Source organism: Vidua macroura, chromosome 2, assembly GCF_024509145.1.
Source record: "Vidua macroura isolate BioBank_ID:100142 chromosome 2, ASM2450914v1, whole genome shotgun sequence".
NCBI classification, from domain to species: domain Eukaryota; kingdom Metazoa; phylum Chordata; class Aves; order Passeriformes; family Viduidae; genus Vidua; species Vidua macroura.
The window spans coordinates 5187285-5328744 of NC_071572.1; the positions used below are offsets into that span (position 1 = coordinate 5187285).

Genomic DNA, 141460 nt, shown 5'->3' on the forward strand with positions numbered 1-141460 from the left:
GGAAAAAAAAAATCTGCTAAGTGTCTCATGATTGTTTCCCTGTGTCTGTAAAGAAAATAATGAAGACTGATATGCAAAGTAGGCACACGTTTTATATGTGGGATGTTGTACTGAGACAAACACGCTGGGTTTGAAACAGCTTTCTGATTCCTGTGTGACTGGAAAAGCAAAAGCATGACCATTTTTAGAAGAGAATTGGAGAAGGCAGTGCAAAACAAAAGCACAATTTTGACTGGGTTTGGTGATAATTGTCAGAAAGTAGAACTGAGGGAAGCAAACCCTGGAGGCAGCTGAATTATAAATCCCTGAAATGGGAAGGGCGCAGAACAAGAGTCACCTCTCAATGAAGGGTGGATTTCATTGCTGCCTTTTCTGTTAATTTAAACTACTTATGGAGAGCAGGGTTTAGTCATGAAATGGCCTGCAGTGCTGGCCCTGCTCTATGAACCTGCAAAGCCAGAAGCAGTATTGTTTCTGGCACCTTTTGAAGGGTCTCTGCTGATTCCAGTGTAGTCTCTCTGCCCATGATCAATGCTGTATTTATGACAGTAAAACTATCAAAATATGCTTTTTTTGTGGGTGACCTAATTGTGGCTTTACAATACCTGAAGGGACCCTACAAGAGAGCTAGAGAGGGATTTTTTACAAGGGTGTGGAGTGACCCGACAAGGGGGAATGGCTTCACACTGACAGAGAGTAGGTTTAGACTGGATATTAGGAAGAAGATCTCCCCTGTGAGGGTGGTGAGGCCCTGGCACAGGTTGCCCAGAGAAGCTGTGGATGCCCCATCTCTGGAAGTGTTCAAGACCAGATTCAATGGAGCTCTGAGCAACCTGGTCTAATGGAGGCTATCCCTGTCCATGGCAGGGGAGTGAAACAAGAGGACCTTTGAGGTCCCTTCCAACCCACACCATTCTGGGATTCTTTGTTTCTTCGAAAATATACAGATTATTAGAAAAGAGATGCAGTCTACATGAACTTCACTTACTAGATAGATTTAAAAAAGAAAAATCTTACTGCTGTGACTTATTTCTTACATGAGTAAAAGGGAATGAGTTGCTATCAGCTCTCTTCTCCAGGGCTGCATTGGCTATTGCATGGAGCTGTGAGCTGGCACCCCAAGAATCCCACCATGTCCCTGAGAGCATTGTCCAAAGGCTTCTTGAGCTCTGTCAGGCTTGGGGCTGTGACCACTGCCCAGAGGAACTCTTTCCAGTGCCCAGCCACTCTCTGGGTGAAAAGCTTTTTTCCTGATATCCAACCTAAACGTCCCCCTACAGAGCATTGTTCCATTGTTTTCTGTGCTGGTCAATGAGTAAATATGATGTGTGATGAGGAGGAATCCCAGTGCTGGGTGGGCACAGCCCCTGTCCCAGGAGGCCCTACAGCCTCCTACAGGCTGTGGTCTGTGGGGTTTCATGTACTCCTTCTATTGAAGGAAGCTTAAGTCTCTCTGTACCTGCTCTGGGAAATAAACAGGATGCTGCAAACTGAAAAGGGCTGAAAAGTCACTGCCCAGTTTGGTGGTCCATGGAGGAGGTGGGTCTGTAGCTGCAGGCATTGCAGAGCTTTGGGAGAATGCCATGCACAGAGCATCTCTGTGCTGCCCATCCCCAGCCCAGGGCTGAATGGGCCAGCCTTCCTCAGAGGAAGAAGCAGAGCTTAGCAGGGATGCAAGCCTGGATCCCAGAAGCAGCACTGCCTTGCTGGCAGAGCATTCATTCTCAAGCCAATTTGCCTCCCAGCCCACCAGCTAACCTGGGCACAGCGTGAGGCTGGTATTTCTTCTGCTGCTTCCAGATCCACAGCTATTTCATGCACAGCCAGTATGGGGATCTCTGTACCTTACTGCTCTGCAAGGTGTTGACACAGCCTTTCTTTCCTAGAATGTTTTCTTATCAGTAAAACTTAGAAATACTGTCTAGAAAGTCCCTTGTATCTCCTCTTTCTTGTGAGGAAAGGCTGACTTGGGTAATCTGACTCCAGGAGAGACTTACTGGCAGGCAAAAGGACATTATTGCATTGCAATCTGTTAAAAAATAGGAATAAAGGAATTAATGGAGGCGAAGTCTGCCAGTGGCCATTGAATATGATGGTCTGATTGCAACTTTTGATTCAGAAAGGTGCAGCTGTACCGGGGGAGGTTCAGGTCGGACATCAGGAAGAATTTCTTCTAGGAAAGGGCTGCCAAGCAGTGCAAGGGGCTGCCCAGGGAGGTGTTGGAGTCCCCATCCCTGGGGGTGTTCAAGAAACATCTGGATGAGGCACTCAGTGCTTTGCTCTGGCTGACAAGAGGGAGATCCATAAAGGTGGAACCTGATGATCCTGGAGGTCTTTTTCAACCTAAATGGATGTGTTGTCCCTGGACCCAGATGACAGCAGCCCCTTGTGTTGAGGAAGAGCCTGAAAGCATTGCTGGGAATGCTGCCCCAAACATAACCCACCAGCTGATCCAGAGCCTGGTCCAGAGGCCTGGCTGCTCCTGGCTTCAGCCAGATGTGGCGGTAGGAATGTGTGTCACCTCTGGGATGTCAGTGTGGATGTGGGCCTGGAGGAGATGGTGCAAGTGCTGCACTGTGGACCATCAGAGATGGGCTTGGTTACCTTCACCCCAGGGGTGGGGGTGCGTGGTAGTTTCCACAAATCCCACCTTGGCAGAGACGAGAAGGGGAATGTTTGTGGAAGGCTTCTGCCCTTGGCATTTCCTATTTGCTTTTAGCTTGCAGACGTCTGTGTGGGGCTCAGCTTTGCTTCTGCTTTGTGCTGGGAGCTCAGGTGCCTGGCTAGACAGTTGCATTAGGCAGCAAAGCACCTAATCCTCACTGAAGGCCACCTAATCCTCTCAGCTTAATGGCCTTCTGCTCCTTCAGATAGTCCCTTCTTTATTCCTTCCCTATTTGCTCAGCAATCGGATTCTTTCCTCTTCCATCTCCAAAAGAGCAGGCTCTGCTGGCTGGCCATTCTCATTCCTGGTTACCAACACCTCTCAGTCCTTCAGAGCTCCAAAATGCAGAGACCCATAAAAGCAGCTGGAAGTAAATGAGTAATGGAGAGGGAAGTTACGTCTCTACGGACTGAAGAAAGTGTTCTGTAGAGCAGTGTTTGAGAACCTTTCATTAGTGCTTCCTGGTAATTTTTTCTGCATTTCACTTTGCTGAATCCAAATCCTGCTCAAGCCGGTGGGAATTGTTCCACCAACTTCTGCGAGAGTTGGATCTAACCCCTGGTCTGAAAAGTAAAACTAGTCTCACTGGTTTTCTTTTATTTCAGTTGGTTTCACTTTCTGCTTCTCAGCTCCCAGAATAACATGAATGCATTCATAGTCCTCCATGGTGACATTCATACAAAATATTCTCTTTTTATGTTTTTCGTAAAATAAAATGTGTATCAGCAATTCCACCTCTGTCCTTCTGACTCTGTTTTTCAACCCTGCTTTTCTGGCCCCTTCTACCCTCCTGACCTTCTACACAGAGGTAAATAAAGTTTTTTTTTTTTTACATATAGCACATTTTGGAAGAAACTTTGAACAGTAAAATACCCTCAAAGCTTTCAGCATTGTTAAAAACAGACAGTTTGCCCTCAGAAAATAACCTGTTTGTAGTATCTCAAGTGGAAAAAAAGATATGCTGGGTTGTGAAAGACTTTTGTTCCATCACCATGAAACTCCTTGCACAGTTCCCAGGGCAAGACATGGCACACAGAGAGGTGACAGTGGATTTCTACATCGCAGCTCAATCTTCAGCTTTTAAGTGGAAGCTGTGCTTTTATTCCTAAAATAGCCGTTTGTTCCAATTAACATCTTTCTGGTAGCAGAAAGGGAGCAATGAGTAGAGTATGGTGCTACAGAACACAGAGAAGGGAACATTATCTTACAGAGCTCTGGGGGGTTGTCCTCCAGATCGCCCAAAATTCTTTCCAAGTAACGTGTTAAAATATTGGTAATGCAGTGACTCAACCATATAAACAGATGGAGTGAGTAGTGTGCAGCCAGTGATTCAGCTAATGTACAGCTCTGGAAAATTCAAATTTGATTTAATATGAGGAAAAATATTGAATAAGACATTTCTAATTTTTCCTTTTGTTTAAGGAGGCTGTAAGTAGGTTGGTTTTGCAACTGAACAGAGTAGAAAAACATAAGCCCATAACAGCTGATTCAAAGGATGGCATCCTTGGTCCCTGCACAGAAACTCCTTGCAGTAGTGCTGCACTGCAGTGCCAGCTCTTGGTCTGAGCCCAAGTCCTGCTGTGGGACACGAGCTCCTAATTTCTCCAGAGGGAGTGTTCCCAGCCGAGTTACGCACATCTCCATGATCTAGTTCAAGCAATAGCATTTATTTAGACTGAGTTAACTCATTAATTTCGGCTTTAAGATCTTAAAAGCTGTATCCACTATAAAGTAAATCACACGTTTTTTCCTGGCTCCTCCTATACCACATAAAGTTGTGGCTGCAGATGTGAATGTGCTGTGCCTGCAAACAGGGCACACCAAGGCTGCTCTTGGGAACGCTCTCCAAACAGCCAGAGGACATCTAAGCTGTTGACATGTCTTACTACATCCTTTTTATTCCCTTGGAATGACGAAAGGAGAAACTGGTTTTCTGCAGAGGCCTCCCATTGTCACGAGATCAACACTTAAAAACTCACCTGATTTTTATGGAAATCTGGGGGAAACCCTGTTCTCTTTAGATTATTCCAGTCTTATCACTGCAATTACAGGCTTTATTCCACAAGTTATGCGTACAGATTACTGACACCTGCATGGAAGTCCATCCCTTCACCTCTATGTAAATGTTGCCTTTGAAAGCTTAATTATGAAAGAGTTACCACGTACACAGTCGAGAGGCACGAGAAGTGATCTGAACAGGTTAAATGCAGGTGGATGTTATGTTTTGCACACAGTTGTAATATTCATAATGTGGTAATTGCTGATGGATGTCAGAGTAAGCTTAATTCCTCTAGCAGTTGTATGTAGGATAGAGTTTTGCCCCTCCAATGCACTTACACAATCCTACTGTGCATAAATAGATACTGAAAGTGTATTTAAGACAAGAGATTTGGGGAAGTGCTTGTCTCATTTGATGAGGCAGGATCTCAACAGCTCAATGTGTGCAATTATTTGTGCCAGCTGTGAGGAGTGCTCTTATATACTGGGGACTGTTCTGAGTAGTCAGGTAAGGTCCTGACCCCACAAACCTATCTGGGCTTGCTTTAAATGATGAGCTATACTTAATAATTTTATTTAATATGTACAATGTGAGAAAGGTAACAGAAGTTAGAGAATATGAGTGTTCTGTTATTTGAATATTGTCAAACCCCATTTCTATGCATTTGTAATTTGGTATTACAAAGTATTAAAGTGACATTTCATTCACCCTGGCATGTGGCTTTTGCTTTTTTAGAAAGAAAAGCAGCCCTCTTGCCACTGCATTGAAGCGAGTGCTCCCATACCAATGGGAGCTCTGAGCACAAAACCTCATCAGCTGTGCAATAATCCCTGTAAGATTTGTAGTATGGAGAGTTTCCTCAGGAGTGCTGTCTTCCATCCTATGGATTGGATCCTTGTTCTTTTGCAGAACTAAGGGACAACACTTTGTTTGGACAATCAGAAACAGAAAGAAAAGGCACCTGTTCTTTCTCTTTCTGTTTCTTTTTGTTGAGATTTTTTGTTGTTTGCCTTTGGACCACTCATCTCAGTTACTTCTTCATTCTTTTTCCCCTGCTGCTCCTGTTTTCCAAGTTGCCAGCTTCTCTCAAGGGTCCTGTAATTTTTAGAGCTTTTCTTAAATCTTCATCTCCTGGAGTCATTTCAGCTGTGATATTTTAAAAATTAAGCTTAACCTTTAAAAATTAAGCCTGCAGAAGCTGTATCAGAGATGACTGAAGAAAACTGAAAAGCAGGGACCTCTTGACAGTGAGATCAGAGCTTTCAATGAGCTAGAAGTCACAAGTTTGATCAGGAATGATTTTTAGGTTACTTTCTTGTGGGAATGCGGTTTACATGGTCATGTCATGTAGGCAGAGGTATATCTGAGGGTGTAGCCATGTTTTTAATAATGTTTGAATCTGGCTTACTCCAGACAGGATTAAAGCTGACAGAATAATTTAGTTCCTGTGGCTTTCATGAAAATAAGTTGTGGAGCAGGAAGGATGTATCATGTTCTCCCCAAATCATGGAAAATCTGCAGCGGGAACTTTTGGGCAACAGCATGCACTGACTAAAGAGAAATCTTAAATAAATCACAAGTTTGGAAGAGATTTCCAAGTTAAAACTTGCACATTACACTCTAAGGTTAACAAACCACGAGGCACAGATGTGGAGCGAACCAGGCTTTCTTCATTCTGATAACAAGCTTTAAGTTTGAGGGAGTTAAAACATCCACTGAAATCACAAAAAGAGTAAGAGGCTGAGGAGAGTAATGGATGGAGTAACTTTAACTACAAAGGCGACCAAAATATGGGATTACTGGGGTGAGGGGGTAACAGCAGATCAGGAATTTCTACACCTGTTGTGCATGAGGGGGGAGCTCAGGATTAGAAAGTGGCAGACAGGAAGGGAAGGAAAAGCAAAGGGAAGCAGGAGGAGAAAAGAAAATTCAAGTTGGGAAAGGCATCAAGAAAGGCTTTGAAGATCACTGGGAGGAGAGATTAAACAGAAACTAAATTAGTTTTAATTTAATCTGTTCGTTCTCAGAAGAAATCAGTGAACTCCCATCCAAAGAAGTGCAGGCGAGGCAGAAGGAGAACAAAGGGGTTGCAGGGAGAATCAAATTTGAAGAAGAGGCAGGTCTGGACATGGGAAGCAGTTAATTTTAAGCACTGTTTAGTGAATGTGTCACTAATGAATGTGTCAGGGATAATGAGAGCTGAAACTTGTGGTAGAAGCAGCCATCCTGGCCACAGGAACTGTATGAGAGGTGTTGTTACACAGCACAGGAGCGGAAACAGAGAAAGAGGCAAACTAAGAGTTGTTTGTTTGTTTGTTTGTTTGTTTTTCCTAATCTTGTTTAAATAAATTATTCCCATTAACACTGAGCCATGATTTACCCATCTGAGAGTTCTGGATTAGCACAGCTCATTTCTACCCTCTCTGCTTGGGGCAGAAGTTCCCTCTCTGCTCACAAGCCCAATGTCCACGTGGTTCTGACTGTGCAGGGGGAAATGGCTGGAAAAGGAACTCCTGAGAAGGCTCCGGGCGGTCTGGCGAGGGGATGGAGCAACTGTTTTGTCAGTGGACAAATGGTGGCAGTGTGGACAGGGTGACAAGATTCCTGAAGCAACTGTGTTGGCTGAGCAGGGTCTTGACACAGCAGTGACGCGCAGAGGACTGAGGGCACACCTGGCATGCAGGAACATTTAAGTAGCTGCTTCTATTGCCAAACTATTAGCCAGATCTTTAAAAAGTGGCCTGGCCCGGGAAAGTGTTATGTAAAACAAAAAAACAAACCAAACCAAAAACAACAACCAAAAAAAAAAAATAGCTGACTTGCTACTGTTAAACCAGGGAGAGACATGGAACATGAAAAAATGCAGGGTATTCCCAGTTTACCGCGTACAGGACAATCAAGTAGATTCCCAGTGGTGGCTTCGCAGAGGGACCTGAAAGTAAAACTGCTTTGGGTTTAAACTGAGCTTCCTAAATTGAGATTTGCTTTTTATGTGTCGCTTTCTTCCTCCTCTGGCAAACCTCTGCTCTCAAAGCCAGCGAGGTGATGTGGGGATGATCTTTCAGAAGTCTTGAGAATGAGAACAAGGTGAAAACGACAGATCCATCACCTGTGACATGCACGACTCAAAGGCATTCCAGCCCTTTTGCACAGCAGAGTCTCTTTTTAAATATCCCAACAGGAAAACGGCCATAGGGCACCCGCCTGAAGGCACATTCCTGACACTTTCCTATCCCTTACATAGGAATGGTTTGGGAAAAGGGGGAATATTTAACAGCGGTAACTCTTGGGGGAAGAAGCTGTGACAGCACTGGTTCCCCCCAAGCGGAGTTTCAGTACAAAAAAAACCCCACGTGTGGTCAGTATGTTTATTTCAGGCCATGGCAGTACCCGAGCAGTGCCTGACCCGCGGGCAGGATCCTGAGGGGCGGCGCAGGTCCGCCCTCACTCCGATCCCGCACTTCGGGGGTTTCGGGAGAACAGGGGGCGCAGCTTTGGGGCTGGGAGGGTCACAAGGATCAGCCGGGCAGTTTCACCCCACGCACGGCGGAGGAGAAGTTCCTTGGACAGCCTGTGAGGAGCCTCCAGCGCGGCTCCCGCACTCGGGGCTCCCCGGGGCGACCCCCGCCCGCCCTGCGCGGCTCCCGGGGACACCTCACAGGGCGCGGGGGCTCGCAGCTCCCACAGCCGAGGCAAGGGACTCTCCCGAGCCCGGGGAGCAGCGCCCTGAGGCGACCCAAGGGCGAGCATCAAGCACTGCCCGAGGGAACGCGGCACGGACCCGCCACAGCGGCCGCAGCCTCTCCCCTCGTGGCGGAGCCACTTGGTACCTCCCTCCTCCCCCCACCCCCAGCAATGGTTTCATCCCCCCGCCTCACACACAGCGAGGGGCGTGGCCTCACCCTCACTGCTTCCCCCGCCCTCCTCATCCATATTCATGAGAGAGAGACGGGCGGCCCCAATGCGGAGGGGCGGTGCACCCAAGCCCCGCCCCAGGGCGATGAATATTGATGAGGCGCGCCGTGGCGTCGGGGGCGGCGCGGGCGGCGATTGGCCGGGCGCGGCGGCGCGCGGTGACGCGCGCGGCGGCGGTGCGGGTCCCGATTGCTGCAGCCGCTTGTCAGTGTGACGAAGATTGGCACCCGAGGTAAGCGCTGTCACTCAAACCCCGCTCCAGCCCCGCCGTCCATCACGGCGCGCCCGCCGCCCGGGCACGGCCGCACCGGGGAAGCGGCAGAGCGGCTGGGGAAGGGGCGAGCGGGGCGGCGGCGGCGGCGAGCGGAGAAAGGGGCACCCGCGCTCCGCCGCCGCTCGCACGGACCGGGGGGTTTAAGGGGCGGTGGCGGGCGCGGGGAGGGGAAGGAGGGGAAAAGCGGGGAGGGGTGTGGGGAGTGGGGGGGGGGGGAGCGAAGCGAGGAAGGTTCTGGAACGGCCGCCGTGCGCCCGTTGTGTCCCGGCGGGGGCGCGCGCGGGGAGGGGACGCGGGAGCGCGCGCGGGTCCGCGCGGAGGAGGAGGAGGAGGAAGAGGAGGAGGAAGGAGATGGGGGCGATGGGATGGGGGGGGGAAGGAAGGAGGGAGGGAGAGGAGGCGACGCGATGCTTAAAGGGGCAGCGCCGTGCTGGCCGCTCCTCGGAGGCGGGGGGGGGGGGGGGGAAACGGGGGGCGCTCCGGGGGCTCCGGGGCCGCACCGCGGGCGCGCACGGCCGCGGCAGCTGCGCCCCGCTCTCCTCCTCTCCCTCCTGGGCTCCCTCTGCCCCTCCACACCTGCCCTGCCCCGGGGGCGCAGCAGGAAGGGGAGGCGGAGATGTGCCCCGCTCTGGGGGATGCTCCTCCCGCGTTCATAGAAAGCGGAGCCCGGCCGGGCCGGCGTGCGCAGAGCCGGTCTGGGTTTCTCCCTGGTTTCTGGCTCCTTTTCGGTGTGACCCCCGTGGTCTCCCGGCTGGGTTGTGAGCAGACACCTTCCCGACAGCCAGGCCGAGGGTTGCCGGGTGTTTACGCGGCCGCAATTAGGAGCTGAGACTTGACACTGCCCAGAGGCCCTGCTGGGGATGTGTAAACAATAATAAATCAAGCGCTGGTTTTATCCCCAACTATTGCCTCAGTGAGCCACATGTCCCGGGTCTCATGGAGCAGTCCGTGGCTTTCCTTCGCTCCCACCACGCCGGAGTTCGTCAATTAACAATATCACAGTATAAGTAGTTAACACGTTCGTGTGATAATTCTCTGTATAGCTTATTGCTATTTTTAAAAAAATCAATTTATTAAATATTTTCTTTAGTTTTAAATGGTGATATGTAGTGTAATTTTAGAGACGGGTCACAGTATTCGCTTATTTTTTTAAGCTGCTGCTGAAGTTTTTAGTCCCTTTTTGTAGTTTTGTCTGAGTAAATGACTGATGTGGTTTAGGGAGGGAGAATCCCAGAATGGTTTGAGTTGGAAGGGACCTAAAAGTTCATCTTGTTCCAGCCCCCTGCCATGGGCAGGGACACCTTCCACTATCCCAGGTTTCTCCAAGCCCCAGTGTCCAACCTGGCTTTGGACACTTCTAGGGATGGGGCAATAAATAATTTATTCCTAGTGCAAGACACTATATCTGCTATAAAACCCTTAAAAGTGAATGAGTTGGATTTTTTTTTATCCACTTGAGTGCTGCCCAGGCAAGATTTTTTTTTTTTTTTTTTTTTTTTTGTCCTTGCCCCTCTTTGGAATAGGTTGTGTGCATTCCATTAAACCGATCCCAGGAATAGGGAACATGGGCATTATGTTCTAGATGTTGGAAAACACTTGGACCAAAATCCTGTGGAGAAGAGCTAGAGGCTGTAGGTCACTTTCAAAGTACGCTAAATATCTCATTTAATTTTTTTTTAACTTAAAAAACCCTTTCTTAGTTTTTTACAAAAAAAAAAATGCACATTTAGTTAGTTCCTAATTTTATTCTCGAGCATTCTCTTGCACAAAATTTCACTAGTGTAGATTGTTTGATGAGGAGAATTGTAACAGCTGTGGCTTAGGGGATCCACACACCCTGCTGTTCTCCATACTGTGCACGCACTCACAGGTTGTTCCCTGTCCTCTGTGGGATATAATCTGTTTATGGGCTGCCTGTGCTGTGGGGTTCCATCCCTTTAGCTGTATTTGTATGTGGGGTTGAAGTGAGATGGCTTCTGCAGCTGCATGGAGCCCTGGTCAGTCCCTGTTAGCTGCACGTGTGAATTTTATGGATTACACTGAACCAGGAAACAAGATGTTGTGATTGTATCAGAAATCCATCCTTATGTGTATTTCCAGACTCTGTCATTGCTACAGTATCAAGCAACAGCGAGTGCATTTTCTGTCAAGTAAAATTGCAGATTTATCCTTTTCTGAGTCTGTGTGTAATCACATATAGAATCATTACATTCAACTTTTCAAACATTTCAGACGGAAAAAAAATCCCCCAAACATTTCACATAATCTATTCAAAATAATTCGAATTATTTTTCTCGTGAATGTTCTATCTTCAGTTTATTTTATGAACTATGCAGTATTTTTTTTTTTGACTGTCACCACTTGATATATTTTCTTGTCATCTCATAATTAAAGTATCCACAGGAAAACTTCAGTGTAGGTTTTACTGTGTTTTCTTTATATAATCTCCAGTTCAGTGGTGAAAGGCAGAGCTCAGTGTTCTGCAGTCACAGGGTAAAAAGGGAAAGTCACAGGGTAAAGTAGGGGTTGGTGTGCTGCACTGAGATCTTGGAGGTTTTTATTTCAGATAATTTCTCATTGATCTCCCCAGTGGATTTTGGCCATGCTTTTTTTTTTTTTTTAATCCATGCTTATGTGTTTTGCTGGGCTGAAATTTTTTCTTGTTACCATTTCCCATGTGCTGATAGAAAACTCAAGAATTCTTCACATTTTGAGTACATTGTTGTTGTTAGGGTTAGTGGGGATTTTGTTTTCTATTTGGAAATTTCACTTGGCATGTAAAAAGTCAAGCTGGTATTAAGTACTTAGAGCTTTGATTTGTACTCTTAATACAATTTGTAATATTTGGGTTAAATAAAAATAACGTTTTAAAGCTAAGTCCTTGCAATCTTCCATGATGGGACTGAAAGGGGTTTAGAATGAATGAAATATAAATTTAATTTATTTTAAATGCTTTAGTCTTATAAAATGGTTAGTCTTCTGGAAGCTGTAATTTCTTCAGAATTTTGCTTTCCAACTGTATTTTTCTGTGCTGTAAATGCAGTGCTCTCATAAAGCCCTAATAATTCTGATTGCTACCACAGCAAGTTTGGGAGTGTTCAGGAGCAATTCAGTTTCCTGGAAAAGAGTAACTCTTTGGTGAAATTAAAGCCTGTATTAGTGGCCGAGGGTGAATGATCACAGAGCCACCACTGTGGCACTGGAACTGCCTGTTCTAATGACCATGTTAATGTCCTGAGTGGAGCAGTCCAAATTGTATTTCAGAATATTATGTCGTGGTCTGGCAGCCAAATGTTGCCTCTGCAAAACTGGCACATATGTGAAAGCTTACAGTAAAGCAGATTAATATTTTTATTTTGGTCTAAGTAAGACCAAATGCAATTTTTTTGTGTGTGAAATTAAAAATGTTGCAAATGTTACTTCTCTTGCAGCAGCTGGTTACTTCACTTCTCACTTGGTTCAAAGAGTCTGTAGGTTTAAAAATGAGAAGTCTCAGAGGGGTTTATTTTGCCACAGCTCAGTGCTGTACAAAATGTAAAACAACTTACTGCTCTTCTAAGCAAGAGGATTCCAAGAGCAAGGAGAAAAAGCTGCTGATGGAGTTCTTTCATTTGCTTACTTGATGCCAGATGTTGCCCAAATCTTTTACCCAGACTATTTTAGATCTCCCCAGGGTAATTGATCAGTGAAATATTCACACTTGTAGCAGGTTCTTCACTTTGTTCACTGAGGTGGTTTCATGCCAGAACTGTGGAACACGGGATTCATCAGGTAGATCAGAGGTGGGGTGGAAAATAAAATAATGGCACCACGGATCTGGAAATGCCAATTTTGTTACTATGGTGCTGTGGCACATTTTCATGAAGTTGCTGAGGGGCAGTAACTTGGTTCCCTTGCCAGCAAAGAGGGGATCCCATGTCATGTATGGCACTGGGAGGCAAACATTGGTGCTGGAAAGGGAAATACAACTCAGATCTTGTTCTGGCATGGTTGGTTCTCATCCTTCACAGGAACACATTGTTTGGGGTTTGATGTGGCAGCTGCTCCAGGCTGTGGTGTTCTCATTTTTTAGTACCTAAGTGTACAAAAGAGGTATTTGCTGTTAAACCTGAGGGCTGTTTGAGTACACAGAGAGTCAAAAGGTGATTTTTGAAAATGGGAGCTGAGTGTGATGATCACAGACTGTCCCTCTCCCTGCTGTGCCCAGGGATTGCAGCTCTCTTCTGCAGCTGATGGGAAATTCAGGCAAAAAGTAGAATATGGCAGCTTACTTCTGGTGTACTGAAAGAGGGATCCATTTCTTTTAAACCTCCAAATTCCAATTTTTATTTTATTGGTGAGGTTTTGGAATTGCCTGTGTTTTTTCTTGAGGGCAGAAGAAGCTAGGAAGTGTGGCTATACTTCACATCCTGCTTGGCTTTTTTATGAGTTACACAGCAAACAAAGCAAAGGGAAAAGGATATTATCATACTTGCTGAAAAATAAAGTCCAAGCCTTTTATATTCCAAGGAAACAGAGGCAATTGGAGAACAGAAAATGGATCTTTACATGTTTTTGACCTGCCTAGAGAACAGGGGAATTAAAATGTGTGTGCCTTGTTGTGTGTTTTTGTAACTAAAGAACTTCTGGGTCAGTCTGTGATCACTTAATTTATGTTTTCTAGCCCATTTTTATGTGGTCTAGACCATGATAGTAGCAATACTAGAAGGAAGATTACCTGTTTATCTTTTATTATTATGGTTATTTGGAGGTGTTGATTTCAGTAGCTTAATTCTTAGTCGTACTGAAATTTGCCACAATGAATATGTTTGAGCAGGGTTATTCTGCCAACTTAAAAATGACTCAGCATCTTAAGAATGATTCTAAGAGACAGTAAATGGGTAAGTTTAGTCCTAAATAGTCTTTCTTTACCCCAGAACACTTAGGCAGGAGTCATGACTCCTGGAAGGATGGAGACTTGTGTTTGGGAGAGGTGGGAAGCAAGAGTGGAGCAGGAAAGGGAAGAGCTTTTATTTCATCCTCATTTTAAAAAGAAAATAACAATTCATTTTAAGACCTAAACTTAGCAAACAAAGTTAGTTTTTCAGGATTGACCAAATGTTGGAGTCAGAACAGGGAAGATTCTGGAAAAGTTAGTGATGGATTGGAATTGGATTTCACAGAGGGTTGGAAGGCCAGGATTTTGTGTCACTTTCAGGTTTTTTGGCTAGTCCAAGTTAATGCTTGATTCATTAATGGGGTTGTTATTCCAGAAATCATAAAATATATAAAAATGAAATAATTGATAAGGGAACATCTTGATCGTGATGAATTGTTTAAATGCCAAAAATGTGTAGAGGGCATTTTCTTACCCATTCAACATCCAAAGCACATTTAAAATGCATTTATTATTTAAATAAAACTCCTAGTCACCCTTCAACTGTACTTCAATAGCATCAGGAATTCACCCTTTCATAGAATAATTGGAAACTTTTATGGTTTTATAATAAAAATGTTGGAAAACATAACATATGCTTACACAAACTGCTCACATTGTAAAGTATTCAATAGCAATAAAGGCAGAGAGGCTGGTGGTTGTTTTGCATCTTCCTTATGAAACCACAAAATATAAACACAAAACAAGATTCATTTCAGTCATAGTTTATTGGTTGCTGATGCAAATCATGATTAAAATAGGATTTCCTGTTGCTTTCGTTTAATTTGCCTGGAAGGAGATGGTTCCATGAGTGTCTCCAAAAGTAAGAAATTTGGGATGTGCTCGTGTGGATATTCCAAAGGCTTCAGTGGCAGAGGGATGGATTTGTGTCCAGGACATAAGCAACCCTCTTTATCCATGTGGGCAATGCCAGAAAAATGGTGAGGGTGGTAGAGTTCTCACCTTTTCTTTTTTTTTTTTTTTTTTTTTTCTGTTTGTTGAGTTGTTTATGTCTTTTTTTAAATTGAAATTTGGTTTGAAAAGGTAACTAAATATCAGTAAGCAGGAGTTGTACAGGATCAGTTCCAGCTGTGGAAGTGCTGATACACATCCTCTGGGATGTAAGGAGCGTTTGGAGTCTTTCCAATGCTACCCTCTTGCTACGAGAGCAGCAAGGCAGATGTGACACCATCTTCCTGATTTTTGAGTCCAACAAGTTATGAAATCACGTTGGGTAAAAAATGAGGGCAAAAAAATCCTTCTCTGTCCTGTAACAATAAATGTGTGTGAGGATTCATGGTGTGTGTGTGAAGATTCTTGTGCTGGACCCATAAAGTCCTTCTGTTTGTAGTGTTAAGAATACAGAAAAAAAAGGAATCTTCATTTATTATGTGAGTGTTGGTGGTGGATGAGGGAGTGATGGGAAATATTTTTGCTCCCTCATACCCTAATCCCTGAAGAGTCTTGGAACAATTAAAGAGGGAGGTTTCCTTTCCCCCAAGTTTCGTTTTTCTCTTGCCAAAATTGCTGTTTAGTCCTCTAAATTCCTTACTATTACTTTATGGTGCTAATAAAGCCAGGTCAAATTACAGTGTGAATTGGGTAGGAGAAATGAGATGCTGCGGGAAGTTCCTTGAATTTGAGGATCTTTCCATAGTCAGAAGAATGAGGATTCTATTTCACAGACTGTAGGAGAGCAACCTGAGGATTTCCTTCCAGAATTCCAAGAGCTACCTGGGGGCTGGATACCTGGCACACATGATCTTATGATTTTCTGACTTTAGAAATATTCATTTCTGAACGAAGGATTGGATAGAATTCCTCCTCTTTCTCATCTTTGTTAAGAAGGACTGTAGTAAATTGGTGATGACATGGAATCAGGAATGTGACCCATGATTTTGCACCATTCCCTAGAAATATGCTGGTGTACACACCAAGGATGTGTGCAGAATCAGGAGCTGGAGTTCTTCACAAGACCAAGATTTCACTCAGTTTTTTGTTTCTGTTGTTGTGCCTGGAGGAATTGCTATGATCTATGCATCCTTAATATTCATTTATCAGTTAACAGCATATGCAATTTTAGCTTACAAAGCGGCACATTTATACATATATATTTTTTTTTTTTAATTTGGTACTTGCAAATAGGAGAATTTATAGAATTAAATGTACTAAAAGCAGAGTTTAAACAAAGATTGAGTTGCTAAAGGAGCATAAATCTGGTAATGATTTGTTGTTGGTCATGCTGTGTGACAGTGTGTGGTGGTGCTTGGGAGGTGGCCTGTGGTATGAATACTTTGTATGGATTGTTAAGATCTGAGATGGAGGGATATGAAAAGAGGATGCTAGGAAAGATTAATGGGACAGCAAAGCAGTAGATACACTGTTGGAGAGGCCTTGCTGAATAAAGTCACTATTACATAGCATCTATGTTCAAAATCCTACATGTAAAGAAAGGTTGATGGTAGCTTGGAGTGTAGCCTGTAATTCTGCAGAAATTCAGCTTTAGTTGTGGATTTTAATTTAATTTTAATTTTCCATTTCTTAAAAGTATAATTGGCATTCATTTTTTAATGTAATCTCATATTCATCAAGATTAACATATAAATAACTCTATTGCACCACCAAACAATAAAGGGAACAAAGTGACACAAAATAAATCTCATTTTACTGCAGGCCAAAATTGGTTTTGTGGCTTTTTAGGGCTTGACTCCCAGGGCAATTGACAGCATAGCTGTTGTAAAGTAACAGAGTGGCTGTATCTGTGTGATGGAACTCCCTGAGGCTGGTATTATGTTCCTGAACAGGAACATTGTCTTTCTTAAAAGTATAATATTCTAAATAATGACTGTACTTTTTAAGTACATGAGACAGAGGAAATGGAAGCCACCTTGGTGCTGAATGAGGAGAACATCCTCATTGAGCACAGTTTTAATAAACTTGTCTGTATCAACTTCATATTGATTTGTTTGTCTTAATTTCTGTGAATGACTCTGCGTGGGCAGGTCAGGACTGCAGCAAAGGTGGAATGAATCCTGGATGTTGGCATGTGCTCTACTTACTGCTTCATTATTTGAATCAATTATTACCATCATTATTTGAATCTATAAAAATACATGGATCTTTATGTCTGCTTGTATTTCTTCATGTGAATGTACTCACAGGTCTTTGCTTCCTGCTATCTGAAATGCAGAATGAGAGGATGACTCAAACGAGGGCTCTTCAGAGCTTGAATGAACAAGTTTCTGTTTTACTTTGTAGTTAAAGCCTGAGTGCTGATTCACTTTCTGAGAGACAAAGCAAGTTGCCCTTTGTTTTGGTTTCATAGTTAGGTATTTTTATTATGATGGCATTACTTTAAAGCTTGTCTGCCAGAGGAATTAAAGAAAAACAAAAACTGGCAATAGCAAGTCCAGGTTAAGACGCCACAGTACCTTGGTGTTGTCTCCACCCTGTAACAGGTGTATCTGCTCCCTCTTCTTGCCCCCACTGAAATGTGCAAGAAGACATTATCATCTGCAAGTTCAGATCTCTCTTGTCTGATATGTTTTAGGGTTTAGCAGTATTAAATGTTGTCCAGTGTCTCTTTGAAGAGGGCAATATCACTGCAACATCCTCTGGCTTCTTCTCAGCCACATCCTTCCCTCTGCAGCATCTTTCACCCAGGCCTGCATTTCTTTAGCACCTCTTTGTTCCTGCCCTCAATATCTCATAAACTGCCTAGGAATTTGCTGTTTCCAGAGTTTCAGCTGAAGGCTTTGCAGGCAAGAGCTACTTCTCCATACACCGAATATTGGACCAACCAGATCTGGCAGCAGTGGTCCCACCAGTTCCTGGCTGCAGTTATTTCTGAGTGCAGGAGCAGGATTTTCAGGTTTGCAGTAGTACTCCTTATGTCTGAGCAGAGACAAGGAATGGATAATTCATCTATTTATCTATCCTGATTTATCTGTCAGTGGCCTCTGTTCTGAAGATGCCGTGAATAGTGAGAAGTCTTTTATTTGAAAGTAGCCCAGTAAATTGAAGTGAGAATGAATACCAAAATTCATGGCATGTGAAGAAGGGAGTAAGAGGGTTACACTGTCCTCAGAATTGAATTAAGAAGCTGTAAAAATGAGAGAAGCCCATTTTCTGAAGACATAGATCTTTGACAGTTTAAGGAAAGGTGGTAAGAACTTTTAACATGTCATCTGCTCCTTGAACCTTCGGGACCAGGTATATCACTTTGGGCTGAAAGTCCTTCTTGCTCAGTGTTCAGTCTCTAGCCAATGGCTGAAATTTAAACTGCCTTAAAACTCCTCAGATACCTTCCCTGCTCTGTTTAGAACCAGGTTTCATGAACCAGAGAAGGCATCTAGATTGAGTGGCCCTTCACATTTTGTTTTTCTGTGAACTTGTCTGAAAACCATCACCTCTTGGAAAACAGCACGTGCATAAATTTTAATTAAAGACAAATTCAAAGATCAATTTCGTCTTGCTTTCAAAAATGTTGGAGTTACTTTCTCCCTAGTTCTTGTTGTGAACTTTATCTGTGTGGGAAACAGAGATAATCAGATTCAAGATCTCAGCTGTGTTTTAGCCATCATTTAATTTCTGGTGGCCTCTGTGCAACCTTAGTGTCTAGAATGTCTCCGGAGATGGTTTTTAATGCTTTTCAGCAGTTATGTTTTCTAAGTATATTTTCACAATCTTTGCTACTTTGCTTTCACAATCCTTACTACTTTTTAAAAGTAGCTTCACTGAATCAAATGGGTGCTGTTTAAGTGGTAATTTTTTGAAAGCTTTTTAAAATGGCCAAATAATACTGCAGGAAAACCTGTCTTTACAGAACACAGGATCCTAACCATGGCCCATTTCTAGCATCTACTTTGATTTTATCATGGATTGTATTCAAATTATTATGGAAGGAGATTTAGATGGGAGGGAAAAAAAATCTCTCACCTTTCTTGATTTCATGCTTAATTTTCACAACAGTGGTGAGTTACTCCTATTTGCATTTCATGGTTTTATTTTTGAGATGTGTCTTTCCTAGTCTTGGCAGACAGACACCAAGCCAAGGCGTAAAATAAGAAGGTTGAACAGTGAGGGAGTTATTATCCAAATGGAGCCTTCTGTTGGAGGTGTCAGCAGAGACAAAGGTGAATGTAGAGAATGAATGGAATAAGATGACAGAAAGATCAAATAATGGGATAAGAAGTTCAAGCGTGGGATAATGGGTGTGATTAGAGATTATTAACAGTGCAAAGATTTGCAAAACGTGCAAAAAATTCCTGTCTGTTCATTAACACTTGATGAGGGAACCACATAGTAAAACAATTTAAAAAAAACATATTGAGTCTTAGAATGTGTGTTCTAAGGTGTTATTTTCTTCTGACTATTTCTCTGTTGGTTTTTAGGTTTCTGTCTTCCACCTTGTACATAAGTGGGATCTCTGTGCTGGAACAAGATCATGTCTTCAACTCATTGAAGGAAAGAGGTGAGCAGCTTTCTCATGGCCAATATTTTATCTTCTTCAGAAAAAAGCGTGCCCTGGAAATAAATATCCTGTATTGCGTTGAAAAGGAAGCCAGTTCTAGTTGCTTTTCATGTGTCAAAGAGAGTTGACTTTTGTTTCTTTTTAACTTGCTGTGTGAATGTAAGGATCTAATGTTACAGAGCAAGTGCCAGGACTAAACTTAAATAAGAATGAACAAAGAGCCATGCCGAATCTGCCAGTCATGCATTTCTCTCTGAAGGACTTCAAAGAAACATGTATGAGGGAAAATTAGAAGGAATGATTACTTGTTAACAAGTCTGTTGGGTAGTTCCTTCAACCCTAAGAGGGTTGGTGGTTAGGTCGTAGCCTGAAGCATAACTATTTATATCTCTTACAAACATCTGTTGTAGCTTGTATATGTTAAAAATGATACCACTGATCTCCAGCAGCTCACTTGTACCTCTGTTAACGTTACTGGGTGGTCCCCGTGCCCTTAATTATGGAGGAGTAAGTGGAACAAGCCAGCGGAGTGATGAATGTTAAGTGATCACTTTGTGTGTATGTTTCAGCTCACGTTTAATCTCTTCTCTTACATACTCAACTTGCACAAACTCTCCACATTTCTAATTATGATTACCCCTCTTCATTTAGCTTCCTTTCTGCTTTACATTTTCACTTCATATCTCCTTTTATAAAAGGCTTCCTTTTTTTTCCCCCCTTTGCTTTGTAGACCAAGATCTTTCATGAATTCCCTTTCACCACAGGTATCAGTGGAGTTTCTGATTGCAGGTCATGCATCAGCTTCCAGTTACATGACCTTAAGTTTTTCCTTGGGTTTTCTACACACTTTGCTTTCAAAATAAATAGAATGAGTTAGTTCTGTTCTGTGTGAAGCAGACCAGCAGGTTATTTTTGTTATTTGTAAGAGTTATAGGTAAAAATTGACCGAGCCGAATTAAAAAAAAAAATTATTACAAAGATCAAATTCTATCTGAGCCAGCCACAAAGCAAAGGACAGAGCCCAGCCCGGGATCGGCGCTGGGTGAGACACAGGTTCAACCACTCTAGCAGAGTCTCTCCTGTGCTCCACACCACCCGTCCTGCCCGAGCAGTTTTTATACAGTTTTTATTTTGCTTGAGGCCGGGATTTTGGTGATCAGCCTTTTTTTTCCATTCAAAGTCCCACATATTCATAAAGTCCCTTTTCTGTGCGCCGGGTTGAACAATCCGAGGTCCGGGAAGCGATGTACGTGGATGATGGAGTTACGGGAAGCCGGCACTGAGATGCATCCCCCGGAGATTCCAGCGATTCCAATCCCGGGTACTTGCTGGGACGATCATCGCTTGTTCCTAGATTATCTCAAGAAACGGCCCCTCTCCGAGCGAGCCGCTTGTATTCACTTGTAAATGAAGCCTTGTCTACAATGGTTTCCACATAAGAGACAGCCTCCCCCTTTGCCCTGGCTCGCTTGCTTTGCGTCTATATTTAATCATATAAAACTCCTATCCATATATCACTCTATAGGCGCGAATGATGCCTATTGCACATAACATATATATTTGAATATAACACAAACACACAGTTTTCCCTCTACTCTCGATTTCTGTCACAGAGAATAACTGGCATTTTGAAAGCTAAGACGTCCAGAAGTCATATATTCTTGGGTTCACCTCAGATACCCAAATACTCTGTGTCCTGAGGTAGAGTGTGCTGGTTGGAGATGGTCTGTGAGCTGAGAATGGACACAAACGAGCCAGAAATGACCACACGAGTAGGTCAGCCAAGAGCAGGGGTTGTTCGAGTGCACCGCGACTGCTTCAGACCAAGTCAGCTGCTTTCCATCACAGCCACCTTCGGCAGGGAGAGGCCTGAACCAGCGTGGCTGACTCGGTGTAAAAAGGATCAGAAAGCATCCACGTGTTGTGTGAGCTCGGTGGAGGAGCTGTGGCAGTAATTAGCCGTGGCAATGATAAACATCTGGGAGCGATAGCAGCCCCATCGCTGTCTGCAGCCCGAGCATCTGCTGGGGCTGTGCCTGCTAACGAGCCCCGGGTGCTGCATCCCAAATGAGGGCATAAAACCCGAATCTGTAAATACCTTCTCAGTTACTTTTCTTAAAGTTTAACACAGTTTGTTTCTTGCCTCTACTGAGTAATGAGCAAATGTTTCTTTTCAGTGAAGAGAAGTAATTCCTCAGTTAATTGCCTCAATTTAAGTGTGTGATTAGCTCAATTTGTTCTTCTTGATTTGCAGTGGTTGTCTTCACTAAATCTCATCAGTTCCTATCTTGTCTAATAGCTTAATCTTTTTCTACTGTAATTATAAGTCAGAGGGGAAGCTCTTGTGGGAAATAAAGGATATACTCATGTAGATTTCCTTCCAGTCATCCCTCTGGGAGAAAATATGGCCGAAGTCCTTCTAGGTGCAATAATCTATGGATCTAGCTCAAAGCTGTGCACCTCCTTTCTTCTTTTGTGTGGCCCGAGGGCCTTCCAGATGTGGAACGTCTCTTCATTATGGAAATCTGGAAGGAGGAGTTAGTCCAGCTTGCCTTGTTCTCCAAAAATTCTTGCCATGTCCTACTGTCTTTACCAATTTACATGTATTATCATTGTGGCCTCCCTCTCCAGGTTTTTCTTCGTGCCACAAGTATGATCTTACGTCCCTGTGAACTCTTAAGACTTTGTTCCTCTTCTACAACTGTTTTACTTTAATTTTCTCATTTTTGCCTGAGAATTTCTCATTTTTGCCTAAGAATTTCATCTTTCTCCCACAGTTAAACGATTTCTTTAGCAGTGTTTTCTGTGGGACTTAGATTTAAAATAATCATTAAATTGTGTTTGCTCTGTTGATCGTTTCAACTGTTCTGCTTTTATTTTGAGGGTAGTCTGGTCCATGCTTTGGATGTCACAGTCATAAATTAAATGTATGCCTTTTGAGAAGGAAGAAAAGCAGCATTTTCTATGTGCCTGTTCACTCCATCAATACAGACAGGCACTTGTGTCAGCTGCCATTTATGGAAGAAAATAAATGGTTAAACATCAAACAAATGCTTACAGGGCTGATGCTTCAGAATGTGTTCCCTTAAAGTATTTTGAGAGGTATCTCACTTATTGTGGCAAATGCTGATTTAACTTTTAACACTAAATTATTTGTAACTGTAAAAAAAAATGTAACATCTGAAGTACTTCTATCAGTGAGTGCACTTCGGTTGTTCCCTTTATTTTTAGTTTTAATGTTTTTGGAGTTTCAAAGAAAGAATACCGATGTTCAGTTAAACCAGATATTACCTGGTTTGTAGAGGAAGCCATGCTTACATCATCTTGGTGAACTTCTCTGGTCTTTGAAGCTGTTTAAAAAAAGATTTTAAAAATTGCACTCATACTTAGGAATTACACTGAGTGAATTTGATGCAAAGTAAGGCTTGAGGTTTCTCCTGAGGAGTTTGGTTTGTCTCTGTGCCTGAAACTGTTGTCAAAGGAGGGAACATTGAAATTTGTCCTGTGTTTGCAAAATGAAACACTCACTTGAGACTGTTATAATCTGTAGGGGAAAATATCCAGAAATGTAAAAATTTCTCTTAAAATTGTCATATGCACTAGTAGTATGCAATAAGGGAAAGACTTAAAAATAGTTGAAGAATTTGTAGTGATTGAACACATTGCAAAAAAAAAAAAAAAAGATTCTGTTTCAGATCTTAAAGTGGTGAAAATTAAAACTTAGTTCTTCAGTACTGGCATAAGTGAAAAAGAGCAAAAAGTTTGGAATTATTACCTGGATGTAATGTTTTTCAACACGTGAGCTCTGACTTCTTTTTTAATATGGATTTTTTAATAGTAGCTAAACATTAGAACTTCTGTGTGTCAAGGAAAATTGACTTCTGTGTTAATAGTTACTGGTAATAGCTTAATGAGTTACATGATTTCAGTTGTAATGGCTGCAGATCTGACAAGAAAATGAAATGTGAAGTAATAATTGGGTACACTCTATCTGGTGGTGGTGCTTTGCTAATTTATTTTTTTTTAATTATGGTATGTCTTAATTTAAAAATATTTAACTCATCTGGGCACCAAACTCCAGCTAATGCCTAGAGAGAATAACATGATGCATTTACTTGTGTTTAAATCCTATTGTAATTAATATTTCCCAAAGTATCAAATGTCTCTGAAATCAAGACTTCTGAATTCCTAGGTCCCTTTGAAACTTTATAATCACGTGGGCCCAATTGTTTAAAAATTGTTAGATATTGTTCCCTTCTTTGTTGAACCTTAAATGACTTGGATGGCAAATTCCTGATGTCAGAAGTGATTTGAAGCTTGGTCTCTGAAAGTAGTTTCAGCCCTACTTTAGAATCTGGGATTCACACCCAAAAGTGAACAGGGAATTCCTTAACATTTTGCATTTGGTTCATCATTTTTTTAACTATTATTATTTCAGTTACAGTGATGCTCAGTGGGTTGGGAGCCTTTTCAAAACACAGAAACACAAACCTGCCTGTTTCTAGATTTCATTAGAAATCTAGGTAGTATTAGTTCTATTAGCATTAGAATTCTAATGTAGTATTACCTTAGAATGTCAGTTAACTAGTGCAGAAATGAATGTTCACTTGAGCTTGTGAGTATTAAAAAACCTCAGCCTCTTACTAAAAAATTTACTTTAAAATACAAAGAGACAATGAACTTTTTGCTTATAAAACCTGTTATATTTCCAAACTGAATTTATTTGTTGTTTGAATTTGGATGTGTCCGATGTTATCAATAAACTCTCTGAGAGATGTGCATAAATCTGAATTTCTACCTTTATTTTTTCTTCACCCTTTAGAACTGGATTCTAAGTGGGCACTTTTTTAACTAACTTTTTTTTTCTTTAAAGAATATTTGTTCATGCTTATGATGATTTGACACACTTAATGTCTTAATAACCATGATGGCAACACAGACATTAAGTATAGACAACTATCAAGATGGACAACAGGTAGGTGTGTTTTCATTTCTCTAGGAACTAAATACACTTAGGAAGAGAGGAAAAAAATAATAGTGACTTTGTCCTTAGTGCCTTCTTTGGCATTGTTTAAGCTGGAATAATGAAACATAGTCATGTATATCTGGTCATCTGGTTTCTTTTTTGGACGACATGCTGTGTAGTTTTACACTTTAAATTGCTAAATTAAAATGCTGTTAACTGGAGGCAAGTGGTGAGGTGGCCTCTCTGTGTCAGCCCTAAGCAATAACTACAAGTACTTCTGTCAGCAGATGGCAACAATGGGGAGCAGTCAGAAAAAAACCAGCAACTTTCCACATCTCCTATAAAATGCTCATCTGAATGCAGTCAGATTTTTGATTTTTAGTTTTATTGTTTGTTTCTTTTATTGCAGTTCTAATTTCTCTCTCTCCTCTCACCTACTTTACATATTTGACTTTATTCCTCCAGCAAATACAAACCATCCTGTGGCAGTGAAAGTAAAATACGTTTTTTTCTAAAGAGCAGATTGGTAGAGAGCTTTTTCTTCCTATTTGTTGTGTATTTCAAGTTCTTAGTGTCCAAGGTAGACAGGTAATTTGGGTGCCTGCTGTTTTTCTAGTTTGGAAATGGCCCACAGGAAAAAAAAAACTTGAATTTTTAAGTGAGCTGTTTCCTCCTCCTAGGGCAATAGAACCCTAACTGAACACACTCCCTCTCTTCAAACTCTGCAGATGTATGGCCAACATTTATAATCACTTGTCTTAGTCATCCCTTACTAATTTGCTCCTCCTTCCTGTCATTAGCCAAGAAATTAGTCCATTAATTACTTTTTTTTAAAGCATTCTGGCTTAAAAATCATCTCTGCTTGCTGATGGAGCTCTCTGCATGGCAGGCTGCTCTGTTGGGTGGGAGATGCTGAATTTTCTCAGTTTCTGATTTTTCTAGGAGATGGCTTGGCCCCAATAGGTAATAAAGCACAAACCTTTTGCTTATCCCAGACTGTTAAGAACAGTATAATTTTTTCTGCCGCTGTTATGTGGAAATAAATTAAATTCTGTTAAAATCAGGTTCTCTAATAGTTTCTGGAGGCCTTCATCTCTGCAGCTGTCAGTTCTGGCTGCCTGGAGATCCCTAGAACAGTGTCTGTCCTCTACCTGAGACAAAAGAGAATTAAGAGAAAAGATTGCAGTGGTTTCATGTCTTGGTGCAGATGCTCAAATGGGAGAAAACCAAAGAGTTTGGGCTGAGGGGTGGAAACTGTGACTTTGATAGTTCAGGTACCTGGAAAACCTTGTAGTCCAAAAGATACTTAGCTGGAGGTGATGAAAAAAACACTTGGAACACCTTCAAAGCACCCCAAAGTGTACCCAGGCTCCTAAAGCAATTTAGGAGGTGCTCAGTTGAAGCTGTGGCTCTGTGCTGCTTTTCCATGGTATAAATGTGGGTTAAATGGATGTGTAGAAGGAGTTATTGCTGTTCTCCTGTAGTTTGACAGCCCTAAAATACTTGGTTCTTGCCATGTGTAAAAAGGAGTGCTAAAGATCATGGGAGGTTATGCTCCTATAATTGAAGGACTGGAGGAACACAGAATATTTCAGATCTTTTTAAGCAAATGTGCATTTTATGGACAGAAAAATCTGTAAGATCCTTTTCTTCAGTATTCTTATACAATGCACAGTAAAAAATAAAAAAGAAATTTTAAGAGCATAAACTTTTCTTTACATTGATTTCATCCTAAAGGATTTTTATGCAGACATTCCCATGAACTTTTTGGAGCAATGTACTCTAGGCTATTCCAAAAACAGCCACTTCAGAGACAAAATGCTTCAACAATTTACTAATATCTCTCATTCCCATTTTAAAGCCAAATGCTAAAACTTGGAAATGACCTTTATCCATCAAAAAGTGTCAGGGATTAAAAGAGGGGTTTTGTTGCTGCTACAACTTCTTGTGTCTCTGCCAAGTCACACCAACCTTCTGGCAATCTAGGAGCCCTTTGCACTGCTCTTTCCTTAGAACAGCATCCTTATTTTACGTCAGGGCTACAGATTTACTCTTTTTTTTCCTACAGATGCAAGTGGTAACAGAGTTAAAAACTGAACAAGATCCCAGCTGCTCTGAAACTGATGCCGAAGGGGTGAGTCCTGCCCCCGTAGAATCTCAGACTCCAATGGATGCAGACAAGCAGGCCATTTACAGGTAGTGATGGACTCCTGTTCTGTCTTTTGAAGGGTGAAGGATAGGCTAGAGGATTTGGGGGTTTTTAATAAATAAATAATAAGTAGCTTAAAATCAGGTGGTCTCTTTGTTGTCTCCATAGTTTGTAGGGGAAGAATGAGACCAAACAGGCTTCGCTGTCAGTCATCAGCCAAGGAAAAACCTCCTGAGCTTGTGGGATTTTTCAATTTCAGCAGTTTTAAAGGGTGGTTGCCAAATTTCGAAAGCTGCTTTAGCCTTTAAACTGTGGTCACTATTTGTCATATTGTAGTTTTTATCTTTAATACGAGTTTTTACTTTTATTGTAATTAGGTCAATCTTTACTCCTTTTTCTTTAGGGATAACAATCTATTCCTCAGTAATTAGCTCAAAATGGATTAAATATTGATGTATGAGCACACTAATTTGAGATTTTTCAGTGAAAAGTGCTGTGCTAAGCAGTATGCTCAGTTTTCATGGGGTTAAGTGTTCTTTCACTTTAACTACTTTATAAAGACAGAATTATTACTGGTTTTCAGGTTAAAAAAAAAAACAAAAAACAACCACCAAAACAGGAAAAAGCCAAACAAAACACCAAAAAAACTTCAACCTGAGGCAGAAAGATGTATCCATTCATTTACAGACTTGTGCTAACAAAATCTTCTCCTTAGAGCATGATTTCACAGGAGACCTCTGAGCACAGCCTGAATATTCTTCTCAATTTTTTAAAGTTATTTCGTGATGTATAAGTATGGCCCACATTGAAGAATAAATTAATTTTATCAGGCTTCATTTAAATCTGCATTCATCCTCTTTGTAAATCCTAAATCTCATTTCTAGTGCACTGTAAGAATCTGTCTCAGTGCCACTCAATTACAGTGAATTAAAACATCAGAGCTTTTTTGCTTGTGATTGTTCTCTTTAATTAAATATATACATATTTTACTGCTGTATTTGCCTCCAGAGTGGGGTAAATCAAAATGAAAATAAGCTTTTATCTTATTTTGCTCTAGCCAATGCTGTTATATGCAGTCTCTTCCAGAACTTGCCATACTCACATGAGTGACTGTCAGCTTTTCTGAGCTAGGTGTCTTAATTTTCACATAAGTGAAAATACTCACGTATTTAAACTGTTTTTTTTTCCTAGGCACCCTCTATTTCCCTTGTTAGCACTATTATTTGAAAAATGTGAAGAATCTACACAAGGCTCAGAAGGCACAACTTCTGCCAGTTTTGATGTAGATATTGAAAACTTCGTAAGGAAGCAGGAGAAAGAAGGAAAACCTTTTTTCTGTGAAGATCCAGAAACTGATAATTTGGTAAGTATTAGCTGTTTCTTTCATTTCTGAAATAACCATGACATTTGCAGCTTCTTCCTAATTTCTGATCTCAACTGGTCCTTGTAGTTTCTCCTCACATTTTTCTGCCTGTGAGAGATTCTTCTTTATGCTAATGGTTAAAAATATTTTTACAGATTTCTTCTGACCCCCTTTTCCCTTTTATCTGTAAATTTACACTGGGCTCTTCACAGTTGTTTCATATTCTCAGCTGGCATGAGTGTATTGGAGACAAACAGAAACAAATCCTTTCCATAACAAATTGACTCTGCAAATTAATTTTAGAGTGTTTGGTGTTTAACATATTTATCAAAAGCACGTAATTGATGTAAATTTTTTCCAATTTTATTTAAATCATGCTTCACCTAGTTAATGTGAGGGAAGAGCTGTTATAGAATGATCTTAGAAAGTCTTTAGCATATATAATTTTTTCTTTCATGTCATTAGCTCCTTTAGGCTTTCTTAAGGTCATTCCTGTGATGAAGCTGTGATTTCCCTATTTTGAATATACCTGCCTTCAATATTTTACTCAAAAATTATAGTTAGTTCTGTTCTGCATGAAGCTGGTCTGCTGACTTGTTAAGCCTCAGGTTATTTTCTTCATTTGTAACTCTCTGAATCCAACACAAAATCACTGTTTTTCTTTATCTCTCTAATCAAATTTCTTTTCAGAAGAACATCTGAAGTCTAATAGCTGGAATGTAGTAGCTGTGGCTCAGTGGATGATGAAAGAGTAGTGCTTGTGCTTTATCTTGACTTTTGGGATCTCTTACAATGTTCTCATAGACAAACTGACAAGACAAGGATGAGATAAATGAGCAGTGAGGTGTACTGAAAAATGGGTGAACCCCTGGGCTCAAGGGATTCTGGTCAGCAGCATGAAGTCCAGTTGAGGGCTACCCAAAAGTGCTGTTCTCCAGGGACTGATTGTGAAACAGAACTGTTTAACATCCCCGTTGGTGACGGGGTGGTGGGGCAGGCTGAGCCCTCAGCAGGTTTGCAGGTGTTGCAAAACTGGGAGGAGGGGCTGATGCACACATGGCTCTGCCACCATTCAGAGGTACTTCATTGCTTTTGGAGATGCAGAAAAATGGGAACCTCATGGAATTCAGCAAAGGGAAATGCCAAGTCCTAATAGGGGAAAAAGACAGACTGACTCATCAGGGCAAGAGGAATTGGGCATGAACTTAGCAAGGAATGGGTGTGAAACACAGGAGGTTCCATTAAACCTTTTTACTGTGAGGGTGATTGAATAGTGCAGGCTGCCCAGAGAGTTGTGGAGTCTCCATCCTTGGAGACAGTCAAACTCAGCTGGACATGACCCTGAGGAACTTGCCCTACCTGACTGACCTTGCTTTGAGCAGGAGGGTTGGATTAAACCATCTCCAGAGGTCCCTTCCAACCTCAGCTATTCTGTGGCTTCTGTGAGCCTCCAAAGATTGGTTTCCCAAAGATCCTGCTTGCCTTGGCCTGTTCCCTGTGCTTTTGGTCACACATAAACACTCTCTCAGATCCAGCTTGCTTTGGTTGTAGCTGGGTCTAGTGTATTCAAATAGTTCTTCCTGTCACTGACCTGTTTGTGGTTTCAGTTTGTGGTTCTAGTGACAAAGTCTCTTGGTTTATGTGGTGTTCCCTTTTGCTGATGGGCTGCACAAATCTGGCTGGTTTTGCTTGAGGTGGGTGAGGAATTACTTGTTTATGTCCTGGATTCCATGGCTGCTGAGGTCAGTAGTGGCTTAAACTGGAACCACATTGCAAAATCAAAAATCCTTGGCATTGGACTCCTGTCCTGTGGTCATACTGTTAGCTGTGACTTTCTGTTACTGGATACCAAATGAAACCTGAGTGCAGCTTGTCCTCTGCCTGTCCTGGAGGCTGGGAGCTCTGAACAGCTGACGTTCTGACAGGCTCTTCATTTGGTGCAGGGCAGTGAGCACAAGCTTCTCTTAAGTTGTGAACTGCATGGCTTTCAGTCTCTTTTCAGCTTGAAATATTGGTGCTTGCCACAGGGAAGGCTGTAGATAGGCATTTTTTTCTGCCTCCTGTCACTTAAATATATTTTTATAGAGATTAAAAAGTCTCTGTTTAGTAGCAAGAAACACTATGGTGCACCTTTGTTCCATCTTCTATTCATGCTGTCCTTCCCTTTTTAACTCCAATGTTAATTCAACCATTCATGTGAAAGGAGAAGCTGTTAAGACTGATAATTAGACTGGGCTGGAAGGGTGGAGCAGAGTCAAGTAAGTTGTAAATGTTTGCTCAGTAGGATCAAGTCGGGGCCAGAGCTAAATGGAGATGAACTGAGCATCACAACACTAAAGAGCCAAATTCAAATCCTATCTGAGAGTCACAGGCCTGTTACAGTAAGGAAATTGGTCAGCTGTTTCATTTTCTTCCTTTTCCCTCTTTGAGATGTGGCATGTCGAACTCAGCCAGACTGCAGTTTCTGTGACAGAGCTTCAACTGACGGCTCCAAAGCAGCAGAATATAATTCCATGCTCTATGCTGCCTGTGGGCTAATTAAGTAGATAACAGAAATTACGAAGGGTCACAGATAGTGATTGTAGGGTCACTTACAGTCCTGGCATCATTCCACATTGTGCACTCACTTGAAGCGCCTTGAATACTCCACAAGAGGAGTTTGGAGTTCATCCAGAGGACCACAGAATGTTAATCTGGGTGGCACAGGCATTAGATCAGTCTGACCAGAAAGGAAGTTCATTAAGAGCAGTGGATGCTTGTTCCAATTTGAGTAGCTCTTACTAAGCTATGGTCTAGATTATCTTGTTACTTTGGTATTATAATTCCCATTCTGAATTAATTGGTGGCTTCCTGCTTTAGTATTAAAAAGGATTTCGGCATTGGGAAATGTGGGTAGCATCCACTTGAAACTTAATTTTTAGGATACCCATAAATTGCTAAATTGCCTGTAAACCAGCTTTCAAACCTTGTTACTATCTAGATGGAAGGATTCTGGTCTAGGGATTCTGTTCTTCCCAGTTAAGCTCACCATCAACATCAGTTGGTGATCTTGAATCAGCAGGGCAAAGGATCATAGTCAATCCAGGAGAATTGTTACCAGGCCTTTTTAACTTCTGCAGGGTCTTCCCCAGGTCTGGGTGCAATCCTGGGCCATGTGCTCTGGGATGAACCTGTCCTGTTTTCAAATCCTGTGGGAAGGAAGTGGAAGCTGAAGGTTGTGCTGGTGTTCTTACTAGTCTGAAAATGTGCTTTTCTAGAGCTTTGACTTCCTCTATATCTTCTTGGAATGTTACTTGCATCCCCTTAGTCCTCTTACCAAGCATCAGTGTCAGAAGATGTGTGTTTTGTGTGTTTGCTGTCAATAACCAGATATTGATGGTCTGTGTTGCTGCTTTTTGGAAGTGTGCTCAGCTTATCCACATAATTTGGAGTGTCATCTGTTGGAGCTCCACTCACTTTTCCCCTTACCCTTTGCTATCCCTGCCCCATTTTTACAGATAAAACAGATCCTGGAATGAACCAAGGCACCAACTGCTCTTTGTTCTCCCTTAGTCTCCTTTTGTGCATAGGGCATCCACAGACTCCTCCATGTCTAAGAAGTTGATCAGCATGGGTGCTTGCAGAGAGTTTTTTTAGACCTTTCACAGATTATTTTATGTTTGAAGACATTCATCGCTTAACACTTTTTTGTTGCTCACTGCTAACCCAGACACTGCAGAAATACCACGTTGCCTCAGGGTGGTTCCTGCCTCTCATGTTGCTTCTGTTCAGAGTAAACTCTTCCCACACATGGGTGGATTTTTTAATTTCTCCACATTCAGAGGACCATAGGATGGTTTGGGCTGGACTACAAGCTCAGGAGGTTTGTAGTCCAACTTCCTGCACAGAGTAGGGTCAGCTGTGAAGTCAGAGCAGGTTACTTATGGCTTTGTCAAGTCTAGACACAATACAAAACAAGGGGTGTTAAATATACTCTCCCTTTTGTATTTGAACAGGACACTGCCTTTTTTGAAGACCCCCCGAGTTTTTTGTTTCATTTGGGGTAAGGATTTTTGGTTCAGTACCCTCTTCTCAATTCTCTTGAATTCTTAGTTGTGTCTGGAATCTGAGTTGTCATGGTGAAGCCAGCTGGTGTCATTTGAATATTGACTGACCAAGCCTTTCTGAAAAGTATTTTTGCTGTTTTAATGTGCAGAACTGTTCCATAAACCTCTAGTTACACCCTTTCTAGCTATGTCTCATAGCTGAGGACTCAAAATAGATGAGTGAGGTTATCAAAACAAAACAAATGAAAACAAAATAGCTTTTCTCCCGGAGTTTGTGTTCTTCCACTGAAAATCTAAATTGCTGCAGGAGGATTTGGGTCAGGGAGGTAGGTAAGCTGTGAATGTATATATTTTATTTGGGTTTTTTTGCAAATGAAGACTCATTTGAGTGAGATTATATGTCAGTATATGGAGATTCTTTCATGTATGTTGCCCACATGTGCTGTTGATGTGCTCTGAAATCCATAAAAAACTGTGGCTCTGTGTTTTACATCAGCACAGCTGAGCTGGGGATCACGACTGAGGCAGTTTGTGCTGTGTCTGTGCCTTTGCACCACGGGCTTGAGGCACAACCTAGAACATATTTAGGCTAAAGATAGCCTAAGTTTTTTAAATTTGGAGACATATTTATATATGAATAGGCTCCTGATAGCAAGAACTGAAGTTTTTCAATAACTTTTCTTTCTCTAATAGTTTACCATTATCTTTCTTTACAGCAATTTCAACAATAGTGGAATGTGTCCCTGCTCATGGCAGGGGTTGGAACAGGATGATCTTTAGGGTCCCTTCCAACCCAAACCATTCTAGGATTGTGTGAATATACACAAATCTCATGGTTACTTTATCTTCATGCATTTCTCTGAAGTGATACTCCAGTTTTATTGCTACAGCTGAAAAGACTGAATCAGTTACAAAATGTCATTTTTCTGTGGCATATTCTGTGCAGTAGAACTGAATTAAATATTACTGCTGCTGTGACCTGTCTGAAAACACTTCTTTGTATTGCCTTTGTCCAACTTGGGTTATTTTATCAGGAGTTCTTGATTTTTGTAGCTTTAAGGGAAAAGTGAACTTCTGCTGACATTAAGTTTGGTCCACCTGTGCTGCAAGAGAACAGCACCCATATGGCCACAATTAATGTAGCTGTAAATGAATTAATAAGTCCTGGTGACAGGCATGGCATATTTACAAAGTTTTGTTTTCCTCCTAACCACAGCAGCACAGCTTCTTGTAGGAGTAGTGTGATGGAGAGGGGCCCTGCAGAAACCTGGGTAGTGTTACTGAGTCTGGGTTTGTGGTTAACTTTGACTTTAATTCAATTTTCACCTCAAGCATCAACCATCAATTTTAAACTAAGTATAAGCTGAAGAAAGGACTTTCATTTTTCCTCCAAGCACATGCTGATAAATAAACAGTACAAATTTGGATAATGTTTAAAAAGACCCAACTCTCTTGACTGAGCAAAAATAAACTAATCTCTATTATGGTCAAATATTATGTGTCCAAAAGCATATTTTGTTACCTCAGTTTTAGCTGAATGTTTGAAACACTCACTAATATGATGTGCAATTTGTTGATTAGTCACACATCAAGAATTTTCTATTTTAAGCTTTTTTGTCTCTGAAACAGAGAGAGAATTTCTTGAAAAACAGATGACCTTTGTTTTATGTTAAAATTTAGTTATATTTGCATGCTTTAACTTTATTGTGTTTAAAGGTGCTTAAGCACAGTTTAAACAGCAACCTGGGCTGGGTGAGAAAATCACTGGTTTGTGTCTCAGTGCTGGGTCACTGCACTTGGTGTTTCAAAGGCCTTCAGTGTCATAGGTCAAAAGAGTTACCAGATGTTAATTTGGGTCAACTCCCTCAAATCTACAGCTCAGGTGTTTCTGCAGCTGTTTTTTGCAAAATGTAATTTTTTTTCTTTTTATCCCTGAGAAGAAATAATTTTTTTAATAATTTCATTTCTTAATTTTTTTTCATCTTGTTTATTTTAACACACAGTTGTCTACACCAAGTGAGTGTCCTAGAACCTTTTGCTGAAAAAACAGGGAAAATATCTGTCTCAATGAAAGCTAAAATGTCATGATGGAGAGGAGAGGGCACTCAAAAGTTTTCCTGCCTTGATCTCCTTTGGGTGACTTGAGCAAAGGCATCTTCAGCTCCGAGTTGACTTCTTGAGTTGGAAGTAATAGATAGATTAGTTTGGAGGGTCTAATTTCTGTTCACTGGATTCAGTGCTCTGACCAGGTAAATAACCCCTCATACAGAACAGATTTTTCCAAATAATTGTAAAGTCAAGCTCTGCACTATGCTTCAAAATTGCAGCTGTTCAGTTTCATGAAACTGAAGGATATTTGTCTCAGAGATCCAGCACAGCACAGAAATGTTGAGGGGTGGCATGTTGTATAAAAAATAATTACTTTGCTGGTGTGTTGTGTACATATTTGAATGTCCTGGATTTCCTGCTGCTGTTAGACCATCTGGATTTGGTTTTAGCTTCTGATCTTCTGCCATGACCCTTACAATCACCTAAGCTATTTTTATGCAGTATGTAATACCATTGGTTATCCAGGCTTACAGTGTTTTTCTCACAGTGAGCATGACAAGTATTCTCCTCACATACACATCTCTTGTACTTGGATTTTAGCTTATATGTGGATTTTTTAGAAATTTTGGTTTAGTGCTTTGTATTTAACATTTTGCATTTCAGATTCAGTCTCCTCACCTGATAGCTCTTAGAAGATTTTACCTGAGAGCTGTATGTCAATTCATCTTTGACATACAATCAATTGTATATCAATTCATCTTTGACATACAACCACAGAGGAACTTAAAAGCTGTAGCACTGAAGAACTGTTTAATTACTTTAAGCTTTGTGGAACAGTGTGACTAAATTTGGGACCTCTTTATTCTAATTTTATTGAAAAATAAAAGCTTTCATCCTCTCTAGCAATCTGTGGAACAAACTGATGCTTAATCACAGGAGTGTCTTCTTTCTCACTGTATCTCAAACCCTTCTGGTTTCCTTGTGTCAGGGTGTAGTGGAGCTGAACGTGGTGTTTCAGATTTATAGAGCTCCAGAGAAGTGTTGCTGGCCAAGCCTGTCCCAGCCCTGCTTTCCAGATCATTTCTGTGGATGGGATTGCTTTCCATCACTTCCAGTCTTGTGTGGTCTGTGACCCAGAGTTGTACAGGGGGGGTTAAAGACCACATGGACATCCAGGCTCATCCTGTGCCCTGTGACACCTGAGCTGCTCTGTCTTCCTGAAGTTTCACACGTGACAAAGATCACTTTGTTGTCCTGTTCTGTTTCCCCTGTGTGGCAGTTTCCTTGTGTTCCTTTCACATTCCAGGATTTAGCAATTAGTACCTCTGCTTTAATTGGGTTTAATCTAATTCTTTGTTACTGGGAAGCAGTGTTTGCTTAAATCTCACATTAAATATTTTTTTTTAAAGAACAGTTACTTTGTTTCTGATTTTTTTTTCCAATTCTCTCCCTCAGATGGTAAAAGCAATCCAAGTTCTGCGTATCCATCTGCTGGAGCTAGAAAAGGTTAATGAACTCTGCAAGGATTTCTGTAGTCGTTACATTGCCTGCCTGAAGACAAAAATGAACAGTGAAACTCTATTAAGTGGAGAGCCTGGAAGTCCTTATTCACCTGTGCAATCTCAGGTGTGTTTGAATACTGTTCAGTGGAATTTTGCTTAGATTTCCTTAGGAAGTTACAGCTATACTATCCGTTTGCAAACAGAGTTTCTGCAGTTTCCTGTATTCTCTCAAATCAGTTATTTAGAGTAGAAAATGTTTTGTTTTATTTTTTTCTTTGTTTGTTTTTTTGGGTTTTTTTTTTGGTTTTTTTTTTCCTTTTTGGTGCCACTGCCTGATGGACAAATCTATTGAAATGTGCCAGAGCACAGAGTCAATTTTTTATTGACTGTCTTCCTTTTATGATTTTCTCAGTTCAGCAAGTAGAGATATTCAGAATAGCCTGGATTTGCTATTTGGTTGGAAGGAGGTTAGGAAACAGAATAAACAAGAAAAATTTTGCTTGTTAAGGCCTCTTTAGTCTGCCTCCTTCATTAAAACATCGAGATGACTGATACATTTTACACACAATCTGTATTCTGGAATAAACAGACAATATCTGATGGATTAAAGTTGCAATATTGCATTTTCTGTATTAAATGGATCACAATTAATAGGTTATGGTTGATGGTTTTGCTGTCAGAGGCTGCAGAGTGAGCCCTGCCACCCCAGAACCCACTTGATCCTGTGTCTTAGGGCATTGCCCTTCTCTGAATTACTCATGTGTCTAATGCTCTGTATTAAAAAAAGCCCCAATTACTTTTAAACTTCACTTTCTGGACTCCTTATATAGGTTTTGATGTTTGGAAGTGTGGAAAGGAGATTCTATAATCAGGCAAAACCAGCTTTTAAAATATTTTTTCTGTATATGTCTTACAGTTTTCTGTAAATACATGAGGGACCCAATTTGCATTTGCTATCAAAAGAGATTATTGATACATACTAAGGAAATGTGTAAGAGTTTGCATGTTCAAGAGCTGTCTTGAGCAGAAAAAAATATATTGAATATTTAATACATTATGTTCAAATTGAAGGAATTGAAGTAATAACTAAAATTCTAAAGCTTTGATGCTTGTAATAAGAGCATCAAGGGTCATTTCATTTGTCCTTTTTCCCTCTTGCCTTTGAAAACTGTTTCTTATTCTTTATATACCTAGAACTAAAATGTCTCAAAATCGTTTCACATCTTTTCTAGCAGTTGCTTTCATGAGGGTTTTCAAAGGTAATGGTTGGTGATAATGAGGAAGTTAATGTAGGTAATGATGAACCCCTAATGAAGTATCTTTCTCTTTGAAGGTAATCCTGTGATTAAACTCCAAATGTATTTTAGAGCCAAAAATACCTAAAACAAATTACAAAAATACACAAGCATGCTTGATCTCCTTATGTGAAAAAAAAAGGGGTTAAAAAAATGTAAGCAACTAATTGTTTTATTTTTCTAGCAAATTCCAAGTGCCATTGCAGGCACACTCAGTCCCCAAGGGATCGTGGTGCCAGCATCAGCATTGCAGCAGGGAAATGTAACTATGGCAACAGTAGCAGGTATGACACACTAAAAACAACTGGCACCTTGCTCTTCATCTTGGTTTCCTTTATGGTTGTTACAAAAACTACACAAATACTTGAAAAAGTGTGCTTTAATACCTGAAAAGTTGTTGTGGTACAGTCAAGTGCTTTACTGGTTTATGAATGTTTGTTTAATTTATGTGTTTTCCAAGTATGTCTATGGGAGTGGCAGTTACATATATAATATTAAGAAATCTTAATGTGCAACACTACATTTGTTAAATTTTCATAGACTGTGGTGTTTTACTTTCTTTTTTTTCCCTTTCAAAAGAAGAATTCTATTTGACAAAAGCATGCATTATCTAAACTATTGCACTTGTTGGCTGCCTCATGCTCCTTGGAGTTTGGAACCACACCTACAAGTCTGTAAAATTCTTGATGTCCTTGTTATATGGAAATCACATTTGAGATGAAGTGTTTAGTCTTGCCTCTCAGCAAGGTTTTAAATCAAACCCAGCTGCCCTAAGAACTGGCCACACTGAGGTGTGATTTTGGTGTTGTGACCTTCATTGGTTGAAGACTTAGCTCAGTTAAAACAACATGAGGAACTGTTTTATAGCCTGATAATCATGGCATTTTCCTTTGAAAATAGATTTAGAATGCCTAAAATACAGGGAAATAGAGTCAAATTTTGTACAGTTTTTTGTGACTGGATGAAGATTTTAGTGTAGCAAAGAGCACATCTTGCATGCTGACTAGAAAAGAGTAATTTATATATTATCAAAAGTCTTGTGTGGTGTGCAGTGCTGGTATGCTTAAAGAGAGCAATACTTGAAGGGTTTTTTCTTCCCCATAATCTGTGTTTCTCTCTTGCTTCAAGGGGGGACAGTGTATCAGCCAGTCACTGTGGTCACTCCACAAGGACAAGTGGTGACACAGGCACTGTCACCTGGGACTATTCGGATCCAGAACTCTCAGGTTTGTTCCATAAGCTCCACAGAATGATGTTCTGGTTGGAAATACATCTCAGTGGGTTTAGGAGTTTTGATTTAAATTTGACACACTGGCAGAACGAGCCCTGTGTACACACAGAGTAATTAATTGTAAATTGGTGCAGCCACTGCTGTGGGAGGTACAGCAGTCTTGTATGATATGTCATAAGGTCCCCCTTGGCACAAGAGCTCATCAGAGTTCCTGTCTTTTAATTGTCTTCCTTTACTGATGCCAGAAGAGTTATAGGTACGTGAAATTAAAAAAAAAACAAACCACAAACTAAAAAAAAAAAAAACAAAACAAAACCCTGTAAACCCAATCAACAACAACAAAACAAACAACAATAACAACAACAACAAAAAAAACAAAACAAAAAAAAAAAAAAAACAAAAAATAATAATTAAAAAAACCCCACATCTATACAAAACCAAAAACCCCTCTGAATTAAATTAATCCTTTTTCAATTATTATAACTTTTCTAATAATTGAATTTTGTTTATGGCTGGATAGATTTGATGTATTACATTAAGGTACCATACTGCTATTGTGAGAAATTTTACTTTTTATTACAATGGCAACCAATAGTACTGTGAAACTATATATTTCAGAGTTTATCTATTCTGAGAAGCATTTTTCTATAAAGCCTTCAAAATATTTAGTTGAGACTCTGGGAGATCCTCAATTTTGTCTCCTTATACCCTAAAATATAAGGGCCAGCACTCTTTTGTAGGAGGCTCTTAAGAGTTGGATCTGAAGAGTTCAAAGAAACAAGTAAAGGAAAAGAAACATGAAAATTAGACCATCTTCTGGCCTAACCTTGCTAGCTTTCTCTGGAAGTGGTAAACCAAATCTTCCTGGAATCTGGATTTAATTAGAAATGTGAATGAGGAGCTCCCATCTCCACAGCAGAAAATCTGTTGGTAATCACTGACTCACTGGTTTCTTTTCCCCCTTATTCTGGCCTTCCAAACAAAAAAAGTATGCACAGTGTTCTTTGAATTGGCAGGAGCATATCTGTACTCAGCCATGTTCCCTCCTAGAACACAGACAGCTCTGTCCTCACACACCTCTCAGAAAGAAATGTGTTAAGTTTCTCTCCTGGACTGAAGGGATTTTGAAAAATAGGGGTTTTTTTTACCTTTTATGAAAAAAAAAGAATACTGAGAGGAAAATGCCTCTAGCCTATAAATAAAAAAGAACTTGACCTTCTGTACACATCTGTGACTACTTTTGATATTAGTTGGAGTCTCCAAACCCACCTATGCAAAGGTCACTAATTGAAAACCTTTCTTCAGTGTCTTCTTTTCCAGTGTTTCAGAATGCTGTGGAGGTAGGGAAAAACACTGTAGAAAAGCTATTAAAAGTTCATTATAAAGCCTCCATATGCAAGCAGGTTATTTAGAATGTAAGACATTACTTTGGAAATTAAAATGTGCTCCAAAGATATATTTGTAGTAATTTGATAGCCTAAACCTTGCTTAAAACTAATTTCCTACATATTGATTGGCTTAAGAAATTGCTCCAATTTGTCTGGAAAACCTGATTTAGAATTATTTTGGTTACAATTGTCTGAAATAGAATCTTATAGGACAGCACATAAATTGTGCTGTTTCTTTCTATTTCTGCATAAGCATTTAAGAATGTATTCCCAAACGTTCAGATAACCAATGTGCAAATGATTTGATGAATCCATAGGAAGTGAAAAACAAAGAGAAAGAAATAGGAATATTTAGGAAGTAGTATGAATGTTGTAAAGTGAATTATAGGTTCTGCTATATGGATCTTAATGCTCTTTGATAATTTAATGCATTTATTTAGCAGGACCTTTAGCATCTTTGTTTGCAATTGCAGCATAATAATAAATTTTACTTTATCCTTCATTTAAATCTTAAATCAGTAATATTTTACAGCTTCCATAGTTGTTTATGTTTGCACACAGTGAGTATATTCAAGACATTCAAGCCTAATTTCCTTTCATTCCTTCTATAAATGAGTTGTTCATTTATTGATACAGAACTGCCATGACTATGTTAACTGCTTTATTTCTCCTGAAATTAAATGTGCAGCTCCAGTTGCAATTAAACCAAGATCTAGGCATCTTGCATCAAGATGATGGCTCATCAAAAAATAAGAGAGGAGTTCTTCCCAAGCACGCTACAAATGTGATGAGATCTTGGCTTTTTCAGCACATAGGGGTAAGGACTGAGCATGGTCACTTTTTAATGTAGCTCTTTTGTGTGGTCTCTTACAATTTTTCTTCATAAACAAGGTGAATTTATTCTGTTGTGAGTTATGGAATCTCAGTTCAGCTTTCCCTTGAGTCATTTGGAGTAGTTCCACACTCTAATGCTGGTTGACTTTTATTAATATTTTAATAAATATGTTATATTCGTACTGCACAGTCTCAATAAGTGCTGTTACAAGGAGCCTTTCTTCATTTCACTGTGTTGAGAACTTAATGCTCTCTTCACCCTGGTTCATGGCACATGGAAAAGTAATTCCACCTGTATTTTGCAGTGTTTTAGGGGTATTTTTGACCAAGGAAAATCTCACATTTTCTGTCTTTATCTCCTTTCCAATCCTTATGATGTGTACCAAGCGTGTCACTATCTGCTTGTGCTTCCAGTTTTCTTCCCTTTGCATGAATAGTTTGAAAGGATAAATGGCTCTCAAGCTATTATTACAATGTTGAGTTGATTGATATTTTGCCTTGTACAACTGGTTTGCAGCAGAGAACTGATCCAGGGAAGCTGCATGTGCACTTCTTGTGTTACGTGCCCTGTCCTCATCTGCTTAGAGCAGCTTTATTTAACTCCAGTGCTCCTTTATTTAACTGAGTGCTCCTCAGTTCTCTCATATGACACTGCCCTGGCCAGCAGAACTAATCAGAGCTGCTCACATGCTGTGCTGCCCAGGGATCATGCTCTTTAATAAAGACTGTCAGCCATGAGAAGCTTTTTCTTCTGAATTACACAGCAGCAGCTTCATGGTGCAACAGACACTCTCAAGGATAAAATCAGTTTTTGTGTAGTAAAGCACTCTTTGTTGAATTATTTTCATCTATAAAAGTTTGTGAGGTTTCTAAGGTCTGTGTTTTCATGAGTCAGGTGGCCTTAATCCACCCTTTTTAATCAGATGTAATAAAGGAGTTCTTATTTTTGATGAGGAGATGAAAAACAAGCTTATGCCTTTTTCGTTTGCTTTTCTGGCCTCTGTAGCATCCATATCCAACAGAGGATGAGAAGAAGCAGATTGCAGCACAAACAAATCTGACACTACTCCAGGTTAACAATTGGTAAGAGCAAAGCCCTTAACTTAATATCTGTCCTTGCCTCCATGTGCTTACAGCTCAGAAATAGTGATAACTTGGACATCTGGAGTTGAACTTAAATATTCTACATATGTTACAAAACATGTACAGAAATACAAGAGCTATGCACTGGCACACAAGCACGTTGTTTTTATAAAGTATAATAATACTCCTGTCATTTAAATTATATAAGGAGTCCAGAAAACATTGCAGCATTAAGAATTGTGTTGTGTTCCAGTGCTGAGAGAGATGGAAGTAATCTCATCTCTCTTCTGCAAGTAAAGAAGTTGAAATCTAAAGGCATTTAGTGGCCTGGTGGCTGCAGATGTTTAAGAAGTTACTGTTAACAGATTCTGTTCTTGTATCAAAGGATGCTCTCCTGAGCAGTGATGTTGGAATGGAGAGGCAGTTCAGGGTTCAGCAGGTTTTGTCATGTCTTATCTTCCCTGGAGGTGTAAGATAAGACACCTGCCCTGCAGAAGAGAGGAGGGAAGGTGCTGCCACGTGTCCTATTCGCCTTGTGGCATCAGCTCCTAAAATTGCTGCAGCAAAGTCCCACTGGGATCTGCCTCAGATTTCAAAGATGACACTGGCTGTGAGGCTGTGGAGGGGTCTGGGGGGGAAGTAGTCAGGATAGTGACAGAACACTGGTTCCAAAAGTGGAACAGGGTGACTGTGCCTGTGTGACACGTGGCCATGGAGCTCTGTGCTGAGATCTGACTGCTGTCTTTGCAGAGCATTGCATTACAGCTTAGGAACCTGCCAGCTGCACCTTATTTCCTCCCATTGCAGGTAAACTTGGGACCTGGATGTGTTTTGTGATATTTAGAAATGATGTCTTCAGTCACAACTCCCTGCCATAGCTCACTATGTTGAAGTTGATTCAGTTTAAGTATTTTCTTGTTCACTGGCAGAAAAGGGAAGGGCAGCAATTAGCATGCTAAAGTAAGCAAGTGAAATTCAGAGAACTAAAAGGAATCAGGACACATCTGACAAATGTGTTTGCTGTCATCTCCTGGGTGAGGAGCCAGCCCTTGGAAAGCCAGGGAGCCTGTAAAATAAGTAATGCAGAAGCTTAAGGGAGTAAATGAAACCAGACCAAACAAAGCAGGTTAGGCAGGGGCTAGACTTTAGGTGAACCCTAATGAGAGGAGTATCAGCTTCCTGAGCTGGGCTGTCAGCAGGTTTTCTGGTGCTTAGTTTTTAATAAGATCCTGAAGTGTACATCTGTTGTGCTGTCTGGAGAATTTTTCCTTCTGAGGTGGGGGAAAAATGCTGTTAGCTGCAAAATGATAGAAGTGCTTTCTTAGCTAGTTTGCCAAAATTGAAGGATGCTGGTGTTCTAGGAGTGGTTCTACACTTTAAAAAGAATGTGAAGCCCAGCTGATAGAAGTTTTCATATTCCTAATTTTTTTTTTCCTGCTGCATACTTTGTGAATGTGAGAGAGAGGCAGAATTTACAGCCAACTGGTCCTAAGTTCACCCTGCCCTCGATTGTATTTAGGTTTATCAATGCTAGAAGGCGAATTCTTCAGCCAATGCTGGATTCCAGTTGTTCTGAAACTCCAAAAACAAAGAAGAAAACAGCCCAGAACCGACCGGTCCAGAGGTTCTGGCCTGACTCCCTTGCCTCAGGAGTTGCTCAGCAGCAATCGAACGAGCTCACGATGTCAGATGGTGAGGAGAGCTGCCTCTGAACATGGATAATAAAGTTAATTCCTCTCTGACAGGGAAAGGGAGGGTTTGATGACTGTGGTGGGAGGGAAACTTCTGGATATTTCATTATAAACGTGGTTTTAATCTGGGAAAGAATAACAGAAATGTGTCGCTTTTTTCCTCTCTTTAACAGTTTTCTGTGGTTTAAGCAAGAGTATTGTATTGCAATTCATGTTGAGAAACTTGCTTTTATTTCCAAAGTTATGAAATGACAGAATAAAAGATGTAAAACTGAGATGTACAGCTGAGTTCTCTCTGTGTGCACGTCAGGAGGGTCCTGTTGGATGAGCAGCACTCAGCTTCAGCTTCATGGCTGAGCAGCTGCAATTCCACATCTGCCTCACGTGCTTCCAGCTGAACAGTGAGAGGCAGGAAAATGTCATAGAGCCTCCACAGACTTTGACTGAAGTAACTTCTTCAGTGTCAGATCACACAAAAAGATTTAATTTAAGAAAGCTAAATAACTGCTTTAATGCCAGGATCATCCTTTCTGTCCTGCTGCTTGGTGCTTTATTCTTTCCAGTTTGTAACAAATTTTCCTTCAGCCTCTGTTGGATCTGACAACTTTATCCATTGAAGTTAACTTGAATCTGAACACTCCCCTTTTTCTGCAATGAATTAAGCTGGAATACTTTGCAGAAATGGCCTTGTGATGACTTGATTGGAGAACTGCTATAGTGGGTGTCCATAAGACAGATTTTAAGATTCACAACACAAAGTTTAAGATTCCTGACCAACCTAATTCTGGCATTTCCTGGCATGTAAGTATTTGACAGCCTATGTATCTTCTATTCTAATGTAGTTCCTTAAGTTTCTGTGGTGGGTAACTGTTGATTGGAAACAACTGTTCTGGGGTAACTGTTGATTAGAAAAAAGCTCCGTTACGTATAAGCAGAAGGCAAGAAAGGTGCTGAAGTGCTGTGGTTGTGCTCCTGCAGGTGCTGTTGTGACCATCACAGCTCCAGTGAACATGAATGTAGACAGTCTGCAGTCCTTGTCCTCAGATGGTGCCACCCTGGCCGTGCAGCAGGTGATGATGGCAGGGCAGAGCGAGGACGAGTCTGTGGACAGCGGCGAGGACGATGGGGGAGACCTCTCGACAGCAAATATCAGTGGGCTGGTCTTGGATAACAGCGACTCTCTGCAGTAGGAAGCCAGAGAGCCTGGAGAAAAACACTTAGGAAAAAGAATGGACTGACTGACTGACTTTTTATAGTTTGCACAGCAAACATTTTACACAAGTTTTATTTCTAATATGTTTTATATGTAGATATAGAAGGGTGCACTTTTTTGTATTTCATAGTAAGCTTAAAGAGTGTTTTTGCAGGTGCAGCAACTTCTTTCAAATGTGGTTTTTTTTTGTTTGTTTGTTTGTTTTCCTTTCCTTATTTCAGAAAATTATATCTAGTAATATAAAGAACCACGTAAGCACCCCTTTGTTCTCTGAATTGGAAGTGCTGCAGTTTCTGATGAATTATGCAGTTTCAATTAGTGCTGTTGTTTAACACAGCTTTCGATGAGCAGGTGATGTAAATTTAAAGCATGTGACACTAGTGTGTGAAACTTGATTATTGAGTTAGATGCATATATTTGAAAGATGCTTCTGCACCTTAAAAACTGCTAGTCTGAGGTGGACAGCAACACACATAAAAAGAAACTGTTGATGTGTGATTCAGTAGAGAATGTATGGCAATTTAAATAAGTTTAGTTTCTCTCATAGTCCGTGAGCCTGTTTATCATTTGCTATAAAAACTCCTATTTTTACCTTGCTGGGGTTATTGGATAAAAAAAAAATATTTTTATAAATTCACTAGAAATTGGGATGACAACTGTATTAAGCAGGAGGAAAAAAAAATTTCCAGAGGGGAAAAATAAATGTTTAGTATTCCTATTTGGAAGGTCTGAAAATTGACCCAATTTAATAAACAAGCCTACAGTAGCATTCTATGATTCTCAGCTATCCCACAGTGATATACTATATTTGATAATAGCATAAGAAGGGCCCACTGTTTGATGGGATTTTGATATTGTCAAACATTGATTTATATTATGTGTAAACTAATATTCAAATTGCATAATTCTGTATCTAGACTTGTATCTGGAAATATTTGCTAAATGAGTATTCAGGTAAGTAAGTTCGAATACCCACAACTTTTCCAATTATTAGAGAAATTTAACACTTTATAGTTTGTACAACTGAATCTAAAAAAAATGAAAAGTTGCCTACTATACAGTCATGAATTCTGCTATTTTATTGCATTTGAAATATTTTCCCCTAATACAAAAAAATATAACATGGATTTATATCAAATTTCTTCAGATCTGAAGTTTACTACCAGAATATACAGCAGGCTTTGTTAGAGTAGGAAATCCTTGTGTGTCATTTAAAAAACAAAGAGCTGGTGATAAAAACAGCTGGGTTTTGGTTTGGTTTTGTTTTGGGATGTTTTATTTTTGTTGTGGTAACAGTTCATTTCTTTCATTTTCCCCAAGTTTGAAGTCTGTGATTGTCTCTCCATGAACACTTGCTTTTGGAACTTTGTATTTCCCGTTGTTGAGTGCAAATAAGAGACTCAAGAGCCTCATGGTGTGATCAACACCCTCTTTTGTCCCTGTCCATTTGTCACAGTGTTGGCTTAGATCAAAGCCAGAATTTCCTTCTGATTTTGACCAAATCTGAGTGTGTTTCTAACGTGACAGGGAGAAAGGTGGTCACCTTTAGAATCTTCAGACACTGTATTTGAACAAAACCCTTTGGCAGATGCAAATATTTAGTTGAATACTTAATTTCTGCTTCTCAGAACACTCAGGCACTTGCTGAGGTCCCCTTGATTTCAGGAGGATGAAGGAATGTGCTCCTGGACATGCTGAAGTGGCTGGAAGCTGGTCATGGCAGATTGTCTTCCAAGGCAAGGTTGAGTTGGTAGGAAGAAAAGCTTCAGGAAGAAATATCAGTGGCATTGCCATACACACATGGAGAATAACAGGCGTTTGCAGTGACTGGGAGTTATTTTTTTTTTTTAATGGTTTTTACTCAACACAAGAGGTGTTTCTGCTCTGGCTCTCACTGAGTCCTGGCTGAGGATCTTCCTTAGTTCAAGTGCTGTCATGATCTGCTCCACTGGACTGGTGATTTCTAAGAATTTGTTTTCTTCTGACTTCTCTGCTTTGCCACTGATGTGCCATGTTTGTTAAACAGCACAGTAAATGAATAATGAAAGATGAATTAGGAAGGCTTTGACATAGCATGGCTATCTCAAAGGCTGCTGTCAAATCCAGTTTGACCCCAAAACACTTTAAAAGACAAACCATGTACAAATCCTGCTCCTTTGGAAGCATTCAGCCTACTGCCCCCACAAAAGATAGTTCAGATTACTGGAACTCAGATTCTGTATTTTTGTTTTTAATTGTTTTTAACTCCAAGAGTGCTTCATTACCCCCACAGTTTCCATTTAGTAATTCAATAGCAGGTTATATTTGTTGGTTTGTTTGGGGTTTTTATTGGAAACAACCAGGCCTCAGGGTTTGCAAACTTCTGAAAGTTTCTTTTTCAGAAAGAAGCCATTTTCTATTTAGCTTTTTTTTTTTTTTTAATTATTACTCCCCCCACCTTACATGCAGCAGAAGTTCTGTTCTTCCAAAACATGACCTTGTCTTCAGCTACTTTATCAATTCCTGGAGACTGAAGTTGACAGAGTTTACCGTGAAAGGGGAATATGGAATAGTTTCACTGTCAGATTAGAAACATTAAAAAAATACAAGGACTTGAATTCCTAAAACTGAAAAGGCTTCACCAGTGTAAAAGTAGTGCTTAACATGTGAAACTCAAATATTTTCTTTCAATTCAGTGAGAATTCTGTAGTGGGTGTGAACTGCAGGGAAGTGCTTGTTCTTTTCATGATTTAAAAGAAGAAGAAACAAATGGAGTCTTTTTTTTTTGTCTTTTTTTTTTTTTTTCCTGTGTAGGAAAGATTGTTGGTTTCAGCAAAGCATCACCATTGAGAAAAGGTACATGTTTACATTAGTTAAAAAGTCTTTACAGGGGACCTGACTTCAAGTCTGTGTATAATTCCCCCTGCCCCCAATTAAAGTCATATTCATATGCAATAGAACTAAATTGGTTTTTGAATCAATGTGATTCTTCTGCAAATACGATTATTGAAACGTTTTTTTTTTTTCCACTCTAACCAAAAACAGGGTTCTCAGTCCAATTTTTTCAATATTCCTGGAACAGGCAAGGCAATTTTCTGTTATGTTTTTTTAACTTTGGAAGCATTGCAGTTCAGTAAATCAATTCCAAAACGATCAGGATAAGTTTCTGAATGACTGTTACAAAGAAATAATCACATCAGAAAATACTCAGAATCAACCCTGGCTCTGCAGAAGTTTTTCTCCATCTGGATTTTGTGTCACAGTGGAGTCCTGCTGACCTCAGGGAAGCTCCAGAGATCCATGTCAGGCTGCATTTACCTTTTCCTCGTTCCTGATCTCTGTCAGGAATCTCTTGGAGAGCCCTCCAGCTCTACCTTGCCTGCACACCTGGGTCTTTTTCCAGTGGAAACCTGGGAATGCATGAAGGGCTTGGCAGGGCAGGATTTCATGGCAACCTGGGGTGCAACGAATTTTTTTTTTTTTTGGTGTTCAAAATGCACAGTGAGGAATTGCAATTCCCACAGTGAGGAATTGCAGTTCCCAGTTCCTGTGCTTCCAAAGTAGCTTTAGGTTTATGGATATTGGAGTGCAACAGGAGCACACGTGGCTCAAGCCCCAGCTCCTGGCCTGAGGTTGGCTCAGCTGGTCAGAGAGAGGTGCCAGTGACACCCAGGGCACAGCTCTGATCCCCTGTGGGCCATTCCCTGGGGAGCTGGACTCGTTGTGGGTCCCTTCCACCTCAAAGTATTCTGTGAAAGAATACATGGATTTGTTTCTGGAAGAATCACAAGTCCAGCTTCCTGACTTTAGGAACTTGGCAGCCCATGGGATAAAACAAAGCCTTTCCAAGGGATGATAGTTGCACTTAAACAAACAAAAATCCAGAGCGCCCTGGTGTTTTGAAAAATTGGAACACATGCATTTAATTGTAATTAAAGTTGATTTAACATTTTCTGAAGTTGAGTTGTCTTGGGAGAAAAAAAATGAGTAAGTATTTGTCTATGCAAGACACAAATGTCAAAAATGTGTGAATTACCCATCTTTAGGTACTGTATTGTTATTGTCTGACTTCTGTTCCTTTGATAAGTCTCTTCAACCTTTCAGCCTTACATTTGGCTTAGAGTTGAAAAGATAAAATGTAGCTTTGAAATCCTGTTGGAAATGTAACTAACCTTCGTTCCCTCATGAAAATCTCGCATGTCAAACAATTAAGTGAAATGTTTTGGTTTCCTAATAATAAATTCAAACTCTCACCACCTCCTGCAAACAGCATATCCATGAACGTGCACGTTTAACTGTGGTGTGCAAACCACCCAGCCATCAGCTGGATGCACTTCGCTCCTCGCTCTGGGGCAGAGCTGAGGACAAGAGCAGGTTCATTTTGCCAAACTCAAACTCAGCGTGGATTCCTTCACCCCCTCCCCTGCCCTTGGCTAACTCCTTTAGGTTGTTTAATTTTCAAGTCCTACAGTAACCTGATGGCCCAGTGCAAAATGCAGTGAAATTGGCACCGATGTGCTTTTCAGTCATTGCCCAAATCAGGTAATTTGTTCATTCCTGTCACCTGGAAATACAACATCCGTTCCTTTCCTGTGACTTAGTTCTTTAGGACCTGCTGAGTGATCACAGTTGGTTTTGCCAGAGAAAAGCAAGGTGTGAGAAGGCAGGGAAATGCCTTCCCAACATTGTAGACACCCATAAAGCCTCATAGTTGGTGTTAATAAAACCCAATGTTTCAGGTCTTGACAGAAGCTGCCCATAACCTGCCCAAGGATTAGCAGCACTGGGTCTGTACAATCGACAATCTTTAAAATGTGAACCCTGTAACTTTTCTTTCCTTGGTTGTTAAGGGATTTTGAAGCAATTGCTCTATCAAGGGATGAAATTAAAAATGAGAATATGCTTCATGGATGATTTATTTTTACACTGCTGCTCTCTGTGAACAGAAAAAGCACATTTTGGAAGCAAAGCATTTACATTGCTTTAACAGTATTGTTTGGCTGAAAGACAAATACGTTTTCAGGAAATCTTGAGCATAGTTTCAAACTATTTAACCCATTCTTGGCCAGGGAAAGTCCTTGGCCTTTGTATTTGTTTGGGGTTTCTTGTTTATGCAAATGAAGAAAAATGTTTACTAGTTCTTACCAGTGTGGGGATTTTTATTACACTTTTGTAATGTAGGATCAGCTTGGATGAATGAAAGAATTAGCAGGTAAATAGTCCGCAATGTTTGTGACTTTGGGGTGGGGTTTTTTTTGTTGTTGTTTCAAAATTATTAATTAAAATGGCATGGACATCAAACTTCAAGTAATGATTCCAAGCATATATGGTAGTGACTTACTTGAAAATACTTCCTCTCTGCAAATCCCATGTGTTAACTTGTTTAGCCAGCTTGTAATACATTTCTAAAATTACCATGTTCTACCAAATCAGAAATCTTCAGGAAATGAGCAGCTCCTTTATTACAAGATTCTTCTCAACTAAGAATCTCAAACTCATTTCATATCCAGCGAGTCCTGCTCAGCAGAGATTAAATCAGATGTGGGTACTCTTGGATTTACTTCTGAGTGCTGGAGCATTTTCTATTCCTGCTGTCTGTTCCCCAGCATCTGGCATGGTGACACCCACGAGTGCCTGCAGAAGGGAAGAGAGCAGATTTTGGATCACGTTTTGTGGTTAGAGGGTTAATCTGTGGATGGATGAGTAGTTTGTGTTCTAGACAAAGGAGTATTTATCATTTCCTTGTCTGGCATTAGAAGAGTGTCTGAGAGTAGTGCCAATAACTCCTGGTGATATAACTGGAAATAATTTTAACTCCACTGCTGCCAGGGAACAATTTTTTTCCTTAAACTGAGATGAATAAACAACCTGACAAACAAAAAAATCCCCCACCTGTAAAGTACAAAGGGGAATGGCTTCAGACTGAGAGAGTAGGGTTAGATTAGATACTAGAAAAGATTCTTCCCTGTAGGGGTGGTGGGGCCCTGGCACAGGGTGCCCAGAGAAGCTGTGGCTGTCCCTGAATCCCTGGAAGTGGCCAAGGCCAGGTTGGACAGGGCTTGGAGCAACCTGGGATAGTGGAAGGTGTCCCTGCCCATGGCAGGGAAGTTGGAATTGGATTATCTTTAAGGTCCATTCCAACCCAAACCATTCTGTGATTATATGATTATATCAACTAAATTAGGTCCCATATGGAGTATTTTCAGTTGGATGGTTTCAAATTCCCTTGGGAGATAAATCACCTCTTCAAGAAGCCATTACAGGAATCAGAAGTAAATAGCTGCAAATAACTGGTGAGTTGGTTCGCTTTTGTGGAACTCAGTTTACAAAGTCCTTTAGTCTGCAACTTAGGGCTGCTCCTAAATAACTCTTCGTAAAAGGCAGAGCAATATCCTCAAAGCTAAAAAAAAAGGGAAAATAAACTACACAGTGTGAAATGAGGATTCTGCAAAAACAACCCAACAACATGGCTGGGACACATATTAGGTATTTATTTATTCACATATAAATTCATGCAAGTGTGTGAGATATGTATGTGTGTGAGATATGTGGGGTTACATCTGTCATGTCTTTAAGCTCAAAATGAAAAATCACCATTTAGATACCCTCCTAAAATCTGAACGCAGTGTGACCTGTGCAGGTGAAGTTTGGTTTGTCTTCCTCATGCAACTGAGCTGTGATTTAGGTCTTGTGAAGTAATCAGGGAAAATCTGTGGGTATTACCTTCTCTGTTGGACTTTGGTGTCACCACTGGCACAAAGCAGAAGCTGAGGCCCTTGGACCTACTCCTGAAAATTATTCCTTGCACATTTTTCATTAACTTGATCCTGAATCCTAAATATGAACTGATGCATACACACTAAATGTGACTGTGGTAATAAAAATTAATTTTGATAATTTTTTGCTAAGATCCAAGAATTTTTCAAGTTAGATTTTTAGAAGTCTTGAAGAAATATGCAGATCATACTGAGCAGGGATTGTCCCTCTGTGCTGGGCACTGCTGAGGCCACACCTCGAGTCCTGTGTCCAGTTTTGGTCCCCTCAGTGCAGGAGAGACCTGGAGGGGCTGGAGCGTGTCCAGGGCAGGGAATGGAGCTGGGAAGGGGCTGGAGAATTCCTGAGGGAGCTGGGAAGGGGCTGAGCCTGGAGCAAAGGAGGCTCAGGGGGGACCCTGTGGCTCTGCGCAGCTCCTGCCAGGAGGGGACAGCCGGGGGGGTCGGGCTCTGCTCCAGGGAAACAGGGACAGGAAGAGAGGGAACGGCCTCAGGCTGGGCCAGGGCAGGCTCAGGGTGGCCAGCAGCAGGAATTTCCCCATGGAAAGGCTGCTCAGGCCTTGGCAGGGGCTGCCCAGGGAGCTTTGCAGTGCCCATCCCTGCAGGTGTCCAAGGAAGGCCTGGAGGTGGCACTCAGTGCTCTGGGCTGGTGACAAGGTGCGCATCAGGCACAGCTTGGACTCAATCTCAGAGGATTTTTCCAACCTTAATGGTCCTGTGATTAAGTAACCAGTGATTGACTTTTCATCTTGAGGGCTGTGGGTGTCCCTCCTCCTGCAACATCTCACTATGAGCTACAAACTATGGACACTTCATTTCTTAACATTCATCAAATTCTGATTCCTCACATTTCTGCACAGCTCAGTTCATGGCCCTCTTTGGTCTTCAAGGTTTAGACTCCTTGCTTTCAGCAGAGACTGGCACACAGAAAAGACAAGGGGACTTATTGATATGTGCAATTACAATAATTACAAATTCAATTACTGTGCAGGTACTGATTTTTCTAAGATACTTAGCAGAATAGATGGTTCCATGGGCACGATCCCAATTAAGGCCAGGAAGGCGAGAGAATATTTCTGTTGCTTTTTTTTTAAATATACAAAAGGACTATTTTGCACAGCTGATCCTGATTAAGTTTCTTAACTCTGTACTGTAGTTGGATCGAGACCTGAAAGCTCTTAAAAATTTTAAGCATCATCATCAAATGAAATTCAAAATGGCAAAATTCCAAAGATTTTGAGGAACTGGGTTGGCATTTGTTAGGTAATGCCTATGTTGCTCTCTCAGCTTTCCAGATGCTGGCTGGAAACAATGTTCCTGACTCACTTGTACACACAGGGACACTTTCAGCAGCTCCAGAAACAATAATTTTCCTCTAAGATCCTCCATTCTGCTTTTAAACAACTGGTTTTGCATTCTTCTCTTTTTTTCTTTTGCTTCCTCTTTCCATTCTTTGGAAACTGGCAACAATTAATCTTTGATTACATACCCTGGACTTTTTTCATGTCTCTTGAACTTCTGAACTGTGAATAGCCATGAATAATGACTCTGCAAATCACTCCAGGATTCAAAGCCAGCTGCTGGAAAAAGCCCAACAGCCTTGGAGAGCTGAGCTGCGGGTGCTGCTATGGATGCAGTATCAGAATGATTTTTTTAAAAAAAGCTGATTTTAGTGTAGAGGCACAATGTTGAAGCTAAATCATACAACAGAATCAATTAAGTTGAAAAGACCTCCAAGATCATGGAGCCCAACCTTTCACCAATCCCCAGCCCAGAGCATTCCCTATTAAATCATAAAAACCCAAATACACTTGTGTGTGTGTCTCCCATCCTTGTGCCATTTGCTGGTTAATAAATGCACTGCACCTTTGGTGTGTCAGGGCAGCTTAAAGTTTTCTATAATGAACACATTCAAAAGTGTCAAATGTTACCTCTCTCCCTTCCCCCAGGTTTTAAAGAAAAACTCTTTCCAGGGGGATGTGCTCAGTCCCTTACCAACACTGTGTTCTCATTTAATTAGGGGGTCCTCTAGGAAACCTCTGTTCTCATCCTGACGAGAAATCACCAGTGCAGAACCTGCCATGGATCAAGATTTCTGATCACTTAAGAGCATAATAACTAGGAAAAAAACAAATGGCAAGCAGCCAGCCCCCCACACCTGGGCTCTGCAAATGTAGTCTGGGTGCTAAAGCTGTTTGGTGAACCACACCTGAGGAATTCACTTCTGGCAGGCTGCTAGAAAAGGTAGAAGGACTTGAGCAAACACTTCAACTTCTTGACATAGTTGTGCCCAAAGGAAGCCTCCTGATGGGCTTTCATTAATGAAGATTTTAATGTTTTACAGCCTCATGAGGCAGGAACTGAGAGAGCTCATAAAAGGACTGAGGGCTAAAGCATGGTTCTATTTAAATCAATCATTTTATGATTAAAATTATGAAGAAAGGCCCTGTCCCTTCCACAACTAACTAAACATCAGTAATGATCCTTTACAAACCCTCAAAACCTGATTGCTCTACGTGCAAAGTGAGTTCTTTTTAGGAGCTGCAAATTTCAGCTTTGGCTTCAGTTCTCAGGGCTCATTTAGGGATGCACAGGAGTTTGTGTGTTGCTTTGTTCTTGAGAAATATTTACAGTCCTTCCCTGCTAACACTGCCTGGCTGTGATGCAAAGTGACAGTGACCATGTGGAGTAGCGACAAAACTATACCCCTGCCCAGACTGGGGAAAATCTGACCTGGAAAAATACAAATAATACCAGCAGTACTGTGTGCAAATTGCAGAGAAGCACATGGGTGATTAATGCTGGAGCATCCAGGACAACACCCATTCAAACAAAGCATGCTAACCCCAGGCCATTAAATTTAAGTGAATAAATTCTGACGACAGATCATTGTGAGTTTTTAATCTTTTCCCTGTGCGTGTGCTGTTCGTGGTAAAAGTAAAATAATGCAGCCACTGCTCTCAATGTGATGAAATGCAGACAGAGAATCTGGAGACAGAAGGTATTTCACATCAGAGGTGGGGGCAGAGCAAAGAAACTCTGCACCACCTCCAAGGAGCAGCTTGCAAAGGAGCCGACAGGGACCTTTTTGCAGAGATATTTGAACAATAACTCTTTCATTGTTCCCGTGCTGACGCTGGGTAGAGAGGACAAACCCAATATTATGCAGGGGCTGCCCATCTGTCGGTCATTCCCCCCTGCTCCAAGGTTATCAGTCACACAAAGCAGGGAGCCCTGAGACAGATAAGATGTGTGACAAAGGATAAACAACCCCAGCAGCCCACCACCCTCCCCAGGCAGTGAGGAGCCTTTCCAAATCCCTCATGACTCCCTCTGGATAATCCCTGTGCTTGCAAAACCCATCACTGCCCTTGCAAACTCATCCCGATCTCCTTAAATTCTTGGCAGAGGCAAAAGAGAGCCAACCCCAGGGACTCAAACACCCTCACCTTGCAAGGGCATACAGGATGGGGTTCCTTCAGCAATTTGTAAATACCTGGACAGCAGGTAATTAGAAACCTGTAATGGGAAGAATTCCTTGTGCTGCTGGCTGACACGGTGGCATGGGATGTCTGGTGTCTGTCTGGAAGGTGAACAATGAGCTTTAACCTTACTAAAAACTAAGATCTTTACACTGAATGGGGAAGAGCAGAGAGCAAAGTGTTGTCAGGTCAAACCCCCTTCCCTGCAACAGAAACATGGAGCAGCTGTCCTGTGAGGAAAAGCTGAGAGAATTGGGATTGTTCAGCCCAGAGAAGAGAAGGGGTGACCTCCTTGTGGCCTTCCAGTACCCGAAGGGGCCTACAAAAAACATGGAGAGAAAGAATTTCCAAGCGTCTGGCATGACAGGACAAGGGGGAATGGCTTCAAACTGAAAGAAGAGAAATTTAGGTTAGATATAGGAAAAAAAAATTCTTCACTATGAGGGTGGTGAACTGGCACAGGGTGCCCAGAGAAGCTGTGGCTGCTCCATCTCTGGAAGTGCCCAAGGCCAGGCTGGATGGAGCTCAGAGGAACCTGGGACAGTGAAAGGTGTCCCTGCCCATGGCAGGGGAGTTGGAACTGGATAATCCTTAAGTCCCTTCCCCAGTGGATGGAGACTCCTGCTGCATCCCAAAAACCAAATTCACCTGCTTCCTCCAACCTTTTCCTGACCTTCCATCTGAATCTCATGTGCTGACTGGGTTTTTTTGCAGTCAAACAGCATCAGAGCAGGAGAGAAAGAATTTAAAATAATCCAGGGGACCCATTTAATGTGTCCAGGTGTACCAGCAGCCAAGGTGGTTGGAGAGAGCCTTGTGTGGCCCAAGTACCACTGGCTAACACAAGAGGAAAGAGAATGTGTGTCCTTATCAGTAAAGTCTTCAAAAGTTCATTGGTAACAATTATTTTATTAAATCCTTAAACAATTAACATGTGTTAATAACACAGCCTGATGAAGCTGTGGGTTTTATATATAGATATATATTTTATGTGTGTGTATTTATGTATGTCAAAGCATTCAGAAGATGCAGTATTCTGTATCCTGTGTCTGTATCCAGAGGACACAGTCACTGAGACATTTTGGGGCATTCCTACTGAACTGGGACTGACAATGGGGCCAGTCCTGCATAGGATCAACGTGGCTGTGAAGGACTGAGCCTTGAGTGCCACCATCCTCATGTGAGCCGAGGCTTTGCTCCGGAGGATGGAGACAGGAGAGGGGTTTGCCTCCTAAGAACACAGAGCTGTGCTAACCCACCTCCTCCTCCCACCTCATGAAAAGATTGGAGAAGGAAGAGACTGGAGAGAAGGTGTCAGCCAGCCTTCTGATCTTGGTCCCACCACTTGGAACCCGATGGAATTACAGGAAGAAAAAACCTGGCTCCTGGGAGAAAGTTCATCCAGTGAGTTTAATACAAACAGCCTATATAAACACAAACACATACAAAAGCAGAATCATCTTCCAAATAAATAAATAGCTGCTCCAGTTACATGCTAGCAGCACTCAGTTTACCCCTGTGGAACAAACCTCACAAGCAAGCAAGCTCACCCCCTAGAGACACGTTGCCCTGGCCTACAGATGATGGAGAACGTGGCATCTCCCCCTCTCCGAGTCCTCAGGGACCCTTCGAAGCCTCTCAGCGAGGATGCCCCACGGGGCAGGAACCTTTCTGCTGCCCTGCCCTGAGCCAGCAGGGAGGAGAGCTTCAGTGCTCGCTGCCAGGCGCTCTGCACTGCAGCTCCCCGCCCTGGGCCGGGCACCTGCAGGTTTGGGAGCCGCGCCGGGTGACGCTGCCGGCGGGCACCGCCATCCCCTCCTCGTCGTAGCAAACACAGCGGGGACAGCCATCGGCCACCGGGCTGCCCAGGGCGCGGCAGGAGGGCTCGGGGCGGGGGCAGCGCGGGGCACAGGCGATGTCCCCGCCGGGCTGGCAGGTGCACAGCTTGCGAGCGAAGTCGATGTAGAAGGAGCGGCCGGCGGGGACGCGGCCGCCGGCGAAGCCTTGCATCTCGCAGTCGCTCTCCAGGTAGGGCGGGCAGGCGCAGGGCGGGGGGCACGGGGGGCAGCAGCCGGCGGCCCTGGGGGTGGCTGTCCCCTGCGGGTCCCCCTCGGGGCACGGCGGGCAGGCGCTGGGCTCGCAGGTGGGTTTTGGGGCCGCGCCGCGGAGCAGGAGGCAGGCGAGCGCCAGGCGAAGGGCGCCGGTGAGGGCCATGATTCTGGGGGGAAAAAAGGGGAAATGGGAGCAGGTGTCACACTGGGCGTGGGCACGTGGAAGGCCCCGGCTCTGGGCTGGCCCCTCCGGCGTTTAAAGCCGAGGGGATGCAGCCCCATCTCCTTGAGGAGCCCGAGGCTGGAGGTTGGATCGCCCACAGCTGCCTGGTGCCAGAAACCAGAATCGGCCAGAACCAGAACCAGCCAGAAACCTGGTCCTAAACCAGAATCTCTCATCCCCAAAACCCCATCCTGGCTCGCCCACTGTGTCCTCCATCCCCGGGGTTCAGGCAGGTGGGCACTGGAGAGCAAAGCCCACACTGCAGCACTCACTGAGCTTTGGCATGCTTGCCCTGACTAGCAAATGGGACTTGTTCATCCTCATGTTGGTAGTAATAATTTACATTTAAATGACTAATTAATTGTTCCTGGAAGGCCTGGACAGAAGAAGGGCTCAAAGAAGCACTGTCTGCTTTGGTGGCTTGTCCTGTGGCTACTCCAGGCTGCTCCAGGCACCAGGTCTGGGTGTCAGTCTGTCCTGCTGTGCCACTCACCATCTGCCTTTTCCAGCCACCTCATTCCTCCAAAGGAAGCCAAGGGGGTCACTCCATCTCTATTTCAACTAGAAAAACCTTTTTTTTTTCTTAAGGAAGATGTTTCTGATGTTGGTTATTTCTGTGGGACTCAGCTCTTTGTTGTCTCCATTTCTTTGGTGAGCTTGTTTTCAGAGTCAGTCAGTCCTGGCATGAAATTCCCTCCCTGTGCCTGCTCCCTCCTCCTTCTCCACTCACACCTTGGATGCACAGCACCTGGCAGCCCAGGCTGAATCCTGCTCCTGTTTAAAGGCTGAGGACTTTTTTTTTTTTTTTTTTCAGCTTTTCAAGACCCGTGTTTCCTTTAAATGCATTTTTGGATCCCTTCCCTCTGTCTGAGTGTCGTTATGTCCTGGTGTATTAAATACACCTTCCTCCTTCCTGCACTGGGTCCTTCCAGCTCTGGTCTCTTCTCCCATTGCCACCTTTGATTACATTTGTATCATCACCATTTGATAGCCCAAATTTCCTGCTCTTGCAGGCATGCAACTACTCGCAGTTATTTCTTAACAGCTCCTTAAACTAAAAAACGTTTGCAAGTTGCATAACCATAAAGAAAACAACTTGAAAGCACAGACCCTGTCCGTTATCAATTAAAAAAAAAAAAAAAAAAAAAAAAAAGACTTTGAAGCTTTTCTGGTTTTAAAGCAAAACTAGCAAAACTTTTTTGCTAGTTTAAGTTACTTGGGCCTGCTTTATCTTTGCTGGAGTTGTTCTGCCCCTTCCTTTCATTCACACATTTTAATCTAGTGGTTATTTTACTGCCATTCCCAGAGGACTGGCACAGAACCCAGACACGCTCCCCATGGAAAAGCTGCTGCTGGAGAGGCTCTCCCTTCCCCAAGCCAAGAGCTCCCTCCTGGCTGCCCCAGCTCCAGCCACCCCACACAGACAGAGCAGGACGCCACCACCAAACATCACTAAGCCGTGTGAGAAGGTTTCTCACACCCCAACCTCACCAGTCCCATCCATTGCCAAAACATCTGACCCCACCCGGCAGCGAAATTGGGCACCTTCAACAGAGCCAATTTCCAGCAAAACCCCGCCACGCGTTTGTCATTGAGCAGCATCACCGCCTCCTGCTATTCCCTAGGGAAATGTTCATCCTCCCGCTCACTTCTGGGGCTGCAGGCTGGCCCTGCCCCGTTCCCGGTCCCCGTGGTTCCCGGTTACCTGAAGGGTGGCCGGGCAGGTGGGACGGGCGCTGGGATGCGCTGCGAGACCTTGGGAGGCGGCCCCGCTGTTGCCCCAGAGCCGGCCGGCACCTCTATTTATGTGGCTGCACGGTGGAGCCCTGGCGGGGCGAAAGGGGAGGCGGGGAAGCCTCCAAGGTGCTGGGCAGGGCCAGCGAGATGCTTATCTTGCTCCTGGTGCTGGTTCCGTCTGAGCTCTGGCTAACCCGGCGTGTCCGGCGTCTGCAGCTCTGTCCTGGCTCCCCACGCCCCTCTGGGCAAACTTCAGCAGCGTTTCTGAAGCATCAGCAGCCCCCCCCGTGCTTCACAGACTGCTGGGGACAGGGATACCAGGGTCCACAGGGAGAGCAAAATGAGTTAAAAGCTCTAGGAAGGCAGCAGAGCTGAAATGCAGCCAGCTCTGGGGTGATGCACCCCAAAATGCAGGAGCCAGTGGTGGGCATGGACCTTCTCAGAGCACACACTTCCCCAGGACAGGGCAGCCCTCCCGTGCCACACGCTTGACATGCAGCTTTTAGAGCACTTGGGGTTTCTTTTCCTCTGGATTGAGCTGCAGGGAGCCAAGGCCGTGGATCTCAGCAGAGAAGGGATGCACAGCAGGAGTTTCATGTGCCCTGACCAGCACGGGCGGCCTGAGCTTCTCCCCCCTGGGCCATTTGGTCCCTGCTGTGGAAATGTCTTGCCTTGATGTACTCATGAGCGCACTGGAAATGTGCCCCCAGCCTTGCAGAACAGAGGGATGAAGAGCAGAGGCGTCTTGGGAGATGGGACTGGAAAGCAGTGAGGGTTTTGGGAGCACACACCCGTTCACCCTTTGGAGCAGGAGGGGTTGGGAGAAGAGCACGGGTGGACCTGCAGGTTGAGGGAGCACTGGAGCTGGACACTGCACTCAGGACAGTGGGCTGGGATGCTGCCTGGCCTTCATCCACCTCCTGCTTCCCTCTCATGGCTCCTGAAGCCTGGAAACCCCCATCCCTCTGGTCCAGAACTCCCGTACCCCACAGAGCTCAAGAGCACCGAGCTGTGCCAAGCTGGGCAGCTGCCTCTCACTGGAGACGTAAGATATTGACAGGGTCTCAGTGGTAGGGGAAAGAAAAGGAACTCAAAGGACCATTTACCCAGAGGGGGTCATCACTGTCAGAGGACAGGCCCAGGGATGTGTGAAGGAACAGAGGGTGGAGGGAGGGACATTTAGACATGCTGCTCGTGCCACTGATGCTGTATGGGCACGTGTTTATAGGTCCTGCAGGGATTTCTGCAGACAACTCAAATGAAAACTCCTCCCTTGCCTCCCGAGGCCTTTTCCACACCAGAGACACGGTGGGCAGGATGGCACAGCCAGTCCCGCTCACTCCTAACCCAGCACTCTGGGCTGGTGGTGGGGCTGTGCCCTGTGGGACACCTTCAGGGTCACGGCCTGGCAAACATCAGGAGACACAACACCAACAGCCCTGGGCAGGGCAGTGCCACTGCTGGATGTGCCTGCACAGAGCAGCCCCCAGGGACAGGGGAAGGGGCCCTGTGAGCGCCTTGGTGAGCCTGGCTCCAGCCCAGGTGGAGCAATCCTGGAATATCTGGAGCTCACACCCAACTTTATTAGCTCCCACACTCATAGTTAACATACAGAAGAAGTTGTAAATATTCGAGGTTAATACTCAGCAGTTCCTTCACCTTTGCTGGAGTGCATCTGCCTGTCCTGGAGCCTGTCTGCAGCTGGCAGCCACTGCCCTGCAGCCCTGCAGTGCTGCTGCTGCTCTGCTGCTGCTGCTGGAAGCACTGGGCTTTGGGTTAATCCATAACAGCCAGGCTGGTCCAGATTCAGACTCAGTTCTGGGCTTCATGGAGTTATTGGGCACTTTCAGACTTACTCATGTGAGTTTGGAATACACGCATGGACTAACATGCTTCACTTTGCAACAGAATTGCTAAAATAAACACGATATGGTGAGGATTGAGCTAATCAGTTTCTGTTTTTCTGGACAAATATGGTTTTTGCTCAAGCAAAAACTCTCAGAAAATCTGATAATCGCTCGTGTCACCCAGGAAACAACAGACAGCAGAGACACTTTTCCTAAATGTAAATACTTCAGCATTCTATAATTTAATAAAAATCTCCTACAATCTAGATTAGATTGAGAATTTTAAGTAGCCACTTAGCAGCAGAAGAAGGAGAAGGCTTCCAAAATGGAATGGTAGAACTGGGATTGTGGGGGTGGAGTTTGAATAGAAGTGTGTGATATCACAGGGTGGAAAACACAGAGTTTAATGGTTTAGAATACAGTAATATATATAAAGCAAGATGGAGGTTTTAGGGTGGAGGCTGGTCCTTCTTCTTCACCTCCTTCTCCATGGGTTTGGGTGGTTTTGTGTAATTGGATAAAAAAGATCCCCATTCTGGGCACAGGTGGTTGGTTATTGGGTTAAAAGTAAAAATAATTAAGGTGTCATTTCTTAATTGGACAGTTTATCCTTAAAAGGCCTCGTAGAGAGAGAGACGGGGCTGCATTTTTAGTGTGTTAGAGTGGAGTGCTGCAGAATTCAGGGTTTGTGAGACTGTAACATGGATAAGAATTAATAAACATCTGAGTCCAAACAAGAAATACCATCTCATACATTTAATCCCGACCCTGGCAAAAAGAAGTTAAGACTCCACACTCTCCTGCTGCCTTCTTGGAGGCAAACATCCCCAGGGGTGAGGAGGAATGGCTCCTGGGGGTGCCTCAGCCCTGCCTGGCGTGGGCAGAGAGGGGCAGAAGGGTGCAGCAGTGCCGTGACTTGCCCCCAGCCCTGCTGCTCTTGTGGCAGAAATGGGCTCTGGTCCCCAGGGATCAGCAAAACCCTCAGCAGCTGCAACACAGGCAGTGCACAGGTACCTGCAGCTGGCAAACTCACCAAAGCTCCTCCTGCTAAAATCTGGGCAGGAACAACCATCCCCTTTCCATCCACATTCCCTGCCCAGCCCTGGGAAGCTCCATGTGAGCACACATGGCTGTTAAACACAATTTCTTTAGTAATACTGTGGGTGGCATTTGGCAGACAAATACAATACATCACAATTTTCTCCTAAGCATTTTGAGAAACCATTGGCTGGATTGGGCCAGAGGCTCCCTTGACCGGGTGGTTTGGGCTCAGGGGCACACCTGGACCTGCTGGAGCAGCTGCTCTGCTACTTCTTGTCATTCCTGCTGACAAAGGTGAGGAGGTCCATGGCTGTGACCACACCAAACACCGTCTGCTTCATGGAGGAGCTGCCATTTCCACTGACTGGAAGCACAGAAAATTCCAGCTTAGTGGCAAAAAAAAAAAAAAAAAGAACACCACCACCTCCACCATCCCCCTCACCACCTTCCAGCTGTGCAGAGGCTGCTGCGCATTTATTAAAAGAAAACCCTAACAGGGACAGCGTCTGTCTGAGCTCTACCTCCACAGAAATTATGATGGAGCCTCAGTCAGGTTACTGTGATCACACCAGAGAGGTTTTTTGCTGCAAATAACCCACCTTTCCCAGAGCAGGAAACTTAATTTCCCAGTTGTTTTTAGCCAACCTCTGTTCCAGTCCTGCTCCTATCACCACAGAACTTTTCAGAGCAAACTAATGAGACTCTCTAAAAGCAGCGGTCAGGCACTTTTCTAATCTGTTCTCATAACATCCTACACCACCATTAATGAAACAGCACTTCAATAATTGTTTTAACTGTCTGATAAATGTTTTCTTAAATAAAAATAAAACTAGCCACCAGAGCCCAAACACAAGATAAAATGCAAGCTCCAAAGGTGTGGGAAGAAACTAATAAATAAGGGAGTAACTGTGACAGCATTAAAACAGCAGCTCTGGAAAAGCAAGTGGGTGTTATTTGAAAATCAGAGCAAGTGGTGCTGCAGACAGCTGGCTGATATTTTTTGATGGGTGCCATTTAATTTGCTGATACCATTACATTTATATCAAAATGTGATACAATAGAGATATTCCTTATTTTATGACAACATAGCTGAGAAAGGAAATTCTGCCTGGCATTAATTTTGGTGACTGAATTGGAAATGTGCATCAAAGGCAGCTTTGAGTGTCAGATTTTTGTTTGCAACCTGTTGTGGGAACATGGATGGACTCGCAAGCTTCAGAGCTGATGGGGCTCTGGGGGAGCAGGCCCTGGGGAGGGAAGCTTTGGGATGTTTGGGCACGGTGGGTTTTGGAGGCCCTGCGTTGAGCAGGCAGCTGGCAGTGTCACCCACTGCTCACCTGAGGGATGCTTTGCATGCTCAGTGTGTAATCCCATCAAATCAGCATAATTACACCCTTCAGCTCTAATTCACAAGACCTAAACGTGGCTCTTCTGACTGCTTTTCGTGTTGCTCACTTTTCCCAGCCAAGGTCAAATCTGTACTCCTTTTGGTGTAATTGAACTGGAAAGGTGTGCCAGGTCAGATGTGCTGAGCAGCACCTGCCACCACACCTTTTTTGGGTTAGAGGAGGCACAAGGGGTAATCCCTGCTGCCACTGATGTGACAGCAATCCTGATGCTGCTGTGGTGCTGCTGCAGGTGACTCTGCTGGGTTGGCTTGCTACACCAAGGGGAAGGTGGCTGTGCAGTGGATTGAGAATAAAACCAATAAAACCTGCTTTAATGGTGCTCCCAGACTGGCACAGCATCCCTACGCCCAGCCATGGCCCAGGTAAGGCTCACCCACAGCTGCCCCAGGCTACACACCAGTGCCCCTGATGACCCGTGCCACAGGGCTTGCTCATGGCCCACCCCAATTTTTCTCAGCTTTCTCAGCTTAGGTGCCTGAATTCCACACAGGCTTTGCCTAATGTGGCCAAATGCTCCTCATGACCTTGCCCCTGGGCTACAGGAGTCTACAGAGATCCCTAATTTCCCTCTTGCTAGCTTTGCCCCTCTCCCCTCATCTCTGTGGCGTCAAGGAGGAGACATGGGTGAGGAGTGGGCAGTTCCAGGGCTTTGCAGAGCAGAAACCCCTCGTGGTGCAGAGGCTCAGGGGCTGCACAGGAGCAGCAGATGCACTGACACCTGCCACAATCAGCCTGGGAATTGCCCTTTCCCCTCTCACACACTTGTGCCAAGCCCGTGGGGAGTTTCTGCAGATACCTACACTGCATTTGCTCGTGTACAACGATAGCAAAGTGGTCGTTCTCCAGGATGCAGGAAAGCTTCCCAAGGCTGTCCTCCAGGCCAATCTAAACAGGACAAAATGTAACTTTTAATGTTTTACTTCACCTGACAATGGCTGAGATCTGATTTTGGAGGGTGCTGATTCCCCAGCTGGATGAACTCCCCTGTCAGTGCTTGGTTCCTGGTGTGAAAAGCTCCCATTTCTGAGCCCTGCTGGTTCAGCAGAGCCTTTACAGGTGCTTGTCCTTACTCTCATCTCCAAGATGTCACCATGGCCCTCCCTACTCCTCTCTGCCTTCTCACTGACCTCTTCTCCCAGCTCTTCTCCCACACCCCAGGGTGCTGGTGGTGCACCTCTCCCTCTCTCCCTGTCCCCAGACAGAGACTGACACCATCCCCAGCCTCAGGGGTACCTTGGAGAACTGGTCGTAGGTGACCTTGGTGACAGGGTCTGAGAACTCCACGTTTCCAGCCAGCACGGAGCTCAGGGTGTTGCTGAGGGTCACCATCCCCAAAATAAGCCTGTAAGGGAACAGGGAGTTTTCCAGAAGGTCAGACCTGAGGTAGAACACACATTTTATGTAGGGATTGCTCTGCTCTGGTTGAAGTCAGTGACTAAACTGTTGCTGCAGTCAGTGGGAGGCACCAGGTTTCTCCTCACTTGAGCAGAACAAGGAAGTCTTTGTCCTCACCAAGCTGTTGGTTTCACAGTATTAAAATCTGCTGTTGCAGTCCAGGACTCAGCAGCTGGGAGAAGAAAAACCTGTGGGCTCTCCAGCTGCTTATTTGTGTGGGTTTCCCTCCAGCTCTCACTCCCCTGGGCTCCCCTTGCCTGTGCACTGATCCAGCATCTTCTGGTTTGGTGGGCACTGGATTGGGCTTTAACTGGATCTTTTACAGGAGTTCTATTGATGAATCTTCACAAGGAGGCAGATGATCTTTTTAAAATTATGCATCAAAGTCCAACACAAGATCCCCAGCTCTGAATGAGCAAATGGGACTTTAGCTTCATCATGACTGATTTTTCTGTACGAATGCCCATCTCTGCAGTGAGCAGAAATAGTTACCCTGACTCAGCAACAACAGGAGCTTGGTCATATCCCTTCTCCTGGAGGATCTCAATTGCCTTTTCACAGCTGACTTCTGGGAGGAGAATGAGAGGGGCCGAGAGATTCAGTTTCTGCACCTTGATGTTCCACCACCTGTTGAAAGACAAATGGCAGCGCTGAGCTGTGACTGCTGCACAGCTGTGGCCTTCAGCAGGAGGCCAAGGCCAGAGGAGATGAGGGATAGTCTGTCTGCCTGAAAAGCCAGCCCCACTCCTACACCCAAAGCAGAAATGCCACCACGGCCAGGTCTTGTTCAAGCCAAGCTTTCCCTACGCCCAGTGTTCATGCAACTCCAGAGGCAGGGATGAGACCGGCAGCTGGCAAGGTGCTGAGCTGTCCTGAGTCCAAGGAAACTATCGAGGGCTTCACTTCAAGCTCATAAATAGGTGACCTACCAGTTTTACTCCTTTGTTCTGTATCCTTGGTCCTCACAAGGCAGCATTTGCAGCTCCTGCAGGAGAGAGCCCCGCAGAGATGCTCGTGTGACTTATGAGGGACAAGCTGAGCTTGTTTGTGGGGGAACACAAGCAGCTCCCAGACATCTCAGCCCTGAGTCCTTGCAGAAAAGGCAGGGCAATGCTGGAGCCTGGAAGGGCCAAGAGCAACTCTAACCAAACAAAAGAGGCCTTGCATATATGTTAAGATTTTAGGAAATATTTTACAATAAGTTTTGGTAAAGGAGAAGGCAACATCAGTAATACCTGCTGTCTTTAGGGTGAGACCAAGATCTTTTCTAAACAACTGCCATTTGCCCAGCCACACATCAGCTGGCATCAGCAGTTTGCCTGTGACTCCCTGAGGGGACTCTTTCCCCATGGTGTCCAAGGGACAGCAGAGTTGGGCCATCTTTTCTGGCCAGCAGCTCTGGAAGGTGAAAATTTCCTGTCCCCTGCCTGAAGAGAGCTGCAGAGCTGTTTGAAAGGGGGCTTGCTACAACAGGGACCCACCTCCCCAGCAGCCTGATGGTCCTTTGAACATCAGATGTGCAGTAGAGAGAGGTTTTCAGAGGGTTTAGGTGGCCTGGGCTGCCACGTGGGAGTGGATCAGCTACTTTGGGACAGAAATGGTTCCTTTATAGACTTTGATTGGAGAGCTGAGAGAGAACCACCCAAAAGAGAGGAGCTGACATTACAGCCTCCCCAGAGAGGGGTGGTCTTTACTTTGTTTTTCCTAAACACTAAAAGGGAACATTTTCCTTTCAAGATAATGACTTCCAGACTCAGAAAGCTGATTCCCTTAACACAGTTTATCCCAGCAGAAGTTGTCTTACCAAGGCTTGTGCTCCTGGGCGTCATTTAGGAACCCATTTTTTATCATCCACTTATCATTCACAAATTTGGACCTAGAAATCACCAACAAAGAGCAAGTCTGTGAGGCTTCCAGAAGAAGTCGTGCTTTGTTTCGTGCACCAGACCACAGCACTGCCCCCGGGGCTCTCATGATTTTTGCAGCTGGCTGCTCTCAGCCCCTTTTAAGGTCAGCAGGAGCATCGGGTGCTCAGTAACTCTTCGAAGCATGCCAGCTATTTGCCTTCCTAACTTTAGGCATGTACGCTCAGAAAGTGTAGCTTGGCTAAGTCCTGCTCCGTGCAGTGAGTCAGTGACGAGAGGAAATAAACCCCAAGTGTCCCAACACCCATCCCCTGGTGACTGCCACGGGGATGTGCTCTTTCTCCCTTCTGTTTATTTTGCTTTTTTCCTGTGATCTGCCTGAGCTGGCTCAGTCCATGTGCCTTGCTATCAGATTTATTGGGGCAGTTCTCCAGAACCCCAAGCACCTGGGCTCAGCTCCTGTCACAGAAGGCCATGGGAGCTCCCACCCTGATGCTGGGAAGCAGTGGAGGAAGCAGGACACTCACATGTAGTTCCGGACGGAGTCGGGCAGGATGACAACGCAGCGCTGACCTTCCTTCAAGTCCTTGGCAGCTCTCACAGCCACGGACATGGCACTGCCCGAGCTGCCCCCTGCATGGGCACCAAGGAGAGGGAGACAAGTGTCAGGGCTGCCCAGAACCACTGTCCTGGGCTGGGGAGCACAGGCTGCCCCAGATAATGGTGCAGAGGTGGCACCTCCTGGCATGGTGGCTTGGGACACTGGGATGGGAGGACAATCAATCCCAAAGCCTTGTAGGCTTTAGGGCCAGGCAGAGGTAGGGACTCATGGGATGTGTTCGTATGGTGGCTCTTGGGCTTTTGAGGCAGCATGGAAGTCACCTCATGGACTTCATGAACCACTTCTTGTGGGGACTCTGTGGGCAGACCAAGGCCCGAAAGGTCCCATGCAGGGACATTCAGAACATACCACACCCTCCCTTCGCATGGGCAGAAGACCACGCCAGTTCTAGAGCTTCTGGCTGACATACTTGGCAGCCAAAGATTGGCTTTAAATGCACTGTAAAGACTGAAAAAAACTCATAAACATTACATTCATGCTTGGAATACCAGGCCAACATGATGGGAAGGCTTGAATGCTCCCCGTGTCTGTGTGCACGCATGTGGTGTGCTGCACGTAGGGAAAGTAGGTCCCTGCTTTACAGAGGCAATTCTTCCACCACCAGTCTGAGTACTAGAAGTCAAACACATTCCACTATCTGTGTGCCCATTACACACTGCATTCAAGGCAGCACGTATTTTACAGCAGGTTAATTATCCCTAGGTCACATTTTTCAAACAAACGAGGAATGGCCCTGAAAAATGCAGTTCAGGGAACACGAAGCTGTTCGCAAATTATGGTTGAGTTCAAACAAGTGGTTTCTGTTGAAACACAGTGACTCCATGCCTGCTAGGTTAAATCAACATTTAAGTGTTTCATTACATATATATAGCCTGATCTTTTCCAAAACTCCCTGAATATGAGTGCTCAGGGCTTTTATCAGCTGTAACTACGAGCCTATGTAGTCTCTGGTCCTGGATGCAAACCTGTGTCTGTTTGCTTGGTGTCAGGGAAGGCTGAAAACAAGGCTGATGCTCTGTGGAGGCTCTTAGGGTACAGGCAGAGTCTTTGTGAGGGCACCTGTTCATTTTGGGAAGCCAGTGGGATCACTTACAGCTTGTTGGCACAGGGAGGAATACTCAGTAAGAACATCTCACACTTTCTTTACTTTCAGACCTTCCTGGTCCAAACCTGGCACCTCTGGTGTGGCAGTGACACCGAGCACGGCCTCGCAGAGCTGTTGGCACAGCCCACCTGTCCTGCCCCGAGCCCCACTAATCCTCCCTTCAGCCTGTGTAACTCTACACTGCCTGAAGATCCAGTTCCACTGCAAAAGTGCTCCAGTAAGGAGAGAATTATTACTTCTATAATTACTGTGGCTGATGAGTCAGACCCCAGAGCAGACTGAGGGACACACCTCTGGAGTCTGCAGTGACCTCTGCACAGCCCGAGGCTCAGCCTTTCAGCCCTGCTGATCCAGCAGACACAAAATGCAGAGGGCACCTACTCTGGGGCGTTTTGGTCCCAAAAAGATGAGGTTCAGAAGGTTTGTTAAGAGAACAAAACTGCTGTGGCTGCACTGTGCTTACCACACAATAACCCCTCCTCTCTGATCAGCCTGCGGGACATGAGGAACGAGTCTCTGTCATTGCTTTTGTACCACTGATCGACCACCTGGAAGGAAAGCAAGGAGGATGAGTCTTGGCAATGTCATTTCAGGCTGCCCTGACCCTCTGAGGCACACCATGGTGCTGATGCCCACATCATCTGGCAGCTCTGAGCTGCCTTCCACACTTGTTGAAAGCATTTGTCAGAACATCCATGGTCTGGAGTTCTTGCTTGCAGACACCCACACCTTTCCAGCCAGCACCCTTTCCTTGCAGAGTTAGGGATGTCTGACAGGTCCAGAGTTAGGATGTGGAGGAGTATTTATGATGTCCCAGGCCAGGGTACATTAATGGTTGAGATTTTGCCAAAATGAGATCCAGCTACAAGAATCAGTCTGGATTATTAAGGTGACAGCTCTACAGCCATGTGCTGACAGCAGGGATGTAGTTAACACCTAGAAACAGAAAGAATCTGGGGTTTGAGGCTGTGAGGGACCTTTCTAGAATGAGGCCAGGGCAACACAGGCAGCCTGTGTTAGGGATTTAAAGCCCTGTGGCAGCTGATACACTGAGAGGGAACTTGACAACAAAGAGCTACAAGGTTCATGATCTGCTGTCGTACAGGGCTTGGATCTTGTCATTCAACCTGTGCATGGTGCAGGATTTCTGCTCTCTGTGTGTGGTGCCTGAGGCAGAGAAGGTTCAGAAAAGAGCAGTGGGATGAGGAGTAGCACAGACATCTGTGTGATCACAGCCAAAGGGAAACATCTAAGCAATGGTGAGGCTGAGCAGAGGACACTCATACTGTGTTATATGCCTGCTTTTCACCTCTATCTGCCTTCTTCTTGTGGTCAATTATAACCAGTGTTACTCAGAAAGTAACTGGGTGTCCCAATCCCCCCACAACAGCTTGTTCTGCACTGGGAAGATAAACCAGGGCCAGCACACCTCTGGCCTTGGCAGCAGGCTGGATGCCAAGCCAGAGAGCAGGCAGAGGCCCCTCTTCACAGGGTTACTCACGGATCTGTCAAGGACAGTGGGGATGAAGTCGTGCCCAATGCCCTCCACCTCGATGGTTGTGGTGTTGGTCTTGTTCATCTCACTGGGCAGAGCGACGATGGAGCCGTCGGGGTCCACGCCAATGATCTTGGAGAGAAAGACATTTTGTCAAACCAAAATGGGAATTCAGAAACAGCCATACACAAAACTCAAAGGAAAAGTTACCCCCTCCCTTATCAGCAGTGTTTCCTTCCCCTGATATTCATTAATATTCCTAATCACTGGCAGCATGGAGAGCTTCCAGGATAAAAAGGTGCTGTTTTTCACTGTCTTTTTAAATAGATCCTAGGTAGTCTTCAGCTGTTGCAGAAGTGACTGGTGATAACTGAATGTTATCACTCTCAAGGTGTTTGTCACCCCTTTGGCAGAACCTACCACTTCCAAAGCCCAACGCTTAGGGCAGTGCCAGAGCTCCTTAATCTGCTCTAGGTGAAGCCAGCCAGTGAGCTCCTACCTGTGGAAACCTGTGGATACAGACATCCTTTCTGGATCTAGCTGTGCTGGCTGATGGTGACACCTCCCTGGTTATTTACAGCTTTGTGTCCGGGCTGAGGTGCCTCCCTCAGCACACAGCTTAAGAAGGGATGGTGACACCGCTCCATGCACAGCTGCATGCTGCCAGGGAGGCAACCTCACGTCCCAGTCCTCCAGTGGTGGGTCCACACCTCTCTGGTGGATCAGGGATCACTCACACACTGACCAGACCAGTGTGTGCATGCCTCCAGTCTGCCTCGAAGCACGAGCTCTGCAGGATGAGCATTGTGAGTGATGTTAACCCTAAAGCACAAGAGGGTTTTGCAGTGGCAGAGGAGAAGCCGTTGCAAGACTGTGCCCCCAGAGTGTCCTGCACAGGGCAAGGCACCAGGCAGGGGGAGATTTTACTCGGACTGTGGAAACTTTGGTCTCCAAGGCACTTGGATGGGTCTAGATCAGCCTAAACATCAAATTGATTCCAACAAAAGCCACCGTTGCTGTGAACAAATAGGTGCAGACAACAACTACTCCCTCAGGTGAGCCGTGGGGTTAGGCAGGAAATGACATGCAGGGACAGGACAAGGGGGAATGGCTCTGAACTGAAGGAGGGTAGATTTATATTGGATAATAGGAAGAAATTCCTTATTGTAAGAGTGGTGAGGCCCTGGCACAGATTGCCCAGAGAAGTTGTGGGTGCCTCATCCCTGGAATTGTTCAAGGCCAGCTCTGAGCAACCCGGTCTGGTGGAAGGTGTCCCTGCCGATGGCAGGGAGGTGGAATGGGACAGCCCCTAATGTCCCTTCCAACCCAAACCATTCTGTGATTCCATGAAAACCCTGGCAGTCCTGCCTCCAGCCTTACCTTGCACTCTGGGCACTTCTCCTTCAGCTTCCTGGCAACACCAGTGATGGTTCCTCCTGTGCCAGACCCAATCACCACCATGTGGACCTTGCCTGCAGATGAGAGGGGAGAGAGGTTTGCAAGGGCTCAGCACAGCCCCCAGCATGATCTCCCCTTGATTCAGAGCCCTGTGCAGATACAGAGCCTGTGTCCACCAGAACCCCACGTGAGGACAGATCAGGCAGAGGCCGTGCTGGTGGCCAAAGCCTGGTCCTGTGCAGAAGCTCAGACAAGCTTGCAGGATCTGAGCACAGCTGATCCTGCCTCACTGCAGGGAGCTGAAGGTGACCTCCAGACCTCCCACTGCAGCGCTCCATGATTTCTGCATCTTTGGCATCTACTGAACAGAGGGAACATCATGAAGATGTGTCAGGGCAGGTTTAGGTTGGATATTAGGGAAAGGTTCTTCCCCAGAGGGTGGCTGGGGCACTGAACAGGCTCCCCAGGGCAGTGGTCAAAGCACCAAGCCTGCCAGAGCTCAAGGAGTATTTGGACAATGCTCTCAGGCACATAGTGTGACTTTTTAGGTGTCCTGTGCAGGACCAGAAGCTGGATTTTGAGGATCCTTGTGGATCCTCTCCAGCTCAGGATATTCTGTGATTCTGTGGCTTAAGAGGGAGGGAATATCTCAGCACATCCTTTCAAACCACAGCATATCAAAGCAAGTCACACACGTGAATATCACTAACAGGCACAACTTTTCAGCCTGTGTTGGCATCCACAGTGGAGGGAGGGCTGAGCTCTGCCCTGGCATCTGCCTCTGTCAGATGCTGCCGCACTGGCATTGCTGAAATTATACAGATTTAGGACTGGTAGGAGCAGAACTGGAGTCTGGCCTTCAAAACCTGATGCGGTAGCTGCATTGGGAAAGAGGGATCTGCAACCCTGGCAGCCAGCTGGAGCAAACCCTAACTCTGTAGTGGAGGGAAGGCTGGGACTCTTGCTCCTGTTGATACCTGACTGCTTTACTGCTCTGATAACTGCTCTCCAGTTAAAATCCTCAAGTCCTGGTCACGTTTTACAGTGCTCCCAGAACTGGCAATAAATTTCACTTCTATCTGCACAAACATGGACTGGGAGGATAGCCCTTTATCCTCGCTCAGCCCTCACTTCCAGTGTCACTAGTTTGTGAGGTTTCAGTCAGTTTTGATTTGCAAATGAAAGTGCTGGATCAGATGCAGCCTTGCCATGCCCTGGTGGATTTATATTCCCCTCCAAGGCTTCGTGGGATCTCTTGTGTTCCCAGCTGGCAGGTCACTGTGGCCAACAAGAGACATGTTCTTCCTCCTTTAGGTACAACCAGAGTTTCTTAAGCCTCTGGTCTCCTCCCCCAGGCTCTTGCAATGGAGGAGACAGCTGGGAAGCCCTGCAGGCTGAGGTGTATCTGGAGTGGATTAGGAGAGGTTGCTACACCCTGTGTGTCAGTGTTATTAAGATAATACTGCCCGCCCCTAGAGAGGCCCTTTGGGCTGTTTCTAGACATTCAGGTCAATAAGTGATGTAAATTAAGCCTCTCAGAGAGGGTTACAGCCCTCTGCACGCAGAGGCAGCAGCACAGACGGTACCTTCACACTGCTCCAGGATCTCCTCGGCCGTGGTGTCGTAATGAGCCAGGGGGTTGCTCGGATTTCGGTACTGTTTATTCCAGCAGAGAACAGCAGGAGTTACCGTGTGAAGAGCAGGTCAAATACCAAACCAGCAATAGCTCCTGACAGAGCTGTACCCAAAGCATGCAGCTGCCCCCTCCTCTCCCTGCCGAGGGGGAAACTGCCACCCCACCAGGACAGGTCACAGGTATTCCTCCCGTTTGTCCCTTTGGGACAGATTTCCAAGCCCACTTGGGGTTTTTCCACACTGGAAGGTTAAGTGTGCCCACAAACACTCACTCTCCAGTACTTGGTGCTCATTAGGTGTGGGGATGGTTCAGAGGCTGGGAACTGTGGGATGGAGAAGCTGTCCTGATCATCAGTCAGCTCTCATGCACAGAGGGATTTTGCAGCACTGATATTTGTGCACACCACGTTCACACCCATGGGCCAAAAACGAGCTGAAAAGCTCATTCAGTCTCTGAACTACTTTTTTCTCAGAAGGAAGGAGCTTGTCTGACTTTCCTGCACTCCAGGGGCTCCTCACTCAGGGGTCAGACCAAGTGCCCTCCTGTCCAAGACCCAGCACTGCAGGAACCTCTGACAGGAGTCACCAGGGTTTGCCCTTTACAGCATGAGGTTTATTTTTGAGGCACAATAGAGGCTGCTAGCTAGGCTTTAAAAATGGGGTTTTTTTCAGGTCAAAGTTAAATCTGAAGAAATTTGAGGAGTCTTTGAATTGTGCAAGGAAACCCAGCCTCGCCCACATCCAGGCTTTGGCAGAAGTGCTGCAGGTTTGGAAGCGTCCCTTATTTTGTTTCTGTCCCCCTGTGCTTTGCAGAGGAGTGATTAAGTTTCAAATGCCATAAAACACTGACGAAATCTGCCTCTGGTGCCAGTTCGAATGGAGCCCCCAAACAGAGGCACACTTGGAGAACACCCTATAAACTCTCTTGGGAAAGAGAGTCAGTGGAGGGACGGCCTTTACCTGGTCCAGGATGTGAGAGTTTGGGATTTCACTTTGCAGCTTCCAGGCAATACGGATGTTGGACTCGGGAGCATCAAAGCGGGTGCACGGCGTCCTCACAATTTCAGCACCCAGTGCCTTCAGAATATCGACCTTTGGGAGGGAAAAGAGGAGCTGCAGCACAACTGATCCCACACAGGGATGGTAACCTGAACCTGCGGGCTCAGGGCAGTGCCAGATTCCAGAGCAGCTTTGCACGCAGGAGACGTTTATCATGTGGAGATACAATGTCCAATTCTGGACTCTGCTATCTCTGACATGCTCCTAGCACCCCAGGGCCTCCTGCCTGAAGCTGGCACATGGATTCGAGCCTGGCCTCTTGCCCTGTCCTACTTGGAGGGCAGGCTGGGGACAGGGTGGAGGGAGGTGACAATGTGCTGCTCCTTGGTGACAGAGGAAAAGGGCAGAGGGAACTGGACAGGGAACAGTGTCTCCTGTGTGCTGGGACTGGAGCCCCAGCATGCAAGGGGGTGATCAAAAAGCTGGTTTTGCCCTAAGTCCCTTCTCTCACCAAAGACAGGGAAGGAACAATCAGCCCTAGGGTGTCTCCTCTGGGAGATCTGGCTGTCAGTGGGACAGGGGAGTGTTGGGACACCTGGAGATGCAGCCCACAGCAGCTGGAGGTGGCATCTGATCCAGACGGAGCTTGAGTGAGATGTGGGTTGAATTGAGGGTGACACTTTGGAGAAGGGCTCATTCTTGAGCCAGGTCAGGGTGCATGTCTGGCTTCACTGGCATGAGTTCAGCTGAGTGGTCTGTGAGGCTCTTGGCTCATCAGTGAGGGATTTCTGCCATCTCCAGGGTGGTGTATTCACCTGACCATCAGCTCTTGTGCAAGTGACTTGAGACATCACCCTGAGAAAGCAGCTCTAAGTGTCTCCAGGTGAAAGAAAACCATAAATACACAGTGAGGCCAAGTGACCTGTCAGCTGTCAGAGGGGAAGTGAGCAGGACTGGCAGGATAGCCCTGGCACCTGCCTGCCTCTCCTGCTGAGCTTCACATGCAGCAGATCCTGCTCTGTTTCTCTGCCATACACTGTGTTTGGCTCTCCCACCACCCCAGCTGCACTTCTGACACCAGACAGCCACCAGGCCATCATAGGATACTTTTTTTTTTCCCTCAAGAGGCAATGTTCTGAATAGCAGCTGTGGCAGTGGGTGTGCAAGGCTCGTTTGCCTTTAAAGGAGAGGGCTCCAGGGAGGGAGAGGCAGAGAGAGAGAGAGGAAGGAGATGTTCACCAGCTGTGGGGTAAAACCATACAGAGCTCTGACCTTCTCCAAGCTCATTTTCTCTGGCAAGACGATGATGCAGCGGTAACCCTTCAATGCAGCCACTAGTGCCAGCCCAATTCCTGCGTGGTGGGGAGCAAAGGGAATTGGTTGACAACAGCATTTGGCACTTCCTACATTCCTCCTCCTCCTGGATGGAACCATGAAATGGTCACTGACAAGCCACAGGTGAGGGCATCCTCCACGAGCCTCCTGGGATGTGCTGGGAGCACCAGGGAGTGTGGGAGGATGTCCTGACAGGCAAGTGGAGCTGCAGCATCGCTCCTGCTCCCAGGGGTGGCACTGAGAGAATGGCAGGGCTGGGGAGAGCTTTTCTCCCCTCACTGAGGCTCAGGCATCTTCCTGTGCTTTTGGAAACACAGGAGAGAAGTGATTTTGCTTCAGGAGTGCCTTCCCCTCCCCCTCAAGCACTGTCAGTTGTGGGGGACAGACACACAGGACTCTGCACGTCACTCCAAGGCCAGCAGGCGAAGGGCACCTCTGCTCTGGTTTCACTGGGGTGATGGATGGAGCCAGCTGCTCCCAGCTAGAGCAGGAAGGTGAGGCAGCAGGAAGGAGCAGCGTGTCCCTGCCAGGGGCTGCAGGGAGCCCAGTGCCATTCCAGCTGCCCCAGGCAGGCAGGGAGCCAGTGTGATCCACGTGGGACACAGCTCTGGGGGAGCACAGATCCCCTTGGCTCCATGTCTGGGGGTGGCTGGGGTGACACAATGTGGTGGGGTGACAAGTGACAGCAACAAGGGCAAAAATCACGAGAATTCTCTTCCAACTCATCAGGGGAATGGTCTCTGGGAATCCCTGAGAATTCAAAAGCTTCCCAGCCTGAAAACACCCAGAGCTGCCCCAGCCCCTGATGCTGTCTGCCTTGCCACAAGGAGACCTTCCAGGCACACCTGTGCAGGTGTGAGATCCTCGCAGGACCCTCAGGAATTTCAGCAAGGAGGCACCTCATCATCCCAGGAAGCCCATGGCCACCAGGAGGGGAGCTGAGGGGAACATGGAGCCAGAGCCCCACATTGTAATTCCAAGTGCAAGAGCTCCTCAAATCCCTGCTGCTCATAAATTCCACCCTGCCCAGTTCCCGGGCAGAGGGAGCATCCCTGCCCTTCCCACCTGTGTTTCCTGAAGTGGGTTCAATCAGGGTGTCTCCTGGTTTGATAATCCCAGCTCTCTCTGCGTCCTCCACCATCCTGAGGCCGATGCGGTCCTTCACGCTGCCCCCTGCGTTGAAGTACTCACATTTTGCCACTGTAAAGGGAAAGGAAGGGGAGACTCCATCAGGCACCAGCTCCTTGCTCCTCCAGGCCTCACTGGAGTTTTGGGACACCTATTCCTCCTCTGCAGGACTGTCCTTTGCTCAGGAGAATGCATCCACTGCCTGCTTTTCTGGGATTATCCATCAGCATAGAGTCCTTCTTTCCCCCATGTTTCCTCCACCCTGCATGGGTTTGAAGTCAACCTGGACAGCCCAGGATGGGTTTAAAATCAGCTGGACACAGTCATTGCAATGTGGGAGGTCCCACACTGGTACAACACTCCTTAAGGACTCTTCTGTGGGCAAGGCTTAGCATCAAGGTCTATCCTGGGGCACTGAGGTTTTTAATAGATATCTAAAAAGATCCCCTTTTCAGGGGTGATCTGTAGTCCTGACCGAGGTGCCATAAAAAATCTCAAACAACAGAAAGAACATTTTCAAGTGTCAGGCCAAATTACAGTTTCTTTCACTGAGCTAGCAACAAACCAAGTAACTTTCCAAAGCACGTTCAGATTGCAAGGCACAGCTCAGTCTTCAGTGGGGCCTCCACACCACAGGATTCTTCTTACCAAGCCTTTGATGTACATCTGCAACTGGACTGGTGCTACTGAGCTCTGTTTTATGAACAACAGGGAGAAATGGGGATTTCCAGGGGTGTTTTACTTCAGCCTGGCAGAGACAGCAACCTGAGACTGAGAAATCAGCCCTGTACCTGAGCAGCCTGAACGGGAAAGGAAATCTTGTGCTCATCATTACATTTTATAATGCAAAGTGCCACAACTCCAGCTGCACAAGGATCCCTGGGGGCACAGAAAACACCAGGTGATCCCATCCAGCTGTAGCTGCTTCCTTGAGGCAGCTGTGCTGCAGGCATTCCTGTGTTTGCTGGGGAGGGGGCTCTGTGCTGACACGTGGCTCAGACAGGACCGTGGAGCTGCTCTCCTGTTCTGCTCTCCTTCCCCTCCTGTGCCAGGGGAGGGAGACACCATCCCAGAAAATGGGATCTGCCCGCCTTTCCCCGCACCTAAAAGCACCAGCCAGACATCCTCCAAGGGACAGGCTGCTCCAGAGCTGCACCAGGCACTGCACATCTGTCCTCCCACCTCCACCAGCTCTCTCCCATGGTCTCCTGGTGTCCCCTCAGCTCTCACTGTGGGCAGGGTGAGGCAGTGCAGTGTGGAGGTCGCAGGGTTGGTGGCCCAAGGATCCCAGATGCTGAGAAGGGGTCAGGTGGGAAAGCCCAGCGTGCTCCCCGTGTCAGTGTGCTCAGTGGCTGCCCTGAGGGTTCCCAGCTGCCACACAGCTCTGCAAGGCTCTGCTGTGCCATTGCATTAAGGATGAGTGCTCAGCAAGTCTCTCCTTGCCCAGCTGTGTGACACCCATGGCACTCTCTGCCTCTCAGAATCTGCCTTTCTGTCCAATTTGGATCAAATTAATTATTAGGGTTAGGAGTTATAGGAAAGGAGACTGAAAAGTCCACATGCACAGATCTGAGTTTGTCATCCTGGTGATTGTAGGGGACCAGCCTAAAGCAAAGTCTTACATGAGACAGCAGCAGCTAACATCTCCTTAGGGAGAGGGCTTAGATCCAACGCCAAATTTAGGCCAGCTCTGCTCTGTGCTTATGCTGCTGTTATCTGGCAGGAGAAATGACTCACTACCATTGCCCCCCTGCTCATTGCTGCTTGAAACCTCCTGTTTGCCCCAAGAAATTACTGCCTAATAAGCAGGAAAGCCCTTCCCATCTATGTTCCTGTCACAGAGCCTCTTCTGAAGCCCCCCTCCAGCACCACCCCTCACCCTCACCTCGTGGCATGCAAAAACCTGGTGAGAAGGGGACACTCACAGAGCTCACACTTGAGCCCATAGGACTTCCCAATCTTGTTGATTTGGACCATTGGGGTGCAGCCAATTTTCTTGAGGATATTGGGCAAGATCTTCTTTTCTTCTGTCCTGAAATAATGCAGGAAAAAAAGAAAAGTCAAATCAAAGCTATTGTTGTGCAACATGAGTCAAGAGAAAATCTGAGTGAGGTTTCAGCAACTTTATCAAGGCCACCAAAAGACACCCCAACTCCAAGATAAAAAGTCCCCATCAACAATTAGTGGCACCAGGAGTTAGCTACAGTTCTCCATCATGAGATGGAGAACTGTCTTTTACATAAAAAGTAAACTAATTAATTTTTAAACTAATTACATTTTTTTACATAAAAAGTAAACTAATTAATTTTCAGGGTTGTTCTGAAATGCCTTGCTCTGCAAAACCCTAGGCCAGATCAATAATGAGTGAGAAGATGATGGCAAGCCTTAGGATTTTATGCTGCGGGTGAGAAAACCAGGAGATACAGCACAAAGCTCCTCCTCTTTTCCCCAATGTGCCTAGCCTCATCTCTGCTCCCCTCATTTCCAGCTGCCTCTGGGCCAAGTGTTGCTGGCCAGGACTCCCAAAGTTGCAAGGATGGCTCCAAGCCATCAGAGAAGCCCAAACCTCAGAGGGTTCTGGCGGGTGTTTTGCAAACAGTTAAACCCAGCTCTGTGATCAGTGAAATCCAGCTGCCCGGATTGGCCAGTCGCTGTCAGACTCCAACAGAAGCCAAGAACCACAGCAACTGCAACCTGAAAAAGACCTGTTTGCCCAAGACACCTTGCCAGGGAACTCACAACACCCTTGAGCTCTTTCACAGATTGATGAGAGCGGTGTTTATTTGGGCCACATCCTGGTCACAAGCCAAGGACATCACTTTGCCAAGGGGTGACAACCCCCCGTTCCCTCACTGCTCAGCTCTGCTTTGCACAGCTCTCACCTCCCATCATCCCTGCACCCCTGGAGTTGTCCTGTCCCTGTCACAGCCAGGCAGGTGGCTGTGTGCTGGCAGGAAGCCCCAGTGGTGCAGGGGTGACACACTGGGTTACTCAGGGACCTCACACCCCTCTCTCCAGGTTCTGCAAGTGGGATATGAACACCTCTTGTCCTGCAGGAGTACAGGGTTTAGTGAAGGTCTTTACTACCAAGAGGTTCCAGCCTCCCTGCATCTCTAGCCCAGAAATTATGGGATGTGCTGTTACCTCTCCCTCCGTGGGAAGAGTTTGCAGAGACACCTCAGGCTCCACTGAGTGCTGCCAAATGTGAGGCAATACCACAATAAAAGAGCTCCCCCCACAGCTGCAGCCATTGCCCATCTGCTCCAAAAGCCACTGAAATGCTCGGGGATTTCCGTGGGGCTGAGCCATGGCTCCTTCAGGTAAAGTTTCACTGGAGCCTGGCTCTCTTGAGAGTGACCTGAGTTACTGCATTACACATCTGGATTGCATCCTGCAGATGTTGGTATCAGTTCAGGACAGCAGACAAGGATGGTTTTCCCCTAAGATTCCAGCTTTTAGTCATGGCTTGCTATTCCTTGAGATGTCCAGGGAAAAACCAGTCCTGGCAAAGCAAAGGATTCCCTCTGAGGTTATGCTGGGTCAGAACCAGATCGAGGGATGTCAGCCTACATCTCTATCTCTCAAAAAAATTTAAATATTTAATATTCTTAATTAAAATAAAATCTTGTTTCCTCCTTCTGCTTCTACCCCAAAACTCAATCAGATTTCACCTGGGAGTCTCAGGAAGTCCAGAGACTTTTGCTCCATTGGCTGCCATCTGTGGTTTACCCAGAGCAGGGAAACCAAACCACCTCTCCCTCCACGCACTGCTGCAGAGGTGTGAGGTGTCCCAGTGTATTTTCTACCCTGCTACACAGTGGGTTATGTTTCAGCTCCTGCCCCTGTGTGCAGCACTGTGTGGGCCCCCACAGCCAGACTCCATTCCCAGAGCAGTGTTTGATGCCCAGGGTTGAGGAATGTCTCTCCTTCTCCTGTCTGGGGGTGGGATGGGCCCAGCCACTGGCACCACCATGGCACCCTGATGCTAAATGGTTAAAAAAAAAAAAAAAGAATTTTATCCTGCTCAGAATGATAATTGAGGAAAAAAAAAAACCTTTTTGACTGAAAAGAGCTGATTCTATGCTCAGGCACCAGCTGCAGGGGCTGCGCTGAGGGAGTGCCTGGATGCACAGCTTGCTGGATCAGCTCCAGGGCTCTGCATTCCATTCCTCCCTCCTTCATGGGCCAGACTCAGAGGCTGCTCTGGGCTACCCACATGCTGGTGGCTGTGCCCTGGCCTTGTTCTGCCTGCCCTGTGGTCAGGCATGACCATGCAGCTCCATGGCCTCCAGTTCCTGGAGCTGAATTCCAGGAGTTTTACTCCACTTGCTGGAGTGGAGTTCCACATCTCTGCACTGCAGGGACGTGTCTGCAGTTCCTCTGACATTTATGGGACAGCCTTATCTTTAGTAGCTTGTCTGTGTCTGGTTTGCAGGGTCATTAAAGCACCTCTTGTCAAGACTAGTCTGGGCCCTCACGTCACCCTGGGAGGGAACCTGCTGCTGTGAGGGCAAGAACAGCTCAGAGTAAGCACTTTTCTCTGCACTGTGGCCATTTGCTACTGATATAAAAGCCCAGGCCCTGGTAATCCATTTCTGTGAAGGGCTCTCAGCCATCTAAAATAAGATGCCCCAAACAAGCAGAAGCTCTGGAGAACACAGAGCCCAGACTTGAGCCAGCCACATCCTTCTGTGAAATAAAAGGGAGTGAAAAAGATCTTCATGGAGAGGAGCTACCAAGCTGCTTTTTCCATCTGTAAAATAAACCATCATTAACACAACAGCTGGCTTCTGGCCACGACCATCCTGGTGTAACAAGAGAGCTTCACCTCCAGGAAAAGGTGCTGAACTGCACCCTGAAGTAATCAGCACGGAGGAATTACTTACAAGGGAACACAGGAGTGTGGAGACTTGCTGGCAGGCGTTGTGGCTGTCCATGTGCACTTACTGGGCAAGTTGGGAAGGGTCCACGTGCTGTCCTGACTTCCTGCCCCCCTGCCATTCACCAGGGGGCACTTCTTACTCAGCTCCTGTGGGGTGGAAATAGAGGTCACATAGACATCTGGGAGAAAAATAGCTGCAGAAGGGAAAAAAATGACATTTGGGTGTGAAGGCAGGGTGGCCAGGCTGCTTGGAGCATCCTGCTGGCATTTCAGCCACATGGATCTAGGTGGGTAAGGAGGTTGTAGGGATGGAAGGAGGCTGGAAGGAGATGAACAGATGAAAGGGTGTTGTAGTGAGGGGAGTGTCAGTCCCTTCTCCCAGGGAGCAAGTGGTGTGACAAGAAGAAATGGACTCAAGTTGCCCCAGGGGAGTTTATACATTAGAAAAACAATTGGATTAAACATTAGGAAAAGATGTCATGAAAGGGTTGTAAAGCATTTGAATGGAATTCCCAGTGAAGTGGTGTAGTCACCATCCCTGGAAGTGTTCAAAACTCCTATGGATATGGCACTTGAGGACACAGACTCAGGGTGAACATGGTGGTGTGGGTTCATGGTTGGACCTGATGATCACAACAGCCTTTTCCAACCTTAGAAATTGCACGATTCCATGACAAAACTGTTCTTCTGGAGTGGTGTGCTAGACCCCATATCTCATCTGGGCATCCTCTCTGGTACATCTTCTTCCCCATCTCAAAACCATCGCCTCCACTAGAAAATTTTATGCTCTTAATTTAATTATTTGGTCAAGAACAGCTTTTTTCACCCTAGCAGTGAAGAACCTGCAGGTAAATCCATCCAGCAATAATTGGAGAATGCTTTTATGGTGATGGTGGGACTTAGAGGTCACCTCTCCTCTCGCATCCAAGTGTATTAAAATTGAGAAAAAAGAACCAACAAAAATAAAACAGCAAAGGGCAGCAAAGGTGCTCAGGGGTACTGAGCAACTCCCACAGTAAAGCAGCTTAAAGAGAGGAGGATTCATCAGGCTGGAAATGAGACAAGAGGCTGGTGCTGAGAGCAGGCTGTAAATCCTGGGGGAGTTGAAGGTGCATCAAATAATGAGCAATAAATAATAAGGCAGAATGGAATCATCAGGAACAACTACAAAGACAGAGCAGATAAAAAATTGGAATGAGAAAAGGGTTAAATAAGTTAGAAAAGGTTGAGTTCAGTAGCAGATTTTAAGCACACAAGCCCTAATGGCATCACTGCTCTGTAGGAAGGCAATTTTGTGTGCTGCTCTCTCTGTATTGCTGGTGCATATACAGACAAAAGGAAGAGTCTGGGCTTAAAATTTATTTTCGGCATCTGCTACTGAACAATAGCAGAAACAAGGGTTACATGCAGGTTTGGTGTGACCTCTCTGCTCTGATCCTCTCTGCAATCCATCCACCACTCGTCTGTGCTAAGGAAACAAACCACATGGAGAAAACCCACATGAGTTTTGGTATCTGTATGTTCCTTTTCTGGCTTGTTCACAGAATGAATTTACCTTGATTCAACCATTACTGAATAAAGGGACCTTGAAACTCCATAGGGTCATGGATGGAGACTTGTGTCTCACTTAGACTGATGATGAAAGCTGCTTTGTCTGCCCTGTCTCCCTACACCTCTGTGGTGGTGCATTTTGCAATTAGAGCAAATCTAACCCTTTCCTTACCTTTGCTGCAGTAGAAATGGTCAAAGACACAATGTTGGACATTCCTTCTGCATTTAACTTTAGACTGAGAACAGAGACAACATTTTGCCATCTCACAGAACCAAACCAGTGACTCAAAGAATAAACATCCCATTTCTAAACACAGAGAACTGCCTGCAGTAGGGCTGGACCCGCTGCCACATGGAGGGGCCATGGGAAATCCAGTTTAGTTTAGCTGGGGAGCTTCATCTCCCCCACAGGCCATGAAGCCACAGCCCCGTCCCCCCTCAGTCCCTGAGCTCCCTGCCAGTAGCTGTGGCTCACAGTGGCCAGCACGCTCTTGTAGCTAAGTCCTGATTATCTGAATTCTTTGTGGCTTGACATATGAGCCCATGGGCAGCCTTAATTACCATTTCTGCCATCCTCCTCCTGCTTGCCTGCTCCTTTCACCCTCCTGGTGGGAGTTTTTCTTTGCAGCAGCGTGGCAGGACAGCCCGAGGTCCGTGCCGTGATTCCCTGGTGGTTTCCACGCTGGCCAGGAGGATGGGGCTGGGGTTTGGTCCCTGAGGGCTGGGCTGTCCCTGGAACACAGAAACACACCCCACTGTTACTCCAGCAACACCAGAGGGATGGAACAGGCCATGGTGTGTGGCTGAACCTTCTCCTTATCCAGAGGCCCCACAGCGTCTCTGAAGATGGAGGTCAACAACCTCCTGCTGCAACCTGGCTCCACAACTAAAGCAGACAGTGAACTCTGGTCCAGCCCCACACCAGGCCCTCAGCCACCTTTTCTTCTCCAGAGACACCACCCCCAGCCTCAGAAAGCAGCAGGAAACCACGAGGGTGCAGGGCAGTCACTCCAAAATGCCTTGGATCTTGCAGCCAACAAAAGCTTTCCCAGCAAACTTTGCTTCCCAGTGCTCTTCCCCACCACTGCTGCTCATTGACAGGGATTAAAGGGGAAAAAATGGTTCATTTCCTTGCAAGACAGGATTTACGCTGGCCTTGAGTATATCTCCCAAAGCAAACCTGTGTTTACCTATCTAATTAGCTGGGAAGGAGCAAAAGTCACCTGTGGGTAAAGAAGAGATAATCCACAGAGTATCAGAGGTGGCCAGCACGCTTTCACAACTGAGCTCACCAGTTACCACCCAAAATGCTGGCTGTTAGAATTCTAGATAATTGAGAATTTTAGAAGTTTTGTGTTGAAAGACACAGACTCTCAAGAGAACACTACATTTAACCTGAAGCCATAGAGAAAACTTCCAAATTTGAATAGTAGCACTAAGATTATGAGTGTGTATTTTGAATAAGTATGTAATATCACATAGTAGAAAACTTGGAGTTCAAAGTTTTAGAATACAGTAATATATATAAAACTAAGATAGAAGCTTTAAAGCAGTAGCTAATCCTTCATCTTCACCTTCTTCTTCGTAAGTTTAAGTAGTATTTTGTAATTAGACGAAAAAGTCCGCATTGCAAGACATAAGTAATTAGTTATTAGATTAAAAGCAAAAATAATTGGTGTCATTTCTTAATTAGACAGTTTTTCCTTAAGAGACCTTGTAGAGGTAGATACAGAACCATTTTGTAGCTTTCTAGTGAATACTATAGAACTCACAACTTATAAGACTATAATATAAATAAAAAATAATAAACATCTAAGCCAAAAAAAAATAAAAATATAAAAAAAATCAACAACTGGCAAAATAGATTTTGTGAGGATTTTTCCTCCCTTTTCCTGGTGATGCCCATCTCTACCATAATCGTGGTGGGGTGGAAAGGGACACGGCAGGAGGGTGAAATTATTGGGGCTGCAGGGCCTCACCACAGCCCCCTCTCCCCTCCAGCCCTGGATCAGGAGAGCTTCTTGGAAGGAAGAGCATTACTGGCTCCCACCTTCTAAAATGAGGTTGCATTCTCCTCACTGTGTTCAGTTTCCCTGACACCTGATACAAAAATAAGTCAAGAATGAGGTTTTCATTTGTTCTCTCACCCAAAGTGAATGCAGACATATTTTCTAGACACCCAGGGAACAAAGAAGCAAGGGCTGGCCTTTGACTAGTCAACATCTACATTCCTCTCTGCTGGAGAGTGCCTTGTGTGTCTCCTCAAGGGCTGGGTAATTCCTGGTGCTGCAGGAATGGCATGAATGTCCTCCTTCCATTACAAAACACTCTCAAATCACTGCATTTCTGTGATCAGAGTCTGGATTCATATTTACATTAATATGTGTCAAAATCCCCACAGTGGCTCTGAAGGTAACTTTGAAAACTGCCTGAAGTGTGGAACCCCCAAAATGAGACAGCAGATGGCCTGAAATGGCACCAAAGGATGGGAAGAATCTGGGACTGCTGGAGGCCTTAACACAGCACTGGTTGAGTTGGTCCCTTGCTGCCAGCCTCAGTGACATCCATCAGCACAGGCTGGGTGGGGGGTGAGGAGAAAGGACAGCCATGGACTGCAGCCAGGGATGGCAGAGAGGAGCAATGTCCAGTGCAAACATCTCCCCACACTGCCTCCAGTGCAGTTTTAGATCACAAAGTGAAGACAAATCCTCTCTGGATTACCAAAACTCTTACCTGGGTCCCAACACTCCTCCCAGTCCCTGGCTGAAGGCTCAGGTGTGATCTGGTCAGCCACCAAATATACCTGAGCCACTGAAGTGTCCACACAGCCCCGTTACTTGCTGTTGAATGGAGAATCTTGAGAGGGCACAAGACTGGGCAAAGGATAAATGGAAATCTCCACAGGAACTGGGAAGCAGGCCAAGAGACCAGGAATGATAACCCCCAGCTGCTGCCAATTAATGAAAATCTATGACAAGGAACACAGGCTAATGTTTGTAGAGCACTCTGCAGATAGGAGATTGCAGTTATCAGGTTATCAGACTGCTCTGATAACTTCAAGGGGAAGAAAATCAAGATGCTCATTAAGTAAAGTGAGGGAAAACCTAGATGAAGTCAGCAAGGCAGAAAGAGGGACATGCAAGATCGCTCCATTAGAAGCAAAATGCCTTTTTCTTGCCTTATTCTAAAGAAATAGCATTGCTGCCATTGAGCAAGACAAATGTAGCATCAATTTCACAGAATGACCCAGACTGGAAGGGACCTCGAGAGGTCCCAGTCCAGCCTCCTGCTCAAAACTGGGGCACACTAAATTCAGCCCAAGCTGCTCAGGGCTTTGCCCTCCTTAGATCTTGAAAACCTCCAAGGATGGAGTTGTACAAGCTCTCCAGAAGACCCTCTCCACCACCCCACTGACCTCGTAGTGTGAAGCCAAATCCTCCCTGCTTGCCTGATTCATTCAGGACTTACTGAAGGCGCAGCTACTCCCCAGGTGAGAATCAGCCTTTGCACAGGATGGGGAGCAGGGGCTGCCAAATTCCAAACCTCCCCACGACACTGAGGGTCCCCATTTCCCAGGGAGGGAACAGATGAGCCACTACTCACCCCTGCAGCCCGTCAGCCAAGTGTCTGAGCTGAGCCTCAGCCCCAGTTAATATGTGCTGGTGGCAGGGGACACGATTGGGTCCTGCCCTACACCTCGCTGTGCCCAGTACCTGATTGCTCTGCGAGGGGAGGTGACTGGGGTATAAAAGAGAAGATAAGCAATTCATTGTTTGTTTTAATACGTACTTATCTTCAGGAGCGCTCTGAACCCTTCCCCCAGCAGTTTGGTGCTGGTTGTAGAATTTCGTTGCTGTTTTGGTTTCGTGTCTTGTGCTGGAACTTAAACCCAGCTCATCTGTGTCAGCGTGGGCCTTGCTGAATCAGGCAGAAGTGGTGACAGAAATGACACATTGTGCTGAGGTGCTGTCTGGTGGGGACTCTCTGTGTCCTCTGGGATCCCGGGGTTAGTCTCTGCACCACCTCCAGCCCTAAAACCCCTGTCTCCTGCTTCTCATGCATCTGCTTTACTATTACAGCAGCTGAGAGCACTGAACAGCTTCTGCTCCACGGTGATTCCCAAACACCAGCTCCTGGGGATCAGGAAATTACATGGATGCAGATTTTGCTTGAAGAGGAAGAGCCCCTGAGAACTTCAGTCCCTCTTTTCCCCACTCCTTCCCAGAGCCAGGGCAGCACACAGAGCTGCCTGGTCCGTGCTGGGGCCATGCTCCTCCAGAATACAGTGGTGAAGGAAACTTCACCACTGCTGACATGATCAGGCAAGAATAAGGCTTGTCAGAATGCTTATTTTGGAATTAAACCTTTGAAGACAAGACTGGTGTAGGTATTAGCACAGGGATTACTTTATCTTTGGTCTTTTTGCAATAAATGAACTCTCTGGAAAACATTGCCAGAGGTAATCCATCACAGAAAACTCTTGGGGGCTATCTGATGTGACAGAGTACATGCAGCTCTCCTGTGAAGAGTGTGCAAATAACCCCAACCCCAGCAAGAATTATGTTTTCTGGGCATTGTAGTTACAGAATAACCCAGCCACCCCTTCCTGGTTGTCTCCTGCAGCAGTGTGTGCTCAAAAATAAGATTCTTCCCTTCAGTGGCCAAACTGCAAGAAATGGGGATCTTTTCAACCTGCAAGGAAACAAGATTTAGATGGGTATTGGAGGGACAGAAGACAATTTTGAAATAAAATGCTTCCTGTAAAGAAATATTTTTTTTAATTAAATGCTTTCTTGAAAAAAAAAAAAAGAAGAAAAAAAAAGGTCTAAATGGCAAGTTTGGTGACTTTAAAAGAAAAAAAGTCCCCTTTTTGGAGGGCAAGGTTAAAGCTGTTCACTGCATCTGGCCAGAATGCTCAGGCTTAGTTGCTGGCTGGGTTTAAACAACAATATTTTCCCACCACCACCATCCCCAGAGCTGCTTTTCACTTGGGCTCTTCAGCATCACCAGCCCTACAGTCACACACACTTTTTTTTTTTTTTTTTGAGGCCAGCAGGTATTTTGATGTGGGTTTTCTTGCTTTGCCTGTGCCTCAGTTAGGAGCAGAGGAGGAGCTGGGCTGGGGTCTGCACTGCAATCTTTGCCATGCTCCCACCAACACAGGAACACCAGGTATTTCACAGCCTGTACACATCAGAAAATCTCACTTTACCTTGCTCTTCTGCAGTGCTGCTGTTACTAAGTTTAAAAAACACAAGCCAGCACAGGGCACAAGTGCTCATTCCCCAGCAGGCTTGCACTGCCCCATCCTCTACCTGAAGAGCTGCCTTGCAGCATTTAACCTGCAGGATTCCACTGGCTAAACATCAGCACTCCCAGGCTGGGAAGCAACAACTGGAAAGAGCAATTTGGAGAGCCAAAAAAATGGGGGGAGGCAGCTGAGAACACTGGGATGACTCTGGGCTTTCATGACAGGGTGTGACACAAAACTCCATGCCCAGGGAAAAGGGACTCTGCTGTTAAAACACCATCCAAACGACTCCTTGCAGAGGGAGTTTTATAATTCTCACCTCATCTTACTGTGAGGGTGGGAAGACTCTGGCACAGCCCAGAGCAGCTGTGGCTGCCCCTGGATCCCTGAAGTATCCAAGGCCAGGCTGGACATTGGGGCTTGGAGCAGCCTGGGAGAGTGGAAGGTGTCCCTGCCATGGCAGGGGGTGGAATGAAATGAGCTTTAAATCCTTTCCAACCCAAACCATCCCCCCTTGTGGGGATGTAGCACTCAGGTTTTACTTTTGGGCACTTGGGAGGAAAGACCTGTAGTGACCACAGTCACCCCCACCACTGATTTTTTTTTTTTTCCCCTAGAAGAGACAACCTGGTTTTAAAATGTTCCTGAGTCTGCTGTACCAAGAGGGAAGAAATTCACGTTTTCCCTCCCACGTAATTTAATATTCAAAATGGCTTTATCAAAGCAGTTGAAACTCCACACCAGGGCTTGAGAAGATGACAGGAGAAGGATTTGCAATGTTTTGGGAGGGCTTAGCAAGTAATTCAGGGCAGAACAGGCTTTCCTTGGTTCTTGGCTTATTTTTGGCCAGCAGAGAGAAAACATCTTGCTGTGAGGGCATGAGGTTAAAACTGCTTCTGGTTGAGCTGAATTGGCCTGTGAGTTGGAGCACTAGTGATGGTACCTGCTATCTGAATAATGTGGGTCATCTGGGAAAAAGGGAGGCCGTCACTTGCTGTTAAAAGTATTTTTTTTACCTGTTCAACACACATGGTGTAGAAGATTTACTGCAGTGCAAAATGATGGCAGCTGAAAGACGATTCCAGCTGTCCCAGGCCAAGGCAGGAATAGGTTAGAAAAGTTACATTTTTGTTACTGCCTTGGAGCAGCTGATCACACCCACCTGTTTCAGGAGAGGTCACCATTTGCTTGTACTGATACCTTAGGATTTTAGCTTTTATATTTTTCATATATTTGTAATCCTGTAATTTTTTTTTGTGTATAGCTCTAAACTCCAAATACAGTGCTAGCTACTGTCTTCACATTTTGGTCAGACAACACAGTTCCTCTCTAGTTCTGGGGATCAAGGACACCTCACTGTCTCTGGGCCTGAGAAATGTAAACAAAAGTGAGGTGAGGGGGTGTAAATTTGGGGTAAATGACTTCATTACCTGAAGCTGTAATTGGAAAATTAACCCCAGTGTGCAAATGGACCAAACTTATAAAAGTGTGAAAACCCATATCCATTTTGGGTGTAGCCCCTGGGAGGGCTTTGTCTGCCCAAAATGCACCTGAAAGCCCTTCAATAAATATAACTGCTGTTTACCTTAATTTTTTCTGGCCTTTGTTTTTAGGTAGCCCCAAAAAGGCATTGGTACAACCCATGGAGTGTTCAGTACATCTGAGGAGCTTCCTTTGATGCTGCAGCTGCTGCTGGAGGCTCCAGAGACATCCAGGGAAGAGCAGAGCTGCTGGCAATCCCTGGAAGGAACACAAGGCATGAGCAGCTCCCAGCACACCGCGTGTCCCACCCTTCACTGTCAGACCTGCTCTGCTTCTCCCATGGGGCAGATCAGCTCATTCCTGGGTCCTGCTGCATCCAAAAGGGTCTCACTGTGAATCACTGCCTGCTCTCCGGCTTCCCCAGGGACCTGCAGTGCCTGTGCCTGGCAATGCAGGGCCAGGTGGTGCCCACAGAGCCCTTGCCCTCTCTTTGGGCACACAAACCCAGCTGGTTGCCACTGGAGGAGGCAGTGACCTCCCCAAGCCTGGGATCTGGCAGGTCTGAGAGAAACTATGGCATGTTTTTAGCTCCTGAAAGAGCAGTGAAACCTGCAGTGTGAACAGCACTTGGCTTTTCCTCTAAGCAGAGGTGGATTTTTCCATAGGACAGGGTGGTGGCAGGTGAGTTGGGTGCTCTCAGTGCCCTGGAGTCAGGTGCTGTGGGCTCTGCCCTCACCCGCCATCCTCCAGCACGTGACAAAAGCTAGCAGCACTTCCATCAGCAACACGAGCCTGGCTTGGTGGTTGTGCTTTTTTTTTTTTTTTCTTCTCCCCCAAAGGGAATTTATTGCTTTCACAAGGCACCTTCCTGGACTGAAGTCCTCCCTTTATCTGCAGAGCCAGCGCAGCTGATTGTACCCAGTAATTTTCCTGCTGGTGACCCCGGAGGAGGGGCAGCTCCCCAGCTGGGGACAGCTCGGTCCCAGGGCTGTCATTAGGCTGTGACTCAGCTGTCAGGAGCTCCTGCAAAAACGGCGTTTGGGCAGGGCCCTGCTCCCAGCTCCGGCCTGGGGCTGCCGAGGTGCTGAGGAGCCCCTCAGTGGCTGCCCTGGCTGGAAGCAGAGGCCTGCTGTGCCCTGGCTGGAAGCAGAGGCCTGCTCTAGAGCCTGCTGCACCTCACCAGGCATTCCTGAACCTGTCCAGCTCCGTGCTCAGCCTCCTGCAAGGTGGAACTTGATCCCTCACACTTCCTGCAGCTCTCTGTGCTTGGGGCAGCCTTTGGCCTTTTGCTGCAATGGTCTCTCCACGCACTGCAGGGATGCTGGCCCGCTGCCCTCAGGCTGAGACATCAGGATCCCTTCTTCCCCCTCTGAGGGGGCTGCCAAAAGGGAAAGCAGGGATCTGCACTCGTTGCCAGCAATAGCAGCATTTCAGGTGTCACATGAGAAGGATGTGCAAGATGAAGTCACCCCGTGCTGCTGGACTGGGGCAAGAAGATGAAGCTGAGGACAGAGCACTGTGTGTGGGGGGAGGCACCTGAACACCCGGCAGGAGAGCGAGGAGCTCATGCTGGCAGGACTGGCCTCCCTCTGGAGACATGGAAAGAACTGCACAGCCTCACACTGACAGCCAGGGGTCTTCTGCACAAATTTCTTACAGTCTAACACACCCACAAGCTTGAACTGGCATTAAAAAAAACAACCCAGAGCCATTCTGCAATCAAACAGCTTTTATTGAACTCTTTGTATTGTACATTTCTGAACATCTATGCAATAAATACAGCTCATAGTGGTGATTTCTCCCAGCTCCTTGAAGCATAAGAAGTCTTCTCTTTCCCTTAGTTGACACTATACAGTAAGAAAAGCTGTTGGATGACAGGGGCAATGTCAGGAAACTTCTGACAGTGAGCCTTGTGTGAGATTTATGGCAAACAGAAGTTTTCAGAAATGAGCATGGTGGGCAGATGAGATTGGTCTGGCTGCTTAGAGGAACCCCTGCTAGCCAGAGTTCTGGAGTCAGCCACAGCTTGTACAAGAAATGGGAAATAACACTGGACATGACAACGAGAAAATGAACCTTAAGTCATTGCCTGGTAACTGCTTGCAAAATATTGTACATACTTTACTGAATAGCTGTCTTCAGGTGAGAAAATAAAAGGTATTTTTCCGGAGCCAACATTAAGACTGATAATCTCCTACAGTGACAAACAAATACAGCATAAATTGTTGATAAAAATATCCATGTGCAAAACAGTTTTCAGATTTAGTCAGTGCTTGCAAAAGCAGCAAAGGTAAACAGAAGATGCAGGCACTCACTTCAGAAAAAAATATAGTTCTGTTCAGGCTCTGGCCTTCAATTTCAGGTAAAAGACTGAACAAACTGCAGTGTCTTGGTCTTCAGAGCATTTGAAACAAAGATAAGCCCAGCTTTAATCAGCCCTACCACAACTAACCAGGACCAGGCCAGCAATGAGGTTCTGAGACATGCAAGAAAGTATCACATTTAGAAGTTTTTGCAGAGGAACTTCAGCCCTGCTGGATTCCCTGTCCCCTTCTCTTTGCTGCCTTCATCCTTGCCATGGGAAAGAGCTCTGGAAAGTTTTTCAGTTGTGCAGCAACTCCATTTATTTACCCAGTTCCTCTGGTCTCACCATGTGGATAAGAAAAGCCTTCTCCTCCCTGTGCCAGTGCAGAGCAGGAGACAGCTCGTGTTCTTAGCAAACCCCAGGGGAGCAGGTGAATTTCTTGGGATCCTTTGGCTTACTTGGGATGCTTTAGACTCCTATCCCATGTTCCCCACCATTTCTAACCACCCCCTGTGCCTCAGTCCACAATACTGCCAGTTTTCATGGTACTACAGGGATTCATGTATGAACAGTGAACCACAAAAACAGATTCAAATCTTTACACTTCTTTATAACTGACTAATTTGCTGCCCACCTTTAACTCCCATCTTGTGCTGCTCTGAAAAGCAGCTTTGGGAACCTCCTTCTACCATTTTCGTATTTCTTGCTGAATTCAGTTAGGTCAGGACATGGAGCTTTGACAAGGGAAAATAACAAACCTCAGCCACTCAAGCACGTCCCTCCCTGCTGCTGTCAGCAAAGGTCAGATGGAAAATGGGGGGAAAAACCCATCAGATAAAAGCCAGTAAAGTTTTAGCAGTAATGCTAAAACCTATCAGCAGTAACAACTACAATGGCACAAAGAAATTCATCACTCTTTACAAACTTTCAGTTACTACTGAAGTTGTAAATTTTTAGATTTACAGTAGTTTTTTTTTTTTTCCCCAGAGCCTAGGGAAAAATTGTCTTGCATCTTAAAGAAGTGTGTGAATTTAATGGCCAACCACAGTCTAAGGTAAGGATGGGTCACTTGCCTTCAGCAATAGCCCTAATCTGAAGGAGTAGCCAATGCAGGGCTTTTCTCCTGGAATGAGGCACTACAGGGTAAGAGTACCTGAACAAGACTTGGAGGAGTTCACAGCTCCTGACAGCTTATCTTTGGCTCTCCTGAAACAGGCACAAAAAAGGCATTCTGAGATAAATGAGAGGGTGGGGAGGGAAGAGGAAGGCAACAGATGAAACAGCATAATTTAAAAAAATCTTTGGGCAAGATGCTTGATCTTACCTTTTAAATCTTCCCTTACTTGTGCTTATTTATCAGGACACCATTGGGAAAAAAAAATAGGTCTGTCGTGGCAGGGGAAGCTGGTGCACTGTGTAAAACAGTGTCACTGGTTGATGTTTGTCACTTCACTGCCATGCTTCTAACTCAAACCAGCTTTTCCACAGAGCAGAACAAGTATCAGCTTCAGCCCTGAGGACGTTTTCTTGTTTTACAATGATGCCACCTAAAGGGAAACCCTCCTTTCTTCTCCCCATGCCCCAGTCCCAATTTTGTCTCCACACAAGTATTATCTAACTTAAATAGGGAGGGGGGAGAAAAATCCAGAACTTTTCAGAGCTCTCTTGGGCCTCTTCTTCAGTAACTCTTTATTTCAACACATTTTATTATTCTGAAACAACATTTTGGAAAGCCAGCCTTTGGAAAGCCAGACATAACAAGTAAGGAACAAACCAGTTAATTCAGGCAGCATTTTTTACACATACATATATGTATATATATAGGTAAAAAAATAAATTGTCTTGATAAGAAATATTGCTTAGCCTGATTAAGAAACAAGTCCCAGAAGCTGGGCAATACAGCAAGACACATTGGCTGGATAGCTGACACCAGGATAGCTAACTGCTTATTTTCAGAATTAAAAAACAAAACAAAACAACCCAAAACCAACCAAAAAAAAAAGCACAAAAAAACCCAAAAAACCCTATTCTACTTAAGACATAAACCTGATTCTTTGTTAGAGATTGTAGAATGTTGAGGAGGCTCCACGTTGCTGCTTGGCTCTAGTTGGATTTCCTCTCGCGCTCCCGTGCGGTCACGAAGTTCAGGAGGTCGATGGCTGTCACGATGCCAAACACCATCTGCCGCTTGCTGGAGGAGCCATCCGAGTGATCTGCACGGAAAAAAATGGGAGTTCTGGCTCCAGGAGGCACAAACACACCCATTTCTCCTTGGTTTTAGTGGCAGTGTTTGTAAAATCGGGGGCTGAGCCATCCCAGCTCCATGAGCCTGGAGCTGTTGGGTGATCCTGGCACACACACAGGGGGGGACACAAAAGGCACCTTGGCCAAGAGTCACAGAGCAAGTGACAAGGATTTTCAGCTCAGAAAAGCTCCTCATCAAAAGGGACACTGAAACTTTATGGAAGGAAAGATAAGGATCCAGTGGATTTATTTTTCTTGACGCAAAAATTCCAACCAGGCCCTCTTGTTATGAAGTGTATTTTCCTCAAACATTAATTGCATGAAACAGCTGCAAGTGGCATTACCCCACTGGAACCAGGGGCCACTTGAATGGCCCAATGGAACCACATTTTGAGGAGGAAATGTGCCACAACCATCTTCCTCCATCCCTGTCAACCACAGAATAAAAACCACAATACCCCATTTATATCCAAAAAACGTGCTAACTATTTAGTCTTTGCTGCTTTGAGAGCACAGGTTCAAGTAATTTTCTCATTGTGAGCCTAAGCCTTGACCTGGGAACCAAGTGACCACATGACCTCTGGCCCTTTATCAATGGTCTATATTCCAGTTCCTAAAGTCTGCCTGTATGGAGATGTTTAGTCTACTTCTATTCTCAGTTTTTTCAGTCAGCTGGACTGTCCTGGGCTTTTTTTTTTACTCAAAATCTGTTTCACTGCAAGCTTCCAGTGAGATTCCAGGTTTATAAATGGTCAGCTCAGAGCCAAGAGCACATCCTTATGGAGATTATCAGGAACAGCCCCAAATTTGATGGCTTTTCTCTTTCCAGTTATAATTGAGAATCTAAAGATAAATTTATCTGGCACAACTTAATGTTGTTTTGAGTCTCATTTCTCAGTGTTTTTAACTTTGCAAAGTTGTCTACTATTTGGAAGATTAAACAGGACAAAATATTATTCAGATTTAAGAGTGATATACCTCAGATTTGAAGATTTATTGAGTCTTACTAATCCTAGGATGGTTTGGGTTGGAAGGGACCTTAAAATCATCTTGTTCCACCCTTGCCACAGGCAGAGGCACCTTCCACTACGCCAGGTTGCTCCAAGCCATGTCCAGCCTGGACTTGAACACCTCCAGGGATGGAAATTAGGCTGAGTAGCACAAATTTAGACACAGAATGAGGATTTTGCTTCTTCAGAGCTCACTTCACACATTCACACTCTCACTTGCTTCTTGTTACCACTCAAAGATTTGCTCTCACCAGGTGCAGTACTTTGTACTCACATTGAATTTGTTCATGAACCACCAGAGCAAAGTGGTCTATTTCCAGGATGTGAGAGAGTTTCCCCAAGTTGTCTTTCAGGTTAATCTGAGGAGAGAGTTACAGAACTTGAATAAAACAGTCCTTTCTATGTTTAGCAGTCAATAATCCCCATACACTTCGTACAGAACTAAAATCAATACATCAGCATTTGTGTACTGCTCCCACCAACAAATCAAGTCCGACTTAAAAGATCAGTTTTCTTTGTTTCTAATTTCCAAAAAACCACTAAGCACTAGATGAAGTTATTCCTTCTGGTTCTGTAAACATAATGAATTTAATGAAGATCTGAAAAGTGCTAATAATCAAAGAAGGTCAAGTATTTCATGTGTCTCAACAAAAGAAGTGACCATAAAAGAGTTTATATTTGGTGATTTTATTCTAAAAAGAGTGAAAAAGTGAACAAATCAGGCTGCAAATCATTGTGGAAGTGAATATGATCTGCAAAGGTAGAAGAGCCCAAAGAAGCCAAAAATCAAAATCAAGGGTGAAAGATTGCCAGCTAACACAGGATTCAGGTGCAAATCAAGGAACAGAGATTTAATAATTCATTTTCTTTGTGAAGCTCAACTTTACGAAGACTGAACAAGAAAGCACCCTGTGTCAACTCTGAAAAAAACAGATATTTCCAAAACACTTCAGCAATCACTTGCTGTAATCATTTTAAAAAATGCCTAAAACTGTTCAAATATGAGTTAACAGATGAAGCAGCAGCTCCATTAACCAGGTGAACTCTCCCCAGCACCCACCATCTGACATCCTTTTATTAAAGGAATCCACAGCAAAGAAGAGTCTTGCACTGCAGATTCAAAAAGCCTCTCTGTCAGAAATAAATTACACAGCAAGAAGAGTTGGGCTGCACTGGAACACAGAGCTCTGTCTCCATACTGGGAGTCAGAGGATTCCAGCAGCCTGTGTATAAGAGACCTGCTATAGTCCAGACTGAGGAATCAATCCTTAAATTTGGGGGCCAGGAAAGGAAGGAGGTGAGAAATCTGCCACATGGAGTCACCCATCAGTCCCAAATCTGCCTTCAGGGAGTGGGCAGGCTACAGATAACCAGGACAAGCAGCCCCTTGGGTGCCCCACTGGGACAACCATGAAGGCATAAACATGCCTAGAGATGCTCAGTGGAAACTTAACAGAACCCCCACAGAGTTTTCACCTGCTTGTTCAAGGTCCTTAAACATTTGCCCACGGGTTTTCCCACATTTAGGCTTTGTTTTTAAGCTTACTAGGTCTCTAGGCAGTGAGTACTACACTACACATGACTGGGAACCCAAACCACTGGAACTAACATCTGATTCTACAGGGATGGCTCCTCCCTCCACTAGCACTTGTTTGGGTTGGCAAATTATCCTGTGACTGGTGTTTCAAATCTCCAGAGCACAACTGTACCTTCAAAAAAGCTCTAATCCTTCTGCTTCCATTCTAAGAGATTATCATAAAGTAATTGAGGTGATCCTACCAAAGCAGGCTGCCCATGTTATAAAATCACAGAATGGTTTGGGGTGGAAGGGACTTTTAGGATCATCCAGTTCTCTGCCATGGGCAGGGACACCTCCCACTATCCCAGGTTGCTCAGAGCTCCATCCAGCCTGGCCTTGAACACTTCCAGGGATGGGAAATCCACCACCTCTCTGAGCAACCTAAAAAAGCCAAAAGACCCATCTTTCCAAAATGTACCTTTGCCCTGGTTTGCAGGCTAAGCCTCTTATTTGATGCAGGCTGTGGTATCCCATGTAGGATATCAGAAGTGATTTTGGTGACACAGATGATTCATTTTCCCAATTTCACTCATAAACAAGCCAAATCAGCTTGACTAAAATGGCAAGAAAAGCAAAATCCACAATACTTCTGAGGTTATGTGCATTCCACCATGTTTCTCCATTAACCCATCAATTCAAATGGAAAATAACCATTTTTAGTTAACATGTCAGCAGTACCACAGCTTGTGTCACTCCCCTTCCAGCCTCCACCAAGAAAATACCAGAAATAAAGGGAAAAGAAATGGTTAAGCTGTTCTTTACTAAAGAAGCCTTCAAGCTGCCCATGGCAAAGAGCCACAATCTCAGAAATGCAGAGAATTGGCTGATGCAGCCAACACCAGAGCAGCCCCAGAAACCATCCCACATCACCAGCCCCAGAAACTCTTGAGGTGCCCAGCTGAGGGAGAACATGAACTAGGCAGTTGTGTTACGCACCACATTTCCCCATGATGCTGGATTATCTGTCTGGGGAGGAAAAAATAAATTTACATTTGTCCATAAAGAACCAGCACCCTTGGGTGGCTCACAGGTTGAACAGAAGGATTAAGCACACTTCCAGAACACAGCACTCAATCCACTTTGGGACAGTGTTGGAACTTAAATCCTGGTGAAAACTAAGCAAAGCATCCCACGTTTTTAAAGGAAAATTCTGTGCTCAGTAACAGCTGCTGGCATGGCCCCAGGTGAACCTCACCCAGCCTATGCAGTGTTAGCACACCTAGTCCAGTACTTTCAACCAGAGAACCAGGAGCTGCAGAATACACCTGCCTACCTGTTGAAATTGCTTGTAGATTACTTTTCTGACTTCATCAGAAGGCTTAACTTTTCCAACAAGCAGTGAGGAAAGCATGTTACCCAGGGTAACCATGCCCAGAATCACCCTGGAGAAGGAGAGACAAAATAGGGATAAAAAACACAAAAGGCTCAGGTGTTCCTGTAGAAAAAAAAGCATCCACTCTCAGCTAGCTTGGAGGAGTCAGTTCAGCTACTTCAGGGTAATAATGCAGCATTATTGATGGTACACTTGGATTCTGTGTGGCTGCAGGAGGCAGAGTACAGCTCTCAGAGGTTCTGGGGACTCACACACCAGGCAGGAGGTCCTTCTGAGCACCAGGACCTTTTCATCTCTGCTCCTTGCAACTGGAGAGAGCTACCTGCAATCTCAGAGAGCTTTTGGAAAGCACAAACTGCTTCATTTTTTTCACCCTCTGCTCTGTTCTTTTGAAAGGTGTGACAGCCAGAGACAAGCTCACCCCAGTCTGGCTCATTTCCCTTCTCCCTGTGAGGATCCCTCAGGTCAGCACAACTGAGCAACTCCTCAGTACTCAGCCTGTCTGCAGGAGGGGTGAAGGGTGATAAGGCACATTCCAGCTTGCTGGGGACACCTGGTTTCTGGGGGTCACTGCAGCACTGCACTATAACACAGTGTGCTGAAGAAAGCTCTGATAGACACGGGCACGTTTGGGGTTGATTGTTTTAAACAGGAATTTTTGCTTTCTTTAAGTTTAGCTGGTATTATTAAAAGAAAATAAATTATCCTGCAGAGACACAATGAGTAAGTATATCATAATAATAATTAGAATCATGTGAAGGGCAGATGAAAACACAAAGCCCAGCATTGGTGTGTTCAAGGCAACATTTCTGAACTGCGTTAACAAATGAAAAAGGATGGGTGAAAAGACACCCATTATTTCCCCCTTCCAGTATTTCCAGCAAGCATTTAAAAGACATCCCTGAGGACCTGGTGAGGGAAGTGATACAAATGGATGAAGAGTGATATATGTGGACATACCCAGATTCATCAACAACTGGTACCTGGTCGAATCCCTTCTCCCGGAGAATTTCCACAGTCTTTGCACAGGTAACAGTTGGAAGCACAGTCAGGGGGGCAGAGAGGCTCAGTTCCTGAATACTGATGTTCCACCACCTGGGGATGGAGTGAAAAACAAACCCATGCAAGTCTTACGGAGAACACAGAACCAGCCCTTCATGCGGGGCCTCCAGCACCACAGGAATGACAAAAGACTGCAAGGCAGAGTCAGGATTCAGCCAGAGTCAATAAAGCTTCAGGGCTCTCAGGGGTTATTCCCAACATCAGAAAGTCTCTGAATTGTGAGAAGGCTTGAAAATCAAACCCTTTTCCTCATTTCATCTGCTTTCTACAATTACACATAGTCAGTGGAAAGCACTGAACCTCCCAGTTTCATTATTTATCTCTCACACAGAAAATTTTGCACTCCTACTCAAAGACATATCTGTATTTGCAGTCATTACAGGCAACAATTGAGGGAAGATTCCCTTCTAGCTATGTAGACTTGCAGTGCTTTGCACTCAAGAACTCTGATTTTGGAAGGATTCTTCGCATATTTTCTTTTTTTAATTCCAAATAACACTTTTCATTAGAAAAAAAAAAAGTCATTAAGTACCAAATTTTCTTCTGCTGCCATACAACTCAAGAAAGGATGTGAACTAATTAAAGTAGATTAGATTAATAGCTGCAATTATACATCAAGACAATAGCATGGAAGATCAGCTAAATCAAAGGAGAAGTGTGAATTGAAATGAGCTTTAAATTAGCAGCTGCCATAAACTCGATTGAATAGACTGCTGGAAATCCAAATGGATCTGACTGGCTTACCAGGGTTTGTTGCCAAGGTCTTCTTCTTTCATGAACCCTTTCTGAATCATCCATTTGTCACTCAAGAACTTGGACCTGCAGAGCACCAGGAAGTGAAAAGCTCATTAGCAGAGGTTGAACATCTGACAACAAACAGAGACAACTGTTCACAGCTCACTGCCACCAACAGATAAAGTGTAAGTGGAAATAGGACATCATTTGCCATCCACCCTTAGCAGCCAGGGATATGGAGAAGAAATACTCATGGGGACAAAAAGGAGTCCCACAGGAAACAAAGCTCCAACTGCATCAGCCCCTTGCAATATCATAGAGACACAGCCTGGAATGGAGATGTGTCTTGTCTGCAGCTGCTGTTTGTCCAGTAATGAGCTGGATGCAACATGGGTGAGGAAACTCGGCTAAAAATACCATGTTTTGGGCTATGTTTCAATGTGATTGGAGAAAAACTTCTCAGCACAGCTCAAAGCCCTGATGTTTCCACCTGCAAACCCACCCTGAGTGTGGCTGCTGCAGGACTGCTGGATCCTGCTGTGGGCACAGGAACCCTTCCGGAATGGTCCCCCACAAATAACACAGTGAAAGCAAGGTCTTTGCTGTGAGAAATGCTAACCAGTGATGATTATCTACTGAAATCAGAGTTCAGATTTAAAGGGGAAAAGATCCTTCCTGCTCCATGCCAGACCCCTTTTAGACAGCTCAGAACTTGTGCCCCAAAGGCATTCTTTGCTGGGATAACTGGGTGTTGTGAGGTCTGAGGGACTCCCTGACCCCTCTCCCAGAGAGAAAAGCAGCAGGACACTCACATGTAGTTCCTGATGGAGTCAGGGCAGATGACAACACAGCGCTGACCCTCCTTCAGCTCCTTGGCCGCCTTCACAGCCACAGACATGGCACTGCCCGAGCTGCCCCCTGCCAGAACACACAGCAGGGCCAACACCGTCAAACCACCGCATGAAAGCCATCAAAAGGGAGGAGGAGAGAGAAAGAGGAGCCCAGAGCAAGGAAATCAAGATCTGAAGTGGAAAGAGGTCTCTGATCTGCACAAGGCTTCAGCCTCCCACAGACTGCTCAGAGAAAGGCAGAGCGTTCCTGCCTGCTCTTACCACACAGCAGCCCCTCCTCGCGGATCATCATCCGTGCCAAGGCAAATGACTCCTCATCATTGCTCTTGTACCACTGGTCCACTGTCTGGGGAGGGGCAGGAGACAGAAACAAGGCTCTGTTTAACTGAGGAGGGACAGGGGAGCTACACAACCAGTGTGAATTCAGCTCTGGCTCTTTGAGGGAGCAGCTGCCCTACTGAGCCGGGGGTTTCCATCCTCCTCCAAATGCCAAGTGGGGTTTTTTTGCCAAGGTAAGATGATCACATCAGCACAAAAGGCTCCTTGCTGGAACTCTTCTGTGAGAGCAGGCTGCTGTGAGTCAGCCTCAGACAGCACCAGCTTCCTCCCCTCTTGGAAGGCTTCCCAGGGACACAGGCTCTGCTCAGGACAGTCTTAACCACTTTGTCCAGGAGGGGCTGGGATGCTCTGCTGGAAGGTTTGGTTTTGTTGTTTTGTGGGTTTTTTTGTGATTGGTAAGTTGGTGTTCTTTGTTGTGTGTCTGTTTAATTGTTACTGTGTGTATTTCATGACTGATTTTTTTGGGGTGTGTTTTGGGTTTTTTTTAAGCATAAAAGTGTGTGTTGCAGGAAAATGTTATCACCGTATTTTGACCTGGCATTGCAAAACTAATGTGGCCAGTTCAGAAGCCTTTCAAGGGCTGTTTATGCTGATGGAAGGAACAGGAATAGTTCTGTCTGCTAACCCTTCCATTTCAGCTCAAAGAAATACTTCCCCAAATTTTCCTCTGCCTTTAACCTCAGTCCTGCATCCCAGCAGAGGGCAAAGGGCAGTAAACCAAGCAGTGAGACTTACAGATCTATCCAACACTGTGGGGACAAAATCATATCCAATTCCTTCCACTTCATACATTGTCTTGTCAGTCTTGTTCAGTTCTTCTGGTTCAGCAAGGATGGAGCCTTCAGGATCCACACCTATAATCTGGAGAAGCAGTTTCCACTCAGGCCACCAAGACACAGCTTTGGAGAGTACAGCCCCTGTGAGCACTGGCCTTGTCACAGCTGCTGGTGGCACACAGCCAACCTGCTCTCCTGTTCATTTCCTCCTGGCAACATTCACCTCCCCTGGGAGCAAAAGGCTTTGCTGCTTCTGGCCCCCTTGGAAACCCATCCCACCTTCTCAGAGTGATGCCACCACTTGTTCTACACATGGGTTTTGCTCGGTTTAAACAGAAAACAGGGTTTCCCTGAGACAAGGCTGTGCTCATTCACATGCCAGGCGTCATTACAGACAACTCATTTTGTGCCAAGTGCAAGCAGATCAGTTTTATTTTCTTTACCACTCCCTGCCTGTGTAGGAAAATTCTCAAGATTGAAGCAGGATCCTGAGTTCTGCGAGGAAATCTCACATATCACACAGTTAAACACACAGGCTGGTGTGTGCAGAGACAATTCCACTGGGCAAAACCTCAGCAGCTCCAGAGCAGCTGAGAAAGGCACAGCCAGGGAGGAAACCCAAGGCTGCAGAACACAGCAGAAGAAGAAACTTCCAGAGAAGGAAGTTTCCCAGGCACCCCACAGAGGGATCTGAGGGTCAGCGTTCATCTGCTGAGCCAAACCTGAACTCTGGTCACCGGTGGGACCAGAGCACGATGATTTCAAACACTGAAACCCTCTCTGCAGCCAGACCTACATTTTAACTGAGAATCCCCAAGAGCTTCCCACAGAGAGCCAGGGCAGGCTTACCAGGAGTGGGATGTGCCAAGGGAAGCAGTTTGAGGAGACACTAAAGACAAAAGCAGTGGGCTTCTCACTTACTTTGCACCCTGGACACTTCTCCTTCAGCTTCCTGGAGATGCCAGTGATGGTACCTCCTGTGCCAGCCGTGGCCACCACCATGTCCACCTTTCCTGTTTAAGGGAGTGGGAGAGAAGTGTGAAATCTCCAGCAGAAGGATGGCTTGAGAGCCTACTTACACCTAAGGATGGACTTTCCTCAACAAAAAGGCACAAAGCAGCTGAAAAGGGCAGGGTAGGACTCTCTGCTTTCCAGGAGCTGTGCTTGAAACTACATTGCTCAATCATCATTTTCTCCAACAAGGGTTTTGAAATGTCCACCCAGAGGCCTGGCAAGGCACCAATCTGTGGCACTTTGGACACAGCTGGATGTGGCCCACAGAGCTGATAGCTGCAGTTTTCCTGTTCCTGTGTCTGCTGAAACAGACAAGTCATTCTCTAAGTTAAACTGAGCAGCTCATTATGTTTGTTAATTAACTGAGTGAGTGCCAAGAGCATGGGACAGGCATCCCTGGAGAGAAATGTTAACACAACTGCTCCCTCAGTTTCATGTGAAAAAGACTGTTTTGGTCACTAGCACTCAGAGTGAGTGTGGATATGATAGTTCATCCCTGTGTCACCACCTACAGCTTCTCTGGTGCATCCACATGATAGCTTTCAGCTTTGTTAATTAAAAAAAAAAAAAGGATTTTTAAAAGATCACCAATTCACACACAAAATCAATTGCTTAGCAGCCAAGAGAATAACACCCCACCAAGCAGAGGTAACTGAACAATGCCTGGGCTGTAAGGGGAAGTAAACAGAAACAAGAAGCCTAAATCTGGAACTCATCTGGACTCTCAGTTTGTGGGATGGCAGCTTGTAAAAGTGTACTCAGTTTAACTCAAAGTTTGTCACAGAAAGACAAGGCAAATCCTCTGAACAGCCAGAGTTTTAGGAAGGAGGGGAACCTTCCACGTGGTCTTCACCTTTATGTGAATGAATTTAATTGCTGATTTTCTTATCAGAAGGTCCAGTCAGAAACTGCACTGTTTAATAAGGCAGGCCTGGAGCCTTCTTGACTCCCTTCTGTGCCCTATGGAAATGCCCACGTGGCTGCAGCATCACAGGGAATGTCTCCAGCAGCTCTCAAACCAGCTCCTGAGCTGAGGAATGAGCCCAGCTGAAGCTCTGCTGCCCCAGCTCAGCCCCTTCTGGGGCTCAGCTGCCCAGAGCCAGCACTGGGGAGAGCCCTGCAGAGCCAGAGGGTCCTGCTGGTGACAGCTGTGACACAGAGCAGCTTGTGCTCCTGAGGACTCCTAAACGAAGATGCTTCCAGTGTATTGGAGTATTTGCTCTGGGAATGCTAAAACCTCTATTTCTTTATTTGTGATCAAAGACTGACTCTATTCCATAGCAGTCTACCTATGGGGATTTTTTTTAAAGTAACTTAAACATCACTACTTTCTCCACCTGCTCACAGGGCAGAGAAGTCTAAAAACCAAAGAATTCTTCTTTAATGGAAAAAAACATCATTACTATGACTACTGAAATAACTCTCTAACAACACACAGCATGTGTATGGGGGTGCTTTATCAAAATCCATGCTTTTCTCATCTGAGGGCTCATTCTCCAAGCACATAAGAACAAGGCACTACCAGGAGCTCTTGGAAGGGGTTTAGCAGTAGAGCAGACCTACCATCACACTGCTGCAGGATCTCCTCAGCCGTGGTGTCGTAGTGGGTCAGGGGGTTGCTGGCATTGCGGTACTAAATAGAAAGGCAGATCAGCCATAAAACAGATCAGAAGTACAAAAATCACATTTTGAGCGAGTTCAAAAACATTTCTAACAATCCTCAAACCTCACAACACCTAAACATACTCTCTGCAGAACGCTTCATTGTGTTTTATCTGGAATTAGGCCTCCTAAGTGACCTAATTTAAGCGCAGTCCTAAGGTGCCAGCACCCTCCCATGCCAAAATCAGTCCTGTCTGTGGGACAGCACTCCTAGCAATGTGACCCCCATGTCCATTCTTCCTCACAGGATTGCCAGCTCAGTGGAAATAGACACCCTAAGTATTGTAGCTCTGGCAAACACCAGCTCATTGCTGCTCTCTAGTGACTGTAAAAACCTCCTTTCCTACAATGTGGTGACTGCTCAGCCCCAGCTCCAGATTTGGGGCATCTTCTCCTCCAGACACATGTGAGAGTGTTGAACAGACAACCCAGAACACCACAGAGCCTCCTCCATGCTACACCTGCACCTCTGACACCTTGGCTCTCACCTGGTCCAGGATGTGTGCATTGGGGATTTCATTCTTCAACCTCCAGGCCACTCCCACGTGAGATTCAGGAGAATCAAATCTGGCTGTGGTTGGGGTCCTCACAATCTCAGCACCCAGAGCTCTCAGGACATCCACCTGCAGCAAATAAAGGTGGTCACAAAACCCCAAAATACCCTCAACAGGCTCCCTTCACACTCAGCCCCAAGGCCAGAATATTTGCAGGATATTCAAAGCTTCAGCACTGTCTTCCTTCACCATCTGCTCAGCAAGGAACAGCTCACCTGGGGCACAGGTAACCACTTCAATGTGCCAGGCAAACCTCAGGCTGTCTTGACATCTGTATTTAAAACAATTATGGGAGTTTTCAAAGTGGCAGTGCTGTGAGGATGGGTCTTCAAGACATTTTCTATCCATGGCCAGCCAGCCTGGATTTCTCTGGGCACTGGCAACAGCACCTCAGCAGAGTTTTCCCCGGCCAAGAGCCTGCACCTTTGTTTCTGAAGCCCCAGCACTGATCTGCAGCAGGAGCTCTGCGAGTGCAAACATGTTTATCTTTAAATTCTTGAAAACAGAGGCAGCTCTGACCTTCTCCATGCTCATTTTCTCTGGCATGACGATGATGCAGCGGTAACCCTTCACTGCCGCCGCCAAGGCCAGCCCGATCCCTGCAAGCAAGCAGAGGCAAGCAGAGCACTCAGTGAGCAGCAGCAGAGCACAAAACCCACAGTGCCAGCTTTGGCATGCCCTGGCTTTCATCACATTTCCACCAGAGTGTCTCCAGAGGGGTGGCAAAGGGAATGTTTCTGCCTGTCGGGTTTACAGGTGCTGATCCTTGTTTGAGGTTCACAGCCCAGAGGAAGTTTAGCCAAGGGTGGGGGAACCTGGCATGTGCAAATTGCTGGCTTTACCACATGCACATCACCTACCGCCTGTCTCACCCACTTCATTTTTCCAGCATTAATTTGGGAAAGGAATGTGCTTTAAGCCGGAGGAGATGAGAGGAATCACTTGGATTCTGCCAAAAGGTCTGTAGAGCCTCTATTGACTCACTTCTGCATAAATCTCTATTTGCAATGTGTTGAAACTAAGTCCTGTCTAAAAAGAAATTATTTAGATGCTGTTGGTGATTGAGGTTCTAATAGACTGTGTCAGCTTGCTACCCCAGTGAAGCACCCTGGCTGTGGGAGACAGACATCTCATTTCTACTCTGAAAATCTCTACCTCCTGCCTGGTCACCTGAAGGGCTGAGCTCAGAAGTGCTGTCCCTGTGGAAGACAGGCTTACACCTGCTGTCAGATCACCTCTCTGCTGGACAGGCTGAGCTGATCAGGTTGGCTGAGAGGTGTGAGAGGTCAGGCTGCAGCTCCCCTGCTCCTCTGGGCACCTGCACATGGAGCTCACCCTACACAGAAGCTGCTTGTTCAAAGGTGGCTCTGGTTTTGTGTGGATTGCATAGGGGAGAAAAAAAAACAAAACACCCTAATAATCTTTAACTCTTCCTGTAAGAGAAGCATACCTCACACCTAAAACAACTCAAGTAGTGTTTGATATATTGGGAAGGGAAAGTTTTCTCAGTATATTATATATAAATATGGGTGCCCAAATACACAAATAAATAAGACAGCAGCAGCTTCATTAAAGCCGAAGGCTGAAGAGAAGTCATCCAGATCTTCCTTATGGTCTGTGATGAAGAAAAGATTTTGAGACCTGAACTCTAATACTTTGTACTTTCTACCACTGACCTGGAAATGCAGCAAACATAAAAACAGGACTATGGGTGAGGGATAACTGGGATGCAGAGAGGATAAAAATATAACACATTAGCTCTCACATTCAACATACTCACTAGGTCTGAGCAGTAGAGAGCAAAAACCAATTCTCTCAGGTTACTGTGTGCCCTGGTCTTTGCTCTTATGTGACAAAAAAAAAAAAAATCAGCTTTCTGAAGTAATTGTCCTGTATCTCTTTCAGTTCTGCCTTTTTGGATTCTGTGCAAGTAGAATCATTTATCAGGTACTGACCCAGAGAGAGGGATGTCACAGTAAGACCTTGGATCCTGGAGGAATGCAACACACAAGGATATTTTCCACTCCAGGCCATTGTTCAGGCAGGAGGCACAGCCACACTCACTAAGGCTTCAGCTGCCCTGAGTGCCCCCAGAATCCCCTGACCCCCCCCCAGAACAGCTGAGCCAACAGCAACAGATGTGACTTCCCAGTTTTCTGCTGCAGGCTGGGGAGCTGGTCACAGATCAGCTCATCCCCTCCAGTCACATCAGAACAAAATCTGCCTGCTCTGTGCCTGTCAGAAAGCAGCAGTGGGTGGAAGTCCAGAGAAGAGTTTAGGAGCAGGACCAGACCTGAGCACAGCAGGCAGGAGGGCAGCTTGTAGCTCACCCCACAAACCTCCTCAGAGGAGGCAGTGTATTAGATATTTAACTATTTCTATTTAACAGTATTATGCATTTAATATTTGACTCCAGGGGGAATATTCCAGGTGTGTTTGACTCTCCATGAGTAGAGCAGCTTAACACAATTACAACAGCTTTGACACAGGAGCCCAGAGTTAACTCCAGACTGATCATTAGTGCTCTGCCCTGGCCCCCGACCGAAGGGGAATGTTCCTTCCTCCAGCCCTCCAAGAAGGAAATGTGGACCCAGGTGGAATCTGCTGACAATCCAGGCGTGCAGGGGCTCTGTCAGGCAGTGCTGTAAGGATGCAGCTCATCTCCCATCTCCCCTGCACCAGCATGGAAAGGGCTGCTCCTCAAACCTGACAGAGGAACCATGGGACTTCCCCAACAGAAAGAACGGGAAGATCCAGAGTCACACTGATGTCCCAGGTTTCAGCTTTTATATTTTCACATTCTGTGCTGCTTTAGTGTGTACTTCTGAGCTTCATATTAGGGGATGGTGAGCTCTCTTCACAGAGCAGGGAGAAAAAACAATTCCTTCTCTAGCTGGGACCAAGGACAAATGATCCAAATCTCAGGCCCAAGAGCACAAACAACGTGGGCTGGAGAGAGAAAAACAAGGATGGAACTGCATGGGCTAAAGCTGGAATGGGACAATGAACTGCAAGGTGCAAATGGAGCAGAGCTGATCCCAGTGAGAGCCCCTGGGAGCGCTCGTGCATTTTGGGACCATTTTGGTTCATCTTGGGTGCAGCCCTGGCTCGGCCCTTGTGCTGCCCAAGGTGGATCCATGGAGGCCTTTTAATAAATCCCTACTTTTTTCTCTAGCTCTGTCCAGCCTCTGCTCTAGGTCAGCTTTCACAAGGCATCAACACCAGTCTTATGGGTGCTTTTTTCCCAATAATTTCAGTCAGACTTGAATTCCTAAAGGCCCTTGTGAGTCTGGCCTAGCACTTCCTTTCTGTTAAAGCAAAGAGGCTCTGCAATTTAGCAGAACACCTTCCCATCTGCTCTGGTCAGCACAGGGCACTGCAGAATTGTTCCATGTGTGAGGTGGAAGAGGCACTGCTCCCTGCACCACACAGGCAGGAAGAGATTCCCTTTCCTCCCCGCACAGGCTGCGACCTCAAACCTGCCTCTTCCAGGAAAACCACCACAGCATTTCCCCCACACTTTCCTCAGTCTCTCCATGCCCTACCTGTGTTCCCAGAGGTTGGCTCTATGATGGTGTCCCCAGGCTTCAGGATCCCAGCCTTCTCAGCATCCTCCACCATCCTGATGCTGATGCGGTCCTTCACGCTGCCCCCCGCGTTGAAGTACTCACACTTGGCCACTGCAAACACACAACCAGGAGGGCTGCAAGGGATTGCAGAGCTCATCCAGCTCCACCCCCTGTCCTGACCAGAGACACCTTCCACCAGAACAGGTTGCTCCAAGCCTCATCCAACCTGGCTTTAAAACCTGGTCTTGCCCCTTTCCCCTGGCCTTCTTTGCCCCTTCCCCTTTCCTGGTAAGTTCTCCAGCCAAAAAAGTTCTGATCAAACTGAAGTTTCTCCCCATGCTCAGCCTGCACTTTCACTCCAGAACTCCCAGCATTAATCCCTTCATCCCATTTCAGGACTCTGAGATCAGAGTCAGTATCTACAGAATGGCTGGGTTTAAAAACCCAACCAACCCAAAAAAAAAAACAAAACAAAACAAAACAAAACAAAAAAAAAAAAAAAAAAAACAAAAAAAAAAAAAAAAACCAAAAAATCACTGACAGTTTCACCCCTTTAATCATTTTCAGTGATCTTTAGTGATAACTGCAGGGCTGCCTTTTGCACTCACTGATGAATACTCTGAGTAGAAAACTTCACACAGCTTCTTTAAATTTAAAAAATTATTTTCTACTAAGAACATTTAGCGTTTTCTACAGAAATGGAAAAGCTGCAGGAATTGTTCTCATGAAGTACAAACCCAAAGATGTTTTAGATGACCAGATCCTAAACCCAGAAAATTTGCCAAGGAAAACCAGGAATTTTTCCTCACCATTTCCTGCCAATAGCCTGTGGCCAGGTTATATGACACTACTAACCCCATCTACCCAAGTTTGTGAAACAGTCTTTGTAGTTTGTTCTCTGCCTGCAGCAACTCACAGAGTTCACACTTGAGCCCAAAGTGCTTCCCAATCTTGTTGATCCGCACCAAAGGTGTGTTGCCAACTTTATTCAGGATGTTTGGCAGGATCTTCAGAGGCTCTGGCCTGGTACAAACACAAACAAAGTCAGTGTATTCACAGAAGGGTCACACAACAACCACACAGCACTTACTGCTTTTTATTTCTCCTTCTCCTTTATCAGGCTGGTTATTTCAGCTGTTTTAGTTCAAAGGAATATCCACTGGATACAAACTTACAACATCAAGTCCTTGATCCAAAACATGGATTAATCAGACCTGGATTCCTGCTGAAAATTAGCAAATAAGGTAACACTTACAGGGTGACATGATGATGGGGGGAGGCAGAGAGGGGCTTCCCAAGCTTCCAGGTGCATTTGCTGGGTGTATCAGGGCGCATCCACTGCCTCTCCTTCTCATTAGCCTTGCAGTTCTCAGTCTCCACCCCACCAGGGACTAAATATTTGACAGGTGCATGAGGACATGAGTTTGTATCTGGCTTCTTCTGGGAAGGAAGAGTAAGGATTTCATTCTTGGGGGAGGGAGAAAGAAGACAAAATTAAAAAAAGAAAAAAAAAAAAAAAAAAAGAGTTGATGTTTCCACGGTGCTGTGAGGATGGGGAAGTGTTTCAGCATCATCTTGATTTGCCAAATCCTTATCACCAACATGAGAACCTGCACTGCAAGTTTGGGAGCAAAAGCTCACCACAGTGCTCTACACAAAGATAATTTAAACACACATGTGCTCACTGTAACCAGCCTCCACAGACACACAAAAAATCAGGACTATTCTCATGGGAGACACCTCTCCCACACCAAAAACTCTCAGAAATAATAACCTCCCCATTCCAAGCAGACTGGAATACAGTAAGACTGCCTGGTGACTAATTAGAAAACTGTGCCAGAAGACTCTGCATGGCTGAGTGGTCACAGAGAACTCTTCCAGAAAGGTTTCACCAGCACCTTCCTCCACAGCAGCTCAGAGCCCCATCCAACCTGGCTTTGAAACCTCTTGGTCTTGGCCCTTCCCTGGAAAGTTCTCCAGCCACAGAGCTTCTGGTAAAAATGGAAGTTTCTCCCCTTGTTCAGCCTGCATTTCCACTCCAGTACTCCCTTCAGGTTTTTTTGTTTTTTTTTTTTTTTAATTAATCCCTTGAAAGGGGTTGGGGTGGGGGGGGGAATCCAGAACTTTTCAGAGCTCTCTTGGGCCTCTGCTTCAGTAACTCTTTATTTCAACACATTTTATGATTCTGAAACAACATTTTGGAAAGCCAGCCTTCAGACATAACGAGTAAGGAACAAACCAGTTAATTTAGGCAGTGTTTTTTACAAATACATATATATAGGTAAATAAATAAATTGTCTTGATAAGAAATATTGCTTAGCCTGATTAAGAAACAAGTCCCAGAAGCTGGGCAATACAAGACACATTGGCTGGACAGCTGACACCAGGACAGATAACTGCTCTCCCAAATCCTGGTGATGGAAAGATGGGCAAACAATATTCCCCAAAGAGCTGTGAGTACCTTAGAGGCAGGAACAGGCCTTTCTGATACAAACTTCTCCATGGTTTTTGGTGGGGGTGGTGGCACAGAAAACGGGATTTTCTTCAGGAGAACGACTGCTGTGGGTCACAAGATTGGAATCCTCTTCAAAGCTGCAGATCATACAAGTTAGAAGAAAAAAAAAAAAAGAAACCAAACTATCAGGAAACTCTGTCACAGGGGCAAAACACATATCTTTTTCATAGGGGAAAAAAAAGAAGCTGCAAAACAAAGTGAAGATGACTTCTATAAACAGGATTAAAAATAAATCATGCAGCAGAGGTATTGTGCAGGATTGATGGAGGGTGCCCTGACCCTGTCCCTCCTGCATTTACTTAATCTTCCCTCTGCCCTGTCTTCCACAGTAAGCACAAAACATCTTTTATCAGACCTTCTGCAACTCCAGGAGCTTGAAAGCCACAAAAAGTAATAGGAAATACTTCAGTTCACAGGAAATACAGTCCTAGAGACACAAAGGGTGAAAGGGCTTCATGGTGCTGTCTCCAGAAGAACCTGTACACAACTATGGAAAAAGGCTTTATCCAGGAACAGAGGCCTCTCCACCCTCAAGGAGAGCAAAATCTCACAAGTTCCTACCCAAAATTAATTAGTGTTGCATGCACAGCTACAGTGATGCTGCATAAAACACACACAGCAAATACTTCATGCTTCTAGCAGCTCTTAGCTCCAGAAATTAGTAAACACAAAACAAAGTTCATTTCTCCTACCAGTTGTTCACAGAGCCTGTCTGCTTCCTATCAATTAAAGACAAAAATCTGGCTGAAATCTTGTAAAGCATGAGGGTTTTTTCCCCCCTAATGTTTGTTTTCTTCATCACTGTTTTGCAGGAAGGTTCAGCTCTTTCCATTACTGAATTGTGCTGGAAAGGGTCCCTGGCCTCATCCTCCTGGCAGATGCACACAAAACACATATTTAAGATCTCACAGAGTTGATGGTCTGGTGAGAAAATGGGAAAAAAATTTGGATCACAGCATCAGTGACCTTTAGTATTTGATCCTGCAAGTTAACACGGGCCACTAACCACTGCTGCCTCAGGCACTCCAATGCCCTTCCTGCAGGCTGGCTGGAAGAAAATGCCCAAAGCATTTAAACTGCTCTACTCTAGGGAAAAAAAAAAAAAAACAACCCTCTGAAAAGATCAGCTTTCCAGACTAAGACTTGAATTCATTTTCCTTCAAGACAAAAAGATTTCCATGCCACCAAAAATATACAATTCTATTTCATCAGTTAATGCATGCCCAAGAGCCAAGAAGGATTATAACCTGTCATAGATGGACTATAACCTGTCATAGATGGACTATAACCTGTCATAGGCTACTGACCAGGGTTAGAATGAGAGACACCAGTCTAAAAAAGCAAAGATCCCATAAATACACAAAATCTAGCACCAACCTGTCTTTGCTACCAGAAATCAGCTTACTTCCAGTTCCAGAGCAAAACCCAGCCCTCATTTCTCCTTCTAGGTTATATTCTGGTTCACAGTCCAGAGTATCAGTGATTTTTTTGGGGTTTTTTTTTGGGTTTTTTTTTTGGGTTTTTTTGTTTTGTTTTTGTGGGGTTTTTTTTGTTTTTTTTTTTTTTTTTGTTTTGTTTTTTGTTTTGTTTTGTTTTTTGTTTTTTTTTGGTGAAGGAAGAGTTTCAAGGTTTCCTATGGGGCACATGCTCCCTCAGACAGCTGGCATGAAACACTGGACACAGACAATGACTGCCTGTGCCACAGGTAACACTGACAATATTGACAAAGTCCAGCTAAAAAGGGGGCCTTGCTGCCAAAGGATCAAATCATTTCAAAATACACCAGAAAAGCAGCAAGGGTTTAGGAACAGGAAAGTGAAAATTTTGTTCCGCTTCCAAGTTATCATAAAATAAGAGCACAAAACCTTTAAAAGCTTTAAGACACCACCAGCTCTCAGTGTCTTTCAAGGATGTCCAAAATCTGAAAGAGGGAGAAATTCATTGCAGTAAAAAAAAAATTAAAAATTAAGAGGTTTACAGGATTTGTTCTTTGTATTGATGGCAGGAAAGAAATTAATGTAGCTCTCAAAAAGCTGCCTTTTGGAGGATTCCCTCTGGACTGGGCAAGGCAATAGCACCTCATTTCTTTTATTATAAGGCAAAAATTTAATAATTTACTAGCAGCAACTCTCATTACTTATTGAAGAGCAGAAGCTGAGAAAAAGCTGTATTTATTGCCCTCAAATAAGCTGTGAGATTCTCTCATATTTTCATAATGGCAATACTTGGTGTTTGATCAAAGCTTCAATAATGGGGGCTTCAACTGAACAAAAACGAGAAGAGAGACAAAAAGCTAAAAATCCTGTCACCAAACACTAGCCTTAAGCAGCATAATTAATTTCTTGCAGCCCTAGGTGACACAACCTCAGCAAAATGGGGTCAGACGTGGTCAAGGACATCCAAATCCCCACCTTGATCCTCCCTAAAGGCCCAAAACAACATTTTTTTTCTGGGGAAGCAGGACAGGAGGATGGCAACTCTGCTCCTGTAGCTGCAGCTGAACACTGTCAGCAGAGACCAAGGGAGATAAGCTGCAGGAAGAGCTGCCCATCTTCAGGGAAAAAAATTCTGTCAGCCTGAATTTAATTTTCCTGTAAAGGGGAACACTCCCATAACTAGCTGGGGGTGTGGGTAGAGTCTAACTAGAAAAGCCTGAGTAGCTTCTGCTCTTGTATCTGCAGATCACACAAGGCAAAAAAAAAAAAAAAATTAGTCAGAAAGAGAATTTACAAAGCCACTTAAATCTAAGTCACAAAGGGGAGTGGGACAGAGTGATGAGACCCAGAAAGTCTCATGGGCAAGGCTCACACCCCTGCATCCATCTCCACAGGGAAAGTATTTCTCAGCTCCTAGAGAACAGGACTGAGGGCCAGTGAGTGAAATCCTGAGCTGAGCTCAGAGCACAGATGAGTCCAGAGCTGCAGTTTCCATGGCTGTGCACAGTGTGTGGTACCAGCACTAATGCACTGCACTATTTAACCATGCCCTGTGCAGCAGCCAAATTAACTGAGGCTGGCCTGGAGCACAGAGGAAGCTGTCTAACAGGCAGCTGCAAGAGCTGAATCAGAGGGAGATGGCCCCAGGGGGGACTGCTCAGGCAGGGATGGCATACAGAATTCCATTCTGCTGCAGCCTGAGAAAGGGAAACTTGATGATGCTAAGCAGGTACAAATGAACCAGTGCAGAACAGTTGTTCTGCTCAGCCTGAGCAGCACAGGGTCTTACAGAGCTGTAGGAACTTTGCAGGTAAGCAGATGCAGCAGTACCCACCCAGCCTTTGGAAACACCATAGCTGGAACAGGTTATGGAGAAAGTCAAACATTTGGGTTTTTCTGTGAGTGTGTCTGTGCCCTTGCTACTTCCTCAGGAGCAGCCATCCCTCCTGTGCCAGGAGATATCAAGTGACCTGAAGTAACAGGGGAATGAATTAACATATGGCTCTAGGAAGAGATCCTTCAAGAATCCAAAGCCTTATTTCCATTTTCTCCCACAGAGCAGGTGAGCACATGCACGTCCTCTTGATGATCACTCTTTAAAAGCCAAGCTGGCACACTCATAACTTTCTGAAAGGAAGGGGGCAGTTCTCTAATGCCCTCACCTCTGTAAACTTGCAAAGATTAAACTCTGGCAGCAAAGCAACTTCCACTGCTGTGGCAATTGTTATTCTAGAAATCAGCCAGGGAGAACAGGGGAGTGTTCAGTTTGCTGTGCCCCCAGAGAAGGGAAGCTGTGCCTGCAGCCCTCACACAGGTGTCTGACAGCTCCATTTCCTGAGTTCACTCCAACCCTGCCTGGACTCACGTGGTAACTCTTCTGAGTGAAGACTGATGTCTTCAGGAGCACAGCAGCATTAGAGAAAAGTCTGGAGAATGCTTTATCTGTGTTTCTACCTGTTGCAGTCAGAAGCTTTCAGTATTTCTTTCCCTGCTTCTAGTTCCCCCTCCTGAGCACACAGAGATGGACCAACACTGCAGCAGAGCTCTTGATCTGCCCAGCTCACCAAGCTCAGGGAGAGGAGGATTCCAGGCAGGGTGACAGATGCTCAGAGATTAAACAAGTTGCCCAGCAGGACAAAAGGAGGGAGCTGCTCTCAGTTTTTGACCAGCTCTTTAAGCCAGGCAGAAGCAGAGCAGTCCTTCCCCAGCATCATGGTGCCTCCTGCAAGGCCTTCAGGAGTTCTGCTAGCCCAGGGAGCTCTGATAAAGGCTGGCAGAGAGCGGGGCAGGAAGGCAGCTTTTGGCTGATGCGTGTTTTGTGGGAAAGACCAGCTGCCATCACTCTGGCTGCACCTGTGGAGCTTTTAGCACGATCCCCAGAGCAGCCAGGAGCACGGCACTGCTGTGGGCCTGGTCCTGTGTTCACATGCAGGCCACAGGCCAGTAACCAGGGGCCAGCCCATGCTAGCCACCCTGGCAGGCTGCCGTGCTGCCAGTGCCAGCTTGATGATGTCCCTGAGCCTGCAGGACATGGGTCACTCCTGCCCCTGGCTGCCAGCACCCTCGTTTGAAGCAGGCTCTGGCTTCAGGGAAGCTGGGTAACTCACACAGAGGGTATGGCAGGGAACCGAGGGCCACCAGCTGGTATAGAAAAGGATGCTGAGTGCAAATGCCCCAGTACTGGGCCTGCCCTGGCACCTAAACCACACTTCATCAGTGGTGATCTAACCAGAGAAGAGAAGCAGCAGGTTCTGAGCAGGTCCCAGCTTTCCAGGAAATGCCTTTTCTCTCCCACATGAGATCCCCAAGTTTCCCTTCCCCTGCCTCCACGCTCTGTGTTTTTCCGCCTTTCCACAGCGCAAGCGTTGCAGAACACGGAGCTCTCACACCTCAAATCAGCAAACAGACTCCTGGCAAGGGTGAACAGAGTGAGCAACTCTGCTGGAACGGGGCCCAGCACTCCAAAACCTCCGTGGTCAAAGGCTCTGGGATTACAGAGATACACAGCGGACTAGACACTCCACCAGGAACAGAACAATCACTTGTCTTTCAAGTTGTGGCTGGTTCAAGACACCGGGAGCTTTATTAACATGGCTACTGAGCAGCTCCCTCAGGTCCTAGCCAAGTTCAGATCCCTCCCAATTGGGGAGGGGTAATATATGAAATCAAATGTAAAAAATAAGCTTCATGGTCCAGTGCATCAGCCAGACCTGCCACAGAAACCTTGCAGGAGAACCTCATTGTTCACCCAAGAGAACAATGGGCAGCGAGCCAAGACCCGCTGGAGAGCCGGTGCCAAACCCCGAGAGAGACCCAAAAGGCTCAAAGTCATCTTGTGAACCTGCAGGATCAGCAGAGAGCCCAGCTCTGCTCCGGGCTCACAGGAGGCGCTCCCAGGCACCCTCCGGCCCGTCCTGGGCACCCGCAGCGGAGCCAGCAGCTCCGGGGCTCCCCTCACCCGCAGCTGCCTCTCCCCTTCCTTGCAAAACCAAAAGAGAAGCCCAGCACAGAATCACAGAACGGGTCAGGCTGGAAGGGATCATAGTTCGGCATCTGGTCCAAACTCCCTGCGCCAGCAGAGCCATCCCGGAGCACATGGCACGGGATCGCATCCAGACGGTTCTGGAATATCCTCACCCAGGGAGCCTCCACAGCCGCTGCGGGCAATCCGCTCCGGCCCGCAGCCCTCCATCCCCCATCCCTTCTGGGGCGTGGGGCACGGCCACCCCCAGCTCTCACCCCCCCACATCCCGCTCCCGCGGATGATGCAACCTGCGGCCATCGGGATGCGGCGGCCCCCGCCCAACCCTCCGCTACGGCCGCCACCTCACCCGCGCGATCCGGACGCTGCCCAGGACACCTCCGCTGTGGGGACGCTGGGGATGGTGCCGGTGAGGAGGGTGAGGAGGGTGATGATGATGATGATGATGAGGAGGAGGATGAAGGCGCGGAGGATGCGCGGCGTTTAAGACGAGCCCGCGAGCCGCGGCCCCGCCCCCCGCGCGCCCCGCCCCGGCCGCGCCCCGGAGGGGCGGGAGCGGCGCGGCGAGCGCTGATTGGTCAGCGCGGGGGCGTTGGCGACTCCGAGCCAGCCAATGGGAGCGCGGTGCGCGGGGCCGGAGCGCCCGGCAATGTCCGGCGATGTCCGACAGTGTCCGATGGTGTCCGGCGATGTCCGATGGTGTCCGGCGATGTCCGACAATGTCCGATGGTATCCGGCAATGTCCGGCAATGTCCGGCGGTGTCCGACAGTGTCCGGCGGTGTCCGACAATGTCCAACAATGTCTGGTGGTGTCCGGCGGTGTCCGGCAATGTCCAGCGATGTCCGATGATGTCCGGCCATGTCCGGCAGTGTCCGGCAGTGTCCGGCAGTGTCCGGCAATGTCCAGCGATGTCCGGCCGGATCGCTGAGGGAAAGCCGGGGGGAGCACCCAGGGTTTACCCACAGGGCCTCCAGAGACTGTGTCCAGTTCTGGTCGCCTCAGTTCAGGGAGGACATTCGGGTGACAGAGCGTGTCCAGAGAAAGGCAGCGGAGCTGCTGAAGAGTCTGGAGCACGAGTCCTGTGAGGAGCGGCTGAGGGAGATGGGGGTGTTTAGCCTGGAGAAAAGGAGGCTCAGGGATGATCTCTACAGCTCCCTGGCAGGTTGTAGCCAGGTGAGTCAGCCTCTTCTCCCAGGCAAACAGCAACAGGACAAGAGAAAACGGCCTCGAGCTGCACCAGGGGAGGTTTAGGTTGGACATTAGGAAGAGGCTCTTCACAGAACAGGTGGTTGGACATTGGAATGGGGTGCTGAGGGCGTGGTGGAGTCACTGTCCCTGAAGAGACTGGATGTGTCACTCAGTGCCATGGTCTAGTTCACATGGTGGAGATCACTCAAAGGCTGGACTCGATCTCAGAGGTGTTTTCCAACCTAATTGATCCTGTGACCCTGGAGAAAGGGCTCGGCCAGGGCACCTTTGAAGGTGTTTTTTACTCGTGTCCCCAAGGGTTAGGGCCATAGTGGGGACACAGATGTGGCTGCCAGTGGCTCCTGAGCACAGCCTGTGGTAGTGGCTGCTTGTCTGGTTTGGGGGGGAATTCCCACTGCATCTGAGGGGTCTGTGAGGGGCTTCATGCTGGGGCAGCAGTCGTGCTCCCCCTAAAAAGGCCTTGGGGTTGCAGGCATTGCCCAGGCATCTCAGCTTGCCCAGGCCAGCAACAGGGGACAAAGGTGCAGGTAGCCCTAGAAATGCCCATCTCACCAGGCAGGGAGCCTGGTGAATCATGGAATGGTTTGGGTTGGAAGGGACCTTAATGACCACCATGTTCCAACCCCCTGTCATGGGCAGGGACACCTCCCACTAGACCAGGTTGATCAGAGCCACATCCAGCTTGGTCTTACAGGATCCTGTGCCAGATCCTCACCACCTTCACAGTAAAGACTTTCTTCCTAACACGTATTGAAACCCCACCTTCCTTCAGCCCAAGGCCATCCTGAGAATGTGACCATGAGTTATTCACCTGGGAAGCAGCTCAGTGTCACAACAGCTGCATCCTCACTGTTGTGAACAGGGCTTGATGGTGTAGAACACAGCGTGCAGGTGAATTTAATGCACTCCATGCAAATTATCTCACAGTAATTCTTAAAAAGTTACCCTAGATTATTCAGAAAGTAAAACAAACAAACAAACAAACAAACCCACAGAAATCCTTGCATGAAAGCAGAAGATACTGAGAGAAGGTCCTCAAGAATGCAGCCTGTTGGTTTGGAAAGTCCAAGCAGCAATTTCTTCTTTATCTATAAAAAGTACCAATACAGAGAAAAGCAGTTCAAGGTAGTTTATTTTAGGACATGAAATTCACCCTGAAGTGTTCCATGTGTTTCAGGCCATCGAAGGAGTTGAGACAGCTGTATGTCTCCATCTGCACATGGTATATGGTATATAGAGCTATTTGGGGAATATTGCATGCTGTAGAAATAAGAAAAATAAGAAATAGGATGTTTTAATCAAGTGGTAAAAGTGACAGAAAAGACTTTCCAACTGGATGTGAATGGTCTAAAGCTGAGGGACCAGTTTCAGCACTAAAATGTCAAGGGTCTGTCTCTCTGGTAAGAAAATGGACCATGATTAGAATGTGGGGTGAAATTTATGAAAAAAAATTCAGGAAAAACACTGAGCAATTAAAAACAAATCAAGAGAAGAGCCAGATATTTTATATTTGCCATAAATAGAGACACTGAAGCAGCTGTATCATTACATTGTTAAAAATTCACAATTTGCAGAGAAACGGCCACATCAATGTCAAATTACAGAATCACAGAGTCACAGAAAATTCTGAGTTTAGGGGACCCACAAGGATCATCAAAATACAATTTCTGATTGAAATGACACTGTTTTTTTCCTACCCTCTATATTCTAATTTTACTACAGAAGAGTTTACTAGAAAATAGTGTTCTTAAATGGAACAATTATTTACTCTAAATCGTAGTTTGCTTAGTTAATTACATCTGAAATATGCTCTAAAGTGACATTTGCACAAGTTACCATTAGCCCCGCTGGTAAAACATCAGTTGGAAAAACATGAGGAATAAGATTGTGGCTGGCATCTGGTGCAGGTAAATTATGGGATAGCACAAGAGCGATGCAGAGGGTGAAAATGGTGATGTTAAGGAGGCCTGGCCCTAGATTTGGGTCTCAGAGAACCACGAGGTGCCAGGGCACACGTGAGGTGAAGCTCTGCAGAAATCCATCAGTATTTGGAACAGGAGGAGTGCAAGCACTGACAAACTGCAGTCGTAGCCAAGGAGGGATATCCATACCTTTCATGCCTTTCAGGAGGGACTGGAGAAGAGGCCCTGAGTCAGCTGTTCTGCCTGAGGAAGTGCCAGCCTTGCAGCAACCACGGCAGCTTCAGGCAGATGGGTGTCGAGGTGTGGAACCGCCAGCACAGATGGATGTGCCAGACCCTGAGAGATGTGAGACAGACACTTCAGAGGAAACTTGTAAGACCAAGTGACAGCGCCAAGTGTGTTGGAAACTATCTGAACATAATGTGTGGGGCAAATTAGAGTGATTTGTAATTGCAGCACAGCTCTGTACTCAAGATCCAATTTCCTTCACCAAGGCAGCAGCCAGGTGAAGAATAGTTTGGGTTGGAAGGGACCTTAAAGAAAGTCTTAGTTCCAACCTCCCTTCCACATGCAGGGACACCTTCCACTATCCCAGGTTGCTCAGAGCCCCAAACAGACTGACCTTGAACACTTCCAGGCATGGGGCAGCCACAGCTTCTCTGGGCAACCTGTGCCAGGACCTCATCACCCTCACAGGGAAGAATTTCTTCCAAATATTCAATCTAATCCTGCCCTCTTCCAGCTTAAGGCCATTCCCAATTGTCCTGTCACTTCATGCTCTTCTGGAAAGTCTGTCTCCACTACAGGGGACTTTTGGTGTATATAATAAACTGATTTAAAAGATCTCCCCAGCAATATCAACCCACACTGTGCCATTGGCATTAAAGCCATTAAAATCAATCTTGGTGTCTGGGAATGAATACACACCACTAATTTGCTCCATTAGGGCTTAGCCCAATCAGTGGGACACAGATTACTCGTCATCCCAGCCTTGAGAATAATTCCCATAAATCAGCACCAATTTCATAAGGAGAGCCACTTAATCCATTTCCTGAGATCTGGCAGTGATTGGGTTTCTTTCTCTCACAAGGGACAAGAGGCGCTGCAGTGAGGGTTGGTGTAAAAGCAAAATTATGATCTGATCAGCCTAGCAGTGAAGTGACACCAGCTGGAATATTAACACAGAAATAAACAGCTTCTTTAGGAATGGCAAGCAGAGAATGATGTTTCTTGTATCAGTGACGAGTAGACATGCTGAAGACTGAAAGGTCAAGAAGAGGAACCCCTTGGAGAAGCACAGTCAGTAATCAAAGAGAGAGGGAGAAAAGGGTAAATGCTGTTGTGGTAAGATCACTGAAAGAGGAGATCAAGTGGAGGAGGCTTTTTGTGAGCAGCGACTAAGTCACCAAAAGAACCAATGGAGCTTTGGTGGTACCCAGAGCCCTTTTGGGAATGGAGAGCATAAGCCTATTGCATAAGTTCATGGAAATGTTTTTATGTAAAGGGAGGAAAACACAAAAGGAAAGCCCAAAAAGAATCACTCCTTATTTTTACTGCATGGGATAAGCCACAATTTGGACAGAATCATATTTCAAAATTATCTTTGGCAGACTGGAGAAATCAGAAGACAAAGTAAAATAGGAAGGTGGCTGATAAGGGCAAGTGCTAAATTTTGCAGCCAGGCAGGAGGAATAATCTGCTTGAGTGTCCATTACCTGGACAGGAATTGTGTGGAGTGGCAGGGATGACTACAGTGCCAGGCAGGCTCAATGTGAGTCAACAAGGCCCTGCTGTTGTGTAAAAAGCAAACATCATACAGGGTTAAGCAAACAGGGATCCAGCCTGCAGGACACATGGCACGCCCAGCACCCATGTGCCGTGGGAAGGTACCTTGTCCCACCTGGAATGACGTGGCCCATGTGCGACATGGCCTGGGGAGCAGAAGTTGTAGAGAGAAATACGGGCCAGGAGTAAGGAGCTGTCACAGAAGAGAAAACAGACTGTCAGAAACCTTGCTCAAATCAGCTGCAAGTACTACAAGGAGAAATAATATGATTTGCTGCTTGCTCTGCACTGCAGGTCTAGTCTCTTTGCTGAAGATGAGGTGTAACAGTGAGGTGTAACAGCTGCCACCACACATGTGCTTGAGAATCCCAGGGTTGTCCAAAAGACCAAAGGCTGGCCTCCTTGGAGACTGAGCAAGGAAGGCAATTAAATGCCACTGTGTTGTGGTCATGAAAGGGTAAAATACAACAAATTAAACCCTTGCAGAGTAAAAAAATAGCCCAGACATTAAAAAGACTGTTACTTGGTGAGATTTTGGTGAGACTTTGGAATTTCCCTCATCCATCTCCAGTCCAGCACTGCAATAATTAAGGATGCATACAATCCCCAAGTCAGTAAGGGCTGGCTGCTCACTCTCCACTGGTGCTTTGTCCAGAAACCAGTTCTTCATGTCCTGCCTAGAGTCCCTTTATCAACTCCTCTCTGCAGGACTTTTTTTCCTGTAACACAAGAGCAAACATTTTGCATGTTCACTGAAGAGGAAGGAAAAAGGATGATGGAAGATGCAGGACTCTTTTGATCCGTGAGGTTCTTTCTCATTTCTCTCTAGGCTGGGAGCAGTATTAGCTCTCAAGGAAAATGGGTGGTAGAGAAGGGAGGAGCAGTCGCTCCTGTGGCTCTCCCCACAGCCCCCAGGCCCAGGAGCAGGCTGGTGCAGAGCCTGCAGTGGGAGCAGCTCCCTCCGTCCCTCCCTCCGCCTGGCCAGAATCCCAGACAGCTCCAGGAAGACAGTGAGAAGGATCTGAAACGCATCCAATATTCAACTGAATAGGTAGCAAGACTTGAAATGAAGCCAGGTGCTGGCAAAGGCACAGCAAGCCTCAGCCCGGCAGACTAAAGGCTTTTCCCTGAAAAACAAGGAGGCAGGGAGACTCCTTTGCTCCCTGCTGTCTTTCTCCCCACTTTGTCTCGCTGCTTAACCAGAGCAGAAACTATTTTTTTTTCTTCCAGACTTAACTACACGTGCAGTCATGGAAGTGCAGAGCTAGAAGAGCCCTACAGTGCTTGGGAAAACAGTGTTCTGCAGACCTTTGTCATTAACACAGGGTTTGTCCCAAAGGAACACCTGGATCACAGTAAGTTATCTTTTCCTAGGGAGAATGGCTCGAAGAATGCTGTTAGGGCACTTGGATCAAAGGGGCAGCCACACACACAAGCTGCTGCCCACTCCTCACTCACATCCCACCATTTCATCAGTTGTCCTGCAAAAACAATCTTGTTGGAAAGCAAACACCCAAAAAACACAAATTATGCAAAAGTGCCGACCCCATACTTATCAGAGCACCAAGAAGTTGGCGCTTGCATCTGAACAGTCAGAGATAATTGGAGATAAGCACACCCTGCCCCCTCCTGCCTTTGATACCTCAAACGAGCCGCTGGCCACCAGAGCCAGGCTGCTGGCAGCCGACCTGGGCTCTTGGCTGCCACCGTTCCACCTGATCCCACACATCCAATTTACAGTTGAAACTTGAGATCAGTTGAATTCACGCCACTCCTGGCAGAAACCATCAGCAGGGAAACAGGGACCTTCTAGAGCAGTTCCGCTGCTGAAGAACCACAGGGCTGCAGAGCGGGACTGTGCTGTCCTCTCGCTCGTGGCTCTTCTTGCTAAGGTTATAATTTTGTATAAAATGAAACATGAAAGGTTAACAGAGGATCAGAGGTTTTTGGTTGATGAGCACATTGCTGACGAGGAGCTGCCTACATAGCTGAGGAGATTGGCTGAATTTTTCACACAAGTGGATTTAACACAATGAAAATCACAAAAAATTAAAAACAATTCGGGGCACTCTTACCACTGACAGTGCCACACGGGTTGCCCAGAAAAGCTGTGCACTCCCTGCCTCTGGAAGTGTTCAAGACCAGGCTGGAAGGGGCTCTGAGCAACCTGCTGTAGTGGAAAGTGGCACTCCCATGGCAGGAGGGTTGGAACATGATGGTCATTAAGGTTCCTTCCAAATAAAATTATTCTATGCTTTGTAAAAAACCAACTAACTGGATGAATTCAGGAATACTTTTGGATGGCTTTAGAAAGTACCAGGTATCAATTCAACATGGAGATAAATTAATTTATTCTACAGACATCTGGGTGTATTTTTTTTTTTTTAATTGAAATCCATTTGCTCCAGGGTAAGACTGTACAGTAACACAGCTCAGCTTCAGCCTTGTAATAAGTGATAACTGCAGCTAAATAATGCAGATGCTAGGTAAATGCAGATAAATAGTCTCTCCTGTGACAGCCTTGCCACTCAGCAATTAGTTCCTTGCCAGCTAACAAGAAAACACCAACTCAGTTCTGCTTTTCAGCTATAACTTTTCCTGACCAGGACTGTTTTTAGGAAATCTTCAGTACAGCAGTGTCTGGAGAATGGTATTATTTACCCACAGCCTTCCCAGCTACCATGAAAGCAGTTTCACTTTTAATGTATCAAAGACAATTTAAGGTGCTGATGTACAATCGTTAACACCCAAAACTTTGCAGCCTGGATGGTGCAACACCAGGAGAAATCATCTTTAAAATGTCATGACCCCCTTTGATTACCTATTTTTTCAAATTGAACACATTCCTTCTGTTAAAATGACCTTTCTTGTCCTCTGCAGACCACAACAGAAATTTACAGGTTCTTCCTAACCTTAACAACCTAACCAAAAGCTTTATTAATTAAAAGGACCCAAACCAACCCCCCCCAACTCCTAACCCCAAGTTGCACTCTTAAAATTCAACTTGATCATGTAAATATGGAGAGGCTGGGGTTATTTTAGCTGAAGATATGCTTCACCAGCTCTGAAAAACAGAAGGCAAAGAATTGCTCAAAAAATAGCTTAAGATCTAAGAATATGAAACTTTAGTCTATGTCCTCACTAGATATTTAGAGAGCAGCATCCAGTCTAAAGGAAAGGGATAATTTTTGGTCAGATCCTTATAAAAAAAAAAAGGCTTTATTTTGAACAAGTTTTCTCCATTTGGTTTTACAGTCTCAACATACATCATATTCATGGACAAGCAGCATTTTCACAGAATAAGAGCCAAATACAAAGAGAAAGCCACTTGGGATTAACAGTTTCAACCTAATTGACTCAGACCTCAGAAAATCCTGTATGCTGTCACTTATTTGAGGTAAAGGAATTCCATAAATTAAGATCCACTGTTCAACAGAAGAGTCAACAATGAAATATTTGAGAAGTAAGAACCTTGGGGAGGAGGGGAAAAAAGCAAATCTTAAAAGACATTGTGGGTAACAAGAGAAGGGGGAGGTAGGATTTCCACTTGGTTTGTACTGGTGAATGAACACTTGGGTCTATCAGGTGTAAATGTTTAACCAAATTGGTGCAGTTTAAATCTCAGATTTGATGAATTTTACTGGTAGCACAGACTCAAAAGGAGAACCTAACAAGATATGTCATGAGCTTAGTTTATTTCCTGAATGCTGTCACTAGGCACCCATTAGAGTATCCATTAAAATCCACTGCTTTCAGTGCCCATTCCAACATATTCCAGTTACTTGGGGAATTTTTGGGCAGCTGTGCAATCAGATCACAAAATTATACATTTGGTAGAATTCTAGAATGCTTTCTTCAGTAAAATTGTATTAGGGGAGACAGAAAAATCCACTTTCCACTGTTCATGCAAAAATATACCTGCAGTGAAACAGGATTTAGATAAACAGATTAAAGCCATTAGAGGGACACATTTGTACTTGTTTCAAACTAACTTTATAGAACAACTAACTTATAAACTAGCTTTGTAGAGCAAATCTTAAACCTTTTAAATACTATCCACATTGTATTAGATACTGTTTAAAAACCTGAAACTATCATCACCTTTTGTAGCTTGAGATTTAAATTAGCTCACCAATAATCCTGAATCTCACTTAAGAGAAATATGGAACTGGATTAATATCCTGTAAACTCTAAGAACTAAATTATCAATGTGAAATTCCTAATGCCCAGCAGAAATACATTTCAGCTCAGTCATTTAATGCCAGGCACTGCTCAATTTCTTCCAGTAAAGCATCATTTCATTTATGTACTTACAACAAAACATCATGTGGAGATGGGCTTCACTGCTTGAGTGATATTTCTTCAAAAAGGGTCCTGGCACACCAAATTCCAAAGTCTGGTTAGCCAAACCATCCAGTGAGAACAAAAAAATTCAAATTGAACTGGTGCAAGAATTTAGTTTAAGAAGCAAAGCAGATTAATTTAAAAAAGCTCATTTTTGGATAAGATTTTGTTTTCCAAGTTCCAGTGAGAAAAATGGTTTTATATTTAAGAGGCAGAAAGAAGCTGGTTTGTTAATCATCTATGTGATGCATCCATACCCTATTTCCATTTTTTTTAAAAGAATCACCAAGGATCAGATTTATTATTTAGCAAGTTATCTGGCTCAGAACCAAGGAAGTTGTAGCAATTTCTCTCCCCCACTGGAAAGCTGTGTTTTATTGCGTAGCTTTGTGTACATACAGTTCTATTTTGCAGAAATATGATCAATGACCAAAACTTCTTGCAATTCAAGCTCAAAAATAAAAAGTATTTGTGAAGGAACTGCCATCTGTCCATTAGCTTTCATCACACTCCAGACCATCAGAAAGGTGGAAATAAAGATTTAATTTCCACTAGCATCCAGTTAGTTTTCTATGACCTTGAATGCTAACAAAATTATTTTTATTAAATGACAGGTGAGAGAGCATAGATTAGAAAAAAAAAATTCTGTTAAGAAATTTGATCCTTGCATTCAGGACCTTGCATGTCTTTCAATAGCACTTCTCTCTTATGTTGCATGGAGCATAATTTTGGTGGGTTTTTTTTCACAAAACCCTCACCTGCCTATTATGAATCATTGCAATAAAAATATTATCTTTTTCCACACTGCACTAGGCAACTTTCTTTCCAGCTAAAGAAAGGAATTTAGTCAAGAATTATAAAAACCTGAACTATGAACTCTGGCACAGCCAGGAGCAGCCACTCAACTACGCCAGAGTGCTTAGAAAATAGGCAGCCAGGAGTAGCAACTCAACTACTCCAGAGTGCTTAGAAAATAGGCTTTAGATTTTACACCAAGAAATTGGATTTATTGTAAATGCCACAGTCACATTGATAGACAGAGCACAGACTTCTGGTAACAAACAAACATACATTTTTGTAACTAAGCGTTTCTACTCAGTAAATAAATGCATTTCGCACAGCCTTCCTCTTAAATGTGCCTAAACTAACCTAAATAAGCAGACAGCATAGCAGAAAAGGGAAACTTATGTGAGTAACTGTTTCTTAAGCAGTATATTATTTTTACTATGTATATAATATTTTATATTATATACACACACATTTTCATCAACAGTTCAAATTATACCCGAATAAAATTAAAAAAAAACCCAAACCAAAACTGGCGCTCCTCCAATACATTTACCACCTTTTCCTCAGGCAGACTTATCCAGGTATTTGTCAAGATAGAGGAATGACAGTTAAAAAGACTCCCCCCACAAGAAACAAGTTACACAAAGAATACTGTATCACTACAAATTTTTTATTCAGAAGCCCATCTTTAAAAAAAATGTCATTATGAACTTGTTTGGTCAAACTACAACACTTTCTAGCAGACATACAGTAAAAATGGCATGGCTCAGAATCGACCGGATCGTTCACGATCTCTTGACCGCCTCCTGTCGCGCTCGCGGCCTCCTCCTCCTCCTCCTCCACCTCCACGACCGCGATCTCTGGATCTAGACCGGCGCTCACGGGACCTCGACCTGGATCGGTGCCTTCAAAGAAAGTTGGGACATTTTATTGTTTCATCCCAGGCAGCGATTTACTCGCAGTACCACACAGCGGAATTAAGAATGGGAGTGATGAGGGAGATGAAAGGCAGCGTGTCATTAGGAGGATTGGTTAATTGGCACTTGAGCTGCAAAGCCCAATAATGTATTTACAAACTGCCCAGAGTTCATACTGGGGAGTCAGCACAAACAGGTACGAGAATTGGCTGCTCCCTGCAGTCACCTCTTACAATGGATGTGCCAACCCGAAGGAAAGGCACGGTTACACAGCCGTTATTTAAAGCAGGAGAAGGGGACACCTGCTTTGGCAGACAGGAATAGCTCTTAGCAACACACACCAAAAGCCTACAGCTGCTTCTAAGTCCACTCATATTAAATCAATTGCATTAATTAGCAATTACAACACAGTTCTCTGTTGTTGCTCCCTCTTCATGATTTCTACCCCTCCAGGACACAATCACTGGCAAATCATCTTCCCTGCCTCTTAGGCTGTGATAAATTCAGGAAGGAGCTGTCACAGCTACATGTGACATTCACCAATCAGCATTACTGAATCTGAGAGTTCCAAATTTGTAACAGTGACCAAAAGGTTAATATAAAAACACACTTGGTCTTTTTCATAAAGCATTCAAATAGCTGAAAAATTTACTTAGCCACAAATACGTGTGGCTAAGCAACACGATCTATGGTTTTCAAAGTTAAATTTATCCTCACAGATTCTGAAACACTGCCAATTAGAGATGTTTACAGGAAAAACATATTCACAATCCCAGGCTCCTTCTGTGATTGTCAGAAATCTACAAAAATCATATTCTATATAAAAACAAGATAAAAAATTTTATATGCCTATCTCAAATACCAAGGTCTTAAATGCAAGCAGATTGAATCCAGTTCCAAGTGAACCATCATAGTAACAGCAGTGGTAAAAGCCTTTCTGCAAGATACCTCACTAAATAAATAATTTAATACATAATAAAATGTCTTTATAAATTTTTTTTTTTTACCATTTAGTGAAATTACTTCTCCTTTCTCCTGCTGGGAATTCCTATCAAGGGACACACTGTGAAGCTAAAAGCGAGCTCCATACAGTGACTGGGCTGATATTAACAGTAAGAAATAAATATAGGCTACAACATTTCACCATTAACAGTTAAAGGCAAATAAGGCTGGGTCCTGAGTATAATCTATAGATATACTTGATTGCACATAATGCTGAATGCTGCCAATCTGATGCTGCCAAAATGCCCATTGGCCAAGTAGCCTGCATCTAACAAGGGCCACGAGCAATACATTTAGAAGAAAACAAAACAGAAGAAGCACAAAGCAAATTCTACCGAGTAATGTCCATCTGTACGCTTTACAGTCTGGAGATCTGAACAGGTAGGGCCTATGTACTCAGTAACTCAGTGAGTCTTCTCCTTGAACGCTGCCTGCCACACCAACCTTCAGAATCCATAGCATTGCCGAGCAAGAAGCACTGTATTTTTAGAGCCCTACTCCTTTGTTTGAAACCGGCCCCTTGCCAGTTTGACTTGATGCCCTTTGGCATGTGCCAGAAGTGAGTCAGAAAAAACAAGAGGACTTGGCATAGGTTTAAAGATTTGCCTTCAGATTTTTCAGGAACTGATCCTTAAATTACTCATTTTAGCAGTGTTTAAAAACAAACTTACTTTTTACGACGCCGCCCATACAACTCGCGCCTTAGCTCTCGAGAAATGGGCTTCAAATGCATAAAGTTGCAGAAACCTCCTCGTGTACACTCTCTGAAACAAAGTTCAAGAGACACAGTTAGAATTCCCAGCTCTACACTATCTGCTAAGACCTCTAATATTAAACACAGTAAATTACAAGCATCATTTACTGACACTGCTGCACTCCTAGGAGAAAATCCCCAAAAGATGGCAGAAGTCAAGAGGTTCACTGCAGGTCCTCCACACTACTGGTACCTGCAGGTTTTCTTCATGCACTCAGCTACGTAAAATCCACACCCAAGCACCCTCCCTGCTGTGCAAACACCTCCCAGGCTGTCGAGGCAAGAGGAAGGCCCTGCTTTACCCCATCTCGTATTGACGGCAGCAGGCCTCTCTGAAGTCAGTCACAGGCGAGAGCTCGGCATGGATGGGCTGCCCGTTAAACCAGCGATTGTTCAGGTCGATCACGGCCTTCTCTGCATCTTCTTCACGGCGGAACTGAAAGCAAAATCAACCTTTTCAGAGAAGCAACAGCAGTAAAGATTCCTATCCAATCAATTGTGTGATATCTGAGGCTCAGCGTTCTAGTAATGAAATTAGAAGCTACTTCAGATTTCTTGGACAGTCCATCAAATCAAGGGGAAATATGCCAGCTTTTCATTAGCTGGGACTCAAGGGCTAATCAAAACATTGATTTTCCTCTTCATTATGATCTGTTTGGTCTTTCAAGTGGGAAAGTTAGTCAATAGAAGACACTGTGTTTTCTTAGTACAGCTTTAAACCAAGAGACTGCTTATAAATACTTTCTGGAGCACCTATATTCCTGATGTAATGCATTTTTCCAAACATTTAAAAGAAATTTATATAAAAACTGGAGCTTGCATTCATTCAAATGAGAATTTACAAAAATCAGATCCTGTTTTACAATGAATGTAAAACTTAAATTTGAAATGCCTTTTTAGAGCTATATTTTTTTAAAACCTTTTTTTTCCCGATTATGACCTACACAGTCAAGAATTTCAGGTGTGAAAATACTTTCCAGCTGAGGGTACGTATAGCCAAAATATTCAAAGGAACTCTCTCATACCTCCCCCACACTGTGAACGCACGGTAAAATTTCTGCAGGTGACAACTTTTTACTCATTATTCAAGAGATACCAATGACTTTTTTAGAAGTTAAACCTAAGTGCTCCAGTTTGCACCTTGAACCACCCAGCTACTGCCAAATCTAACTTGGTCAGAGATATTGTGTTTAACTGGGAAGTTAGAAAATTGATGCACCTGTGGCATATAAAACCTCTCTCACACTGAGGTGCTTGAAGGGCAGCATGATGCTAAGACAGATCCCAAATTAACCCTGCCAAACTAAACAGTCCAGTAGTGGTGACTGTTTATAACTATGTAAAAGGAAAAAAAAAGGTTCATCTTTCTGAAAATTACATGGATTTTGACTATCAAGAAAGCTTCTCAAAATCCATTAAAATTTCTTTTGGATTCCTTTAACATTTTTACTCTACTTTAAATTGTGAAGTTGAAGAGTAGCTTATATTCTGCAGAGCTTTCCTAGCAAGATGAAATCTACAATCACACAGTAGCTTTTAAAATTCTAAATCAATAAACACCACCCCTCCTGACTGCATGAACATCTCTTCATCCTACCTTTACGTATACATTTCCAACTAAATGATCTCCAAGGTTATCACAAACGTTCATCTCCTCAACTTCGCCGTATTTCTCCTCCATTTCTGTGAAGACCTCCTAAGCACAAAACAACCCAGCAGAAGTTTGCACAACATTACTTGTAAGTACAGAAATACTAACTCTAAATAAGTATAAAAAAGATCTTCCTTGGAAAAAAGCAAGACCACTTTATTTTTTTTTTTTTTTTCACATCTTTGGGTTTAAAATGAGTACTTTCTTGGCCATCTATAAGCACAGCACTACCAAGATACAATAAAAACCTATGGAAAACATGCACAGAATTTACAGAATACACAGGATGCACTGAAAACACAACACAGAAACCCTGATACTAGCTTCAGCTACTTTGTTTCTATACGGATAATTAAGAATACTTTAAATTTCTAAAAAGGGAGACTGTACAATCAATATGCTACATCACTTAAGCTGCTGATGTTAAACAAAGCCTATTTCAAGCCGTCCAATTAAGGTCAAACTAACCAATGGTTACACCAGGAAATATTGATACAAAGTTTTATATAAACACCTGAGGAAATAAGTGTTTTTTTCCTGAACCTAATTGTGCAATGCACTACATCCATTTAACTTATCTGTGGTGACAAACCCAGGGACACTGCCATGCACCTTTACATACCTCGAAGAACTCATCATAATGTTCCTGCATCTCAACATCGCTCACAGCACCTGCAAAAGTCAAAGAGTCAGATCGATTAGAGCCTGCCAATAAGGAAGGGGAGATTTTGATCAAACTACAAAACAATCTAGAGAGGCCGTCTGGAGCATGAGAGACATCAAATAGCATAGAGCTAACTAACAGGAATATTGCAAAATAAGGATGTGTGAAGAGCTTTGAGTCCCCAAAGTATCTGTCAAAATACTACATTGGTATGATCAAATCAAAGCAAATTTTAATCAGAGCCAAAGTCGTATGCCACAAATTTAGAGGGGAAAAGAATTACTCTGAAATATCCCTTAAAATTTAATGTATAGTCCACTCTCTAACTACCAATAATTTTACCTAAACAGAAGGCAAGTGCTTTGTTACAGTTCCATACCTTAAAATATTACTAAAATTTAGTATTCCTCTTCCTAAAGGCAGAAATTTATGTCTGCTTCTCCAGCATACCTACTTGAATTTGAGAGCTCACAATGTAAAATAGCCCAGAATTTTTTTTTTAATTTGCTGAAAATAGTCATTGAAATGACACACTTTTCTCAGTGCCCTCAACGCTTTGCAATGAGAGAGAGCCATTTTCTAGTTCAAGTTTGAGTGTCACTTCATTTTTCTGTAGTCCTGCAGAACACCTTTCAGTGCAAGACAAGCCAGTCTTATATTCCAGTTATGATTATTTTCATGCTACAAGCTGGACTTCAAAAACGAGTGCTGCTTGCCTGCTGCTACAAAAGCCAACATAAGAGTGGCTTATTTTTCAAAGCATTAGAAGTATAAAAATGAGTTTCATTTATTTCTTCCAGTCTACAGCACTTTAAACAAGCTGTATACATTAAAGCCATTAGATTAGCTCTTCAGCAGTTAAGTGGTTTATTAAGATCAAGCGGAGCAGTTTTACAACAAATCCTGCATTTTATGCTAGAAAAATATGCTACTGTTTAAAATTACAAACCAGACTGGTTTAGTTAATGAATGTGAAAGACAAGAAACTGAGCCAATAAAGCTGAGTTTATTCATTTTCAGGCTGCTATGAAAAAAAATTTGGCTAGTATTACCACTTGGACAAACTTTGTTTTTCTTCAAAGGCTCTAATATAAACCAGCCACACTCTCTGGAACTGCAGTTCCTGTTCTTCCACCCAGCTCACCTCCACAAGAGGCTAAGGGGCATTTGGTTTATAGTTTAGGCTAACAATTTTTCTGCATTTGAGATATGTTTGCTTTTAAGAAATTTCTTATCCCCCATAGTTATAGCAAATTAAGGAATATCAAACATTAAACCAGTAATTCTAGGCAGTTTAATACTTAACTATATTCCCAAGGTTCTGCCAACATCACTGATAACAGCTTACTAACACCTAAGGATTTTTTTGTTTTGTTTTTAAAGGTATCAGACAGGGGCTCTGGGAGCCTCAGTGGAATTAACTACTTTTTACCAGATGGACAAGTGCTAAAAACTTTTTTTTTGTCAAATTACGAAATCACAGGCAACAGTTAGTTAATGACTACTTCAATGACCTTCTAAAGTGGGAAGTATACATATGCACAGGCTTTACAAACATCCATATTCCAGGGCTACTGGTATCTGAACCATGAGAAGCCCAATTACTAATTAAAATACTCAGGAAAACTATTACTGTTCCAAACTAAGGTTAATCCTCTACGACGGCAGTAGAAAGGAAGACAGTTAAGCAACAATGACAAGGCATTAAATAGCTACCCAAGTTATCCATTTAAAATACATGCAATACTTAAGTAGGGACAAATATCAAAAACCAAGGAGCCAGGAGTTTCAGCAAACCTACTGCTTGCAGAGCTCCAGCTCCACCCCAGGAGGTACAGTCAGGCTCTGTCACACAGCTACTTGCTTGTCACAACAAACTAGAGTTGGATACCAGCATTTACAACACTGGAGGATCTGTGCAGGACTCTTGCAGCTGTAAATCTAAACAGCTCCACAGACCAAACTGCTGTAACTCTGTGCAAATTAGTTACCAGCGCATTGAGAGCTCAGGGAGAGAGTGGAAACACCCAACTGGAAATGTTTTGGTCTACTGAAACACTGTTAACTACTAAGCATCTGCAAGGAGAGAGCCTACAAACCAATGGAACTGGTCCAGCATCTAGACAAAATGACACAGCTCATTTACATGTCCAGCTTGATTGTGTGACAAAAACACAAATGACACAATAGAGCCATTATTCCTTTTAGAAGCAAGAGAGACAGTGTTGACTTTTAAGTTAGTGGCCGATTCACAAAGCACTTCTAATTAAATGCTGGTAACTAATCTGAACTAGTCTATAAACCAACAGTAAAAAAAAAAAAAAAAAAAAAAAAAGAAAAAGAATAGCCAAACAAAGCTTTATTACCACACAGTAAATACTCACTTCAACAAGAAAGATTAGTTAGAAAAGAACACCGACCCTTTTTTGGTTCTAAAACTTTTTTTTTTTTTAATCTTATTTTAATATCAATGATTCAATTACAATGATAAATCAGTTAATCGCCGATCAACAATCCTGGGCGTTAATTGCTGCCAGTCTCACAGGAGGTGTGTTTGCTTATGCCCATTTGTATCTCAGGAGGAGTCATTAAATTACTTCATGACCATACCCAAATGCCTTCCCCTCCTCAAAAGTACTTTACTTGTCTTAGGTAAATATGCCAAATGACAATAGAATTTGAATTTTCAAAGTATGGAAATAATTTTAAGCATGCACCCATCCACAAAGGACAGCTGCCAGAAGGGGTTAGTCAGTGATGGTGTGTTCTTCCAAAGTGCACTCCCTAAATGGAAGCTGCATTAACCTAGGACAAATTTATTCATGCAGTCTGAGAAGTTTCAGTTCAAGTTCTCTTAACATTTACAGAGCAGGACATTTGCTCTGGATGAAGTCAATGTGTCACTGTCCTGCTCTTTTTGACAGTGGAACCTAATGGATAGCACAAAACATACAGAAAACCATTCCTAGGATGCAGGCAACTGGCAGGGAGAGAGGTGATAGGAAGAAAGCAGTGCAACCAACACTGCTTCACAGGGGAAGTACAATTTTAACCCTTTTTGATTTAATAGTTGGTATTCAGATTCCCCCATAGTTTTGGGAGTAGGGAGGAAGGTAGTGGGACAAAAAAATTTGGGTTCTTTTTGTTTGGGTTTTTTTTGTGTTTGTTTTGAACACATGTAACGAAACGTGGTCAGTTTGATCTGTTAAACTAAAATGGCAGACCAGTTTAAGTCGACACTGAGCTCTGACAATCAAGCCCAGGGAACCAGTGAAGGAACTTGTATGAACTTACAGCGCAAACCGTCAGCAGACTGGGAAGAGTTTTGAGGGTTACGGTAAATGTTCAAGAGGGCAATGGTCTGAAATACAAAACGCAACAACTTTATATTATGGAAAATAATTTTAACAAGAAACTGGTTTCCTTTAGGGTCGCTTTAGTCGAGTCTGTGCTGAAAAGAGAGGTGGTTATTCTCTCCCAAGCAGGAGAACTTGCACTTAGCTGGTGACCTTTCTATATCAACCTAACACTGTAAAGTAATAGAGATCTCATGATACTCCATTATTGTATTCTTAATTTCACTCCATTCACCAAAATTATTATAGAGGGGTTTTGCATGATTTCAGACAGCTCTGAAAATAGGTGGTATCCAAATGCAGCAGTCACTTACAAGCATAATAATTTTCGTTTTGTATTACTGAATGGCTTCTTAGTAGCAAAATCCCAGGAAAGGAAGCAATACAATAATTAGAGCATAACATGAAATCTCCATTTCCTAAAAAAGTTAAGATGAAAGAAAACCCAGTTTTGGGACTTACCGTACATATATACCTATTTTTTTTTTTTTTTTGGTGTTAAATCAAGAATTTGAGAAATGTCTGCAGTTTAACCCTTTCAGAAGAATGCAGTGTTACTAAGTAACCAAGTTTCACTTTGTAACACAAAAGGGAATCTGCATCAAGTCCAATTTGTGCAGCCCTTTCTGCACTCAGAATTGCACACATTCCACAAATTCTTGATCTGTGCGCAAGAAGAGTTCCGTCACTTGTCCTGTTTGCAACAGCTTTATGTCAGCAGCTCAGAAGCCAACATTATTTTATCATAATTAGGAGTGGGCTCTTTAACACCATTCTTTAAAAAAATTTCTCCAACTGTGGGACTTACAGTGTGAGCCGTCAGCCGTCTGTGCACTGTTTTGGGGGTTACGATAGATGTTTTGAATCAAGATGGTCTGCGGGGAAAAAAAATAAAAAGGGGAATTCTACTGGCTGCTGTGCATATAATAGACAATTGCAAAGAGACAACTTGTTTGCAAACAGCTAAAAGTCATATTTTATCCTTTAAGACTTCCTTTTGTATTTGAAGAGTATCTTCCAAAATTGCATCCAGACCATCATATTATGAAAACAGTTTTAATTAACCACCAAGAAAGAGCTGTGTTTGTCTCAAGAGCTAGCCTCAAAATGGGAGGTGTGAGGCCCAGTAACCTAAAATGTCACATGAGGTATTCTGGAGATGCCTAAACTTTTGAGACCAGATTCACTACTGCAAGTCTAGGGGGGAAAAAAATAAGTGTTATGTGCACAGCATGTAATACATAATGCCACAGTGTCCAAAATGCTACACCAGACCATAAGGCCTTTAGGCAACTGCTACATCTCCTTTTGTGCATCAGGGTTTTCTTGGTGGAATTTCTGTTTAAATAATATAATAGCATCATAGGTTCACATGTTTCCGATCCTTCAAATAAGGACAATATCCTTTTAGCCCTTCTGCTTTTTACTTGAAGAATTAGCCCAGGCAGACTTGAAACCTTACATTTGTACCGTTCTTCTTAAAATCAAGTTGTCTGAAAAAACAAACCATGTTTAAGTTAGTAAACTAATATTACAAAAAAATTCCAAACGTCCATATCACTGTAAGCAGCTCAAAAATTGAGATTTGATTACTTAAAATACAAGCTCAATGTTAGTCAGTATGAATGGCAATCCCCAAGTAACTTTAGCTTAGACAATATTATTATTAGTCACAGTAAGAATTCAGAGCTTTAAGAAGGACCAGCACAGGACCAGCAATTTCACACCTACATATGCTACCCATTTAACATGTAAAAAAAAATACAACTGTAACATCACATTTAAAATCACACACTTGTTTTATTATAGGTCCAGCCATACCAACCAAAGCTTTGTGCTTCCGTGGCCCAGGTTTCAATTACCTACGCTTTAGCCTACAACTGGAGAGTGCCAGAAACAGGCATCTCGTTAGGGTGTTTCTGCTGACTGGGGGTAATTTGATCACCCTGGATTGTGTGACCTTTCCTAACACAGCTCTTCTGTAAAGTAGCTGCACCAGCAAGAGCTGCACAAGGTTAAAACATTGTGCTGGTAACTTCCCATTAGCAGGATCTCCATTTTCTATCACAGCTGATTGTCAACCTGCACACAAATAAAGATTTCTGCAGACCCCACCCAGAGCCAGGGTCCTGGGAGATGGCACAGCACGTACGAGGCTGTGCAGTCCCAGACATCCCTGGATGAGTGGGATGTGCCCTGCTGACCCACTTCAGCTGGCATTGCTAACCAGAGCCTAAAGCAAAGCTAAAGGCTGCTCTGACAGAAAGCTTGCACACAAAATTTGTATTGTTTAAAAAAAAAAAAAAAAAAAAAAAAAAAAAGATGTAAGGGTCGTGGGGTTTTTTTGTTAGGATTTTGGGTTTTTTTGAATTTAAAAGACAACTACTGTAGAAGCTGTCTGCTTTTTTCATAGTCAGTGATCTAAATTTAGGTCTCTAAATAACCAACTGCACTTCAACTTGTGCTCCATGTAGATCAGCTACATGGGGTAGCTTTGAAAATGGACAATACTCTTTTGAACAACAATATCTGCATGAAAAATGTTTAAAATCCCAGAAGCAAAGATGTGTTTTGTATTGCTTAAGTACCAGAAGTCCCTATACACCAGTAACCTTAACATTCTCCCCTAGAAGTCTCCCTGCCCACTCAGTTTAACTTGATGATCATAGCTCTGAACCTGTCACATGGATAGTACTCCCCTCCTTAATTTCTCCCCAAACCAGCATCAGCCCACATTTCTCATCAACTCTGCTCCTAAGCAGATTAAATGAACTTGCAGAAGACTCTGCTGTTATGTGAACTTTTTCTCTGTAGATTTAAAACCACTGCAGTTGAAACTGCTGTAGTTAAAAATGCAGTAACTTTCAAAGGCATTATTGCTCATGTACAAAATTTCCAAATAAATTCATCTGTGTACCTTGACAATCAGCATTGATAGAAAGAGGGAAAACACACATTTCTCCAGGAATGTAATTTGTGAATATTGTACAGCTCATAAAAGTAATAATGAAAACCCTGTCACTCCCTGCACCTTTTCAAATTTATTTTTCTTTCTGGCAGACATGCAGTCACACATCATGCCTCTTAACAATATTCACCAAGCCAAAGATTAAACAATCTGTCATGCTAATTGACAATTCACCCTCAGCAACCAGGCAAATTGTTTTCAATAAACCATTTCTTCCAAATTCAAAGGAAGTATGCAAGTCACTCTTGAAACTTAAGAGCCTGGGTCAGAGAGCAAACATAATGACAGATGAGTCACTTTTATCTATTAATTAGTTTTCTTCTATTATATGCAAAAAGACTGAAGTTCCCACCTTTGGGACAGGTGGAATGAGCTGCCTTTGTCTGTAATTTAAGAACTCTGGGATGGTTTAAGTGCCTGAACACCACTGAGAAGGCACACTCACCTGAAAGTTAGCACTGGTTGGTCTCTACTACAGGCAAGCTTACAACAGCATCGCTTCCTGCAGCCATTAAGGGTGACAGGAGATAATTAGAAATGCTGGGAGAAGTAAATGGAATACCCCAAAAAAAAGCAAAGACCCAGATAAACTGGGACTAAAACTGAACTAATTAATCTGGAGCTTGGTAATTATTCACTTGTATCTGAGAATCTATGTTTTAAAGAAGCCAGAATATACTTCCACAAGAGAAAAAAGGGGAAACAAACCTGGCTAAATGTTGGTTTGTTGTGCAACCGAGAACATCTGTCTCCATGGCGACAAGCTCCAATTTTGAAATAAAATGAGCAGTTGACTCTGCAAGAAAAAAATGAATAAGGTAGTTACACACTGGCACAGAAAACATTAATTTGCACAAAAGCCTATGCCCTAAATGTCTTTATCTTGATGTGGATAAGTAACACAGAAAAAAAAAACCCACATCAAAACTGTACAGGAAAGCATTCCAACAAACCTGTCCATATTAATTGGTTTTACCCCTAATTTACAGCCAGTATCTGAGCAATCTCCCCCAAAGTGGTTTCACGATTCCATCACACAGAAGTGATCTGTTTTACTCTTCTGCTTCTCCGTTCTTGTCTTTACATCAGTTTCAGTGGGTGATGGGATGGAAAGTAACGAGAAAAACGGTCTAAAAATTGACACTGGGAGCTCTGTGGCTGAGATGATGCAGCCCCGGGTCCAGGCAATAAAATCTGCTTTAAAACTGACACAGTTGCACCTCTCTCATGTTTTATAAAGCACCTGTTTAAGTTATACTCTAAGGGTAACTCAGGCTGCTACCAACACAGTATCCAAAATAATTCAGGGAAGAGAAAATCATGTTACAGAAAGAATACACATAAGCAAAATAAATCCATTTAGTTAAGCCATTTCCATGAATATAATGAATGATTTTAAGAGTAAGCTGCTTTTTGTTTTAAACCACAAGCTTTTCTTGAATGATCCATCTCAGGACACCTTGATAATGATCTGGGTTTAGAAATGCTACTGAAAACTCCCACAAAAAGGTGTAATTCACATAGAATGATGAAAGAAAACCACAAGGAGTTTAGTTACCTTGACAGGGAAATGCAAAATTCTGAAGGGCAAGAAAACTATTATGGGCTATATATGGGTAAATTAAATACTAGAATTCTCCTGGAAGAAAAATTATTATTCCCATAATTAACACCAATTATTTTCCACAATCCTGTGTAACCAACATCAACTCATGGAGGGGAGAATTATTAAACTACTAAAGCACATCTGATCTCTAGCAAAGCATTCTACTGTAAAATTGCAACATGCTCACTCTTCATTATGTTTTTGAAAACAAACACTTAGCATGATAAAATACTTACTGTCTTTTCTGAACTCTAACCTGAAACAAAAAGAAATACCTAACTACAAAATTTCCAATAGTGCCTCCAACTTCAGCACCTTCTGGAAGGTTCCGTCTGCTTTTTTTAACAGAAAACAAGAGCTGCACAGGAATTTCATGCCTGATTAAAACTCTGAAACTGTAATGCATTAAATTCCTATGTATCTCCTTTGTGTGAAAGGATGCTACAGTAACAGAGCTCAAAAGAGAGGCTGCCGACACTGCTTTCCTGGAATGGCAGCACTACAGAGCAGAGCAGAAGCCCCACGGCCAGGGGCTGACAAGAGTAATTTAGTCCAGCAGCACATCGATGCCCCCTTTTCATTTTTACGAGTGGAAAAACACGCCGGTTTGGTCAGGCCGATGGTGACCAAATTTTCGTTAGGAGGGTTTTGTGTGTGTGCTTCCAACAACCAGAGAAACTAGAGGCGTTCCCGGACGCGTGGAAGGCTGCAGGCAGAAGCCTGTAGGATCAGGATGCAGCAGTCGGGGAAATCCTCCGCACCCTGGGGAGGGGGGAGAAATAACCAGTCGCTGTCCTTGCAGCAGAGCGGGAGCTCTCAGGCTGCTGCGAGGCTCAGGGACACGAACAAAAGGGGAACAGGAGGAGGAGGAGGCGCTTTCTGGCAGGAGGCGGCGGGAAGCTCCGGCACCCAGCGGCCCCGACAGGAAGGCGCAGCCGCGGGGGGAAGGGCGGAGGGAGGACGGGGGAGGGCGGCAGCGCGCCACGAGGCGCGGCACACCCTCATGGCGGCCAGGGGAGGGGAGGGGAGGGAGAGGAGGAAGAGAAGGAGGAGGAAGAAGTGTGGGGGGGAGGGAGTGCCCGAGAACGGCCCCGGCCCGGGGGGGGGGGGGGGAGGGGAAGCGCGCGGGCGGGGCCGCCGGGCGCGCGCGCGGGAACGCGCGAGACCCACGCGCCGCCGGGCGCGCGCGCGCGCCTGGGACGGGAGCGGGGGGGGGGGCGGGGGGGGAGGGGAAGGGCCTGAGGGAGGCGATGGCGGGGGGAGGGGGAGGGGAGCGGGGAGCGCGGCCGCCTCTCGCTTCCCTCTTCCCGCCGCGTTCCAGCGGGATGGGAAAGGCGGGGGACGTGGTCCCGGGCGGCGCCCCCGAGGCGGGAGTGGAAGAAATGGGCGAAACGGGCCGGGGGTCCCCCCGCAGGGAAGGAGGGGCAGGGAGAAGGGAAGCAGGGCTGACCGCCGCGATCGGAACAGGCCGCGTCCGCGCGCAACCCGCTACGGGCCTCCGGCCTCCCCTCGAGCTTTCCCCCCTCCCTCCCGGGGGTACCGCAGCCGCCGGAGCGGCGCGGGGAGCGGGGGAATGGGGCCACTCACTTGTCCTTCTCGGTGCCGAAGATGGAGGCCAGGTACTCCGCCATCTCCCACCGCCCGCCCGCCCGCCGGACCGCCCCGGCGCCGCCGTCGCGTCACAGCGACCGCGCCGGAAACGCTGCGCTGAGGGAAGGGGGGGGCCTGGGAGAGGAGGCGGGGTCCGCGCCCCGCGCGGGGTCGCCGCGCCCCGCGCGCAGGGGCGGCGGGGCGGGGCCGGGGGGGCGGAAGCTGCAGGCCGCGGGTTCGAGTCCCGCCCCCGGCAGGGCCTGAGCGCGCCGGGCTGTTCGGGAGGTCGTGGCTTCCAAGTGTTGGAATAAAAGGATTCGCTCAGAGGCCGTGGGGTGTGTGTGTGTCTGTGTGTCTGTCTGTGTCTGTCTCTGTCTGTCTGTGTGTGTACGTTTGGAAGGGGTTTAAATTAAAAAAAAAAATGTAAGACGTGCTTTTGAGTTAAAAGCAGATTGGAGACTAGAACCAAATTATTTCTGATCCTTGTTCTGGGAGGTTTCATGGAATTACAGGCCGAAGGCCGCAAGTCTGAACCCAGTGAGCTGAAATTTTTGTAATGGAGCAGCAATGCACGTGGAAGATTTCAATACTGTACATCACTGAAAACCACATCAGGAAATAAACTTAACTGCTTCTGCTGATGCAGAAAACAAGACTGAGCGCACAGTGTGAGACAAGTAAAATTCATCTCAGATGTTTTGCAGTTCCCTGAAACAGTAACTACACTCCACAGAGCTCACAGCTCCAGTTGGACCGTTCACAGAATCATGGAATGGTTTGTCCACCAGCCATGGGCAAGGACACCTTCCACTGTTAGGAACGAGACGCTTGATTCAGCCAATATATCAAGCAGCAATTCCATTAATTAATATGGTAACATATGAGCAAAGACAGCGCTGGGTACAGTGGTGGGGGTTTTTCCCTCTGCACACCGGTTGTTGGGCTTGCTGCTGTTTATCGATCATATTCATGCATATTCCTAATCTTTTCTTAGTTTCTACGTGAGCTTTCGACAGTTTCCATTTCTACCTTTAACATCACAATTCTATACTCTAGAATCATAAATCTATGATGGTGATGTTTGGTTCCTTTCCAATTTCTATACCCTTCTGTGTATGTCCCAGGATGTGTGTCCAGATCGTGGGGTCCAACTTCTATTAGAACTCATCTTTATAAGTGTCCCATGGCCATGTTCCACAC

General features: G+C 44.7%; 4 protein-coding genes across 17 annotated transcripts; 1 reads left to right on the forward strand and 3 right to left on the reverse strand.

Annotated features, from left to right (window-relative positions):
• The first annotated feature begins 8726 nt into the window (after positions 1-8726).
• On the forward strand, positions 8727-48941 carry PKNOX1 (PBX/knotted 1 homeobox 1). Of its 7 annotated transcripts, XR_008435714.1 has the most exons (14): positions 8759-8811; positions 19162-19241; positions 24115-24216; positions 26276-26403; positions 27548-27719; positions 35270-35440; positions 36796-36895; positions 37740-37837; positions 39919-40047; positions 41071-41147; positions 42667-42839; positions 43817-43908; positions 45680-45792; positions 46850-48941. XR_008435714.1 is itself a non-coding variant. In XM_053970382.1 (13 exons), exons 3-13 carry the CDS (start codon positions 24166-24168, stop codon positions 45722-45724), a joined length of 1236 nt encoding a protein of 411 aa, XP_053826357.1. In that variant the 5' UTR covers positions 8759-8811; positions 19162-19241; positions 24115-24165; the 3' UTR covers positions 45725-46799. The 7 variants fall into 7 exon arrangements, 6 of the variants coding, with proteins under 6 accessions (XP_053826356.1, XP_053826357.1, XP_053826353.1 ...); XM_053970382.1 differs by lacking the exon at positions 46850-48941 and having other exon boundaries at positions 45680-46799; XM_053970378.1 differs by lacking the exons at positions 45680-45792; positions 46850-48941 and having other exon boundaries at positions 43817-45365.
• Positions 48942-60520: 11579 nt separating this feature from the next.
• On the reverse strand, positions 60521-90342 carry LOC128803426 (cystathionine beta-synthase-like). 2 transcript variants are annotated; one of them, XM_053970376.1, is made up of 18 exons: positions 89601-90342; positions 88840-88994; positions 82565-82735; positions 80457-80599; positions 77496-77602; positions 75508-75642; positions 74380-74459; positions 73069-73200; positions 72060-72129; positions 70456-70547; positions 69082-69207; positions 68044-68128; positions 66381-66486; positions 65793-65864; positions 64481-64615; positions 63827-63935; positions 63394-63478; positions 60521-61548 (listed from the first exon to the last, which is right to left on the reverse strand). In XM_053970376.1, the coding sequence occupies exons 3-18, from the start codon at positions 82574-82576 to the stop codon at positions 61451-61453; spliced, it is 1587 nt and encodes a 528-aa protein (XP_053826351.1). In that variant the 5' UTR covers positions 82577-82735; positions 88840-88994; positions 89601-90342; the 3' UTR covers positions 60521-61450. The 2 variants fall into 2 exon arrangements, with proteins under 2 accessions (XP_053826351.1, XP_053826352.1); XM_053970377.1 differs by lacking the exon at positions 65793-65864.
• A 2362-nt stretch (positions 90343-92704) lies between these two features.
• On the reverse strand, positions 92705-116137 carry LOC128803425 (cystathionine beta-synthase-like protein). The gene is made up of 17 exons (XM_053970375.1): positions 116052-116137; positions 110231-110361; positions 109025-109236; positions 108686-108792; positions 107746-107880; positions 104720-104799; positions 104135-104269; positions 103548-103617; positions 101892-101983; positions 100930-101055; positions 100117-100201; positions 99817-99922; positions 99014-99088; positions 98168-98302; positions 97148-97256; positions 94570-94654; positions 92705-93254 (listed from the first exon to the last, which is right to left on the reverse strand). The coding sequence occupies exons 2-17, from the start codon at positions 110270-110272 to the stop codon at positions 93145-93147; spliced, it is 1704 nt and encodes a 567-aa protein (XP_053826350.1). The 5' UTR covers positions 110273-110361; positions 116052-116137; the 3' UTR covers positions 92705-93144.
• Positions 116138-123818: 7681 nt separating this feature from the next.
• U2AF1 (U2 small nuclear RNA auxiliary factor 1) lies at positions 123819-140383 on the reverse strand. 7 transcript variants are annotated; one of them, XM_053970387.1, is made up of 9 exons: positions 140258-140338; positions 138907-139432; positions 137773-137860; positions 134035-134101; positions 130699-130748; positions 130023-130121; positions 128728-128861; positions 128343-128435; positions 123819-126657 (listed from the first exon to the last, which is right to left on the reverse strand). In XM_053970387.1, the coding sequence occupies exons 2-9, from the start codon at positions 139074-139076 to the stop codon at positions 126519-126521; spliced, it is 840 nt and encodes a 279-aa protein (XP_053826362.1). In that variant the 5' UTR covers positions 139077-139432; positions 140258-140338; the 3' UTR covers positions 123819-126518. The 7 variants fall into 7 exon arrangements, with proteins under 7 accessions (XP_053826362.1, XP_053826361.1, XP_053826364.1 ...); XM_053970386.1 differs by lacking the exon at positions 134035-134101 and adding an exon at positions 134905-134971; XM_053970389.1 differs by lacking the exons at positions 134035-134101; positions 138907-139432 and adding an exon at positions 134905-134971 and having other exon boundaries at positions 140258-140383.
• Between the last annotated feature and the right edge of the window lie 1077 nt (positions 140384-141460).

What these genes read in the sequence shown, in the direction of transcription:
- PKNOX1 (XM_053970381.1), top strand. Translation starts at nt 24,166, where the DNA reads ATGATGGCAACACAGACATTAAGTATAGACAACTATCAAGATGGACAA. An exon ending in TTCGGATCCAGAACTCTCAG is followed by an intron (nt 37,838 to 39,918) that starts GTTTGTTCCATA and finishes TTAAATGTGCAG; the next exon opens with CTCCAGTTGCAATTAAACCA. An exon ending in CTACTCCAGGTTAACAATTG is followed by an intron (nt 41,148 to 42,666) that starts GTAAGAGCAAAG and finishes GATTGTATTTAG; the next exon opens with GTTTATCAATGCTAGAAGGC.
- LOC128803425 (XM_053970375.1), bottom strand. Translation starts at nt 110,272, where the DNA reads ATGGAGAAGTTTGTATCAGAAAGGCCTGTTCCTGCCTCTAAG. An exon ending in GATCCTGCAGCAGTGTGATG is followed by an intron (nt 101,984 to 103,547) that starts GTAGGTCTGCTC and finishes TCCCTTAAACAG; the next exon opens with GAAAGGTGGACATGGTGGTG. An exon ending in CCAGTTGTTGATGAATCTGG is followed by an intron (nt 97,257 to 98,167) that starts GTATGTCCACAT and finishes CTCCTTCTCCAG; the next exon opens with GGTGATTCTGGGCATGGTTA.
- LOC128803426 (XM_053970376.1), bottom strand. An exon ending in AGAGGAGGGGTTATTGTGTG is followed by an intron (nt 66,487 to 68,043) that starts GTAAGCACAGTG and finishes GTGCCCATGCAG; the next exon opens with GGGGCAGCTCGGGCAGTGCC. An exon ending in CCTGTTGTTGCTGAGTCAGG is followed by an intron (nt 63,936 to 64,480) that starts GTAACTATTTCT and finishes GTTCCCTTACAG; the next exon opens with GCTTATTTTGGGGATGGTGA.
- U2AF1 (XM_053970387.1), bottom strand. Translation starts at nt 139,076, where the DNA reads ATGCATTACAGTTTCAGAGTTTTAATCAGGCATGAAATTCCTGTGCAG. An exon ending in GTCTGCTGACGGTTTGCGCT is followed by an intron (nt 130,749 to 134,034) that starts GTAAGTTCATAC and finishes TGACTTTTGCAG; the next exon opens with GTGCTGTGAGCGATGTTGAG. An exon ending in TTGGAAATGTATACGTAAAG is followed by an intron (nt 128,862 to 130,022) that starts GTAGGATGAAGA and finishes TTTTGCTTTCAG; the next exon opens with TTCCGCCGTGAAGAAGATGC.